General features: G+C 36.8%; 5 protein-coding genes across 8 annotated transcripts; 2 read left to right on the top strand and 3 right to left on the bottom strand.

The window, feature by feature from the left end:
* Positions 1–62187: 62187 nt before the first annotated feature.
* Positions 62188–73113, bottom strand: lhfpl2b (LHFPL tetraspan subfamily member 2b). Its single transcript, XM_079872657.1, has 3 exons — positions 72794–73113; positions 67515–68112; positions 62188–63879 (listed from the first exon to the last, which is right to left on the bottom strand). The coding sequence occupies exons 2-3, from the start codon at positions 67921–67923 to the stop codon at positions 63623–63625; spliced, it is 666 nt and encodes a 221-aa protein (XP_079728783.1). The 5' UTR covers positions 67924–68112; positions 72794–73113; the 3' UTR covers positions 62188–63622.
* A 5759-nt stretch (positions 73114–78872) lies between these two features.
* Positions 78873–110084, bottom strand: homer1b (homer scaffold protein 1b). Of its 2 annotated transcripts, XM_079872838.1 has the most exons (9): positions 109728–110084; positions 104048–104204; positions 95114–95245; positions 90329–90421; positions 89785–89942; positions 81547–81703; positions 81055–81165; positions 80857–80937; positions 78873–80115 (listed from the first exon to the last, which is right to left on the bottom strand). In XM_079872838.1, exons 1-9 carry the CDS (start codon positions 109730–109732, stop codon positions 79927–79929), a joined length of 1083 nt encoding a protein of 360 aa, XP_079728964.1. In that variant the 5' UTR covers positions 109733–110084; the 3' UTR covers positions 78873–79926. The 2 variants fall into 2 exon arrangements, with proteins under 2 accessions (XP_079728964.1, XP_079728963.1); XM_079872837.1 differs by lacking the exon at positions 109728–110084 and having other exon boundaries at positions 104048–105431.
* A 1679-nt stretch (positions 110085–111763) lies between these two features.
* On the top strand, positions 111764–117268 carry tent2 (terminal nucleotidyltransferase 2). 2 transcript variants are annotated; one of them, XM_079871004.1, is made up of 15 exons: positions 111764–111864; positions 112302–112458; positions 112559–112672; positions 112802–113060; positions 113415–113529; positions 113637–113728; positions 113844–113907; positions 114005–114071; positions 114789–114865; positions 114940–115068; positions 115204–115247; positions 115344–115480; positions 115972–116063; positions 116184–116263; positions 116557–117268. In XM_079871004.1, the coding sequence occupies exons 2-15, from the start codon at positions 112334–112336 to the stop codon at positions 116629–116631; spliced, it is 1470 nt and encodes a 489-aa protein (XP_079727130.1). In that variant the 5' UTR covers positions 111764–111864; positions 112302–112333; the 3' UTR covers positions 116632–117268. The 2 variants fall into 2 exon arrangements, with proteins under 2 accessions (XP_079727130.1, XP_079727131.1); XM_079871005.1 differs by having other exon boundaries at positions 111772–111864; positions 112297–112458.
* A 199-nt stretch (positions 117269–117467) lies between these two features.
* cmya5 (cardiomyopathy associated 5) lies at positions 117468–133255 on the top strand. The gene is made up of 13 exons (XM_079870996.1): positions 117468–118185; positions 119030–122654; positions 123193–123288; positions 124517–124750; positions 124954–124976; positions 125274–125395; positions 125474–125608; positions 128132–128278; positions 128551–128698; positions 129878–130011; positions 130284–130398; positions 130598–130774; positions 132723–133255. The coding sequence occupies exons 1-13, from the start codon at positions 118064–118066 to the stop codon at positions 132973–132975; spliced, it is 5331 nt and encodes a 1776-aa protein (XP_079727122.1). The 5' UTR covers positions 117468–118063; the 3' UTR covers positions 132976–133255.
* Positions 133256–134420: 1165 nt separating this feature from the next.
* mtx3 (metaxin 3) lies at positions 134421–143129 on the bottom strand. Of its 2 annotated transcripts, XM_079870964.1 has the most exons (9): positions 143012–143129; positions 142353–142422; positions 142086–142162; positions 141415–141507; positions 141136–141318; positions 140761–140837; positions 138347–138519; positions 137881–137969; positions 134757–135850 (listed from the first exon to the last, which is right to left on the bottom strand). In XM_079870964.1, exons 1-9 carry the CDS (start codon positions 143120–143122, stop codon positions 135758–135760), a joined length of 966 nt encoding a protein of 321 aa, XP_079727090.1. In that variant the 5' UTR covers positions 143123–143129; the 3' UTR covers positions 134757–135757. The 2 variants fall into 2 exon arrangements, with proteins under 2 accessions (XP_079727091.1, XP_079727090.1); XM_079870965.1 differs by lacking the exon at positions 137881–137969 and having other exon boundaries at positions 134421–135850.
* Between the last annotated feature and the right edge of the window lie 1050 nt (positions 143130–144179).

The following is a 144179-nucleotide window of genomic DNA, read 5'->3' as shown; positions in this document are numbered from 1 at the left end:
TTTTATATGTGAGATGTCTTTAATTATGTTCTTACATGGAAAAATACGTTTATGTTGTTTTGCAAAATACAATTGCTGCTATTGAGGTGGGATACGGGTAAGGTTAGGGACAAGTTTGGTGGTGTGGTTAAGGGGTAAGAGAAAGGTCAACAAATTATTGATGTAATTACAGACATGTATACAGCTCTAATTACATGCAGGTATTTTTAAATACAAGTACAATGTAAAAACATGTACACAATAAGTGCATTGTTTCAAATCATTCATTTAAATGTTAGTACATAGTAGTAAAGACACTATGGGATCTTTCGTTCATTCTTTAAAATACTGTGAACGAAATATTAAATGATTTGTATAATACTTATTTCTTCTGAGCATTTTATAACACATACTGAAAATGATATTTTAAATTTAACCCAATAGATTTCATGTGATCTCTCTCTGTATGTAAAAATTGTTATTGCTTATTATTTACAGCCCATGTATTGATCCTTCTGCATTACTTACGAATGCAATTTCCATGCAAATTCAGTTGACAGCAAGTAACTCTAATTTAATAGATCAAACTTCTGGTCCTCTTTAAAGTTTAAACCCAGAGAGCATATCATAACCAAATCCCCTTTCCTAACAGAGACATTTAAGATTTCACTAGAGGTAATAAATATACAGTTCCCTTTTCCTCTCATACATGATTCAAAACACAGTTTGAGTGACCTATGATATAAGTGGAAGGCCAATTCATGGACATTAAAATGCAAACGTGCACATATTTCAGTGCATTAAATTTTATGAAGCATTGAAACCACTGTCCATCAAATAGTAAATCCTGATGGGCTGCAGCAGTATTTATACCCTGCACTTTATACAACGATATCATTCCATTCTCATAGTTTCACATAAACTTACAATCAGGTATAAAGAAGAAAGAGGTTTAAATAAAACCATGGACACAAACATGTACAGGGGCGCCGTACCATGATACAGCCCCTGCAGCATTGTGTCATTTTACAGTGAAGTGCATTGCACTGTCCTTACCCTAATTTTGATTTATTGTCCCTACATAAATTAGAACAATTTGCTTTAAAATTCTCTCCCGTGGCCTCTCTCTGGGGAGCTGCTGATGTTTAACATGTCTGAAATACATATTGGATTAGTGCGCTTTGTTTCTCCCCAACAGCAGGTGTTTCATCTTGGCTGATGGCCGAACTTAAATGTGTTAGGACAGCAAACCCCTGAAGAAACAGCTCTCACATCAGAACATGCATGCATCCTGAAAAAATAAATCCTCAGACGGCATGCATGACTTATTGACATATGAATAATCCACAGCTGGAGACACAGTTTTGTTCAAAAACACTAGAAATACATTGGAACGTAATACTGTAATGCTAAAATATAACACAAAGTGTTTTGCATTATCTTAAATTGGGTCCAGGGTCTAATTGAGCAGGGGTACATGGAAAGAACATTTGTTAAAACAGAAATTACTCAAAATATCAAGATAATTGAAATGCTTTTTTTGTTGTTGTTCTGCAGTTTATGTGGATGAGACTAGCAAAGCGTATTAAATAAAGACTTCGTCAAAAGTGCTTTGACAAAATGTGCTCTTTATTAATCTTATTCATACAGTACTTCACAACAACAATCTTATTAAATGTCTTATTCAGTCAATAGTGAATCACAGTGATGGCCACATTAACCTGTAAATATGAATGCTAATGTTAAAATGATATGTATTATGAGATAAAAACAACACATTTCTGGTTTGATGTATACTTAAGCTGCACTGACGGGGCCAAGCAGTTTCATGAGAGAACAACTAATTTACAAGTTGGTGATTTGGCATGAATTTGTACGATTTGACTGTACGAAAATTTATGATTTTAAAAAAATATATATTTAATTCAGGGGGCAAAAACAGATCGTAAGAAAACGTACAAAAGACATCGTACAAAATCATACAGTTGGCCACTATTTCACCCAAAAAAGTAAAATAGTTACAAATTGCCATGAGAGTGTTTTGGATGGGGCTTTGGGGTGAACAAAACAGAAAAGGTTGGAAAAACACTGGTAAAGTGTAGAAGTCTGATTTCTCAAAACCTAATGTTACATAAAGTGCCATTTTTGGGCATTGTTAAAAACTGACAGCAGTGAAAAATGTTGCGACAAAAGGGAAACATGCAGAAAAACAAATCTTCTTCTGCTCCCTTGGCAACACTGACGGACTCAATCCTCGTCCTTCTCAACATTACTTATCTCAGTGACACGAAGTAAATGGTGCTAATGAATTATCTTAATGGACATCACAATTGGTTTGTGAATACTATGCTTCCTATGGTTAAGCATAACATTTATTTTTCCCCAAGAAGGATAATGCATTGGTAACACAACCTTAATTTTAATGGCACTTGCTCCGAAATCACAGTCTCAAACTTTTCTAGTTTAATCTAGTTTAATTTCTAGAGATCTAGTGTAGTCCAGTAGTATACACTCACCTATTATTAGGAACACCTGTTCACAATTATCTAATCAACCAATCGCATGGCAGTTGCTTCAATGCATTTAGGGGTGTGGTCCTGGTCAAGACAATCTCCTGAACTCCAAACTGAATGTCAGAATGGGAAAGAAAGGTGATTTAAGCAATTTTGAGCGTGGCATGGTTGTTGGTGCCAGACGGGCCGGTCTGAGTATTTCACAATCTGCTCAGTTACTGGGATTTTCACGCACAACCATTTCTAGGGTTTACAAAGAATGGTGTGAAAAGGGAAAAACATCCAGTATGCGGCAGTCCTGTGGGCGAAAATGCCTTGTTGATGCTAGAGGTCAGAGGAGAATGGGCCGACTGATTCAAGCTGATAGAAGAGCAACTTTGACTGAAATAACCACTTGTTACAACCGAGGTATGCAGCAAAGCATTTGTGAAGCCACAACATGCACAACCTTGAGGCGGATGGGCTACAACAGCAGAAGACCCCACCAGGTACCACTCATCTCCACTACAAATAGGAAAAAGAGGCTACAATTTGCACAAGGTCACCAAAATTGGACAGTTGAAGACTGGAAAAATGTTGCCTGGTCTGATGAGTCTCGATTTCTGTTGAGACATTCAGATGGTAGAGTCAGAATTTGGCGTTAACAGAATGAGAACATGGATCCATCATGCCTTGTTACCACTGTGCAGGCTGGTGGTGGTGGTGTAATGGTGTGGGGGATGTTTTCTTGGCACACTTTAGGCCCCTTAGTGCCAATTGGGCATCGTTTAAATGCCACGGCCTACCTGAGCATTGTTTCTGACCATGTCCATCCCTTTATGACCACCATGTACCCATCCTCTGATGGCTACTTCCAGCAGGATAATGCACCATGTCACAAAGCTCGAATCATTTCAAATTGGTTTCTTGAACATGACAATGAGTTCACTGTACTAAAATGGCCCCCACAGTCACCAGATCTCAACCCAATAGAGCATCTTTGGGATGTGGTGGAACGGGAGCTTCGTGCCCTGGATATGCATCCCACAAATCTCCATCAACTGCAAGATGCTATCCTATCAATATGGGCCAACATTTCTATTCAGCACCTTGTTGAATCAATGCCACGTAGAATTAAGGCAATTCTGAAGGCGAAAGGGGGTCAAACACAGTATTAGTATGGTGTTCCTAATAATCCTTTAGGTGAGTGTAGTAAGTCTTGTATATAGTGCCAAAGGAGCTGTGCATGTAACGCGACAGTTTGTAATGAATTTGCCAATATATAAGGCCAACTTTCTCTCTGCAAATTTTATTTATACCGGAATAAATAAAATATTATTAAACAAATATTATTTATACCTCAACCTTTTTGGCTCGAAAGCCCCCCATTACCCAACAAATTATTGGAAAGCTGGTGAAATGATGGCAATGTTGCATGTTTTCAACCTTTTTTGTAACAGACACTTGAAGTGTTGGTATTAAATTCATTAAACATGATTCATTTTGTGATTCTATTCAAGATTTCGATTCTGTGTCATTTAAATAAAATCAAAATATATTAAAGGGAAAAACATAGATAATACTAGTATCATCTAAAACAACATAATATCTAACATTTATTTTTATTTTGGTTAGCTAGTTTTAATAAAAGGAAGATTGCATTGAGCAGTCCAATAATCAAATATGATAATGATCTTGACAGATCAAGAAACTGAAATAACTTGGAATACGATTGGACTCCATTTGTGATCCTTATTTGTTCAATAAATCAGACACAGTTTCATGTCACAGAGAAGTGTTTCTTCAAATGAAGGCTCAGTGCTTTGCAGTCGAGGGTCTAATCAGAAGAGTAAACTCTGCTATATTTCAATTTGAAGGGGCTCTGGTCCGCTAAGCAGTGCCAAGCATGCCGATAAATAGCAAAGTCTTCTTACACACACTCTGTTTTCTGATAATCACAACAGCCTAAATTCACTCATTTACAGCAGGATTTACTAAACAGAGACTCCCAGAACCTTTGAGATCTTCTCCAAGATAGATCAAAATGAATGGGGGACTGGTATTAGTAATAATGTTAAAATGCGAAAATACATATTTTATGTTTAAATTGTAACTTAAGTACATTAAATGTAGTGTATGATATACATTTGAATAAATAATGACTGCAAGGAACCGATTTCTTCAACAACAGTTGCATAAAAGAGGCAGTAAAATCCTAAAGCACACACTGTCAATAGAGCAAATAAAATAAAAGTGACTTCTCCAGAACCTACACAATCCATGTTATCGGTCTAAGCATGCATTTTGGTGAAGCCACAATCGTTATTCATCAGGCAGGCGCTGCTTTAAGACCTCCTCAATTAAAGAACTGTCACTTTCAATTAGACCCCTTTCTACACTGCCTCACAGGGGAGTGAGGTGTAAACAAAGGAAAGTTTCTAAACATCAATTCTGAGAGGCGCACTGACTGCAGCGTCCCAGAGAGAACGCTCTTGACTGCACTAGTGGCTGAAGAATTAGCTTCTGGAGGACAAACTCCTGGAAAAAAAGGACAGACAGTGTTAATGTCTATTTCCCCTTGGAACCAAAGTGATGTAGCCCCCACTAGGTGCTCAGATATGAGACACATTTAAATTTAAATAGCCCCTCACAGCCACCAGCCACTTAATTGATTGAGAATCGTCATTGGAGGAGAGCTACCACATTTACCCCCATCTGTGATTTAAATCTTTGAAATTGGCATATTTGCAAGAGCAACATTGAAGATTTTGCAGAAAAGCAATTTGCTTTTAGTGGTATGTACGTAGACTCAAAATATCTGTTTGTTGACTGTGTGTCAGGACACAGTAGTACTTATGCATTGACACGTTGTTTATTTTTTTAATGCTAAGGACATGCAGAGGAAATTTCCAAACTATACTGTATTATGTGAACAATATATGTTGACAGCATATCTTGTCAGTGTAACTACTATTAAAGTCCCCCTGTGGTAAAAAATCAAGCTTTTAATGTTGTTTGTATGTCTGTGTGGTGTTTTTAATATGCTTTAAGACAAATGTGCAAATTCATAACACACCATTGCTGAGTATTTTCTCTTCAAAACTGCAGAGAACCAAAGACAGTCTCAAAAACACATTTTGAAATCGCTGGTGTTTCTGACGTCACAAACTACCTTGTAATCGTGTGATCGTTAACGAGTGGATCTTTGGCTGAATCCGAAATTGCCCCCTATACCCTCAAATAGGGCGTTATTTGAGGGGACAGCCACTTGTGGTGTCCGAAACCATAGTGGACGTTATTGAGTGCACTTATTCAATCCCACATTGCACTGCAATACAACTGATGTATGCTCAACGGCTGTTTGAATTCGCTCACTCGTTTTCATTCACTCCTTCAAGTGAACAGTATTAGTGGACTAGCATAGGGAATAGTGAATGAGGGTTCAGGGGGCGATTTCGGATTCAGCCTTTGAGCTGGTGTGAATGAGTGGAGACGGGGCTTATTTGCATATTCATAGAACCGCGCGTATACTAAATGGGGCAAGCGTGTAGAGTTACATTTAAGCTATTAGATTAAGCTACATTCAAGCTCAACCTAAGGAAAATGCACGGCCGCACAGGAATTCATAAGCAATTGAGGCAAAAGAGGTGAAAAAGAAAGAAAAACTCCAATGTCAACATGACAACAATGTACTAAAAACTAAAAACGTTTTCCTTTGCGTTTTATGGATACAGATGACAAAGTTGTCAAAATGATCCATTCACATGGATCTGTGAAAATGATTAAAAACAATGTATTATTCATGCCAGGCCAGTAGTTGGCGATGTCACTTTGTAAAGAAACACTACGCACTTATAGACTGAACAGGCACATGGCGTTTTTGTAGTTTACATACGGTATCATTTTCAATTACTTGCTGTGAAACCTTTTTCAAAAGTTTGCATTTTTTAGGCCCCCAAAATACTGTTGTCGTGTATATGAAGTACAGCCAAAACGCATAAAAAGTTTTCTGGTTTTTAGTTGAAAACAGTGTCATGTAAACTGGCCCTAAATACACAGGAGCAAACAATGGGAACTAAATGAGACACAGGTGTAACTAATCAGTAACCAAGGAAAGTAGCAAGGGAATTAACAAGACTTAACAGAAAGGAAACACAAGAAACAAGCACATGAATGAAAACGCAAGAACATAAACCTGACAGGTTGAAAGATCAAAATTCCACAGGAGGAATTATAATTTAGCAAAATGAAAAGTTTGGAAGGCACTTTATGTCTTACTCAGATTAACCCAACAATCCCTTTATTACAGATAAAAGTAGAGAGCATTTCAGAATATTTAACTAAATGTGCAAAAGCTAGTCTTTGCCGTATTTTCTTCAGTGGGTGACATAATAGAAGTATGGATATTGTTCATGGATTTTGTTATATTAATTATAGACATCTGCAATAGTTGTGAAGCAGTGGTAGTAGAGATTCAACCGCAAAACTACTGAACCTTTGGGATTACAGCTTACATTCCTCAAATAAAGAATCAGACATTCAGCAATGCCAAGACCAAAAATGCAAATGTAAACTCAAGGGTGATTCAAATCAGAGCAACTTAAATACATTTGCCAAAAATAAAATTGTCTAATGGTTTTGTTTACTGGATACAATGACTAGTCTTAATTGTAATTTAAAAATCTTAATTGTAAGTTACTGAATGCATTTATCCATTTATGGACTTGAGTTTAAGGTTTTGTGTGTGGTTAGTGAAATTGTTGTTGGTTGAAAGTATATGAGTAAAATAGTATTATGCTACTATACAAAAAAAAAAAAAAGAGTAAATAAAAGGGTTGATGGCTGATGTTTTCTCAGGCCTCTTTGCCCATAAGCTGCACTCTGCCCTGATTCACTTCCTAATTGGTTGAAAATAAATCATTAACTTGAAAGCAAAACAAATCTAACAGCAGCAAAAAGAAAGAGCACGAGCGAGAGAGCGAGAGATGAACTTCCCGATTCTTGGAAGGAGGCACCGGAGGCAGCGAGGCAAGTGTTAAGCACAGATCTCATTTGAAGTCGCTCTATAGACGAGAGAGGCACTTAACACTGTGGCATTTATTATTGCAGCATGTGTATTTCTTGCTCTTGTTTGAACTGGGATTCACAAAACCAGCCTAAAAGCCTGTTTCAATTTATCAGTGGGAATGTTTTGAATAAACCAGCATGCTTTCTTCTTCTCTTTCATATGGAACCTATTTGACAACCTGAGCGCCCAATGATAAACGAAAAACCTTTGACTTTTCTTTATGTTTTTCTTTCTCTTTTCTACCATCATTCAAATAAGAAATACAATTACACAGGTCCCGGACTTCTTTGGTGGGATTTTAAGTGCCGCCCTCCTTTACCGAATGACTTGAAATAATGAGGAGGCTTTCTTTCATGATTAGATGTGGGTGCACTGGCAACCTCAGCTCCCAGATAGACTGAAGAAGCCACTTAAATGAAAAGGCATCCTCTTCAGTGCTTTCTGCATTGGCCCCGTGCTGCATTGTACATTCACCCTTAATTACAGAATATAGAGAAATCCGGCCTGCGAAAAGAAAGTGGCACGAGCGTTCATTACGTCACAGCTGTGCACCTGCCGCTGAGTGTTTGTGTTGAACCTCAAGGATCTGGTCAATGAAGCCTATCAAAACAGCAGCATTCACCAGCAGAGTCACCGGCACAAAAAGGTTATTTTTGATCATTTGTAACAAACATCACTCTGATCAAGAGAAAGCATCAGTAATGCACAATGGAAAAGGCAGAGGGATGCACTGATGCCAATAAGCCAACTTGAATTGGGAGGTTTTCTGAAGCTGTTAATGGGACGCCTTGTGTACTGTTCGGTTCATGTCATATATCAATTATTTCTTAGCTTTACTATAATAAAAGTCTATCGGGGGATAAGCAACCCCACTTTTCCTTGGTTGCTTTGATGGTCTTGTAAGGCACAACTCTGTACTTTCTATGACTGTGGATCCCTATGTCTGTTTAAGGGCTGCCCTGTCTTCATGTCACCCAGTCAATTTTCTGATAAATTACTCTAACGAACTGAACACAGATCAGCCCAATTAAGCCTCTAACTACTTGACAGACTCCTTGCTGAAGTGGTGCATACCACCAAAAGTGAGGTAGAGTGGCTGTTTATCTATAGTAATAGTGCAGACTGACTCCATTTAAGAGAAAAGAGAAAAAGCCGTCACACAGAATTGTTGTAACCATCCTTAGTCACAGGAAATGTCTCATTATTATTGTGCTTGTACAAAAAAGCTTCATGACATTACTGTTGTTTATGTCCCAGGAGTTTTTTAATCAAAACTAACTTGTTTATATAAAGGTCACATTAAAGCACATTGCCTTATATTTTTTACCCTTGTCCCACATACATCTTAAAATATGGAAATATTTCACATATTAAAAACAAATTATATTTGGAACAATGGATGAAATATTCTATATCTATTTATATTTTTTCAATATTTTATAGCAAAATGTTTCGATCCTCAAATTAACTCGTCTTTTTTAAATTAGTGTGCTTTACTGTTACAGAACTGACTGTTTACATTACAGACTGTTACAGAGCAATTTTACAATATAAGAATTCAATAATACAATCGATTTTAACATTTTAAAAACAAAATGATCAAAACAATGAATTTAATATTTATTCAACATTATGGACAGAAATGACACAAATTGCAACAGTCCTCAATGATCTCAGCTGTAAAGCGAGTTTACTGTAGTTATTTCTACGACAGTTAAAAATTTCCTTTAATAACGTTTTTTAAGACTTCAGGAGCATGCATCATGCCTGATAATAAATAAGAAATGCATAAAGAAAAACAAAAGTAGAAAAGTTAATATTACTTGTGAACAAAATATCCAATCAAGTTGTAATTTAAATATGTAGGATACATAAATTCAATTGCAATGAAATTAGCCTCAGCGAAACAAAGGAAATTAGTTATTTTATTCTAAAAGAGTTTCAAATGCCGTTTGCACCCCTGTCATAAATTGTTAAATGTAATACATCATTTGAGATTTAGTTGTGGAAAAGTTCATGATGTTCCAGTCAAAAAAAGAGGAAAATTACAGAACTGATTCACTGAGGGTAAATTAAATATATTATTTAGGGTGTGAAAAGTGTGTTTTAAAAGAGTTTATTTTCTTCAAAAGGGTCAAAAGTGCAGAAACACCTAATAATAATTATTCCTCAGGCTAATTTTCTCCAGTACACCTTGAAATTTGAGTTGTTTTGAATTGAGAAAAGGAATGGAGAGAGGCTGGGAGAGAAAAAGAGTTAGCGGGGAGCTGAATGTTTAGAAATCAGCAGGCGGATGAACAGAAGAAGATGGCAGGCTATTTGAATACTGATATGGCCCACCGTTTCTCTTATTTCCATTAATGACATGCTCATCAAGGGCAAACAAGAGAAGCCATCGCCGCCCCATTCCATCCACGCCTGTCACCGCATGGTGATGGGCCGCTTTTTTGTGTGCGTGTGCGTGTGCGTGTGCGTGTGCGTGTGCGTATGCGTTCCACTGTCTATCTCAGGGCTGAGCTCAGCGACCTACACAATAAAGTGTGAGACTATTCCTCTCTGTCACACTGGACAGGCGGTTCCGGGCTGAGACAAGCTCTGTTCCCTCACCCTAAACCATCCAAAAGTATCCTCTACCAGAGGACGCTGCTATATACTGTGACATGGCCAAATTAACAGGCCGTTCATGTCACCTCTTCTGGTGTCCCACCAGGAGGCCAGGAAATCAAGCTGTCACATCAGGCCAGTGAGTCTGCACATCTCTTCAACGCTTCTCTGTAATAGCCTGTGCCACAAACTAGACAGGCCACATTCTCCAGTTTATTCTGGGATGCTATCAGGTGTCTCATTATTGCTTCTTGCTGGTTCAAAGAGATTGTAAATTGGGCTCCTGTGGTGATGATTGGAGTGGCTTAGATCCCACCACAAGATATTTTCTTTCAGCCGGCAATAGATCCCATTTTATAGGCATTCTAGGGGACAATTAGTATTTAAAATTGGCCTTCTGTCTAAATGCTGATTAACCTTTCTGGTATCATGCATCTGATTGCTCATAATGATTTAATATAAAGTACATACTCATTTAGTAGCGTTACAGAGTCGCAAATGTCATCTCCAGCAACTTTGAGAGTTTAAGGGCATGACTAAGTTAAGATCATAAAACATCCCAGAAAGCACTATAAAAAAGCTCCAGCATTCCCGTTTCTCACTTTCAAAGAAGATGACTGAAAGGTATAAGGGCTTGCCTGGTCATAGCCGATTCATCATTGTCAATTTATATTTTTATGAATGTATAAAAGTTATAGTTTCAGCCAAGCCCTGAGATAATGCACATAAAACCGAGACTAACTCTGCTGTAATAGTTGCCATAAACCAGTGAGAGAATCTTTTAACTTGCCTGGCATTTTCATGCCAATACTCATAAAGCTTACATGCATCGCACCATTCACAAAATGTCAAGACATTGGCTGAAACTGAAAGCTACTGACTTGCTGCCCAAGTCAAATAACTTAACAGACAGCATTCTGTATGAAGAAAGCTGGTTTCAGACAGACTTCTAAGGCATCATAACATCAGAAAAATACACCAAAGTCAAAAGAACTTTAGAAATATTGAATCTGCCCTATCCAAAATGGCAGTTTCAGCCCATATGGTCCACCAATGTGATCTAATTAGTGATCATAGGTATTTGTATGTAAAGCGTGGTTGTAGCACATATTTGTACATTTGTATAGACACTAAAAAGTAATGACATCTGACACCTGAATGGTTTATTTTATGTATGAACATACTGTACACATACATAAATATATGAATTCTTAATACTAGACTAATGGGTTGAATTTATTATATTCAAATCAATAAACAAATAAAAAATTATAATCAAAATTAAAATGTCAGTCATGTATGTATATAATATATTTTTTTACAGAAATTATTGTCACTGTACATTACACTACATTACATTTCTATTGTTTAAGAGTGATTTTAGGGTCTATACAAGTGCAAAATGTAGCTATACAAACACATTATATTTATAATATAAATATAATATCAGTGTTGTTATTGTAAAAATACAAAGTTCTGTCATGAATCTCTAGATGGCACAGGCTGATAGGTCCTTAACTCAATCTACTTGCAATCACAACATTCTCTACAGGGCACAGCTGATTGGTTCCTGCTGTATCAGCAGCCAATGAGCTTGCAGCTCAACTTTTAAATACTTGCAGCACGCTTTCAGAAACCCTCCACCTTCCCCAGCTCCACCTGTATAGATCTGCTACGGGTAATTCATGTATGCTACATTATACAGCAGCAGAATGTCTTACTTGCTCACATCAGCATGTTGTGTATGTATTGTCAGTAGTAAGTCCCGTACTTGCTCTGAAGCAGCAGCAGCAATAATCAACAGCAGCAGAAGAAGCAGCAACAGCAATAATCAACAAAGCAGCAGCAGCAATGATCTAAAGCAGCAACGTCAGCAATAGTCAACAGCAGCCGCAGCTTAGTGGATCATATATTACAATGCCAAATACTCATATTGTCATGATACAACTAAAGGATGAAAATTTGTTTTTGTTAATTGAAATAAATCTGGAATAAAATAAAACACAAATATTAGATCAAAAACCCAATGAAAACTGGAAAAACTTTACGTAAATGAGAAATGTTGCCTTGGCAACTAACTGAAATAAATTTAAGTTGAAATACTAGCCCCTGGTTTCACAGACAGGGCTTAAGACTAGTCCTAGACTAAAATGTAAGTCTGAGCTGTTTCCACTGAAATAAACTTGCACTGACTGATCTTAAAAATATATCAGTGCCTTTTTAGTTTTAAGATGCACATCGGTAATGTTTTTTTCTAAGCATGTTTATAAAAATTACTTAAATGTCCTAATTGATCTATGGTCTAATCCTGGCTTAGTCTAAGCCCTGTCTGTGAAACCGGGCCTAAAACTACTAAAACTAAAACTGAAATAACAATAAAATAAAAATAAAAAACTAATGAAAATGACAAAAGCACAACAAAATTACAAATTAAAATAAACATGAAACCTGAAAGTATAAAAAAGACTAATTCAAACACACACGAATAGTTACAAAGTCACAGGAGAGAGGCTTTGCTGCATGGGCTGTTGGGTAATAGTCCTCAGTGTAGTTCGCACCAATGTAGGCTTGGCAAAAGGGTGCATTAAGGGTTAAAAAATGACACAGTACTGTCCAACCAATCATTTAACTACAAAGCAAATTACTGTAATTTACTATGCTTTAAATCATTTGAGACCATGTGGTTTATTGTTAAAGTGAAAATGATGTGTTGGGGTTGCCTGAATGTGTCACAATATTAGAGAAGAAGACCAGTTATCTGTGTATGGTTTAACAGCACCTTCCATAGCACACATAACTCATTCATTCCCCCGATTCTCCTCTCTCTCTCTCCTTGGTTATGGCAGGGGGTAATAAAGGTATAATGACTGAACAACCTCAAACGCATTTTATCTCGGCACGTTCTGCGTTGCCTGTGAATGATTCGGTCATTAGTCCGAATGACAAGCCCGCCCGTGACTCTTCTCCTCTGATTTATTGACACAAATGTAAACTTTTACGCCACTCACTTTTAAATAGCCTACCCAAAGTTGACAGAAAGGGATTCTTCATCTGTATTTAAAAGTGTCCACCAGTGCAGCGCTATTACGTTGTGGATGGTATCGGGGCAGCGTTTGAGCCCTGGTAAGTACGGAGCGGATTGATGGGGTGGAATGACTTCCCCGAGCACTAGGTGATGGATGAGAAGGGGGCTAGGCTGACAGATGATCTAACAGGTGTTCATAACCAGTTTGTAAGAGCTTTTTATTTATGAGGGGCCACAGACAGCCCTGCTGTGGAGCAGGCACACCAGCTGCAGTCACAGGCACCTCAGAGGCCAGATGCAGCGTTAGCCACCCTCAAATTCTGTCCAGAATCATAATTAGCCAATCATTTGCCAGGAGGGGTCACATGGGTGGCAGATGAAGAGGAGGGAGGGGTGGAATGGTTGGAGCGGTGGCATGCTGTCTGTTAATAATCAAAGTCGTGCAATGGTGCCTATGGCAGATTGCGGCCCCGTGACACAAAAGACGCCAATGCTATTGGGTTTGGAGCATATTGTCTCGATATGAATACTAAAGAGAAACAAATTAAGTTGTGTATGATCTCGGGCTTGCTGCATTCTAACCAGTCTTAACTTAATCTAAATGTTCTGCTTGGGTCTGAGAAAAAAAAAAAAAAAAAAAAGCTAAAAAAAATAAAGGGCTACACAACCGTTCAAAAGTTTGGAGTCAGTTTTTAAAGAAACTTATACTAAAGTAAAATATTAAAGAAATTCATATGTTTATTTAGTAAGAAATAGAAGAAATTGATCAAAATGCCAGTAGAGACATTTATAATGTAAAAAAAAAAATTCTTGTTCTTTTAAACCTTCTATTCATCACTGAATCCTGAAAAAATATCTATCAAGGTTTCCACAACTGTATTCAGCATTGATATTAATAAGAAATGCACCAAATTAGCATATTAGACAATGAAGACTGTAATAGCTGTCTGAGTAATGGCTGTCAGGTTAATATATTGTGACTAATCTTATGAAAACTTTCACATAAGAGATTTTTAATGTGATTTCCTCCATTTATATATATATATAAAATAAAATAAATACATTACAGAACAGTCACATTTTTGGAAAGTGCATGTTTATGTGGTCAAACAGGGATTCGGCTTTAATAATATCGGCCTGCTGGGATTTGATTTGATCAGAGGAACAGAGGAAGAATACAATAGGAAGAAAACATAACACAGTAAAACTCGACAGCACATAAGGGTTAAAGAAAGAATTAACATCAGTTATGTGATGATTACATCGCATTCTCAGTGTGGGAGGGAGCCCTAGCGATCTCTCCACAGCCGGGCTGCAGGTATACTGTGTGGGGATATTCATGAAGCTCTAATGCATAGCGAAGGAAAATGGATGACTGCACGGCCCGTGGTGACGTGTTTGTTCTATAAAGCATAGCCTGGAGGTGAGGGAGCGGAGCAGAGATGGTGTCATGGCCGTGATGAATGGCCAGCTGGTAACATCTTCACTCTTGACCCCTGGCACGTTTGAATAAGCAGTGCATTAAAATGGAGATCTCTGGACCGCTTTTGTTTGTCGAGTAAAAGCATCCATGTTCAGAAGACACAGAGAGCGACGCTGGTAATTGAGATGCTGGGGACCACGGTGGAGAATATTATACAGAACTATTTTCAACATGGTGGATCTTGATGATATTATTGAAAGCTATAGAGCATTTGTGTTCTAAAAATGTGCAGTTGTAAAAAAAAAAACATGGTTTTACTGTGAGTTTACAGTATTGGAAAGCACAATTTACTGTAAAAAAACAACAACAACAACATAATACTGTATTTCTACTATGAAGGTACCCAGCATGCAGTGCGGCATGAATAATTTATGCTGTGGAGTTTCTTGATTCTTGTTGGTTTTATCTGTCTTGCTTAAAACTTTTTTTTGCTTCGCTTTTTGCAGTTTGTGTTGTTGGTTAATTTTGTAATGTTGGTTTATGTTGCATAAGTGTTTTTATTATTTGCTTAGTGTTACCATTGTGTTTTGTATGTCAAGTATTGATATCTGTGCATCATTAAATGAAGCTAATAATATGTCATCTTTCAAAGAATCTCAGCAGTTGCTTCACTATTGTGAACAGTTATGAATTTTAAATTTTAACCACTAAGTTCATGGTAAATATACATGCTTTAATAATAAAATCTTCATAGTTTGACTAAACATATTCTAGCTTGTCATCATTTTAACAGAGGAATGCAAAGGTTTTGCAAACGAACACAAAGTTTCTCAATGGGAACGCAAAGGTTTTCGCGGGCGAACGCAAAGTTTCTCGGGGGAACGCAAAAGCATTGACTCCTATCTCATAATATTTTTCCACCATCAAATGAAACATCCTTTTTCAAATAAGATAGGCTGCTGAATTGCAACTAAAACAATGAACAAATTATAGGATTCAAGCCGCTACGTTCACAGAACACACCAAAAAGAGAAAACACACAAACCAATATTAAGAAGGGATTCCAAAACATTGCAAATCCCATAATTAGCAGCTATTATAGAGAGTGTGGAAAAAACCTGCCAGTCTATTATAGCAGCTGAATGAAAAGCCATTTAGGATGGACCACCACCCACTTGTCAATCGGCCCTATTCATCCAAATCCCTAAGGGCTCGAGCGGGACTATGCCGAGGCCGTGAGGAAGATGGAGTGCTGCTGTAGCCGCCCCCATGCTGTCCTTCAGCGGGCCGGGCTGGAGTCTTCAGCATGGTGTTTCTCAGCAACACCACATGGGGGGTGAATAAAGCCACATGGGTCTATTGAAGGCAATAACAAGTGCCAAGCAGGGCCCTGACCCACAACACCCCTCTCCACTGACTAGGCCATCCTCGCTGCCCTGGGAAAGCCACGTGTCTGAATTGGAGCCATCTGCCTCAATTTGCCTAACATATTTGACCACAATGGCTGACCAGTTATCCCTTACAAAAGGGCTACAATAGGCCATCTTCAAACAAGCAGAAGAGCCTGTAGATGCACTGGGCTCTATTCACCTACACAGACCAACTGGACAGTGCGTCTCATGTCTGACGATCAGAACACACATCCTGCCACCAACATCTTGGCAGAGTCTCAAGAGACATGGCTAATTACCATCAACAGAAGAAAGGGAGTTTATCACTAGACACTTAAAATCCCTTTCTCCCTCAAGCTAAATCAGGATTAAATGAGTAATATGCTCCAGGGCCTCCTCTTCTGACACCGTTTTTTTTTTTAATCCGCTGTGTGTCAAAAGCGTCTGTTAGAGAAAAAAACACATATAATGTGTGAACAATGGCATGCCTAGGAATAATAATAGTAAATCATGCTGAGAAACAATGATCAATTACCGAAAAAAAAACCCTATGTTTATATGTTATTAATATTTCTGTCTGAATTAATAATAAAGCTTAATAACTTATTATATATAGAACAGGAGTTTTTAAACTGGAGTTCAGGGACCCCCATAGGGCTGCAAGGGAATTCTAGTGGGTCGGTGGAAAAATGGAATTAAAATTGTAATATATAAATAAAACTAAGAAGAAACAAAATGTATTAATTATTCATTTAAATAAATGCAATATAAAATGGAAGTATAGTGAGTAATAAAAAAATTAATACTGCAATATAATATAAATTAAATCTTAAATATTTTCCAAATAATATATTAAACATAATAATAAACATATTTTTTTACAGTATAAATTGAGTCTGCCATGGGGAACTCTAGGGTAAACTGTAAAATAAATGATTAAAATAAACAAACAAATAAATAAATACATTAAATAAATGAATTAAAGACTGAATAAAGAAAAAATATGAACGAATGTAACATAATTGTAACAAAATATTTTCCAAATAATATTTTACACATATTTATAATAATCTTTTTTGACAGTATGAATTGGGTCTTTATACATTTATACATGTGGACCCTCAGAGAATTCTAGGGGGTCCGTGGAAAAATTTAGAGTAAAACTGTAAAAAAAAGATTAAACTAAATAAATAAATTATTAAAACAAATAAATAAATAAAGAAGAAAGAAAGAAAGAAAGAAAGAAAGAAAGAAAGAAAGAAAGAAAGAAAGAAAGAAAGAAAGAAAGAAAGAAAGAAAGAATTACAAGCAATGTAATAATGTAGCAAATAAAACATTTTTCAAATAATAATTTCAAATAATATTTTACACATTTATAATATTAATTGTTCACAATATTTATTGGGACTTTAAAGATGAAAATAAATAGCTGCCTTTTAAATTTTAGGATGGCGATCCCTCACACAAGGCTGATTATATTTAGGGGTCCGTAGCTAAATTATTGAAAAGCCCTGATATATAATATCTCAATAATATGATGAAATAATATAATAACATAGACCTGATTATCCTGACTATGATGTCTGTGTCTCAGCTGTGTATATGGTCCAACAGCAGGTAATGGCAATTTCTGTATATAACAAAAATCATAGCTCTCAGCATTTAGTCTGAGACTTCATGGTGACCAGCAGCTGAGAAGGGAGAGTCATTCAAGCTTGCTCTCTTTTGACATGGAGTCCTCAATTAAAGTCTGCTGAAGCAGACACAATCCTATTAGGGAGCATTGAGTGAGAAAAGAGGGCTGGCCCCTCCATTTGTGCTGCCAGAATAATTACCACGGAGTTGGTAAATTGTATGGAGGCCCCACACAGATACTACTAAATAGGTTGGTGAAAAATTATGTGGTTCTTCCACAACAAAACAGCACGATAACCCACATTAGAATCACATCTTGAGAAATACATCTTCAATACCACGAGACAGAGACAGAACAAGATCTCGCACCATGGTGAAGAAAGTTACTTTATTACAATATTGTTACTATTTAAAAAATAACTAATTGCATTACTTTTTATGAAAAGTAATGCATTACCGTTACTTTTGTATTATTTTTCTCACCTGGGCTGGGTTTGTTTTTTTTTTTATAAAAAAAGACCGTTTCACACTAAAAGTGAAATGAATAAGATTCCGGCTGAAGAAAATGCAAATTCATAGCTGTACAGTAGAGGGTGCAGCTCAAACAAACCTTTCAGCTGTACTGCATTACTGAAGAATAGTTAAAGTCTCCCTGTAGTCAATACTTTGATCCCTTAAAACTCATTTTTGATGACATTTTTAAACATTCTTCATGCCTTAAAATAGCTTGAATGTAACTCCACACCCTAGCCTCATTTAGTATCCGCGGTTCTATGAATATGCAAATTAGCCCCGCCTCCACTCACTCACACCAGCTCAGAGATCCACTCGTTGAAGATCACACGCTGTCCTGATTGGTTACAAGGTAGTTTGTGACGTCAGAAACACCAGCGATTTCAAACTGCGTTTTTGAGACTGTCTTTTGTTCACTGCAGTTTAAGGAGATAATACTCAGCAATGGTGTTGACTTTGAATTTGGTGTTGAATTTGCACATGGTTCGTCTTAAAGCATATTAAAAACATCACAGAAACAACATTAAAAACTTGATTTTCTTGAGGGACTTTAATAATAAATAAATAAGTAAAGTAGGCCTATATCTGTGTAATTTAACATTTAATTATTACAGGTTTGCATAATATTCTGAGATTGCATTTCACTGGTTTTAATCATTTTGAAGAATACTGAATCTGTTTTGTGCAATTGAGATGAGTACGTGCAAACCCATATTTAGTCTAGAACTACAATAACCATCATATTTAAACATAGTCGTTTTTTGTGCAGGCACTTCTTGTGTAAATACACAATATTGTTTCATTAAGGTGTTATGTTATGGTAAGTCTTGAAACAAAAATGGACACAAACGACTTACGTTGCAATTTTGCATGTAACGTCTCTTTTTCTTATTTTCATCCTTGGATTTTGTTCTTTTCTTTCTAAGTTACAGTTGAATAAATCAATATGGCTTTGCACTGTAAATGAATGCCTAAAAAAAAAACTGTTTTGCCCAGCACCAGGAGCAAATGGATTGTTATTTAAAGCCAAGTACTTTTGTCAAGCTTCTGCAAATAGAATGATGGATGGCACTCGGAGCTTGCGCAAGTGAATGAATTGCTTCCTATTTAACCTCAACATCCACAATGTTAATGATTTTTCTGACTTGGATTTCAAAAAACGTGGTGCTGCTCCATTGAAGTAAAATTAAAACTCCAGTATACCATGCTTTTCAGAACAGAGCACTCATTACGTGCAGCTAATGTATTGGCATAAAGCAAGAAACATCACGTCAAGTGCCGCAATTTGGCTTTTTTCTTATTCAGCCTGCTTTATTGCTATGGGCAATTTGTACCACTCAGCATGACAGTGTCAACTGAATCAAGATTAATTTATATGCAAAGGAACACTTAGCAAGCACTGCAGTAAGCAAACATATTGTCTCGATCGCTGAGCTGGAAAAGAGGCTTTGGAGGGAGAGACTGTGTCAGAATTAAGGAGCATCAAATGTAATTGCTAGAGCTGGTTAAAAGGCCAAAATGGCACAATTCTTTGCTAGGACTGAGAGTATAAGCTGTGTTGAAGGACTAAATGGAAAAGTAACCAAATAAATAAGGGAATGTTGTGACTAGCAAACACATCTTAGGCTTATTTGAAGCCGAAACAAACATGCTCTATCCAACTGTGAGTTCAATGATCATATAAAACAGCACACTGAAGAAAAAAACAAAAAAAGATTTTCTTAATCAGCATTTTTGACTTGGTTTCCAGTACAAACATTCTTAAATAAAGACACATTTACTTGAGAAGCAAAAGGACTTAAGATATGAAGGGGCCATTTACACAATACACATTTTTCAAATAAAAACGTAAAACTTTTTAATGCGTTTTGGCCATTCATTTACACAACAACAGCGTTTTGGGGGCCTGAAAACGTAAGCTTTTAAAAAACGGGCTTCAAAGTCAAAGGAAACTACAAAACTACAATTTGTGAAAATGGTGACGTCATGTATACATTAGGATTACATGTTCAGTCTATAGGCGCGTAGTGTTTATTTATAAAGTGACATCGCCAACTACTGGCCTGGCATGAATAATACAGCGATTTTAGTCTTTTTCGCAGACCCGTGCCAACTGTGCGCAAAAATTTTCAAAAACACAAAGGAAAAACTTACATAGCCTACATGGTTGTCTTGCAGACGTACCCTAAGTCTTGTTTTATGAAAAATGTATCAAAGTTAAGTGAGTTAAATGCTTCAAACATGCTTAAAACAAAAATTAATTCAAAGAGAAAACTGAAAATTGGCAAATATATTTTCTTTTTTCAGCAAAACCCACTTAATTTTGATATATACATGTTGTACTGTACTATACAGTATATATATATATATATATATATATATATATATATATATATATATATATTAGGGCTGTCAAACGATTAATCGCGTTTAATCACATCCAAAATAAAAGTTTGTGTTTACATAATATATGTGTGTGTATGGAGTATAATTATTTTCTATATACACACACATGCATATATATTTAAGAAAAATGTGTTATTTATATATAAAATATTTATATATAATATAAATTATATATAATATAAATATATATACACAGTATACATGCAAATATTTCTTAAATACATACATGCATGTGTGTGTATTTATATATAGAAGATAATTATACACCGTACACACACATATATTATGTAAAAACAAAATTTTATTTTGGATGCGATTAATCGCGATTAATCGTTTGACAGCCCTAAATATATATATATATATACAGTATATATATTTATTTTTATTTTCTTTCAGAGAAAAAAAAGACTTAATACCTTAGAACATTTTGCTTCTCAAGTAAATGTATCTTGATTTAAAAATGTTTATGTGTACTGGAAAGCAAAACAAAAACACTGAGTATAAATTCATTTTTTCTGATGTTTACATATCGAGTTACTCTGAAAAAAAAAAAAGATTTCTAACCAAATCGGTCCCACTGTCAAAACAAGTGTAAAAAAAAAAATGCTGTAAATATATATAGTAAGATCCATGCACTGTCAACAGAGCAAATATGACACTCACAGCTCCAAGAAACCAACGGGGAATTCATGCAGAATGACTGAGGAGACGTCAGCAGACGCCGCTGGCATCTAAACACCGGGCTTTCGGCAGCCACTGAGGGGAGGCAAGAGTCTTGTGATCTGCTTGAACATGTGCTCCATTTGCCAGCCTCAAATCCCCCGTCAAATTCACAATCCAGACAGACACCAGAACGTGACGTGAAGGTGCCAAGGGGCCTGCTTCCATTTACAAATATTTCACATAAACAAATTTTCAAATAGCTTTATTCTGAGCAGCCTTTCTGCTCTATTAGACGTAACACACAGCTGTCACAAACGCTCAGATACATCATCAACAACCACAGATAAGAGATATAGATTGAGAAGAAGCGCTCACCAAAACGTCCTTGGAGAACGTTGCTGCTTTTAAGCCCTGAACTCCGACCAATTTAAAGCTTTACGGATTCAAGCAAAGTAAACAAAACCTCACGTACCATCCTTCAGGCTATAATGGAAGACATCAAGAACATATCAATTTGACCCGCATAATCCTATAAGAACGAGGAACCTGTTTGTGGACAGATGCATAGACTTTTCTATTTGTTCAAATCAATATTTATGAATGTATAAAGGAAAGAGCTTTTTTCCTAAAGAAATGTTGATTTTTTTTGTTTTCTCCATTTTTAAACATCTTTTGCCTTCAGTAGCTCATTTTAAATGGCCCTAGATTGTGAGGAGTGAATTTAAAAAGTACCAGTATGGTACAAGAACGATAATTCTTGTAAAAAAAGAAATAAATGTGACCCTGGATCACAAAACCAGTCACATGTCGCACGGGTATATTTGTGGCAATAGCCAACAATACATTGTATGGGTCAAAATTATTGATTTTTCTTTTATGCCAAAAATCATTAGGATATTAAGTAAAGATCATGTTCCATGAAGATATTTTTGTAAATTTCCTACCGTAAATATTTAAAACATTTATTTTTGTGAGTGAATGCAGCACAATCGCCAACATTAATGGACAACTTTAAAGGCGATTTTCTCAATGTTTCGACTTTTTTCCTCCCTCAGATTCCAGATTTTCAAATAGTTGTATCTCAGCCAAATATTGTCCTATCCTAACAAACCATACATCAAAAGCTTATTTATCCAGCTTTTAGATGATGTATAAATCTCAATTTCAAAAAAATGACCCATGTGACTGGTTTTGTGGTCCAGGGTCACATCTCTCTCTCATCACTTGCTGTTGTCTCTCATTTTATAACAAATAATCTTATGCATTTATATAATGTCTCATTGTTAGTACTTCAGAAGAATTCCATGTCAACTACCCTTGCATAACAAGTACAGATTTTTAATTAATTGAATTAATTAAAATAAATACATGTAATTAATTGAATTAGTATTTCATAAGAAATCATTTTAAAACATGCATTTATATAATATCTCACTGCAGGACAGGTCAACTTCAGAAGTATTTAATGTCAACTACCCTTGAATAACAAGTACAGAAAAAACATCATGCTTACTTTTCCTCTGTTTTGGATAATATTAACAAGTAATCGCCATCTGTCTACAACGGTTGTGCATTTTGACCTTGTCGCTGACATCCAGGAATGGTACGGCAAGACTGGTCCTGCTCGTCATGCTCGCCAGACATAATCTCACATAACAGTGCAATTATCAATTTCACAGTAATTATTCAGCACAACACACATGCCCAGCCTCATTTATGAGGTCATTTGCATAGCTGAGCAGTTTGTTTGTCCTTTTTAGGTTTGGTCTGTTTCACATTAGTGTTTGGGTTTCACGTGAGCATCTGTCGAGACGCTGTTCTTCTCAGGTGAGTGAATTTTCAGGTAGACTTGCGTCACACTGCAACCAATTACTCACAGAACACTCCGGCATTCCTAACGCTTGAAACACATGAGTCTTTTTGTCTCGTGTTCTCTTGGCAACAAACCTGTAGCTGGAGGTTTGCTAATAATCACTTGAGGCTGATTGATCATACATTCACTGTGCAGTCTCTACCTCCACACCCTCTCTGGTTAGACCATCGATTCAAAGCAAGACCATTGGATTCCATTCTCTGCTGTAGGGCTGACCAATTAAGACTCTGACTGCACTGCATCAAGATCAATTCTGTCTGTATGTGAAGTAAATAATGGTTTGGATGAGGGAGCAAAAGAGAAAACAGCACATTTTTATGCCTTATATGTCATTTCATTCTTAGTGTATTAAATTCAGGTATTTATTTTGGATTCCTTAAATACCAAATTTACTAGATGGTTTTTGAAAGGGATGAAAGGTGCATTAGCATTGGCCACACTTTATGTTAGGTGTCCTTAAAGTCCCCCTGTTGGCAATACTTTTATCCCTTAAAACTCATCTTTGATCACCAAAATTACAAATGTATGCCTTAAAGGGATAGTTCACTTTGAAATTAAATTTTGGTATGTTTTAGCTTACCTCAAGGGCATCCAAGATGTAGGTGTCTTTTTTTCCGCAGTAGTTTCAATTTTGATATTTTTAGATCAAACCGTTCTTGTCTGACAGTCATATCATGCAGGTCTATGGTCACTGTCTCAAAGAGCATGCACAGAGTCCAAATTAAAACAATTCCCCATCGTCCAAATGAAACAACTCCCCATCGTAAGTACACATTGATGGGCTAAGACACGAAACGAGCGGTTTGTGTGAGAAAACGAACAGTATTTATATCGTTTTTACCTCATAAAACACAGCCACGTTTTTTAATTTGGACTCTGTGCATGCTCTTTGAGACAGTGACCATAGACCTGCATGATATGACTGTCAGACAAGAACGGTTTGATCTAAAAATATCAAAATTGAAACTACTGCGGAAAAAAAGACACCTACATCTTGGATGCCCTTGAGGTAAGCTAAAACATACCAAAATTTTATTTCAAAGTGAACTATCCCTTTAAAGCATATTAAAAACACCACATAGACATATAAACAACATTAAAAGCTTGATTTTCACCACAGGGGGACTTTAATTAATACATACTTAAAAAAAGAAGTACTATGTACTACGTTGTGTTCATGTTGTATTGCAAAACACTTCTGCTGATGTGTGATACACATAAGGTTAGGGGCAGGTTTGGTGGTATGGGTAGGTTTATGGGTTGGTTAAGGTGTAAGCAATGGTCAACAGTGTAATTATCTGTGTAATTACAGAAATAAGTGCATTGTATCAAATTATTAATTTAAATGTTAGTACATATAGTTAAAGACACTGAAAATCAAGTGGGACCTGTTCAGGGACCATTGTAAATTGTAACATAACACATATAATTATTTCTAATAATAGGGGTGTAATCACAATATATCGCAATACAAAAATGCAACAATGTGTATAATTGGATAGCGACAATATGTATTGTGTGTATAGTTCACACAAAATGAAATGGTAAAGGTGCATCAAATAGCCATATTACAATAAGGTAATTAAAATAACACTTTACAATAAGGTTAATTAGTTAACTACCTTAGTTAACATGAACTAAGAATGAACAATACTTCTTCAGCATGTATTAATCTTAGTTAATATTAATTTTAACTGTGATTATTATCAATATCATTATTAAAATCAGAGGTTGTATTTGTTAACATTAGTTAATGCACTGTGAACTAAGCATGAACAAACAATGATAACATTATCAAAGATGAATAAATACTGTAACATGTATTGCTAATTGTTAGTTCATGTTAGTTATTACATTAACTAATGTTAACTAATTAACCTTATTGTAAAGTGTTACCATAATATTAATAATAAATGAAAAATAAAATTTATTACAACTTTTTTAATATATGTAGTCAGTCTAACATAATTATGCATTTTTAGCGAATTATAAATATTTCTATTCTGGTGTCACCATTGCCCTGTGTATCCCGGATGTAATACTAATATTACATAATACTAAATTCAGTATTTTAATGTTAACTGTCCATCATATGTCTTAGGCCTAAAAAAAACATACCATTTTAACCCTATTTTGGCTTTATTTAAAGTATTGTGAGAGTATCGACCCAAATTGTGACATGAGTGTATTGTTACACCCCTACATAATGATATTCTTCTGAATAAAATTGCAAACAACCTACGGTCCAACAGTCCACATCATCTACATTCAGACTCAAATGGTACTGGATGCCATTGAAATGCCATTGTAGAAATCATTAAAACAATTCATCTCGAATGCTGGCAACAAATCTATAACTGTTGATGTTATTCATTGCCCTTTTTTCTAAATCATTGATCATCAACGTTTGTCTAATTGAAAAATAATAAACAATTACTCAGAGGCATATGGTAAGGTAATTGTTTTCTAATACTGTAAACATTAACAGCGAATCATACTTTCCAAAATGTATCGGTAATCATCTGCATAAAATCAATAGCAGGGGATGTAATTTGTATGATAATGATGGAGACTGTGATAACAAGTAGAGTTTGAGCAGGATTACCATCACAGAACTATTCTTGTGTGAATTACAATAAATTACTTCTGGACCTGTGTGTTTAATATGAGAGGAAGGTGATCCAATTTCAAAGAATTCTATCCATGCTTCCTTCTTTTCTTTTTTAAATCCTGTCATTATTTTGAAAGGTCAAAAAGCAGACAAACACATCCAGGTTTATCAACAGGAAGTCTTTACCTCCTCTGACCAGACACATATTAAATGCTCCTGCCCTGAGAAGGTTAACAAATTGGCCTGTTACAAATTCCCAGTTTGAGACTATTGCCCAAAGAAAAGGACAGAAAATCATTTGGGTTAAGCCTATTAACTGCCTGCGGGTGAATGCTTGACAGATACAATCACATAGCGAGCAATTCTCAGAGTCGTGACGGAGGTTCTAAAGGAAATGAAAAAAAAAAAAAAAGTCTAGGTTGAAATTGTGTCGTTACACTGTTGTCGCGTCGTTCAGGACCCAGGTGGTTAAGATGGTCGCATTTTCTAGCATTCACAGGAAATCTCGAATTGATTCAGCACTAATCCTGATGAGAACAACAGCTGTTTGGAGCATTATCCATACACTGAAATGCATCTAAAGAACAACAAAAATTGGATTTCAAAATATGTTTGCCTGTGCAATTCCACACCACATCAGCCAGAGGTAAGAGCATTGCTTGAGCGTAGCCAAAAGCACCCTCAATAGAGTTGTGACTGGCAAACAGCGTGGCATTTTCAATCTGGAAAACATTTGCTTAATTGAAGCATTGAGAATTAGTATATGAATGGATGCATTGTCAAGATAGGACTAATTACTACTCTGTTGGTGAATCACTCAAGAAGAACCCTTGTGCTGGGTGACATTTTGCATCAGAAATGTTAAAAGCCTTTTCACCTATTTACATTAATCATATCAAGAACTGTGGACAAGTACATGTTAATGCACTGCTATGTCCATTATGTATATTACCAACAAGAGCAAGAAAGGAAAGCGATGAGCAGCACAAATGAACAAGCCCGACTGCGAGAGGACATATAAACAGCCATTTTAGGCGCCCACTGCTTCAATTTTCCCCCGAAAGCACTCAGACTATCTGGCTCGTGTCAGTCAGAACGTGAGTGACAGTCGAGGGGAGCTCAGGGTGGGTTTTGCTATTGCTTTGGATTTGCTGAGTCATAATTAAAACAGAACCAAATGGAATTGCGGAGAGGGAGGTCAACGGATTGGCAAGAAGAGGATGAGGCCAGACTGATAGGCACCAAATGAACAAATTATGATGGGCCCCATTCGCTGTGATGAGGTCAAATGCACGACTCCATTGGCTGACAGTTCAATTTCCTCCAAATGTCTCTCATTTCAAGATGAGTTAATTATGAGTGAAAAGTTATCAGTCGCTCACCTATTGAAAAGAGGGATTAAATGCATTTTTCTCAGCATTCTAATGTCAAACTGTTATTTCAGCTGGATAGAGGGTCAAACACAATAACGGTGCTGAGCGTAGCTGCTACAGGATCGCTGCACAATGCATAGCAGTTTGCCTTGAAAAAAGGGTCAAGAAAGACACGGCCGTGAATATTAATAATACACTCCTCTGGTTTATATTTTTATTGGTAACACTTTACTCCCAAAATAGTTAATGCATTAACTAACAAAGAGCATTACAGTATTTATTAACAGTACGTCTTTGTTAATAAAAATACAACTTTTAGTTCATGTCAGCTCAGGTTCATTAAATAGGCCTAATATTAACATATACAGCTTTTGATTTGAAAAATGTATTAGTAAATGTTGAAATTAACAATAATTAGGATTAAATGCATTAGAAATATTTTTACTGTCAGGTCATGTTAATTCATGTAGTCTGTTATTTTAGTATTAATTATATATTGTTTTTATTCATTTTTTGAGTTAGCTTTTTTTATATGTATATTTAAATATTACTAATTAGGTATAATTCTTTTTTTTTTTTTTTTTCAGTTAGTAATTTTAGTGCTTTAACTTCAACTAAATGAAAATTGGCCTTGATATTCATCTAATATTTGTTTTATTTTATTTCAGCTTTATTTCAATTACCAAAAATGTTTTAAAAGTTTTAGCTTTACTTAGTTGACGATCTTATAATAATTCTTACTTCAGTTAACTAAATTTAACAGATGGATGCTTCTTGTAAAGTGTTATTCATCTTTTTGTTAAACAGCATTATAACAGTCTGTGTACACACCAAAATACTGCGGAAAGAGGTTCAATAGTTTAAGGCAGAGTTTGACCTCAAATGCCAGGCTGAGATTAAATTATGACACCGGGAGCATAGCTAATATTTTATCATTAGCGTGACTACATTTCATGATGGTATTAGGGGCTCAGTGAATGATCGTGCATACTAGAGAAGGACTATTAGAATGTTGTAAGTGTGTCCAACATTTTAGAGGAAGAGACACTAATGATCGTTTAGAATTGGAGGTCACCGACTCAGTGTGTCCATGGACCTCCTCAACTCGTTCCCAGATCCTAAAAACATTCATTACAGACCAAACTACTCTCAGATGATCTTACTTCAGATTTTTTTTGCAGATGACAAAGCTCACTCCTGTGCAACCATCTCAGTTACTTAGTTGAAACCTTCTTCCACACCTTGAGCACTATAAAATTATGATTTTCCTCTAGAACAATACAAGAGGCGTAATCCACATTGCCACAACAGTAATTTCAGTGTCATACCGCTTTAAGCCATGAACACTGCCGTAATCATTTTCACCCTCTAAAAAGCCATAAAATACACTGTTATTTCAATAGACAGAAGAGACTCACACAAAAGAGAGATTTTACACAGCAAACAAACAATGAAGTTAGAACCATAACCACTCAAATATCCCCCATTCAGCAATTCATCTTGGTAATAGAGACAGAAGCAGGGTAATGTGTGGTGGTCTTGAAGCGTGAGATTGAGGATTTCTCTGGCACAATGCATAATTCATGGCCCTGGCCAGCAATGTGTGTAAGATGAGAATTTCACAGCATGCTAAGAGTAATGGGGTTGTAAGAAGAGGTGGACTGTATTAAATTTCGTTGTATTTTCAGGTATCCCAGTTTTTCACTTCAAAATTTGCAGAATCTAGGCTGGAAGACTGATATTTTTGTGTTTTCGTTTACAGTTCCTTTTACGTTTATTCTGTTTCTGGGGTGTTTCAGATGTGAAATTCAGGATGAAAGCGCAATGATAACAGGCTTTTAAACTCTCTAATGACGAAAAGCCTGAGTTAATTCGAGCTGCAGATTTAATTTGTTCAGAACAGGAAAAACAATATAAATCATTTTTAAAACCATTAGATGCTGACTTACATTAATAAAGTCATAATTTGGGCATTATGCTGGTTTGTTATGGAAGCAGCAGGGTGAGCTAGCGCAATTAGCATCGGTAATAGGGAGTTCAGGGTGCGGGAGATAGGCGGCAAGGACATGGTTGAGCAGGACGCTGGTCACAGAGGCCAGTTTTAGTCTGTCTGCGGTGTTGTGTGTATGTTTGTTTGTCTCGCTTTTGTTAATGACAGAAAATGGTTTAATTAAATGATTTTATTTAATCAGACACTGTTATATTACTACAGTGTTTGCTGGCATGGTATTAGTCTGACAGAAAAATCCCACTGATCCTCATTTTCCAATGGCTGATCACATTATCAAAACAGCTTGAGTTAACCAGAGCAGAGGTGTAATGGTTATGGAAAAGATATCCTCTTCGTGAGAAAAAACTTTGGGAACATTAGAACATAGTAAAATCCTTACAAATGTTTCTTGCCGTTGTTTTAAATGAGAAGCTTTCAGGGATGCTCCGATCAGGATTTTTGCAGCCGTTACTGACTACCGATCTCTTGTCGTCATGATCGGCCGATACCGATACCAATCCCGTCCAGATCATTTAATCTTTATATAAGTGATATGTAAGCTCTCTGTTGACTGGCACTGTAACCCATTACGCCATGAAGGCATTTTAAATTATTTCACATCTAAGTAGAATAGGCTACTTTAAAGTAATGGCTTATATCTCTAAATATATATATCAAGTTTCAAACCTTTCAAATTTCAAAGAAAATAGATTTTGATCATGTTTGGAGGTTCTTATGTAACAAAACTGCTGAGAAACCCCCAAAAAGTGATGCAATTTATTGATTAATTTTGTTATTAACTTATTATTCAAGCTTGACATGGTGACTTGATTTATAATTATATAGAATAAGTAACAAGTAATAAGATCCAGGTTGATGAGTGATGACCTTTCAGGGCTGTTTCAGCTATGCACGCACAGTACATCATCCTATTCTAAATTATCCTAAATTATTCTATTCTGTTCTATTTATATAAGCTTATACAGGTGAAACTCAAAAAATTTGAATATCGTGCAAACGTTCATGTATTTCAGTAATTCAAATTAAAAGGTGAAACTAATATATTTAGTATATATAACTATATACATATGCATGATTATACTTTTCAGAGGGCCGACATTTCTGTATTTAAAATCCTTTTTTTTATTGATTTCATATAACAGGATTTTGAATTGGGGTTTTCATAAGCTATAAGCCATAATCATCAAAATTATAACTTTTGCACGATATTCTAATTTTTCGAGTTTCACCTGTATGTGTAACCATTTGTCACGCTTGTCGTGGTTGTTACTAGAATCATGACACAGAATATCAAACAATAACTTCTTTAATGAACACAGAGAGAATACACAGGAGTATACACTGAGAAATATCGCACTAACTACTCACATGAAAGATGAGAACCGACAAAGAATTGAACGAAACGAGTATAAACACACAGAGAAACTTAATGATAGACATCTGAATGTAATCAGTAACCAAGGAGAATAATTAGGATGAAATCAAGACTAAACTGAAGCACAAGAAACAAATACACAGAGATGGAGACCTCAGCACAGCCACAAGGGACAGAGGGACAGAGGTGACAATGGAGGACTGGCAGAACTGGGAGACACCGGAGGGAGCAAGGACCAAGATGGAACCAGAGGAAAGGAGGATCCTGCTGGAGCCGAAAGGGTGGAGGGTTGAGGCACAGCCGGAGGCCCGGAAGTCCGTGGCAAAACCAGGGTGGCGATGGACCAAGGTGAAGCCGGAGGGACGAGGGAGGCAGGTGGAGCCTTAGTGACAACGTACCATGCCGGAGATAAGGGAGCGCAGAGCCAAGGTGGAGCCAACGGGCTGACAGGCCGAGGTGAAGTTCTGCGATGAAGCCAAGGGATCCGTCTCGCTGAACTTAGCTGGTGGAGAGGAGACCCAGAGCTGAGACAATGGAGCTGGAGGGAGACAGCAGCGAAGGTGAAGCTGAGGGGTTGTGTGAGTCCAGCTGGCCAGGTGAGTCCAGCCTTGATAATAGAGATAATGGGGTGGGTAGGTGACTGAGAAGGACCGGGATGTCAAGGAGGTTACCTAAAGTGCTTTCAGGAGCAGGAACTAGTTCTGACCAAAAGTCAATGAGCCAGTGGACCTTAACTGGTTCTTGAGAGGATTGACTCCAAGGTGCAGATTTTGAGATGGGCTCCGGCCTCGTTAGCTTGCTCTGGCTCTAGGGTGGGAGGCGGCACACGCACGTGGTCCATGGAGGGTGTTGGCTTAGGGTCTGTATCCGTGGTGGGCTCGGGCGTCAAACTCAAGTCCGCGGCGGAAGATCTCTCTAACTGTCCGGGACACTCTGGGTTGAGACGACTAGTTCAGTCTGAAGCCGGGAGAGAGAGCTGCTGGTGATATGTACCGAGAAGTCAGAGTTAATGGTGATGCTGTTCTCAACGACTCCCGAAGTGAGGGAGGCTCTGCATACCTGCAAGGTGTAATCGACAAACTCAGCGATAGGTTGGTAATCATCCCCGAAAAGCAGCAACTGGCCGAGGGTGTCATCCATCCCGCTCCAGAAAAGTTCTTTCAAGGTCTCATCGTCCCAGCGCGCCTCATTGTAGAGTTGTAGATAGTCCTCCACATATTCCTCCAGTGTCCAGCTGTTTGGAAGAAGCAATCCTCTTCATCAGTTTAGGTCCGTTCTTCTGTCACGCTTGTCGTGGTAACTAGTTTCAGTTCCTACACCTGTTCAGTTTTATCCTTGATTACTCTACCCATGTATTTAAGCCTTGTGATTTGTTCAGTTCTTAGTCCGGTGTCGTCAATGTTTTGTTCAGGAAAGTTTGGGAGAAGCACGTTCAGATTAATAATGTCTATTTTTTTTTTTTTAATTAATGGTAGGCATGCTGTAAGAAGTGTATTTGTGCAGTATTCAGCAAATAGTAAACCATTCCATTATAAATACATCCTAAATCTCTGCAGTGTTAAAAAGCATACATGCATTGAATAGACATGAGCTCATTGTTTCCTACTCAGAATTTTCCCTTTATTTCCTTTAATACACTTGAACATAGAGCACGCAATGAGTTGCAGCCCATTAAAGCTATGCTTGATAAGTCAGAATATGTTGCAGAACGCTGGCCCCATCTACAGCACTTTCACAATGGTTTGGCGTCCATCAAACTCATTTTGAAAAATAGAGGCTGGCTGAATCTCCTCTGTGCGTGACATTATCCACTTATGGCTGATTTTTATGAACTCATCGCTTAAACTAGCGAGCAATTCTTATAGATCACACTGGATCACATCCAGGTGGTCCTCAGCTTCCCAAAGCATTTGTAATAAATGATTCAAATGATTTAAAAAATGCATTTTTTATTAGATGTACAGTATATAGTCTATATGTATAAAATATGTGTAGTCAAGAAGGAATTCTTGGAATGTGATTAGAAGCTGTACAAACTATATAAAATAGGCCTATAGCATAGATTATATTAAGCCTCTTATGCCTAAAATTAGATTGATTTATTTCTGTCTCTTTATGAAGGTTGCCATATAATAGATCCTGAGTGCTGCATTTTTGAACAGATAAATGGTAAATTACAGAGAAGGTCATAAGAGACATACTTAGCACAAACTTCCTGGAAAATGCAGCAATTTCACCAACAGTGACTGTCTCATCAGCAACAATGCAAGGAGTCACCCACCCTAATTTGAAAATGGAAATGCAAATAGTGTGGTCTACCAAGGGGCCCTTCCATTTATTACTCTAAATAGGTTTCATTTAAAATTTGCATGGCATCAGCCTTATTTTGTAAATGTCGCGCCCTATGAATGCTCAGTGTTCTTTTTGGTAAGTTTGTGCTCCTTCTCATTAGTATGTAAATATAAAGTCAATCGGTCTTCTTCTTGACAGTAAACTGCACTTCTAGTGCAGTGTGTAATCAGCTTTGACTGCTATTCACCATTTATCATAAAATGCCAAATAATAAATAATGGGAAAGACAGTACACTCTGATAGCCCTGTTAACAGGGTGATATCCATTTAATTACATATCATCATTTGCATTTAAAAGGTAAATAATACAATAGGCTGTGCTTTAAAAAACATTAAAAATACTTTTCTGAGAATATAGAATCAAGGCTCCATCTCATTCAGAGGTATTGTCTCAATGAGTTTAATCCTTTGATGGTGACAATGCTTTTGGCAGCTGGGTTAATATATTATATATGTGTATAAGGCATATAATAGTCAACTTTAAAAAAAAAAAATAGTTTAAAACACGTGCCAAGTATGTATGTAATTGTATTCATGTTGATTTCACTGGGTTCTCACTTGTATACTTATTTTTTTCAAAAAAAAAATTCATTAATTTAATGAGAAAATTTAATGACGCTAACGTGTCATGAGGTAACCATCAAATAGAAAGTAATAACATTCTCTTTACACCTTAAATATATCTATGTTTGTATACATCTTAATCATCTTTATTTTTAATTAAAATGTTTTTAAACACACACACACATACTGTACATATATATATTGTATGTGTGTGTGCATATATATATATATATATATATATATATATATATATATATATATATATATATATATATATATATATATATATGTGTGTGTGTGTGTGTGTGTGTGTGTGTTTAAATATATATATATATTTATATATTTTTTTTTTTTTTGACAAATACTTGACGCAGATATCAATGTAAAAACCTTTTAATAAACGTGGAGAGTAACAAGCAGAAAATCAGGAGCAATAAAATAATTCACAACTCACACTAACCAAAGACGAGAACCGACAAGCAAAAGAACCAAATAGCTAGTAGGCCTATATTTACATAGACACTCAAGGAGAACTAAACCAGACACAGGTGGGGCTAATCAGAAACCAAGGCAACTTACAGGGAGTAATTAAGGTCAAACTGAACTGAAACAAAAGACACAGGAAAGAAAACACAATAACACAGAACATAAAACTGACACAAACCATATGACATTTTACATTTTCCGCCATTTATAACATAATTCTTCCCCGCCATTGATGGAAATTTTCGGCAATCCATGTTTTCACTGTTACAGGCTAGGGGGGCGCTATTACACATCTTCTGACAGAGTATATAATCTCCGGATCCATTCCAAAAACAAGTGAAGAAGCAGCAGAATGTAAGCACATGTAAGCTAACGCAATCATCAAACATTAAACTGAATATAAATAAAAACTGCCAGACTTTACTAAATGAAATGTTGAACCCATGAAGATGTACAGGACTGTGTAAGCTTTTGGGGTGTTGATGGACACGATCTGCTCCATTTATGTTGTGGTCATCATTCTGAATCAGATCCGGATTAAGTCTTTGACAAAAATGCAATTTTCTCAGCTTTTTGTTCAGAATTTTGCTCTTTTTAAGAAACTTACCCGCATACAGGTTGGTAAAAAAACATGCAAGCTAGAATGAAATGTTTTAGTTTGTTTAAAAGCAGAGACTCTCTTTCTTTTGATATAACGTATGTTCAGATATTCATACAACAAAGTATTCTGGGGACCATTAAAGTTTTGTGAAAATGATTAAAAAAAAAAAAAATGCTGGCTCTGGCTGCAAATAATAATAAATAAATAAAAACGCTGATGGGGAAAGAGTTAATAAGCAGTAAAGCAGTAGTTTTAAAAATATATATCACTGGTATTCCATTAAAGTTTTTTTTTTTCTTCATTACATCAGGACGTTTTTTCCACTATGACTTTTTAATTTGTTGCCCCTCAAAAATATCAATATGAATTTTAAGTCGTTGTAAGTATGATTTTTGTTTATTGAATAAATGAATAGAGTCAACAAACGTAAGCGTCATGTCACTGCAGTTGTACTTTGATATTGCAGAGGATTTTAAGTTTATTGCAACTTTAACAGGGCCTTTATTCAATGTCTCTTAAACCCTGAATAATGATCTATCTAATAAGTTGGTGAACTACAAATATTTGATGACAGACTGGTAATCACTCCTAGCAAAATGCTTGGCCAAATAACAATACATATACAGTGAAACAATGAGGGGTATTGGATGTTTCCTTGCATCTATTTTGCCATGAATCCTAATTAAGGTGGCATAAACCTGAGTGTGTGGTCGTCCCAGAAAAGTGACTGAGGTTTGATTGATAACGTGGAAACGGTGAGCTCAAGCTGCCAGAGTTTCTACACTTTCTTAAATTAATGGCCATCCCAACAACCTTAATAATGCAGCCCGGATGATACACCACCCCCAACTCTACCACCTCCCCCCAATTTCAATTTTCTAGAGGCATGGAAAATGGGAGAGATCATTCATTTATCTTGTAATAGCTGGATAATAGATCCATCACAATGGAACATCTGCACATCGCACACACAAACACACTGCCACTAGCTTCATACACTTACACACACACACACGCAGCACAAGTACTGACACTACACGTTAACACAGCCTCCCTCTTCCTCTTCCTCTCACAACCGCTGCCTGTTAAATCAATATCTTGAGAAGAATGAAGCCCACCTGAGTTTCACATTTGGAGCACACAAACAGCTGTTGATATATAGCTTTATATAGTGGTACAGATATGAATGTGAGACATAAAATGTTTTATGGTCTCTGCAATGATGCACTAATAATGTTAAGGCACTAAATTGATGTTGGTTCAAAAATAAAAGTCAGTTCTGCTGACACAAAATGTGTGAATTTAAAACATGAAACAGCTTTTTCAGATATTTAAAATTAGATTTATTATACAGTATATATATTTAATTGAATTAATTTAATTTTCCATGCAAATTTACCAAACATTATGTGTAACAATAGGTAATATAAGCTTGCATTATGATCATAGATGTTGAGTTGGTTATCTTTTGGGCGTTGAAAGCTAGAATGGGTCTCCTGTAAAGTAAATGGTGCTGTCAGCAGGCCTGTCTGTGAGGAGGGAAAGCATTACGGGTTTCCTCAACCTGTCAGACTGGCCCAGCTTTCCCCATCAGCCTGCTGAATTAGCACAAAAACAATGGCGGTCTTCTTTCCTCAACCTGCCAAGCGTTCAAAACGCCCAGCAGAAAACATACTGAACAATTATAGTTCAACCGGCTGCAGCTGAGAGAGTATAGATTAATGTTACAATACAAGCTAATAAACTGTTTATTCAGTTCTGTTGGTATTATTGCTCATATCTGCGGAGGGTTAGTTCACCCAAAAATAAAAATTCTGCAATCATTTACCCTCATTAATATCCCTCGTGTTGTTCCAAACCCGTAACACTTTCATTCATCTTCGGAAAAACAAATGAAGATATTTTTTCATAAAATCTGAGCCAGTTCTGTACTCTCCATTGACGGCTATGCAACTACCACTTTGAAGCTTCATAAAGTTCATAAAGAGATTGTAAAACCAAACTATATGAACTGAGCGATTTAGTCCAAATTTTCTGGAGACACGATCGATTTATATGATGAACAGATGGAATTTAGGCTTTTATTCACATTTAAACATTGATCAGCGGACATAAACAGAAGCTCAACCAAACCTGCTTGACGTATGAGAACAAACCTCATTGGTTCTTGAGGAAGCTCAAACGTGCTGCGTAACACGAGAATGAACCTCATTGGTTCTTTCGGAAGCTTAAACGTGCTGCGTAACATGAGAATGAACCTCATTGGTTCTTGAGAAGCTCAAACGTGCTGCGTAACACGAGAATGAACTTCATTGGTTCTTTTGGAAGCTCAAACGTGCTGCGTAACACGAGAATGAACCTCATTGGTTCTTTCGGAAGCTTAAACGTGCTGCGTAACATGAGAATGAACCTCATTGGTTCTTGAGAAGCTCAAACGTGCTGCGTAACACGAGAATGAACTTCATTGGTTCTTGTGGAAGCTCAAACGTGCTGCGTAACACGAGAATGAACCTCATTGGTTCTTGAGGAAGCTCAAACGTGCTGCGTAACACGACAATGAACCTCATTGATTCTTTTGGAAGCTCAAACGTGCTGCGTAATAGAGTTCTCAACGGGCCTGAAAATTACAACCCGACCCGACCCGGCCCGTGGCTTTTAAAGCCCGGACCCGATGTAACCCGACACATAAACATGAATTATCTGCCCGAACCCGACCCGCGGCCCGACGCCGCGTCGGTTTTTTTTTTTTTCCTCATACACGTATTATCATGACCAGCAGACGGGAATTCAAATCAACCTTTAATGTTCACGCCTTTTAACAATACAAACAATACAAACAACTGAAACAATACACTTTAAATATATAAATAGGCTGTAGTAGCGACGGTGAATTCACCTGCGGCAAGTTTACTTCTCACCAACTCCATCTTCTTCTCCAGGCTAAAGGCGTGCACGCAGCGGCGTCAGGTCTGCCCCCGCCCCTCTCCATGATGCACGTTACACGCAGCAGCCAGACTTTCTTTACGGTGACCAGCAGCGATGATTAATAAAGGTTTTTTTTTTTTTTTTTACTGAGCGGAAAAGATTAAGCCCGAGGTCCGACCCGACCCGAGTCATTTGATTATATTTTCGACCCGAACCCGGCCCGAACCCGCGGGTCCCGTCGGGTTTGTCGGGCCGACCCGACCCGTTGAGAACTCTACTGCGTAACACGAGAATGAACTTCATTGGTTCTTGTGGAAGCTCAAACGTGCTGCGTAACACGAGAATGAACCTCATTGGTTCTTGAGGAAGCTCAAACGTGCTGCGTAACACGAGAATGAACCTCATTGATTCTTTTGGAAGCTCAAACGCGCTGCGTAACACGAGAATGAACTTCATTGGTTCTTGTGGAAGCTCAAACGTGCTGCGTAACACGAGAATGAACCTCATTGGTTCTTGTGGAAGCTCAAACGTGCTGCGTAACACGAGAATGAACCTCATTGGTTCTTTCGGAAGCTCAAACGTATTGCGTAACACGAGAATGAACCTCATTGGTTCTTGCGGAAGCTCAAACGTGCAGCGTAACACGAGAATGAACCTCATTGGTTCTTTCGGAAGCTCGAACGTGTTGCGTAACATGAAAATGAACCTCATTGGTTCTCGCACGTCAAGCAAATACAGTGCTATGCATAAGTTTAGACACCCATGCTAAAGTTGACTAAAAAGAGGAATAAAAAATCATCTTTTGGAAACTGAACTTAATGCCTTAATTAAAAAAAATAGGAAAAATCCAACCTTTAAGGACACCAATTTTCTTTGTGAATGAATAATGTATCATAAATAAATAAATGTTCTTCCTTAAAATACAGGGTGCATAAGTTTGGACACCCCTATGTTAAATTCCCATAGAGGCAGGCAGATTTTTTTTTTTTTTTTTTTAGGATACTATGCATCCTGATAAAGTTCCCTTGGCCTTTGGAATTAAAATAGCCCCACATCATCACATAGCCTTCACCATACCTAGAGATTGCACTCTAAAAAATTTCTAACCCTCCCAAATCAAAAATTTCAAGTGACCGATAACATCAAAATTTTTCAATTGGCCCAAGTGAAATTCTGTAAATTTCAATTGGCCCAAGTGAAAATCTGTAAATGTAATTTTATAATTTACAGAATTTCACTTGGGCTAATTGAAAAATTTAGATGTTATCGGTCACTTGAAATTTTTGATTTGGGAGGGTTAGAAATTTTTTACAGTGTGGCATGGGGTACTTTCCATAAGATCATCTCTCAATGCAAATCAAACTAGCTATTAGTTTACTACTGAAATAAAACCATGCCAATCTCTAGGTATGGTGAAGGCTATGTGATGATGTGGGGCTATTTTAATTCCAAAGGCCAAGGGAACTTTATCAGGATGCATAGTATCCTAAAAAAAAAAAAATAAAAAAAAAAATCTTAAAAATAAAAATCTGCCTGCCTCTATGGGAATTTAACATATAAAATAGGGGTGTCCAAACTTATGCACCCTGTATTTTAAGGAAGAACATTTATTTATTTACGATACATTATTCATTCACAAAGAAAATTGGTGTCCTTAAAGGTTGGATTTTGCCTAATTTTTTAAATTAAGGCATTAAGTTCAGTTTCCAAAAGATGATTTTTTATTCCTCTTTTTAGTCAACTTTAGTATGGGTGTCTAAACTTATGCATAGCACTGTATGCTTGAGCTTCCGTTTACCACAACTGGTGTGTGTTGATGAATGTTTATATGTGAATAAAAGCCTAAATTCAATCTGTTCATCATATAAGGTAATTGAGTCTCTTCAGAAAACTGGACTAAACCACTCAACTCATATGGATTCGTTTTACGATCTCTTTATGAACTTTTTGAAGCATTAAAGTGGTAGTTGCATAGCTGCCAACGGAGGGACAGAAATCACTCAGATTTGATTAAAAATATCTTCATTTGTGTTCTGAAGATGAATGAAAGTCTTACAGGTTTGGAATGACATGAGTGTGTGAGTAACGACAGAATTTTCATTTTTGGGTGAACTAATCCTTTAATAATAACTCCAATCCCCATAATATCCCATTATATTCATTTTAATATAATCAAGTCTCCATCTCGTCCGATGACACAATATTCCTACACTTTTCTCAGGTCCAATCCAAACAGATAATTGTGGGGTTGGCTTTTAGCACTTGGCCTAATGTTTAACACTGAAGTGCTCTTAGAGTCAACAGTCAAGCTCATTCATTCAATTAAGCAGGAGTGAACTATTGCACCTATTCACTCTGCACCAGTGGTTAATGAACATTTCCAAATGGCCATGACCAGGTGTTTAAGAAGACTAATGTACTAGGCATTAAGCATGAGCAGTTGTTTCCCGCAGATTGGCCAGCACTCACCTCAGGGAAATGACACTACTCTGTTTTTTTGTCCCCTCCGTGTTTACCTTTCACATTCGGCAGCAAACAAACCATGTGATGGTCTGTACACCCAAGCGGAGCATTATTCCTAATTAAATCCCTGGGATGTGTGCCATTAGCAAGATTCATGCTCAGCTTCAGGAGAGTTCATTCCGGCTGTTGACTATCCATTGATTATTCATACACAATCTGATTGGAGCCCATTAATGGAAGATAAAGTGGGAGGCAGACTCTGTGAGAGCAGGCAGCAGAATGATGGTGGTCCTATTGAATGCTTAGAGAGATGGAATGGGACAGAATGGGGGGCCTTAATATCAGTGAATTTACACCGCTGCTTCATAAATGGAGGGTGTGTTTTTGTTTTGACAGTTTGCTAAGTACTCCTAATATAGCATGCAAACATATTTCCCCCCTTAAATGTATAGATCAATTTCCTGTGAAATAAAAAATATAACAAATTCATGTTATGTTATACATATAAATGTTTGTTACAGTAACTCTCAATAATCCAAAAGTGTCTTAATTCGTATCTTTAACCCAGCTACAGATAAAGCATGTCGTAGCATTTGAAAAATAACCATATCACTTTAAATTTACACTAGTTTGAATTGGCAGTCTAATGTAAAAATATAAAGTTACGAATTGACTTGATTTTTTTATATATACTGTATAAATCTAAAATACTAATATTAAACATATTTACATTATATAAACATTTGTTAATTAATTCGATTGTGTGTGTGTGTGTGTGTGTGTGTGTGTGTGTGTGTGTGTAAAGATGTGCTCACGTTTTGTGGTTATTCTACTATTCTATTTTTTTTTTTACCAATGTCAATGGATGGTTTTAACAATGTAAAAAATAAAGGCATATAAAAAATATAAAATTCAGTTTTGTTGTGCCAAAGCTCTGTTTATTCAAAAAAGTTTCCCATAAACCCACACAATGCTCATGTTTTATGATGATTTATGCAAGTTAACATTATTTTCACCAATCTACCAGTCAATGGACCAACAATGGTAAAAAAAAAGAAAAATAATGAAACACTAAAATCAAACTAAGCTCTGTCTATCCAAACAAGTATCCCATAATTCCATAAACCCAATACATGTTTAACACATATATATGAATTTACTGCTTAATATATGTCTATTTTGTACTACTGTGACCATGGAACAGCAGGAACAGTTTGACAAGGGCTCCTCCAAATGGTAAATAAATGCTACTACAATTACATGCGAGCATCTGAATTCCTGCACTGCTACATGAACGTGAATTTGTTACATACATTGAATGATTACTAAGGCCAATTTCTTTCAAAATGGCCAATTCAAAATAGAACACCGGACACGTTCAAATGGAGGATTAATTAAGGTTTTTGTTTTAGGTAAAACAGATCAACAAGGAAATAAGCCTGTTTAATAATACAAACAAAGATCAGTAAAACATTTACATTTCATATAATGAATATTTCCTTGTTTTATATAAATGTATGAAGAGTTCGGATGCAAAAGCCTCATCTGAAATTTTCTTCTAGAATGATCATTTTTATCAAGCTTGTATATTTAAGTTCAGCAATTTCACTTAAAATGAAAAGTACCTATTAATTGTCATTTAAGTGAAATTACTGAACTTAAATATACAAGCTTGATAAAAATGATCATTCTAGAAGAAAATTTCAGATGAGGCTTTTGCATCTACTCTTCATATATATATATATATATATATATATATATATATATATATATATACATACGTGTGTGTGTGTTTAACACATGCAAACAAACAAAATCACTCCTCCACCAATAGATAGAAAAACTAACTCTTGACCCTAAATAATCAGACCTCAGCTCCCGTTTACCAGGACATTCAGATCTAATGAGATGAAACAGTGAGCCATGCTTGTTTGGACAGCAGTTTAGGTGGGATGGCCTGCATACATTCATCAGAGCAGAGGGTGCTTTATTGGGAATTCATTAATCACAACAGACCTAATTATAAATTGATCGCATGCTCATGCAAGATGAAGAGGCCTGTCTTGCATTTCTGATCAGCAGGGGAGGGCCAGCAGGGCCTAAGCATAGTAACTGACAGAGACTCAGAGATCTGCTTCTATCCGCTAACACAGAGCTGGATGAGAAACCTCCCCTCAGCACACCTGTCACATGCAGTCATTACAGAACAAACATCAGGAGTCCGGCCCTCGCTGTAGTGTCTAGGACTTGCCCACACCGACTCATTTGACAAATCTTACTAGAATCAATGACTTTTCTAGGTCCTTATTTGCTGATGTAAACTTCCCATTCACAACCTTAAGATGCAGTTTGCCACATATGTGCACTGTGCATTTGACACAACATACGCTCTTCTCCAGAATTTCCCTATGTCGCAGTAGCTTACTAATATTCGAATATCATATTAATACGTAACATATATGGTAACACTTTACAATAAGGTCTCATTTGATTTGGTAACATTAAATGCATTAGCTAACATGAACTGAACAACCTGATCTCACGGGAAAACGTACAAATTCTACGAGGTGGCTAATTCGTACGAATTCATACGACCTCACTCGTACGAATTAGTACGATTTTTTGCAAAATCGTACATATTTTACGAATTGCCCAATTCGTATGAATTCATACGAATGACCTACCCCTGACCCCGCCCCTAAACCTACCCATCACGTGGGTTTAGACAAATCGTACAAATTCGTACAAGTGAGGTCGTACGAATTCGTACGAATTAGACAACTTTTTATCATTCGTACGAATTCATACGAATTGGTCGTGAGATAGTGTTGGAACTGAAATAGGCCTAGGCTATATTATGGGGGTTATGCGCAGCAAACTTCCGTAATCTGTAAAACAGGTTGCATCGTTTCCGTTTCAGGTCTTTTGTATGTGCTTCGTTAAAGAGCTGTTTTACTCAACATGCCTTCAAAGGGGCGAGCAAAGATAAGCATAACAAATGCAGATTAATATCTAAACGTTTTTTTCTTCTTCTTCTTCTTCTCACTAACATTTGGATATTAAAATTGAATAAAACGCCAACAATTCAAATAATTGGCTATAGGTTAGCTGATTCCCTTAACCCTTGTGCGTACTTAAGGACATTTTTGTCTTTTTCAGTTTTGTTTTTGTGATAATTTTTCCTGTGTTAACGCCAACTGCATACATTTTGGCAGAGCAGAGGTGCTTATTTTTATTGGAATTATACTATTTCACCCTCATTTTCTTTAACAATCAGAGTTATATTAAAAATATCATTGCTCTTCCAAGCTTTATAATGGTAATGAATGGTGGTCGTGATTTTGAAGTCCAAAAAAGCGCATCCATCCATCAAAGTGCTCCACATAAAATAACTAGCTTCCGGCAGACAGCCTACGCAAGTCAGCTTGCGCCCCAAGAGTAACCCCTGACGCGATTTATGTTGTAGGATGTAGGAGTATCGTAAGCTTTGACGCCGCTCGCGGTTCAAATAAATAGGGCTGTGCAACAAACTCAAGCTCCTCTTCTCTTATATCGAAATCCTCTGATATTCCTCTTTAAAATTTCTCGTTTTAGACTTCTAATTCGTGACTGGTGTTTTGTTTTGCTCTATCCCCTGCGCTTCCGTGTTCGTCAATGCATCATGCGTCAGGTCAAGTGTTACTCTTTCACCGTAAATCGTTGCGTACGGCCGTCAGTCAGTAGTTATTTTAGTTGATAAAGTTTTAAATATGGATATTTTTCTTACACATACGCATCGCTTCACTTCAGAATGCCTTTATTAACCCCGCAGAGCCATGTGGAGCACTTTTATGATGGATGGATGCACTTTTATGATGGATGGATGCGCTTTTTTGGACTTCAAAATCAGGACCGCCATTCACTACCATTATAAAGCTTGCAAGAGCAATGATATTTTTTAATATGACTCTGATTGTGTTTGTCTGAAAGAAGAATGTCATGTACACCTAGGATGGCTCCTCAAGCCATCAGTGAGTAAATCATGGGGTAATTTCCATTTTTGGGTAAACTATCCCTTTAAGGTAAAAAATGTCCCCTTTGAAACCCATTAAAACTGCAATTTGTAATCCCAGGGCTATTTAACTATTAAATTATGCAGTCATTGTTAATAGGCTTTCATTCTGTTGGCAAGGCTTCAAAATTAAACATTTTACTATTTTTTTACTATAAATTATGCAGCTAGTGGGTGTGTTGGTGTGGATGTCAGAGTGTGGTTTGTGGGTATTTAAAAAATTGTGTGTGTGCGTGTAATATTTGAGAGGGAAAAATCCTACTGTACTGTACTAATATAAAATAATTTTCATAAATAATTTTCATGAACTTTGTCTGTACCACTTTTTAAACTTTTTTCAATAATCTGCCAAGGGTCTTCTTTAAAATGAGACCAAACTTGAGTCTGTGCTCCCAAGCATCAAATTTTACATACATTTTAATTAACAATTAATTAATTAATTAATTAATTAATTAAAAGGATAGTTCACCCAAAATGAACCTCAAGTCCTCACCCTCAAGTTGTTACAAACCTCTATGAGTTTCTTTCTTCTGCTGAACACAAAAGAAGATATTTTGAAAAATATGGGTAACCAAACAGTTGATTGGCCCCATTATTTATTTTTCTCCATACTATGGACGTCAATGAGGCCCATCGACCTTTTGGTTTAAGCACGCCCCCTCTCATATGCCTACCTGTGTACCAGAAGCAAGTATAGGTCTCTGCAGGACAGTAATAGGAGTTACCAGATGAGTGGGCGAGGCCATCAAACCAGAAATGTTTTATCTTCTTAGCTCCCTCCAGCGGTGAAAAGCTGAGACGCCAGTCCAAAAAAAAAAGTTACAGTTTATAAGTTCACCTTATTGGTACGTTAACACAATGTGCTAAATACAAGATTCCTACTATTAATAAGCGTTCACATCTTTATAGAACTCGTAATTACAACTTGTATCATAGGGCTGTAATCAACCAAAGAAAATCTTGGTCGACTAAAGTCCAGAAATTTTCGACTAAAAATCGACTACAAATGACGTTAGGGAAAAAAAACGTTACATTAATTAGCTGCGCACTGTGCGCAGTAATTTGTAGCCTTGTTGTCCGCCTAAATGAATTATAAATAAACATAAAAAACTAGTAGGTTATTTGCAGTATATTAAATCGTTTTTGACCTAATTATTTTGCACTGAAATTAGTCAGGGCGGCTGGCCAATAGAGGGCGCTAGGGCGCCGCCCCCCCATGAGCCAGACCACAGTTTATGAGCCACACTCATTAAATAAATAAGTAAATACATACATAAATCATACATACAAATTGTCAGTATTTGTGTGTTTAAGATATTAAATACACCCAGTATATGTGAAAAAAATGACAGAAATTAAAACTGTCTGCTTTTTCAACACGTCTCCTCCACCTGCGTGCACGTCTCATCAGCTCTGGGGCGCTGGAGAAATCGCCCCAGAGAGGCGGGTCTGTGGAGCAGCTTAGCCAATTGCTGATTTAAGATGTTTGACATAAACTGTAGCCAATCAGCGAGCTCAAATCTAGTCAGCTATGGGCGCTTTTGTTAGCGCCCCAAGCTGCGCGTGCCCGCCCGCGCACGCGCTCATGCGCGCCTATATCTCCATGACTCCATCAGACAGCGGTCTACCCATAGATGGGTCTACCCATAGACATAATAAATACATAGACGCCCTATTGGCCGCTTTGGAACGTTGCTGCGATACGTCAACGCGTCCGCCATTTTGTGGAGGGCAAGACTGCGCTGTAATCAATGCAAGTAAACAGGTGAGCTGCGGTTTTTCTGTATAAAAACCAAAAAAAAATTACATTTATCAACCGATTTTGGTGGTTTGTATGTGGTGTACAAAAAAGTTCCATCTGTAGTTAGTTAAACTCTCGATAGTTAGACTTATAATTATTATTATTTTTTTTAATAAGGAATGGCCAAAGCTCAGGCTTGTCATGTATTTAGCTTTTTATTCTTGGATAAGAATTGTGAACACCCCCATACTGAGATATAATTTAATTTTCACATTAAATTAAATAAAGTTTTCTTATTGTGGGAAAAGCATATTCTGTCATTGACCTGATTTTAGCAATAACAAAGATAACTGATGGATCCTTTATGGTAATACATATGATATGGTACAACTACAGTGCAATGCAAATAGTAAATTAGATAAAGTGAGAGGTAGGCTAATAGTAAATAGTTTAGTCAATAAAATAAACAAACAGTATACAGTAAATAAAATAGTAATGAAAAGTATAATTATATAATATCATAAGTACTAATATAATAATAATAATAATAATAATAATAATAATATATTGATAATAGCATAGTTTATGTATAATACTATAATAATAGCAATAGAATATGAAATATCAATTACAGAATATAGACAATAAAAAAGAATAAGTTAAATAGTTACAATGAATAGTAAAATAATTTAACAGCATAACTATAATAGATTGATAATCGCAAGTGGTATATTATTATAATAACAATAATAAATAATGTAAATTTATACATTTTAAAATATTATTACATAGGCTATATAAAATAAAACGACGCAACCCTGTCTCTTTTTGTTAAATTTCAGTTTTTAAAAGGTATAAGAAGCTATACAAGTCAAGAAATAAAGTAAACGATCCAGTCAAACATACAGCAGGCTACACTGTTAAAGTTAAATAGCCTAAATATATAAAGTTATGAAACTTCACTTTGCCCTCAGCCAAAACAATCTGCCAAGGAACAAATTATAGATTAATGAAACCAAAGATCGCCCGTTAGATAAACACAAGACGAATTATTCTCACTAGACTGACAGCGACGAACGTCAGAACTCAGAAGCACTATAGCCGAGGCAAGGCTGTTCTCGGCGGGGTACATGAGCGCTGAGCGCCCGCGGTGATCGCTGGATCAACTCCTAAACCGTCAGATAACATTTTTAAAAAGGCGCTATCTTTATAAATAAACCACAGATTTGAGCTTTAAACAACTACATTGTCGACTGAAAAACTCTTAAAACTACATTTCGTGACACAATAACAGTAGTATTTTTAAATTTCGCGGCCTTTCTCCTCTGAAAATAAAAATAGTAGGGAAATGAAATGCAACCAGAAACAAATTTTCAGTTTTGCTTGTGAAAGGTAATTCCCTGAGACCTGTTTTCAATTGTGTGGCGATTTGAAAAGCCCCAAGCAGCACAAGAAATAGGCATTTTTCTCAATTCTCGTTATGAGAGGTATGGGAAAGTTGCCCTCCGCAGTATGGCGGCGCCGTTGACGTACGATCCAGCGGCCAATAGGGCGTCTATGTATATTATGTCTATGGGTCTACCGGCCTGGCTAGCTGGATGCTAATGCCTTTCTTTGCTTTCCGTGATTACTTTTTAAAACAACAGGGACAGATCCAACATAGACAGTTACCGAAGTGAGGGATCTGTCTGAGAAAGTAACTAAACATTTTGAGTTAAATTTCAAATGCAAATGGAAAGTTTGTGCAATTTGTTTGTTTTTGTGTAAGAATGCTTCAGTCTTGTAACGTAATATGGCATTAAATAATTACTGACTTTTTCACAGAGCACTGGTATCATGCAGTTTGTGTTAAATTGTGTTTGGGTGCTTAACAATAATTATTTGTAATATTATTATTATGTTTTGCTTTACAAAGATATGTAAAGGCAGTGGTTCTCAAACCGTGAGGTGACAGGAGGTGGTGCGGGAACAAAATGCAGAATTTTGCCGTTCCTTTAACGTTAACGTTAATACTACCTCATCTTAAAATAAGATTTAAACTGAGCATGCATTTCTCTCAGGTTAAATGCTGTAAATACATGACATACGATCAAATTACCTCATCTTTTGCGGTCAAAACTGTCTGCATTTAAGCAGCGTGTATAGGCTATATGACAGGTCTCGTACAGATTGCTGCCTCGGCAAATCGCGCTGCCGTTCTCGACAATGTACGTTACCTTTGTAAAAGTAGGGATTTAAGTTAGCACTTACTAGCATGAAGAACAAATATAGACACAGGCTGTGCATGGAGATCGATATAATTCAAACTCTCTTCGATACAAAGACATACCCTGTGTGAGTTCCTGTGTTTAATGATGATCACATTATATGAAGATCCACACGATTGCAAACGTGACATTGATTTTATACAACAGTTCAACAAACGAAATATTAATATTAAAGGGACACCAGGCAACTCTTGAGTGTTTTTTCTCTACGAAGCTCCCCCTAGTGTCTGGTAGTAAATGCTTTCATACACTCTGTCGTAAAAACGAACTGTTGTCCCTCCCCCCTCGCCACGAGCAACCCAGCTGAGCAGAGGAACCGGCTATTTCAAAACCAGTTATGTCTACCGAGGCAAGTAAAGCAATACTTTCTTTCCAACTGATGGCGATTTTTATTTTATTTTATTGTGTTGTCATGCATACCAGTATTTTTACCAGGAACGAACGATATGAACGAGGCGAACTACTGCTTTCGTGTTTGTTTGTTTTTGGGAGAGTGGGCATGAGCATAAAATATATATATATCGGAGGCTAATATTTGTCTAAAGTTATATTAGCAAGGTTCATCTAGTAGAATGATGGTTTACCTTTGCTTGTCTAAGAAAACATCAGAACGTTTTTTCTAGCTCGATCATGATATGTGCAACATGTTTATTGCCTATTATCAGACACGTTGACTTAGTGACATAAAATAAAAGTGTAAGTTACACAAATAAAACCGACAGAGGAACGGCCACACAACTACAGAAATCAAACGTGTTTGCTATGACAATACCTAACATCAAAGTTATAGTATCTAGCGTAACGTTACTAGTAAGCCCGTAACAGACAGCGATCATATTAAAAAAAACTTTACAGACAATAGCAAACATCCTGAGGTCACAATTACTTGAAATTTAAATATTAAACACAGTTTATTCCAAAGATACTTACAAGTGCAACAGCAATAAGGCCAGGTCAGCATCCGTTTTGCAGGCTTCTGTTTCTCTCAGTTCTCACCATTCTGAAAAAAGCCGGTCCGATATTTAACTTTACTCGAGTCTGACTTATTGCTCGGTCAGTCTTCCGTTTCCTCTTTCGTTGGTCCTCTGACAAAGACTTCCTAGCTTTCTGCTTCTTTTTACAGGCTCAGCCATAACTAAATCTATCGTTGCCCTTTGCTTAGCTAGCCGGTGCTTGAATGGGGGCGTGTACGTGTGCAGTGCCGTCAAGCAATTCGTTACATCGCGAGACCTGATATCACGCGATACTTCCTGACACCGACCCGCGTCCCAAAGTCAAGTAGGTCTCTGCGGAACAACAAGAAGGCGTTTCCCAATTATTGGGCGTTTTCAAACCGGTCTAGGCATTTTCCAACCATCCAATTAAAACCGTACGGAAGCCCTATCAGAAGCGGAAATGCGTTATTATTATTTCTCGTACGGAAGCCCTTTCAGAAACGGATATGCGTTATTATTTCTCCATGATTTTTTCCATGTTTTTTTTTCTTGATTTTTACTATTATGTCGATATCGCGACAACATGTATGTCAAAATAAAATATGTGTATAAAATACAGGCTACAGTACCTATTTTCTTAAAAATAAAATTTTAAAAAAGTGTTACATTAAACTACGGAGAGATCTTTAATATGGAATTCTTTCATAAACCAAATTTCCCGTTCTTATGTTATAAGATACAGATCTTGTATAATAGCCTGTGAGTGTGTATTATTTTATAATCTCTCCTACCTGCATGCAATTTTTCTCTAAATGTAAACCTTAAAAGCTAAAAGTATTAAAAATTACTTTATTACTCAACTATTTATAATTACATTAGTTTTATTTTCGTTTTGTGTGTGTGTTAACAACACAACATAAATCAAGTTGTAACGGTGAATAACAAGGAAAATTAATAGCAATTTCCAATAAAGTCACCAAATCCTACAGTAAAGCAATGGTGAAAATGATTGTATTGGTCTTTCTCACCTGTATTTTTCAAAATATTATATTTATATGTAATGACTGATATTTAAGTGATATTTGTAGCTTAGATTAAATGATATATAATGTAAAACGTATTGACCTTTAAATTAAGGTAAAATGTGTTAACATAGAATAATGACTCTGAAAACTTAAAACATTAGCATCACTTTATTGACCGTATAGATACTGTAACCAATATGATGAAAAACTATATTGATAAATGCACCATACTTAATGTAATAGTAAAAAAGAGAGAATCCAATAAAATAAAATAAAATAAGCAAGCAATAAATGTGGCAAGTTCAAACATGAGGAACACATTGCATGAAACAGATGCTTCCTCCAGCCTCATAGAAACAGTCGTCTCTGCAGTATCCTTGGAAGTCATCAGAGCCAAAGAACCCCTGCATCACACCTCTTTGCCCTCTTCCTCTGTAGCCTTCACCACAGTCTTTGTATGTAGTCTCACAATGGAGACATCTGGATAGACTGTATGGAACCCTGTACAAGTTTCTGAAATTTTCCAGTTCACGACACCTGAAAAAAAAAAAAAAAGTTGTCAGCTGACCTCATCATCGTCTTAATATTCAACCATACATAACTGAGAAAAAACAGAGAGAGAGCTGTGATTAACTAAACAGTGACACTAATAAAACTTACTGTCCAACCACCGAAAGTGAGCCTCTCGGCGGAAACTTTCCATACTCACAATGCTGTTGAAGCACCTGCAGGTGAGGGCAAGGGAGCCAACTGCAACATCACCATCTTGAAGTAGCAACAAATACATGCCTCCTGTATGTTCAGGGGTTGGTCAACGGTTGCCACTATGAAGGGACAAATGAAGAACATCAGTAAATGACAGTCAACATTTACTATAAATAATAGAGCACCTCAAACAAAATAAATCATAGCAGTTTTGTGTGGCTTGTCAATCCGCCTTCTCTTTCTTTGCTGGATTTCCATGACCGATCTTGATAAATTTATGACATAAAAACATTAATACAGTATATCAAGTTTCATTGCATGAAGATATGAAAACTAAAAGTCACACTAACTGTAAAGGCATTTTGCAATCCTTGTCATTATTTTTTAGAAAAGGACTAATAACAATAAAAAAGAAAGAAAGAAAGAAAGAAAGGAGTCAAACACCTTGGTGGGAATTTCTCCAGCAAAAGGACAGACCACCATCTTCTTATACTTGGTATGTCTGACTATAGTTGGAAAAAGCACAAGTTTATCAAAACAATTCTTAAACTTACAGAATGTTTTTTAATGAGCTTGGAAAACACACCTGTGAAAAGTCAAATGTTCCCCCCAAGATGACATAGAGAGCATACAGCAACATGAATTATGTATTAATAACTGCACATATGTTTAATTCTGACATGGCACCTGCAGAACCAATAGTAGCCATTGATCCTACCATTAGAATAAAGACTCCACAGCAGCAAGGTAGCGCTGTGGTTGAGGCTCTTGTCCTCTCCGCTGAATTGTGATGTGCTGAATAGACAACAAATTCATCCATTTTAATTTAAAAAAAGTTTCCTCTTCTGTACATAATCATTTTACATTTTAACATTCATCCATTATGTTAGTCTATAGGATTGACTACACATGTGAGGTATTAATGCCTGCACTGATATAATGAAGAGTGTTGAACATTGACTAGTGAGCTGATCTCACTGCTAAAAAAGGTCAAATCATGTTTCTATTTAAATCTAGTGGTCTGCAGAGGGTTTTGTTAGGGTTATGTTTAGGGGTACATAATGGGTTATGAGATATAATATAAATAACAGAAAAATTATAAATATTACATTAAAATTGATATTAAAAATAATAAACTTAACAAGCAATGCTTTTTCAGCTTTTCTGTGGAGCTTTTCTTGTTTTCTTACAGCGCACCTCACACTCAAACACCATTTCATATATAAAGGGAGTGTGTTCTGGACTTAATGAAAACGTTATTTATCCAAAATTATTATAGTTTTTAAATTTTCAGTTAGATTAATGTGCACAACACTTTCCTTAAAATGTATTTATAGTTATTTTTTGTACATATTAGTACCTATACCCCCCGGTTTCACAAACAATTTTAAAGCCTATAGTCCTAGACTAAAATGTAAGTCTGAGCTGTTCCAACTGAAATAAACTTGCACTGACTGATCTTAAAATATATCAGTGCCTTTGTTTTGTCGCTTTTTTTTTCTAAGCATGTTTATGAAAATTATTTAAATAGTCCTATTGAACTATGGACTAATCCTGGTTTAGGCTAAACCCTGTCTGTGAAACTGGGCCATAATGTCCTGGGGACATAAATGGCACCTATTCGGTGGAATAGTCCATTAACATTTGTTTACAACTATTGTTTTCTAGTCTGACAAGCTAACTATTTTTTTTTTATATTAGAATACTCCGACAGGAAAAAAATAAGCAAACTACCACTATCAACACTAAAGTAACAAACTTATGCACCAAAAAGTTAGCGAATGTTTGCTAATGGTTAGCGATAGATTGTAAGTGGCAGACCTCTTGGAGCTTTTTCTGTCTAATCATGTTGCAAGCAAATTTACACAAACTAATTAAAACGTTAACTTAGACAAAATGAGAATTTACAAAAATCCACTTACATCCATATGCAGGACAGGTGATCTCTCTCCTCATTTCACCGCTTTCTCGCTTTCTCACTCATATCTGATGGGAAAAGCATATTCAAGTATATTAGGAATCGCCCACTCAAGTTTTAGCAAACCAGGCACAGAGGTTGTAAAACGCCTACCCAGTTGGAAAACGCCCCAAAATTGAGGAACGCCCTTTGTTGCTCTGCACAGACCTCATTCTCCCCAAAGTTGCAAGTGAGTTTTTTCCGCTCTCGGGCACCAGGGGGGTGCGAAACCACCACCATTCAACCCGAAATAAGTAATATAACCATTCCACTGACTCCGAAGCTGTTCAGTTAAGGTTAAAAAGTTACCTAGAGCCCCTTTTAGTGATGTTCATTTTCAACACAGTTGTCAGTATTTTTACAACAAAATAATAGCTCCAATGAAAGCCACAGCAGAACTGTTCTGAAGACAGACTGTTACCTGTGAAACAGCGGTGCTCTGAAAACACCCCCATTAGCAATTAGTGCTTTCCACCTGATGAACGCAGCAAAACTGATGAAATGAGCGCGGCAAAACTGATTAAATGAATGCGGCAAAACTAATGAAATGAACGCGGCAAAAACAGGGTGCACACGACCAATCAGAATTTTGGTCGAGCCAGAACGTATCGACCAAATAATCGACTGGGAGATTACAGCTAATCATGGGAATTTTCTGAGAGCTCCTACTTGAAGCATGTGGCAGGTCGAGATGTGTTCTACTTGAAGTGACGTTGCGCAGACCGATCGGTGTATGACAGCAAGAACGATTCTCTCCAATCGCTCTCAAGGTACTTTGATGTTATACACACAGATATAGGCCTATGTCACACTTCCTGCTTCCGGAACGCGGAGTAGGGATTCAGAACTTCCGGTCAACAGTATTTCTCCATAAGGATTTAGATTATCAGCCATAATGTCTAAACCATCCGAGGTAGACTGACCACTAACTATGAGGTTGTGAAACGAAGGTTTTTGCTCCTGTAGAAGCTATAAGTTCGTATGAAATCAACCTTGTTTTAAAGGTCCCGTTCTATGTGATCCCATGTTTCAAACTTTAGTTAGTGTGTAATGTTGTTGTTAGAGTATAAATAATATCTGTAAAATTATAAAGCTCAAAGTTCAATGCCAAGCGAGATATTTTATTTAACAGAAGTTGACTACAAAAAACGGCTGGATTGGACTACACCCCTCTACATCCTGCTTTAATGATGTCACTAGAACCGTAACCTCCGCCCACAGGAACACAGGCGTATTGATGGCGAAATGTCAACAGACGTGGTTGATGTTTATCTATAATCGGATACCGCAAAAGTTTAATTCGAAGTTGTTAGTTTGCTCTGTCCATTTCACCACGGACTGTTTTTCTAACCTGGAATAATATCAAGCAGACTTCTCTCAGCGTTTCATACTGACGAAGGGGGCAATTTCAACTATATTCCAGCAAGCGGTAAGTAGTGATTTAATATGGAAGTAGCGATCACTCTTCACATCGTTCGTTTCTCTTAGTAGGATGAAAATAATCTTACTTAAACTGTGATTAATATACAGAAAGCGATCAAAGAACAATCCCTTTCCAATCGCCCAAGCTATCAATCACACAGCGCGAGTTTATCTGGACACTTGCCAAAACTCGTTATGAAATCAATGACGCTGTTACACTGCACAACGAAGCTCTTACTGTATTTATATGCCTCATGTTTGCATTGGTGAAATCATTAGTGAGAGTGCAGAAACTGCGTTGCAATGATAAGATCTTTCACGCGATCAACAGACTGTTATCTGCTTAATGCTCATCATCACTGCAACCTTTTATGTGATGGGAATAGATCTAAATACTTAAAAAACTTCTCACGATTCGTTAATCCAGATAGCTGTAATAGTAAAAACGTATAATAGCTGTAATAGTAAAAGTTTTCCAGATAGTTCCACATGTAATGCCAGATATTTCATATGCAAGCATGTCAGCCAATCACAGCAGAGGGCGTTTACACTGAAGTCTCACAGCAGACACGCCCCTTCAAACAGAGTGTTCAAACCAGGGAATGAAATCAGGCTAGGAAATATGCCTTTTATTTCTAAATTATAACAATTTTTGATCTAAAAAACATACTAACATTATAAGGGCACCCCTGGAAACATTATAAAATAATAAAAATAATCCATGGAATGGGACCTTTAAGAAAAACATGTTTTATCCGCAATCTTATGAAAAAAAACTACACTACCCACAATCCTAAGCGTAGCAACAACGTCTGCTGATTGGTCCAACTCGCTGTTACCATAGAAACGTTTACCTTACTGGCGAACGGCCCGCCGCTGTTGTTGTAGTGTACCGGGTTGCTCTGCGTCAGGACGTAGACAGCCATAACTCAGCTTTCATGCTTTTCCACTTAAGAGTTTTCATTTACCATCCGAACCACATCGTCATATGTGATTTCAGGCAGGTTGCGGAGAGATTTGGTCCAGCGGTATCTATCGGACTCCGCCATTGTAAAGAGCTAACCGGAAGAGCCGTATCCCTACTAAAAGACGTACTTCCGGTCTTCAATTTTTTCGTGACATAGGCCTATTGTAGGTCTGCACAGCATCACTTCAGGTAGAACCATAGACTGTAAAAAATATGGACGTAGTGTCCGTGACGTCACCCGTAGGTTTCTGAAGACCGTTTTTGAAGCCTAAAGTGGGCGTGACCGACCGTCGCCATCTTGGCAGCGCGTCACTTCCGAATTTATTTATTTTTACAGTCAGACAATTAGCTGAGGTAATGTGACGGCTAACAGACAGCAGACAAACGGCTAATGATGACTAATGACCACTGCAGCGGGAATCCACCTCAAAAGTGGACACCCTTAATTATGCAGAACTTTAAGGCTTAATATAATGTAAACGGATGAGTTATAAAAAAATTCACCACCCTCACAGTTGTCATGAAGGGAAAAATAAGCTGTATAGACCAAAGCCACTTTTTGCACCAGGCTGTAAACATGTTTTTTTCTGCTGTAAAGTTGGGTATTTTAACATGGGGGAGATACAGATTTGACTCACTTCTGCACCCAGCCTCAAGCGGCCAGTCGATGAATTGCCGTTGAATTCACTTCCGTGTTGGTTTCAAGAGAGAGACAGCAAAGAGTATCAAGAGGCGAAACTCAATAGAACGTTCCATTGCAACAAATGCACCCATGCCCAGAGCTGCAGCTCTGCCATCTTGGACTGAACGCAACACAGCTGTCCTAGAATTGAACGATACCGGTTTCAATTCAAAAGCGGTTAAGGGAACTAAATAGTAGTTTCTAGTTTTTAATATCTCTATAGCAGACATCCCAAGTCTCCCGGAAGTTCCGGGAGTCTCCCGCATATTGATAGCGGCTCCCTGATGCCCGCAAATTAGCTAAAATCTCCCGGAATCTAGAGCGAGCAGAGAATGTCTAATAGGAAGAGAATTGGCACTCTCTGGTTACTTCCGGTTTCTGGACTGGCTGCAGTAACACGCTTTACGGCAATCCTTCAGTCACTTTGGTGCTTTCGCGCTCTGCACTTTCTTTTCTCTCGAGGCATCGACAACACAGCTGACACAGGTAAATAAATGTGCTAGAAGAGTTTTTGTTTTGTTTGTTTCTGGTCCCACTTTGAAAGCCACGATGCCATCAAGCGGTATCTCTGGTCGTAATCAGTCCTTCACTGACCAATCAGTGTTCATTAGCAGAATGCTAGCGTGTTATGGGCAACAACAACTCAACCTGTAAGAAATCGAAAGGACACAAGTACTCGTTCATTCAACTTTCGACCTATAACCCATGTTGAACTTGCAAAACCTACAATCAAATCTGAGATTTCTCAACGGCAATCGGGTGAAAGAGACAAATTTAGCCGTCTAGCACCATAGACTCCCATTCATTTTGCACTCGCCCACGATCACCTCCAGTGGAACTACAACCACAATTCGGTACAATAGGACTTAATAGGAAGTGCCAAGGCTCTCCGTAGACGGGCTCTGGAGCGAGCGAGCAAGAGTGCACAGCTCCAAACTGTGTAGAGCACACGGCAGAAAGGGTGAGGGAGTGAGAGACCTTGCGTGTGTGTGCGCTAGGGTGCCTGAAAATGTTTTAGACAATAAGAAAAATATTATGGACTCTCGATTTGTGACGCGGCAGCGAGCTATAACGCACATATGTGCTCTTTTTATGTGTTTATTAGAGGTTGAATTCAAATCAAATACTGCCAAACCACCCATACTACCTCTGAATAGGATGTCTACTTCATAAATTGTATGAAAATTGTGGAAATACATGGTTCAGATCACTCAAAACATATATGAAAATAGAGGCACCCTTATATGGTCAGTAAGGAAGCTTGGCTGTCCATTTAGTGAAAAAGTTTGGTACTACGCCCAAATAAAATCTTACTGAAAGCTCATTTTTTGAGATATCAACCTAAAATGTGGAACACAACTTGTTCAGATTTTTTGTTTTCATTTTCTTGCAGTTATAGAGTAAAATACACTGCTCAAAAAAATTAAAGGAACACTTTGAAAACACATCAGATCTCAATGGGGAAAAATATCATGCTGGATATCTATACTAATATAGACTTGGTAATGTGTTATGAACGAAAGGATGCCACATCGTTTGATGGAAATGAAAATGATCAACCTACAGAGGATTGAATTCAAAGACACCCCGGAAATCTAAGTGAAAAAATGATGCAGCAGGCTGGTCAATTTTGCTGAAATTTCATTGCAGCAACTCAAAATGGTACTCAGTAGTTTGTATGGCCCCCACGTGCTTGTATACATGCCTGACAACGTCGGGGCATGCTCCTAATGAGACGACGGATGGTGTCCTGGGGTATTTTCTCCCAGATCTGGACCAGCGCATCACTGAGCTCCTGGACAGTCTGAGGTGCAACCAGGTGATGTCAGATGGACCGAAACACAATGTCCCAGAGGTGTTCTATTGGATGTAGGTCAGGTGAGCGTGGTGGCCCTTCAATGGTATCATTCCTTCATCCTCCAGGAACTGCCTGCATGCTCTCACCACATGAGGCCGGGCATTGTTGTGCACCAGGAGGAACCCATGACCCACTGCACCAGCATAGGGTCTGACAATGGATCCAAGGATTTCATCCCGATACCTAATGGCAGTCAGGGTGCCATTGTCTAGCCTGCAGAGGTCTGTGCGTCCCTCCATGGATATGCCTCCCCAGACCATCACTGACCCACCACCAAACCGGTCATGCTGAACGATGTTACAGGCAGCATAACATTCTCCACGGCTTCTCCAGACCCTTTCCTGTCTGTCACGTGCTCAGGGTGAACCTGCTCTCATTTGTGAAAACCACAGGGCACCAGTGGCGGACCTGCCAATTCTGGTGTTCAATGGGAAATGCCAGTCGAGCTCCCTGGTGCTGGGCAGTGAGCACAGGGCCCACTAGAGGACGTCGGGCCCAGAGGCCACCCTCATGAAGTCTGTTTCTGATTATTTGGTCAGAGACATTCACACCAGTGGCCTGCTGGAGGTCATTTTGTAGGGCTCTGGCAGCGCTCATCATGTTCCTCCTGGCACAAAGGAGCAGATACCGGTCCTGCTGATGGGTTAAGGACCTTCTACGGCCCTGTCCAGCTCTCCTAGAGTAGCTGTCTGTCTTCCTGGAATCTCCTCCATGCTCTTGAAACCTTCTGGCAATGGCACGTATTGATGAGCCATCCTGAAGGAGCTGGACTGCCTGCGGAACCTCTGTAGGGTCCAGGTATCGCCTCATGCTACCAGTAGTGACACTGACCCTAGCCAAATGCAAAACTGGTGAAAAACAGTCCAAAAAGATGAGTAGGGAAAAAATGTCAGTTGCCTCCACCTGTAAAACCATTCCTGTTTTGGGGGTTGTCTCACTGTTGCTCATCTAGTGCACCTGCTGTTAATTTCATTAACACTAAAGCAGCTGAAACTGATTACCAACCACCTCTGTTACTTAACTGACCAGATCAATATCCCAGGAGTTTAACTGACTTGATGCTATTCTCTGATTAAAAAGTGTGTATATTTTGTAATATATATATTTTTAAATTTGTACATTTTAATAAACTCACTTATATAACTTATTTTCTGTTTCACTTTAATAATTTATTTCACTTCAACAATAATCTGGCAAATGTCTTCTTTAAAACAATGAATTAATAAAGCGGTCATTTGCCAGATTAGGTGTTCATATATCTCTGATAATATGCGATTTAAAAAGCCCATTTCGAATTGTTACTGCGGTTATAGCTTACATTAACGTTACAGCACCTGTTATCGTTGACGTTAGCTCACTTTAACGGTAATAAAAACCTTTTCTACTTTACCTCTCTGGATCTTTGGGGAATCTATGAAATGCTAGTTGGTTGTACACTGGTAGTTGTTGCAGTTGATGGCAGAACACTGTTTTCTTTGTTTCCAATTATTTCCAGACATAATGTTAATGCTGAAGACCTATTCGGTAGTTGTGCTAACGGTAAAGCCGTTGGTTCAGTCCAAAATGGCGACAGCAGCGCCATCTAGCGATTGTTATCAAAACTGCAACGGAGTTTCGTCTCTTGGTACTTCTATACTCTTTGGAGACAGGGAGGTTGCCGCTTGGTAGAACACACCTATTATTTGGGTGCTGATGATACTGTTGCCATAGAAACGCATAATTCCATGTCATGAGAACAGCTTTGAGTAGAATGACATGGTGTGAACGCAGCATAATAGAGTGGTGCGGGTATGACGTCACTTTGTAGGCCAACTGGCAGTTAGCATCACACTGGTTCCTTCGAGAAAAACCCAATATGATTTTTTTCACATCAAGTTTTTGATTATATCAAAAAACAAGCTCTGTGATCAACAAGTTTGATACTTACATTTTGCCCATCACAATAATTATCACAGATGAACACAACTTATATGAATTTTGAAGCCTAAATGCAGTCACCAGAAGTAAAAAAAACTAACTACACCACGGTCCCACGACTTCACCGTAACCATCACTAAGCTTCCAACAACTCAGTTTTTATCTAAAAGACTTTTCCCCAGAAAGTTTGAGTTAGAATACTTTATAAGAGTACAATTATAAGCACAATGAGGCTGTAAAAGCATGCTGAGTTTACCTGTTCGGCGTGATGACGTTTAATCTCCTCGACAGCCTCTCTAATCCCATTTAGCCACTTGTTAGCAACCGCCTTTTTTTAAATTCTAGGATAGCATTACCAGGACCCTAGTTTTATGAGGCAGTGCCACCTATCCAATTCTACTCCATCAGACTGAGGAGACCTGATTTAAACCTGAATAAAAACAGGTGTAAAGACAATTTTTTAATTATCTTTCCACCTTATTTTTAACGTAAGAACATGTCGGCCATTTAGGGGTTGGTTAGGAGAATATATCGAATAAATCTAGATAATTAAAACAGCAAATCATGCCTGAAAAATAATAACATAAATACAGAATTGAACTGCAAGTGCTATAAAATAGTATAAACTGCTAGTGCATACAAAAATAACTAGGGTCCTAGAAATGTGGTTCAAATGGCGCTTTTCCACAGCTCGGTTCGGCTCCATTTTTGAGGGTTTCCCCTGTGTACAGTTCTTAGTACCTGGAACTTTTTAGCACCACCTCGGTTGAGGTTCCAAGCGAGCAGTATCGATCAAGCGGCAACCTCCCGCGGTCTCTCTTGAAGCCAAAACGGAAGTGACTTAAACTGCAATTCATCGACTGGCCGCTAGAGACAGGCTCCAAAAGGGAGACAAATCTGTATCTCCCCCATGTTACAATGCCCAACTTTACAGCAGAAAAAAATATGTTTACCGCCTGGTACAAAAAGTGGTTTTGGTCTATACAGCTAATTCTACCCTTCATGACAACTGTGAGGGGAGGGAATTTTTTATAACTCATCCGTTTAAATTATATTAAGCCTTAAACTTCTGCATAATTAAAGGCGTGGCCACTTGAGTGACAGGTGGATTGCCACTGTTGTCATTAGCCGTTTGTCAGCTAATTCCATTGACTGTAATAATAATAATTAATTCCAGCCACTAAACTTGGCATCTCTGCTGTGTTTGTGCTTTTTTCGGTATTATTTCACAATTATAATAATATGGCTGGCAGTGGATTAATTCTAACAGACCGTCCAAGAAGTCTGGGAACCCTTTTTTTGGCGAGTGAAATTCTAATATCATTTCATTTATTAATTTTATTTCAAGTAATTTATTTATTATTTATAATTTTAAAACTTTATTACACTCCAGAATCCGACAGACTGTGATTACCTGTAGGCTGAAACCATATAAAACTAGAGGTGGGCATAGATTATTTTTTTTAATCTAGATTAATCTAGATTAATTTTGAAATTAATCTAGATTAATCTAGATTAAAATGGCTCATTTGAATTCTGCCGAAGGCATTCAGAATATGTGTGCTACCCAAATAATGACTATAAAAGTAAGTCTTTGAGAACGGGTTTCTCAAGCCAGGTGGCGCATTAGACCAGGGGCTCATCTCCTGTTTCCCAAAATATATCACAAACTGCTTGAGAAAGCTGTTCTACTCAGACTTTAAAAGGTTACTACTGTACTGTTACCGTACGTAGGCAACATTAGGTAGGCCTATGTTATTATCAACTACTATAGGCTATCAATTAGGGATGGGCGATATGGCCTAAAATCCATATTGTGATATACATTGCAGCCTCTTGCGATAACGATATTATAATAAAACCATTTCAGAACAGGTTACACAGACCCTGCTAAACAACTGCTAAATGTTTGTTTGTTTTTTTGTTTGTTTTTTGAAAGGGTGTATGTAGTTTTGAGAACATATATTGTGCAAAACTGTAAGTATACAACATAATTTTGCAGATAAATAAAATTTAAGTACACTAGCTGCAGAGACTTTTAGGTCTAATGTTTATTATGGCTTGGAGCTTATGAAACCCCAAATTTAAAATGAGAATATTGTCTAACTGATGTCTTTTCAGTTAAAAAGAAACACAACAACGATTCTTAAAATCGGGCGCTTTTAATAAAAAGAGATTATGTGCTACTACACCACTCACTAAGATATATTGGGAATAATACGCGCGCTGGTATTCAGTGATATGTTTCGTTTTGAATTTGAGGTGGTAGAACGGATTAGTCGTGTGTTAACTTACCGAACTGTTACACCACACAGTCTACGTCGGACGGCTTAAATCCGAACCAAGTCCAAATAATGGATGTTGCACCGATCTTTTACACCAGCTTTCACTTTCAGCCGTGTTTACTTAAGATGACGACGAATATGATGCGTTGCAGCCGGGTGTTCCTCGCGGCCGCGGGTAGATTGCGTCATCATAGCTTGTGGAGCTTGAGCCAGCTCCCAACGCTCCCAACCCAATTTGGAGAATAGATTAACGGCGATATTTTTTTTATCGCGCGATAAGAGTCTGCGTTAACGCCGATAACGGCCCACCACTATATAAAACAGTCTGAAACGTTGTCATATAATGTTACGCCTGCATTTCATAAATAGCGAAACATTTACCAACACAGACTATGTTGGAAGTATTTGTTTTAATTGTTGATATGTCCTCAAAAATATGTGTAGGAGATAGGCCTGTAATTAGGCTACTCAAGAATAGACAGTAGCCTAGCCTAGGCTACAATGGAACAGAATGAGGACTGTGATGTCCACCACCTTTTTTAAGCTAAAATACATTTATTATGACCTTTTGGACACTGTAGTAATGAATCAACATTCTGGGGAATTACAATATTTAACATAAGCTGTTCATGCGCTAACTAATGTAAAGTGGTGATAATAACATTCTATTATTAACGTTATGACAAGTAGGCTAACGTTATAACCAGGAGACATCCAAATACACACTCATATATTCGGGTTAATTGATTTGAATTGATTTGCTTCAAATTGTTTGTTTGAGATGTAAGTTATTAAGTAACGAATGACATTAATTCTGATTCATGACAACTGTTTACGTTTATAAACAGTTTAGTCATCTAGTGTTGGAAATTAACGTTACCACATGTATTAATTAGTTATTTATCTCAAAAGTAAGCTGAAAACATTCAAATCAGTTCAAAATCAACCGCCAATATCTTCCATCTATAGACAACTTGATCACGTTGAGCTAGGTAGGCTTGGTTTCAGCCCCCAGGCACCGCAGCTCCATTCACGTCCCGCCTCTTTCCCCATTTTCAGTTACCCGGGAATGACGCGCAGTGACGCGCTGCCAAGATGGCGACGGCCGGCTCCGCCCACTTTAGGCTTCAAAAATCCTCTTCAGAAACCTACGGGTGATGTCACAGACACCATGTCCATATTTTTTTACAGTCTATGGTATCGATACTAAAATGTGACGTGCAAACACTGCAGATCTCTGATTGTTCAGAGAGAATCGTCACTACCAGCGTCATTGGATTTTTCGCGCGCAACTTCAAAAAAAGAAATGGCAGTATCGTGGTAAGTAGACGAGGTGGCGGCGCAACTATAACGATAAGTCTATAATCGCAAGGGGTACTAAACTGCAAACTGAGCCAAAGTAAAGCGAGCCTGAGTCGTACCACACAGTGGAAAGACTGCGGCGGCGGCCCTATATTGCAGGATCATGCTATTCCAGAAAGCACATCAATCGCCTTCTGATTGGCTAAACAAATAATCCATTTTTATTTTACAGTTTAAAGAGATCACAGATACAGGGCAGTTATTTCAGATATCATTCAGAGACTACACTTATTTTCAGTATATCGTTCCATAAACAAAATTGCTTACAGCATTGTTCCATCCATTATTAAAAAAAAATCCCATGTAAAATTGAGTAACAATCAAAATACTGATTAAATGCATTTGCTTATAAACACAATGTTAAAAAATGCATTTGTTAGTTTAAAAAGTTTTAGTTTAGTTATTTTTCCTAGGAATAATTAGCGATTCGTATATTTTGCAATGGCGATACAGCGATAGGATGAGATAAGAGTAAGAAAGCAAAAGCAAATATATTTGTAAAGTCTTTGTTCAGCAGAACGACAGAAGGTCTGAACTACATTCCCATTTATGCAACAGTAATTTCAAGCAGTAAACATGGAACACAAATGTTTCTTTCATTTGAGTGGTTTTGGCTCACAGCACACAAATGAGACTCCGTCCCTCTTCAATCTCATCCTGCACCTTGTCGTTGGAGGTGGCGATTTCAGCCTGGGCTGAAAACATGGCACAGAGAAAAGTGAGAACAGTGCCTCCTATGGCTGTGTAGAAGGCCCAGCCCAGAGAACACAAGCCCACTTTGTATGGCGAAGCATCCTGGCCACAGTAGTCAACCACCTTCTTAGAGCCCCAGCCTGCAGGATAGAGCATCAGACCTAGAATGAGGAATAGACCTGCAAAGAGGAGAACGGGAATGCTGTAATTACAAAGACAACCACTTCAAACAAACAAATAGAAACGCATCCAGTACATACATGAATGTCTAATAATGTCATGAAAAACCTACACTTTTTCATTTTCCAAAGAAAATAGGAGTGCTGTTCTCGCCAGTACAATACTAGGATGTTGTCACATTTTAAAGAAGGATAGATTTAATCATTCATTTCAACAGTCCGCTTACAATATAATGTATTACGTTTTGTAAGTGTGTGTATGCAGTTATGTTGGCTGCCACCTTAAATGCTCGAGCTGGATTCTGACTGACAATGTTTTTATCTTTCATAAAAAATAATTCTGAAAGTTATTTCAATATCATTAATCAGTCATTATTGTTAAATCCATGGTGTGTGGACTTCTCAATTCTCATAGAATTTGAATGATGATTAAGGGAAGACGTGGACAAAAGTAAAACCCCCTTTTTCTATGCACTGGTCAATTTTTAGGTTTTGGGTTGGGTAGTCTTCAGACCATGTGACCAAAATACACAACTACATGTGTATTTTACTACACTTTTATATGTTTGCTTTCAATTAAAACGCATATAAGGCATGCATTGATCTTATCTCCATTTCGGTAGCAATAAAATTCACCAAATTTTTACAGAGGGGTTTGTTCATAGATCACTTGCTTGAATTATATATAATTTTATTATTTCAACAAATATATGTGATTTGATTACATTGTATTACTTTATTCAATTTCTGTACCTGTAAAATGCTGTTAGACCTACCTGAAAAGCACTGTTTATTTTATTTGTATCTTTGCTCTATTTTATTTATTTGTGCTATTCGTTGTAGTTTTTGATTATTTGTTCTTATTTTCTTTCATTTTATTTAACATTAGTCCTATGTTCCCCTAAACATAGCACATACCGAAACGCGCCGAAAAACCATGACACACATTTATATTATATATATGGATTGAAAACTGAATGCTACCCTCATTTTTCTCTTTAAAGTTTAAACTTTCCTCAGAGACATGCTCATACAAAACTAGAAACTGAGATTTAGCCTTGTTTATCCTGACAACAACCCTGTAGCCCTTTTGAACTGTGTGATAACATCATCATCAGAATATCTTTACAACATGAACGGTTTCCCTGTAATAACTAAGGGTGAGCCATGAGTCACGATTTCAATTCAATGTCATTTTGTGCCTCTAATGAGCTATGTGATTATGCTTTAAATAGATATTTGCCTTAAACTCTGTGATTTAATTGTAAGTACTGTTTAAAAGTCAAGGCAAGAACTCTTGCTGATCTAATCTTCATACCAAACAGAGCCAGTCACTGTGATCCCTCTATTTTATTCCGTGTTCTTTCTCTAAATAGGCAAGTGAGATCCTGTCTCTGAAGTCATGCTGAAGTCACGCACTCACTATTCCCAAATTACTCAATCACCGTGTCGTAAATCTTTCAATTAAATTATACAAGAGCTATGTAATTTGCTTGTGCCTGTTGTTGGTCTTGGTCTCCTATAAAATGAACCACAATATTTTTATTGTACCGCAATACTTTATTGTTCTAGTGTTTCCAGACATGACTGCAAGTAAGGTGCATTATCAAGACTGATCTGTTGGTATTGTGACTCAGAGTGCCCTGCCACAATAAACATTACAGCTCTGTTCCTTTGAGCTGGTTTGAGAAATGGTAACAAAAGGAGGTTGGATTCCTAGGGCTGTATTCACAAAGCATTCAAGCCGGCATGAAATGAAAATTATTTCTATCTTTTTTTTCTAAATCCATGCAATAGATTGTGAACGATTCATTCATGCATGTTTCATTTTTATTTTATTTATCTCATATTTTTTAATTAGAATGTCATCAGACTTCTCTCTAGTGACAAATGCCGGAATTCTCCAATTATTTAGTCGGCTTAAACTCATCCATCCACAACTTGCTGTAAGAGCGGATTTATTTTAGCAAGCAAATCCCACATCTCAAAATCTGATAAACAGCCAAAGGAAAGAATCAAGTCCCCACCCTATGTTTTCTATTTTGATAATCCATTACACCCCCTTGTACATCAAAATACAGAAGCAAAGATCTGTCGCTAGTTCTGTTTCATTGCGACTTTAAAAGGATAGTTCAACCAAAAATGAAAATTCTGTCATTAATTACTCACCCTCATGTCGTTCCAAACCCGTAAGATTTTCGTTCATCTTCGGAACACAAATAAAGATCTTTTTGATGAAATCTGAGAGCTTTCTGTCCCTTCATAGACAGCTACACAACTACCACTTTGACGCTTCAAAATGTTCAAAGAGATCGTAAAACTAATTGTAACAAATGTATGTTGATTGGGGAAGAAGGAGGCGGGAACTGGCGAACATTTAAGACCATACTTTAATTATAAAATAAATAGACTGCCGACATAATGTAAAATAGACCAGGCCTGGTCCTCTCTCGTCCTTCACTGTCATCACCCCTCCTTTTATGCTTCTGAATCTCCTCCGTGATAGATATGAAACATGTGTGGCGTTCATTAGCAATCACAGCTCTCGACCTCATCCTGCTTGCCACCCCATATGAATTGAGCGGTTTAGTCCAAATTTTCGATCGATTTAATTGCTTTAGGTGAACAGCTTTAATATAGGCTTTTATTTACATTTAAAAATTCATCAACTCACACATCACATCAGTTGTGGTAAACTGAAGCTAAAGGATGTTCGTTTGATGTGCGAGAACCAATGAGGTTCATTCTCGTGTTACGCAGCACGTTTGAGCTTCCGCAAGAACCAATAAGGTTTGTTCTCGCACATCATTCAGGTTCGGTTGAGCTTAAATCCTAAATTAAATCTGTTCATCATATAAAGCGATTGAGTCTCTTCAAAATTTGGACTAAACCATTCAAATGATATGGTTTAGTTTTACGATCTGTTCATGAACTTTTTGAAGTGTCAAAGTGGTAGTTGCATAGCTGTCAATGGAGGGACAGAAAGCTCTCAGATTTCATCAAAAAGATCTTCATTTGTGTTCTGAAGATGAATGAAAGTCTAACAGGTTTGGAATGACATAAGGTTGAGTAATGACAGAATTTTCATTTTTGGGTGAACTATCCCTTTAAGCATATAATCAACTACCATTTTCTTATTTTTTAAACTAAAAGAAGAATGTATATATATTTTTCTTAAGGCTTTTATACATTTATTTGGTTGCAAGTAAGAAAGACACACTTATGTTTAAATGTTTGAGATTTTCAAACATTGTGCCTCTGTATGCTGGAGATCAAGTTATGTTTTAAATCAGAAATAGGACAAGCTTAACAAGGTTTTATAAACATTGGAGACACCAGAGAGACACTGAAGTAACATTTCCAATGCCGTAATATTTAGACTGTCTTTTCTGTAATAGGATGATGAGAGTCCTGAAGCTCATAATTAGATAGCATGGTCTTTGAGGTCACCAGAGGAATGTCAAACCCTTGAATCTGTGAGTTCAGAGCATTCTGTGGGGTAACTTGAGTGTCTCACTTAAACACACTCCCTAATTTTCTGTTTAATTGATTGTGGTTTTAAGCTAAAGATGGCCACCACAAAAGACTGCTAAGAATCTAAGAAAGCAGTGCTTCTGTATACTTTCCCATCTTACCTGCTATTCCCTGAAGCAGGCCACACACGTTGAATATGCTCTTCTTCAAGATACTCTGGAAGCACATGCTGAAAACCGAAAGGATGCCCACAACAGACAGGAGGAAGATTCCGATGACTAGAAATATAACAGTTGCCTGCCAGAAGCCACTGGCTATTTCCATAAAGTCTGTGGCGTAGGGCCCACACTGGACCACCTTCTGCTGTGCCATCTTGATGCAGCGGTTATATATACCCAGGGTGCGCTGGTCGCTGCGTTGAGAAGCGGTGATGGTGAAGTTGAATTCAGAACCATCTGGATTTCCCACGAGCCATTCAGCGCTCATAAATGCCACCAGCTCGGCAAATGCCACCACAATGCTCATCAAAGTCCATAACATAGAGCGGCATGTGACTATGACGTGACACATTCTGCAGAACCTTGATGCCGGCACTTGAGAGGAAACGCTTTCTTCTCTGTTGAGGTCAAGCAGCACGTCAGTGAAGGGCCATTGGTGTTATCATCACAGCTAAATCAGCCCCATATCACTTCAAACTGCAACTCCTGAGAACTTGAACCATCTGGAAAGTATCCATGTACTGACACAGAATTAACAAATCTAGGAAGAGAAATAAGGAACATTTGTTTAGAAAGTTATAATCAAGACCATAAATCTACATTGCTCAAGAGCTCTGAATCAGCACACTGACCTCTGGAACAGAAACAAGGAAATGTGGTTTTGAATACATAAAGCACTCTCTATAAAATCTTGCACACAGCACACTCTAAAAAATGATTAAAAACTATAAATTGGGCCATTTTGGCAACCCAGCACTGGGTTGTTTTTACCCAGCTGGGTTAGGTCAAATTTTCAACCTAACATCCTGGGTGTGTTTTCTTCATGACTCATGAACAATTATTCTTTTAAAGTGGTTATTTTTATTTTTTTATTTTTTATTTTTTATTGTTTTAATGAATTGTTTAAAGTGAAAAAAAGCAATCACCCTACTGCAAGGGAGAAGTTTAGGAGTGAAACTGCGAGGACTGAAACTGAGGTGGAAGACATGTTGGAGCCATAAACAACAGTATTTCACGAGTTCACATGTTAATGAAATCTGATGTAATATTATAATGCGTGTTTGGCTTGCTGTCCGGGGGGAGGGCTCCGAGCTCGGAATTCGGCCCGACCCCAGAGTACTTCCCCCTATGAATGTATAGCTCATAGGTATCTATGAGCAGACCCAGCCGAATGTGAGGTGATGGGGTGGTGGCGGGATGCTGAGAAATTTGTCATGAGACAGGAGGTAAGGGAAGGCTTTATTTATACTGGCTTCTTCTTGTGCTGATTGGATGATTACCTGAACATGCTCCTCCCGAACTTTGTTACATAAAACTTAATTTAAAGATGCAGTAAGCAATTTCTGAGAAACGCTGCATGAAGTCGGCATGAAATGGAAGTAGGGGTGGGCGATCTAACAATTCTATATCATGATCAATCTTGAAGACATCCATGATCTTCTTTTAAGCGAATAGTAGAGATCATGATCTTTTATGTCCTCGTAATAATGTTAAAATACAGCAATGACTGGCTACTAGATGACTGTGCTGACTGGCCAAATTGTATCATGTGTCTCAATCATGTCTTTCATGCGTGGTGATGCATTAGAAAAACAATTCAACAGCAGTAGGGATGTGCGATGAATCAAATTTTAGTTTTGGTTTCGATTTTGGCTTCCAATGATTATGAAAACGTGATAATCAAGATACAATGATCATTGAACCGCATGCCGTTCATCCGTCAATCCATCAAATTGCGAAAGAGACTGATCCCCAATCTCTCTGTGCGCGTTGTGAAATGGAGCTGAACACAGTCGAGCAAAGTATATTTGGAGTTTCAGGCGCGCACCTAAATGGTCAGATATACACAAAAACATGTAAAATGTCCATCTTGGCGAGTATTTACATAAAGACAGTCAGTTATGTCTTAAGTAAATAAATAGTTGGGGAAAGAAATCAGATGTGTGCCATTGTATTAGATCCATGCATTCGGACTTAAAGCCTACTGCTGATATCTGTGTCATTAATGTTACACAAAAGACAAAGACAAAATCACTCACTGCTCTTGACTGAATAACTTAAGTAGTTTAATAAGAAACAATGTATATTTAATTTAAACAGTGAAGACTACGCAGTGTTTTAAAGTTGAACTCAGAATTGAATAACTATTTTGACAATGACAACTGTTCCAGTCTGGATATTCTTGATAGTACATCCCAAAATTGAGAAGATCTCGATTCAGATCGTAGATCATGATTGTTTGTTATAAGATTGTGATTTGAAATTTTGGGAAGATCGCCCACCCCTAAATGGAAAATTCTTCCTTATTGTGATGTATATTTGAGTAAAAGAGCTTCTTGAATAAGTAGGGCATAATAAAATGTAGGGCAGGACTTGATTTTATCCATCGGGAATTAGGGCTGGATGATAAAATGATAACTAATTATTGCGATATAATGTTCCTTGACAAAATTATAATAAAATTTGATAAATGTTCGATACAATGTTTATGCACAATGTATGTGTATGCCTGTTGCAGACTGTCGCACTGGTGCCAATACAATTTGCCTAACTGATGAGCGCTGCCATTGCTGTTGCGCGAGCTTAGAGCGAATGAGTCATGTGACCACTAAACACCACAGAGAGATCCAGTGAAAAGCGCTTGAGTTCGGTGCAGAGTTGTCCCATTCAAACCACAAATCAAATGCCTCGTGATTTAAACTATAAAGCCAGAAGAAACAGTGCTGACACTATCAACAACACTGACGCGGAAAACATAGTGGGCTTTTCAATCCACAAATCACTATGGCAGTTTCTGTGCATTTGTTTTATACTAGGCTAAATGTCTCAAAAAGTCAGAATATTAGAATTTTACCCAATAAAGATTGTTACAATTTTTACAGTTTTTTTTATGAACCTAAATGTACATCTGCATCCCAACTTAAGCTACTGCTATTGTCAAAAGACAAAAATATGTAATATCAATTGTTCACATGTTTGGCAAATGTTTATCGTGTTTTGATGAGAAAACCACAAAGTCTGGCTTCTACAACTTTCACTAAGGAGCAAAAAATCTGCCTTTAAACTAGAAAGAAATAAAGATTTAACATTTATCATGATAATATCGATATTGACTGATTGAGATATATATATATATTGTTGTTTTTTTTGCCATTTCGCTCAGCCCTATTGGGAATTGATTGGATAAATGTGGTTTGCTATTGTTGTAATCTCATGTGAGTTACAGGTTGTCCTGCCCTCACACCAATAAACACATCATCAGAGAAGAAAAGAGATGTTGTTATAAGAGGGAGGGGAAATTTAAATCAAGTATAAAGGTGTACACGGATAAATAATTTATATTAAATACATCAATAATCCATAAAAGAACAAGAAGTGTCAATTTTGTTAAGGGGGTGAACATTCTTCTACTTTCTCTAAAAATCTTACATTTTTTTATTAAATGAGATAGTATCTTTACATATGAATTAGCCACCAATTCACTAAGTGTTTGAGTCATTTCACAGTCATTTGAGACTATCACAGGACATTGCTGCAAGCTATATGAAACTTTCACCTAGTCTGTGTTATGACAGGTCCTTACTGTGATACCACAAGATTGTGTAAGTAGCAAATGCCTGTTTGCACAGGCATGTAAGATGGTAAAATAAAGAATGTGAAAGAACAAACTCTACTTCTCAATGAAATCCTAATCTAAACACAAGAAAGGCATGACATTTCAGCCTTAAAAACTCCTAAGTAAACTGAGGCTGAGTACATGATGACAGGTAAGGGTTTCCTTAAAGCCTTCAATGACAGTACTGTGAAGGCAGGTGATAAATGAATTTAATAAATGAATGATTTTGTCAGGTTAGAGTCTTTTCACTTCGCATCAAGCACTGTTTTATTAGTTAAAATTTAAATGGTAGGCAATCACAACACCATGTCAAAGCTTGTTGTCCCAGGGAATCTCAAATATGTATAGGCTACACATACAGTATGTCTTCTGTATACAGCTTTTTTGTTGCAATAGACTTGTGTATTCAGTCCTCAAGAATGATTGCTTGATTATCAAGCTGAATTGTGAGCTACCCAAGTGTTTACCTGAATGGCCAGAATGTTTCAGATCTAAGAAACACAAAGAATGAGCTCAAGCTTAATTTAATCACACCGCATGATTTCCCCAAAAAAGGAGACAGCAAACCAAATAGGAAAGTGCCATGGATTCTTAAGGGGCCTGAAGAATGTCAGAGCCTGTTGCTGTGAGATATCGACACAAAGGCTCTCCTGCTGGGGAATTAACATGGTCCTGAAAAGGGATGAAGAGGTTCTCTACCTCTGAATGAAGATGGAACCAAGTCCCTAGAAACGGTGACAGACTTTCAATGGCTCAATGGAGTTTCAAATGGCTATTTGACCAAATGCTGCCTTCAAAACAGTTTGAAAGCTGACAAGAATCCTTCACTGTATTCATCCTCAAAAACCTTCACCCTATTCAACGTATCTTATATGTAATTAGTTACTGGCTATCCTCTACTTTATCAATATGGTGTTTTCGTTGGCAGATTCTCGTACTTTTATTGTAGAACTCCCATAATACAGTGAATCCGGTATCAATCGGTGGTATAATGGTGCATATACATTGGTATGGTACAAATGGTACATGTCCAAAAACATAATGGTCATGTTACCATACCCAAAAAACACAATAATCCCATGGTAGGCTACTTTTTGGTTGGTGAAATATTTATCCCCAAATCATTATGGTACATATAAAACATGGTATTACCAAAGTGTCATGTTCAGAAAACCATATTTGTTTTATTGTACTGTTTGGTTAGAAGCCGATCAAGCCAACTTTGATAATAACTTAATTTAATCTGAAATCTTATACCGGCGTCTCGTGTTATTGTCGAGAAGATCTTCTCACACCTCCAAACATTGAACACAGTCACGGTTAACTAAAGTTTGCCTAAAAGCACAAATTCAGAAAGCAGTTTAATTAATATTTAAGAGACTATGAGAGGCAGTAAATTCCTCTGGCTCACATCTCTCTTCGCTTGTTCTGTTTCTCTGAATGCTTTAGTAAAGTTGTACCATCCCACCACTACAGCTAAAAGTAAATGATCTCTTTTGTTCGGCGTGATTTTCGACGATGTCAAAACCAAGATGCGACACAATTGAATTGAGAACAATAACACGCAGTCCGAAAGACAAACATAAAATGTTTATATCCCCCTTACCTTAACATTGGTGAATTAACGGTCAGTTCGCTGATTAGTCTTTAACTTCCTGATGTTGGCGGATCTCTTCTGTTCTGACGCTACACGACACGAGCCAGAAGGGAAGAGCCACAGCAGAAACATGCAGCTTCACAATCAAACCTCTGGAGACTGGAATACATGGAAAATCATACAATATTCCATTGTTTAAAGTTCACGGATCCAAGTTCGGACTTAGTCTGAAATTAATGTCAGTTCTTGCCCACTTCAGCTACTTTCTCATTGTTTCTACACCGCCTCCTTTACTGCAGCCCCTCGGGAAGTTTTTATTGCTCGGAATGCGCCTATGCGCCTATAGGTAGAGATGAGAGCACAGCTCACTAACATAGGCGACTAGCTCTCCTTTTTTATAATGTATCGTCGTTTTCTTTGCTGAAGATGTTTCAATTTGTCTGGAGAATCTGATTAACTATATCAGTTCGAGATATTTTAAGAGACACCGTGCATTTATGGGGTGGTGGGATGGAAAGACACATTTTTACAGCTGGATGCTTTTGGCCCTGGGACTCTTTTAAAACACCTTTACACTCTCACAAATTTTGTATAATTTGTCCACAATATCCAACATTGCAGCCTATATATTTCATCACCTGAGAACTCGTCAGTCTATGACAAACTTATTCTGAAACATTTTCTGTCATGAACATTTCTATGTAGGCTACCACTCATCTCGCCACTTATCTTAAATATTGGATTCAATAGCATTCTTTGGAGGAAATTATGTTTTAAAAATATTTTGGAATGGCCAACATCCTTTTAAATTCACAATTAAATAGTCTTTTCACATTTTTTCACAAAATTACAGCCTACATGAAAATTATAGGCTACATAAAAAAGTATTCTAAATTATATAGGCTACTTAGATTTTTTCTTTGTTTTGTTCACAAATATTTCATATTTCATCTCTAGATCGTCAGTGTTTCTTACTAAACAAGGCTTACTTTTGAAGGAAAAAATAATAATCATGGAGAAAACTGCTTTGTTCCCTTACTTTACAAATGCAATTACAGATTCAAATGTTTGTTGTGGTGCTGTATGTTGCTGCAACTGTGGGACAGACATCATTTAAATAATTTTCACACAATAGGCCTACTGAAAACGTTTATGTATTCCAGTCTTTGTTGAGTTCATAATAGTAGTAATAATTTTTATAATGAATAAAATAAAACAATAAAAATTATAAAAACATTTAATAAAAAATACACAAATACAATTTTAAAAATCATGATTTTTTTTTTAATTTTTAATTTTAATAGTTTAAGATTGAAAGTCTGTGTCTAGGTCAATGTGGTGAGGCAATAAGACAAAGGACTTTTGAAAATAAATTAAGTATCTTCATATAACAAAAAGAAAGAAACCTTTATTTATTATTTTTAATACAAATCAACCCTTGTGACATAATAAAGTCTAAAGATTGTTTTTAAACGTCCAGCTGCAGTTATACAATTATACAAAATATTATCAATCTGTAATATTTAAATATTAATATTTTGACGCCATTTTATTAATAAGATTCCATAAAAGGACAATGGGCCTATTGAAGTATGAATTAACAAAAGCATGTTGTAGTACTTCTGTGTCAACTCTAGAGAGCTCTATTGTGTCTTTTACTGTAAGTGAGTCAAGGTGAGGAGTGTGGGATATAATACAGTGTATAAAGTGTGTACAAAAAAAAAAAAAAAAAGGCATGACAGTACACACTGTTCTCGAACAAAGTCCAGACTAACTGATGCTTTAATACTGTGTACAGCTGAATTATTTAAAGCAAATGCCCTACTCTTATGTCATGTGCATTTGCTGACTGTCACTATTACTCATTTTTATCCGTAACATATTTTAGTATTTTTATTTTGAAATAAAAAATAAGCTTAGTCCAAGATCAAGAAAAAAATAACTCTGACCAACACTTCACTGTGTCTCATCCTTACCTAATCTGCCCTGCAGAATTCGTGTCTGTCTTTTCCCACTCAAGTTTTTGGATGTAATCATGTTGAGAAATGCTGTATTGACTTGCCCGTGAGATAAATGTCTATATGAAGCAAAGGGGATGAAATACTTTGTACATCCCAGTTTCCCAACCTTTTTTAATGAATTTAATTGTTCAATTTGTCAAAAATGTATGTTTAAAATGATCCAAATATTTTATTTTGTAAATTTAATAAAACGTAAATAGCATGATTTGCATGATTTAAGTACAATTTTTTATTTTTAGCAAATAAATGGTAATGTAAATGAAGTTTCACTCTACAAACACAAGCGTGTTTCTGTGTATCCATCCTGGTTTGTTCTTAGAAACTAACTGTGACTTTCCGTGACTGTAACGTTTTAAAAGACATCTAGATTGAGGTGAAGCAGACTGGAGCAGTTTAATCTTCAGGGAAACTGAGGCTAGGACGGGCCAAAGGGCTCATCAGTGTCCTCAAATTGAACTGGTTAGACATATTGTCAATACCTACAACAGCTCTACTGGAAAGCAATGCATTCCAATCCCAATAGCCTATTTAGAAGAGGAACAAATCCATATCCAATACAAAACATTTATACAAAAGCCATTATGTGAGTCATTCTATAATTTAGGGTACATTTCACATCAGTGTAAAAATGTGTCAAAACAATATGCTTTAAATAAATAAAACAGCCATTGGTTTCAGTTACATAGTTTATCAGTGTAACGTATCCGCTTACAAAGCTTAATCATTAAACACATGTTAATCATTAAACACGAAAAAAACATGTTTTCCCTGGTGGGTTTGTCAATGTTACAGACAAACTGTGTGCCATTACACACACTGATTAAGTGATACATTTTTAAGGGGCTGCAATATTTCTTTCTTTCTCTTTTTGCAGATGTGTAAAATTCTCAGCACAGTCACTATAAGGAAAATCATTTTTTACCATAAATCCAAAGATTAAAGATAATTTTGATGATTTTAAGAATGTTGTGCAAAACGCAAGTTCATGTGGATCCAAACTAATATTAAAAGCAATATCTAGATATTTATCTGTCAAAACAATGACAGTAGTTGACGCAAGTAACATAGACAGGTAACACAGTTGGCCATTTCCCCATTTTGCATCATAACTTAAATGGCAACCTTTGTCTGGCCAATCAAATGTTATTTTCTTGATCAGATTAACCTACAATTTTTATATTTATTTGAAATAAAATTAAAAAAATATCGCAAACCATAACCCAACATAGTTGGGAGGCAATTAATATACTCTTTGTCCTTGACAATAGGTCATTGGAGATAAAATACAGAAAAAAGAAGAAGATATTTGCCATATAGAGAATACCCATAATGCACTGTAAGGGTCATGCCGAATGAATTCCCGCTTCTCATCAGAAGCTGAATCATCCATCCATCCATTTTCCAAACCGCTGGTCCAATGTGGCTACAGCGTAATATAAACTGACCGAGTATCCTGACTTCAGAGACCCACTGACTTCATCGAAAAATGTTTTCATTTAACGGACATTTCACACAATTTCAAGCAAACAAGGTGCATAAAATATTGATCAAATATAATGTGAGATTATAGTAGGCCTATGCATTCTCTTAATGTTTAAAATGTGATATTTCTGAAGACAATTGTCAGGAAAAAGTACAATTATCATCAATAAAGGTGTAGGCTACACTTAATTATAGAATGACTGACATATTATGCAGGGCCCAACAATACATTTTTGGGTCATTTGTTATTATTATTTTATGAATTAATTAACATGAACTAACAGTGAGCCATCTTTTAAAATAAAATGCTTCATTGTTTGTTCATATTAGTTCACAGTGAATTAACTAATGTTAACAAATACAACATGAGAATTTTAAAAATGTATAAGTAAATGTTGAAATTAACATGAACTAAAACTAATAAATGCTGTAGAATTATTGTTCTTAGTTCATTTTAATTAGCCTAACTAATGTTAACAAATGAGACCTTATTGTAAACCATATAAGTTCAGATTTTTACTGCTCCCACCCTAAAGAGAATGATATTTTTATTTTTTGCTAAGCATTTTTCTACAATATTTTTCAATAAATGTTACATTTTCTTCATAAAAAGAACATTTGGAACAAACTGGCTTATTGGAAATCAGACAAGAGTGACTGGTGATGGAGGGTTTATTTTTATGTTGGAGAAATAAGCCATATAGTTAAATAACTATGTACTGTAGCCTATGTATTCAGTTTACTGACCTCTTAATTTAAACATTTTCCTTGCTACTCTGATCTGCTTCTCCACAGGGTTTCGCACCTGGATCCAGCTGTCGTCATGATCAAGACAATGTTCCTCTGCTTAAATGTATCACATATTTCTTTTAATTTCTTTTATAACTGTTTTAATTGTCCTTGCTTTTACTTTATGATTATTTTAATTCCTTCCTGTAAAGCACTTTGAATTGCCATAGTGTGTGAAATGTGCTATAAATAAACTTGCCTTATACCTTGCCTTTATACTTTAGCCATTATCATTAGAACAGCACTGCCTCTGAGCACAGGCCTACAACTAAAACAGTTTCTTTCTCCATGCTATCTCCACCTTAAATACCTAGAACACAATTACCTGTTTTTATCATTCATAATTCAGTAGCCTTATGGCATTTTTGCCACCTGAGTGTTGGACAGTAAATACATACTTGCATGTGAATACATATTACATAATGCATTTAAGTGTTCTGACCTAGATGTAAAACCTATTACTTTATCGTTGTTGTTTTTTTGTTTTGTTTTTTTTTATTCTTACTTTTCTTAATCTTACTTATTTAAATGTTCTTTCTATCCTCTTGTGTTATGTATGTATGTATGTATGTATGTACAGGTATACCCAGAGCTCCTGAAAACCACACTTAGGGTGTGTTTGCGCACACTTGGCGAATAAAGCTCATTCTGATTCTGATTCTAAATGACATAAATTATATTCTAGTTCTACTTCCAACCACAAGGTGTCCCTCTACCACAACTGAAGACTTGTATTAAGGTTGTCCAGGGTACTTGCACCACTCTAATGTGTTACTGACCTGCACACTGATATTCTAGACGTGTTTACTAGACGTGAACATTCTAAAAAGGGAATGAAATGGCTTCTTTTGGGAAGCTAACCTTCAAACCTAGTGTAAAAGGTTCAAGTTTAGGATTAAAGAAATGGTTCTCGACCAGGGGAGCAGATCTAAAATAAGACCAAACAATCATTAAAATAAGCTATTATACTGTAAATATATACTTTGATTTGATGGTTCACTTTAGACATCCTACTAACTATAAGTAACTTGTCGACTACATGTCAACTGAGTTTTAGTAGATGGTTAGTAGACTGTTAGGTTGTGGTTAGGTGTTAGGGTCCGGGGTAGTTGAATAATTTGACATGTAAGTTGCAAAGTTATTTATAGTCAGTAGAATGTCTGTTGGGGGACCAACAAAATGTTAGCAGAGTCTACTAATACTCTAATAACATTTAGTTGACATGTAGGTAGCAAATTTGCTTATAGTCAAAAGAATGTCTAGTTAACCATCGAAGGAAAGCCTAATTTTAATAGTGTGATTTCTAAGACCTGGAAAAGTACAATCTCACAACTCCATGGGCATTTTTGTTCAATATAAATTTTTTCCAGTTATGCAAAGAAAAAAAAAAAAAATCCTCATTCTTAATACTTATCCAGTAAATCACTAGAAAAGTCATGGGGCCTTCAGATGTTGTTTTAGACAATGGGGGTCTTTGGTGTCAAAAAGGTTGGGAAGTAGGAACCACTGAATTTCTTTCCCTCTTTTTTTCTGTTCCTCAGTTGTTGCTAGTGTACTTTACACAGGCGTCAAGGGTAAAACCAGGATATTATCGCGGGTCCTGTGACAAAGGAGGTCTGCTATGAATCATATTGCATACTGTAACTTACTAAGCCAGAATTCTGCACTCTGTGAGAGAAAGTTGTTGTTTCTCTCACAGATTGGGGGTCTGAATGTTATACAACCTTGGTGTGTCACAACCTTGGTGTGTCACACATCATTTTCTCGCTTTGTTTCTAAAGAACAATGCAGTCAGATATCTTTAAATAGTCTTTATTAACATTGGGAAATTTAAAACAGAACTTTCCCACATATAAATACAATCATACTGACAGTGATCTATGTATCATAATACCCATCAGCAGGATGGACTTTTTAAATATTACAATAATATTGTTATTGAAAATTGTAAGGAATTGAGTACATAATTGCATTTGGTAAGTCAACAAACAAAGGAAGATCCTCGTCTTCAAGAAAATCCTGAAAAATGTATAGATACGGGTTATTATAAGGCCAGTACGATCCGAAAGCATTACACTGGTCATTGGAGAAATCCGGAGTTTAACTATAGCGGGCCATAAATTCGTCTTTTCCACTGTTTGAGTACCTGACGGACGCACTGAGGAGGCTCGCACTAATCTGGCATACAAACGCTCACACTAATATTGCTCAGTGTATATTACAGGCCTAAAGCATATGCCACATCTACGTCTCAGAGTCTGCTAAATGTCAAGAGCTTTTTAGGTCAGTGTTTGAGTATCCTGAAACTTTGACTGACCTAACATTGAGGCAGTTTCCATGAAGGGGAAGAGGCAAGCCAACAACATTTGGCTACAACATATGGCTCTGAATATCCAGTCTTAAAATACGACTGAAGATCCAGTCAGTGTAATTGTGTAGTGTCCTCAGCAGCATAAGAAACGTCCATTAACGCCAAACAGCCAGGCACACGAAACCAGCACCTTTAAAGAGTAGGAGCCTATATGCAGCCATGTGTTTTTCGCAGGCTGCCTAATTTGGGATTTTGGGATTGGGAATTCAAGGAAACATCAATAAAAGTACAGGAGTATTGTTGACAATAAAACTTGGTAGGTAGCAGTGGCACTGAAGAGAACGAACCCACCTCAAAAATACAAAATCAAGTGCAACCAATGGTTAATCATTCCGTGTAAGTGAGTGAAGGAGAGACCGACAGTCGAGGCGTCGCTCGAAAGTACGCCAGACTCTCTCGGCCTGAATCGGATGCTGTGTATTTCATAAAAGGAGGAAAGTGGCATTAAAATCAAGTTTTGAGGCTAGAGGTTGAGGAGTCTAGCTGTCCTCTATGAGCTTAGCTAGGTTGTCTCTCAGCTCTGTCAGCTCGAAGATCTTTCCATCCAGAATCTCCAGCAGAGTTTTGAGGTTCTTGCGGAGGTTCTCTTGATCTACTTGACTTGACTCCAGACGCTGCTCCAGATCAACCAACTGTTCCTCAAGCTCCTTGTTCCGCAAATCTGTGTCCTGCAACACACCGTGTGGGCATTCATTACACGACAGCTATAAAACATGGACACAAGTACGCGTTCACAATAACACCTTGTTGAATATTTAATTTCAAAACCATAATCACTAATAGAGAGTCCCCCTCCCTTTGCTGCAATAACAATATATATTTATTATATTGATTGTGCAAACACACACAAATCTTTTGTAGCACTATAAATGTCTTTACAGTCACTTTTGATCAATTTAATGCGTCCTTACTGAATAAAAGTATCATTTTCTATAAAAAGATTATAATGACTGATCAATATATGTTATACATACTGTAATATTTCAATGACTGTTTCACTGTTCTTACAGACATTCCACCCAGCAAAAACTCATTTTCGGTAGATGGCACAAAAATAATATAAAACAAATTGTATTATAGGCTACTATTTGCTCATTCAATAGAATTTGTGTGGTGAAAGTGATGTATTTGAGTGTGACGAAAAAAGGATCAAAATCCGAATGCAAGTGGTCACAGAAGATGCATTTGAAACGCATGAGATTACCAGGCGTAACGGTAATGCGTCTTGGCTGACCACTTGTGATCGGTTCACCGAAAACGGAACGTAACACTAGGTGGAAACATGCTTTCTCTCTCGCTCACTTGATTTCCGGGATATTGTATATAAATTGGGGGCGTCAGGGAGCCGCTATCAATATGTGGGAGACTCCCGGACCTTCCGAGAGAGGTGGGATGACGTCTGTTCTTACCTCTAATTTTTTAGTGAGTTCATCTTTCTGAGTTTGAAGCTGCTTTGCATTTTCTATTTCTTCTTTCAATCGCACCATTTCCTATGAAAAACAAGTAAGAAAGAAGTTTTAAATGGCTTAAGCATCTGGCAAAGCCAAAAAAATGATAATGAAAGAAGGATGTTAGTGATGTCATTGACCATGCAACATAAACAGTACCTCTTCTTTTGCCTTCAGTGTACACTCCAGCTCCTCTATTGTTTGGTTCAGCTCCGTTTTCTGGGATTTGATCACATTGGTTTGACTACTCTGACTTTCCAATTCAGAAACCTGGAGACCCAAAAAAAAAAAAAACAGTTCACAAAATTAGTTTAGGTTACAAAGACCTAAACTGAAGGGGAGTTCACATTCACAACTTTGTCATAGACATTAGAAACACTAGGAAATTTACCAACAGTTTTAGCTTAGTTAACATAGGTCCTGGAGAGCCACTGTACCGCAGAGTTTAGCTCCAACCATGAGTAATCCTGAAGACATTGATTAGCTTGTTCAGATATGTTTGATTAGGGTTGGAGCTAAACTCTGCAGGACAGTGGCTCTCCAGGACGTTGCCCCTCCCTGGCTTAGTTCAAGACAACACTAGATATATTGAACCCAAGGTTGTTGTATGTTCATGATATTGGGTTACAAGGTCAACTCTCCCCTCCTCACCCGTTTGTGTAGCCTTTCGGCCTCCTCCTGATAAGCTGCTAGCTGCTGTTTCCATTGTTTGACATTGGCTGTGGACTCCAGTAGAGCAGCTGTGAGCTTGGCATTGTTGCTTTTTAGTGTTGCAAGCTCTGCTTCCCAGTGTTTGTTGGTAGTCGGGCTGTAGACAAAAATGAAAAACAACATTAAAATCAACCTTGCATATTATATATCCTTGACTGTTAATGTCCATTTTAGACTTAGGATTCAAATAGGCCAGGGTTTTTTCATGCCAAGAACCTTTAGATCCCCCTGTGAGGGAGTCACTTTCTAAAATATAAAGGCAGCTATAGGGTATATATCGTCCATGTATAAAATTAATATACAGATATAAATACTCTCTTCTCAAATAAAATAATTGGCTTTTATATTGTCACTGTACTGAAGCAACAAAAATTATTAAAATATTATCTCGAGAATACTTGCTTTGTATTAAGCTGACAGTGTTCCTTTTTTCCACCAACTATTAGACTAAAAAGAAGATGTATAACTGTTTAAAATAAACAAAGGTATTTGACTTTTAAAAACTAGAGCTGTCAATAGACTAAAATAACTGTGATCAATTTCATTTATGACCAGTTTTTAAAGAGCAGAATGAAACACTAAAGCAATCAAATTTCATATTAGGGGCCATATTTACCAACAGCTTGCGTCAGCGCAAGCCCTCTTTTGGCGTTAAAAAACTACTGTCAGGATTGAAATTAGCACTGAAAAGGCGTGGACAGGGTTATTTTTCCAGCTGACCTTATTCCATATGCATTTTTAGGAGTTTCCCTTTCAGATTGAACATTTATGGGAGGAGAGTATTTAAATGAATCACGCAAAGTGATTAACTAAGGTTTGCGCTAGTCAATTTCCTGGTATTAGCGCCATTATTTACCATCCAGAAAAAGCATGTCTTAAACCAGACGCTGATTTGCACTGCTCTTAGTAGATTGCTTTGGTCATTATGGAAATTATGCGGCTGCATCTTTGTTCTTTAATTTACGCGTCGTCATTAGATCACGAGCAGAACTTTCCACTTCCATTTGTGCTTTTTTGGAATTGCGCTCTCACACTAATCTGTCCTGTTTAGTAAATCTGGCCCTAAATATCTGACAATACCGCTCAAAAGTTTGGGGTCAGTTAGGAATACTTTTATTCATCAAGAGTGCATTAAATTGATCAAAAAGGACAGTAAAGACATTTATAATAATACTAAACTGTTCTTTTGAACATTCTATTCATCAAGGAATCTTGAAAAAATGTATCACGGTTTCTGCAAAAATATCACACAGCACAATTATTGATAATAATAATAAGAAATGTTTCTTGAGCAGCAAATCAGCATATTAGAATGATCTCTGAAGGATCATGTGACACTGAAGACTGGAATAATGATTCTGAAAATTCAGCTTTGACATTTAATACATTTAAATAGAAAAAATATATATATTTAATTGAGATAATATTTCACAATATTTCTGTTTTTACTGTATTTTTGATCAAATAAAGGCAGCCTTGGTGAGAATATGAGACTTCTTCCCATTCTTAATGATTCTTTGATCAGGGGCGTCGAAACTCAATCCTGGAGGGCCACTGTCCCGCAGAGATTAGCTCAAACTGGCCTCAACACACCTGCCTAGTGAGACCCTGATTTTCTGGTTCAGGTGTGTTTAATTGAGGTTGGAGCTAAACTTTGCAGGACAGTGGCTGTTTCTCAATTTCAAGAACATAAAGAACGGACTTGTGTTCAAGAACACATCATGCGTCATCTGTACTTGCGTTCTTGAGTATTGGGGCCCTATTTTAACGATCTAAGTGCATGGTCTAAAGCGCACGGAGCAAGTGCACTTACGTTGTGTCCGAATCCACTTTTGCTAGTTTAACGACGGGAAAAATGGTCGGTGCGCCTGGCGCATGGTCTAAAACCGTTGTCTCTATTCTCTTAATGAATAATGGGTGTGTTTTGGGCGTAACGTGCAACAAACCAATCAGAGTTTCATCTCCCATTCCCAAAAGCCATTTGCGCTCGCGCCATGGTGGATTCACTATTTACCCTGCAGAATTTGACCGCGCAAGCAGACCATCTACGGCATTCCAGCCGGATTCCACCATTTCTTTATGGACACAATAATAATCTTTTACATTGTAATCCTTGTATTTTTAATATTTGGCATGTTTGTGTGCGCAGCAGCACATGTTCCTGTGTGTGTAATAAGCAGAGTGTACGCGCGTTGTGCACCTGCCTATAGGCGCACATTAAAAATAGCAAAATAGCAACGTGCCAACAATGAGCCTGAACACACCTCCTTTTCAGACCAGCACGCCCATGGGCGAACAAATGGTTGCAAATGCAGTTGCTATTTAAACAACGTGGCACACTTTGATAAAATGATAATTGCGTCGGGCTGAAACTAGCAAAAAACACTTGCATCGCGGCTGGTGTGTGATAGGGCCCTTGGAATTGAACTTCGATGGTTGATGATGAAGGACGAAAGATCAAACGCATATAGTGACCCTCCAGGAACTGAATTTGACACCACTGGTCTAGAGCATGAGAACTGTTAAGAGGACGTAGGAAGAATGTCATTTTAAACGTGACTGTAATTAAAGTTGGATACAAGGGTTTATAATTCGACCATTCTGTGTTTTACCAAGACTTGGACGCAGTTCAAGAGCAATTAACAAGGGTTATTAAAAACTCTGTGATCCAGATTCGATGTCATTTGCATAAATATTATAATAAAAGATTGATGGAAAGTGACAAGCTGAAATAGATCAAAGCAGAATGCCTTCTAAAAGAGATCTCAAAAGTGTACAGACAAAAGGAGGAGGCTAACTCTTCGGTTATATATTCCACCATTTCTCATCAGTCCATCTGTGTTCCTCATGTAATGACAAAGAAATCAAGCATAAATTTGCAATGTGTTCTGATTATCATGTACTGACAAAAAAAAATCAAATGCTGAAACGGTGTCACAGTGCCAGCGAATATATAACCAACCCACATCTCCAAAAGACTATGAGGAATCCCATCCGCTGTCATCCTGTTTAACATCTCATCACACATCCCACCTCCTCTGCCTCCCTCCACGCACTCCACCACCGCAGCTTAACCACTCAAATCGTCGCTCAGGACACGTGCAGAGAACCAGCACAGAGTCCTCAGCGCTGACGCCTACGCTATACGGAGCGCCGCCAATTCCCTTTCATCTCCCCCAGTGCCACCACCTCTGCTGTGGCTGACGTGATCGACCCCCGCTCTGACAGACAACACCTCAGCCCACACGCACCGACTCCTACTGAAGCTGTGACACAACAGGCTGGAGACACACATGGCTATAAAGCGCCGCACACAAGGAGAAGAAATGTTCCTCTACAGGAGAAAGAGAGGAGAGAAGATCAGAGTGAAGTCTTGCAGCTTCAAGCTAAGAGAAACAGGGACTTCAGCCTGGTAAGTCAACATATGTTGTATATTACAGTATAGTATAGTTAAATGCTCATTCAGTTTTGACTGAATTGGATTTGATTAGAGCCTAAAAGGCACTTTAATTAAATCGATAATTAAACACTGACTTTTAGATTTAATAATAGTCATTTTTAAGCCAAATAAAGAAAGGAGTATTTGAACTTGATGGAAAATTTGTGCAGAACACATAAGAATCAGTTCAATGCAGTTTTATGCTGTTTTTTATGGACTTATTGGAAACAAACAGTTTAGTCAAAAAACTGTAATTCGTCGATTATCTGCATGCTATTTCATTCTCAGTCTATTCATGACGCATTTTTATGATGTATACTGTTTTCATGTAATAAAATATTTTTCTCTAAAAAGTCTTTAAGCCTCTTATTCGTATATTAAAAAGTGGGACACTTACACTATAGGTTAACAAATGAATATCACTGCGTTAGATGTGAAATATCAAACCAAGTGGTATTATTCTTAAAGGGCCATTGTATATATGCACGTGCACAGAAGCATATGGCTGTCCACATTACATAACTACAAAGAACAGCATAATGTCAGCGTGACTGTCCTTCAAGCCTACTGAATGTGAATCAATAAACAATCTCCATATGATCGTTCCACCAACAGCCCAGTAATCAACATGCAAATCATTTCAATGGATCCACAATGCACCTCTGTTAAATGTATACCATTTAAGCCACCAATAAAATGGACTGTTTTCTTTACGCCACATGAAGAGCAGGTCGTAATGAAGTTTAAAGAGTATTGATTGGTGTACCGCACATTTTGGTGTGCGTATCATATTAAGCCCCACTGTAAATGTGATTCACGACAACTGCCCAACCAGCCCCTCAACACTCACTTTAATGTGCTGCACAAGACTGTGGGTGAGAGAATTAGTGTTTGAAGGAATGCCTTCAATTCACTCACCACGTATTAACAGCCAAAGCAGAAATACACTCGACAGGCTAATCTATGACCCATTGGGTCAGATTCACCACATTCATATACACGTTTTACACCTTCATCAAGTGCAGGAACAGTATTTTTAAGGGGAATTTTGAAGTCAGGTCATCTTTAAGGGAACTAATAGCATTATTTACTTCAAAATCAGCCTCACTGAAGAGTGAATTGCTGATTATTAATATAACTGACATATTTATAATATCAAAGTGGTATGAATCAGTCTTGGCAAAACTAAAAGGACAATTTGCTTTACTAAGATCACTTACTCGTGTCAAACATTTTTACGGTAAATGCATTGTTAAAATTCAAGTCGGAAAACTTCAGCAAACTGAGAAATTGAAGTGGAATGACATTTAATAAATGTATTAAATGTGATGTCAGATTTACAGATATCAACCTTAGAAACACAACTTGATGCAAAAAAACAAACAAAACAAAGACCATAAAACAAAGTCACAAAAAGATTCTCCCCAAAAAAATTGGGGAGACATTTCCAAAAATGATTTCTCTACAAAGGATTTTAAAACATGACTAATAAAACAACATCACGAGAGTTCAGCTGACATAAGTATGTGGTCAAACTTTACATTAGGTGTCTTTACTATGCATTTAAATTAAACACAAAAAATATTGTCAGGTACAATGGACTTATTGTGTTGTATTGCAAAATGAATTTTGCTGCCATTGTGGTGGGATACGGGTACGTTTAGGGACAGGATTGGAGGTATGGGTAGGTTTATGGGGTGGTTAAGGTGTAAGGCAAGGGTCAACAGTGTAATTATAGATGTAATTACATGCAGGTATTTTTTTAAATACAAGTACAATGTAAAAACATGTATGAACACAGTAAGTGCATTGTATCAGATGATTCATTTTAATGTTAGTACATATTAGTTAAAGACACGTAATATAAGGTGGGACCAAATATGCATATCTGTCTAAAAATAATAACAGAACTTCAGATTGAATTAGTTGCATCTACAGTCATTGTTGCATAAAAGTGCATTCATTATAAAACATTGTAGTCATGTCAAACAGCTGTGAAATGATGCTATCAGTAGGAGCAGACCCGGCAAGTTTTAAGCACGTGTCTGAAAAAAAAAGACAAAAAAAAGACCATATGAATTTGTTCATAATATATGAATTCACATGGACAAAACACAATCCTATTTGAGGTCACATTGTAAACAAAAAGGTTGTGTTGATTTAACAGTGGGTTTTCTGACACATTTTGCAACAGATGACACCGCCTCCATCTTCATAAGTCACATTTGCTCTGGGTTGAAAACGTGCCACTGTATTATATAATTCTGACTTGTTTGGACATATTATTCTAGAGAAAAAAAGAAAGTTATTGATGCTTCTAAAATTCATGACAATTATAAAACCATATAGCTGGAAGAGAACTACAGTGTGGGTGTTAAATGCGGTTTGGTCCACTGTGTATTTGCGTCCAATAATCGGTTAGTATTTTTCAAGTGGCAGGTGAGAGTGAAACATTAACCTGAGATTATGTAAGAAATGGTAGGATGCTATTTTTGAACCTGAAGCACTGGATTGCTCAACCAATTAAAATTCAAGCATCTAGAGAGCTGGTGAAATGAGCTCAAAATGTTGCCTTTGCAGTCAGACTAAAAAAAGTACATACTCATAAGAACAAGTGTCTGAACGCACATACTGAAAATAATTTGCTGAAGAGTGCTCAGGAAAAGTGCAATGAACCTATGACCGTTATTGCTAACTTTAACACAACTTTTTCTTAAAAATTGTAGGCAACAAATAAACTAGGGATGCGTTAATATTAAAATTCTGGCTAATAAGCCAATACATTATTTAGTTTGCTTTAGTTATGACTGATAACCTATAAACAGCTGATATTAAAATTCAATATTATTTTGTCTAAATAAATGAAAAACTAAAACTAAAATCAACCAGTGCTACAAGTGAATTTAGACACCACAACATTATAATTTATAGTAGAAAAATGTATATTCTTTTTGAGGTTTGCAATAGACTAGATTTAATATTGTTGTGTTTTTAATAGGGCTGTCAAAAGACTAATCGCGATTAATCGCATCCAAAATAAAAGTTTGTGTTTATATAATATATGTGTGTGTACTGTGTATAATTATTTTGTATATATCAATACACACACATGCTTGTATATATTTAAGAAATATATATATAAAAAAATTATATTTATATATAATATAAATTATATATAAATATATACAGTATATGTATGCAAATATTTCTTAAATATATACATGCATGTGTGTGTATTTATATATATACAAAATAATGATACACAGTACACACACATATATTATGTAAACACAAACTTTTATTTTGGATGCGATTAATCGCGATTAGTCTTTTGACAGCCCTAGTTTTTAAAGATTAACTTTAAGTGAGTGTTTTGAGTAACTTTAAGATGGAGGCAAATCTAAATGTAAAAATAGTGGAAATGAGCAATGCATGCAAAAAATGTAAAAAAAAGCAGAAATTAAAGAAATAATTGTGACAAATTAACCAAAAAATTTTTTTTTCAATAGTCCACTTTAGACATTCTAACTACAAGTAACTTTGCAACTACATGTCAGCTAACTTTAATTAATTTGCAATACTGGTCAACTAACTAAAACTAACATTAGTTAGGTTATTACTAGTTATTACTACCTTGACTGTTAGGTAAGGGTTCAGGGCCTAAGGGTTCAGGGCCATAAGTGAAATCGAATTAACTGGTGTGACGTCATTTTGAACAAAATTAGGCCAAAACTAAGTTAATTTGAAGTTCGTATCAAGAGTTCAATACAGCTTGCCAAAGTGGAAAAGTTTGCTATGGCTGGTAAACACCTTTGAACTACCATTGGTCCATGGTGATTATGTAATAAGTAGGTGTGGCTCTGAGGCCCCGCCCTTTTTGACATGGAAATCTTATCCGGGTTCATTTCTTCTGTTCCGTCCGTCACTGTCGGACGTCCGTGAGTAAAAACATGAAGACATTGGAGAGCTGCTTTATAGTAGAAAATGAGTTTAAAAAAGTTTGCCAAAATGGAAAAGTTTGCTCTGGCTGGTAAACACCTTTGAACTACCTTTAGTCCGTGGCAATTACATAAAAGGTAGGTGTGGCTCTGAGGCTCCGCCTTCTTTGCCATGGAAATCTTATCCGGGTTCATTTCTTCTGTTCCGTCCGTCACTGTCGGACGAAGTTGTAGTTCTAATCGAAAGCGAGACTGTTACTGTTTTTTCATGTTTACTACTATTATAGAGCTATTGTGTAAAGTGCAGAAGTCATACAAACATATACACATGATCAGATGCTTTCTTAATTGCTGTTTTCTTACCACTGTCATTTTTGTTGTGAGTATATTTTAGTATTGAGAGTAAAGCGAGCAGCACATATTAACATTTCATCTAAACGCTGCTCTCAGCAGTGTGGGCGGCGTCAGATGTTCACTTACAGTATACCACTATAGTCATAAACTTCTTTTTACCCCTAAGCGAATAACGAAAAAGAACTTCACTGTGAGTATGTCGGGGCCTTTAGTAGAATAAGTTGACATGCATGCAAAGCTACTTCAGTCAGTACAATGTCTGATGGGGGACCATCAAAATAAAGTGTTATCAGATATTAAGCAGACAGTCTCTAATGAGAGTTAGTTGACATGTAGTTGCAAAGTTACTTATAGTTAGTAGAATGTCTAAAGTGGACTATCATGATAACGTGTTACCTCTTGTTGTACCAGGATTCTGAAAGAGATTTTATATTAAGCCACAGTTACCTGTGTGCAAGGGTCGGCGTGGTCGGGGAAAGGTCTGGTTGGAGCATAGAATTCGGTGACACGTCAGACAGAGTGACGTCGTCACCAGTGCCGTTGATTCGACAGAGGTCCGCAGTGACGGGTGGAGTCAGGGGGGAATGAATGTCGGCAGGCGATTCCTGTGAAAAGCGATTAATCATGGGTTATTAATTTGTTGCACCCTCACATAGTTAATACATAATCTTCTTTTACATATATAATTGTTAAGCTGCTAATTAGAACAGGGGATTTAGGAAAACTAAATTTTTCTTAGAGACAATAGATGTCCCTTGGAGACTGAAATGCTGTGACCAGTCTTTGTGAACATCATTGTTCTGCACTGGTTAGACTGTACTGATAAGAATAAATCATAAATTGAAAATATGCTGATTGCAAAAAAAAACTATTACGGATTTAGACTATATATTCTCCTTTTTTGAATAACAAGTTTTCCAAGCAAACTTCATTCCATGTAAACACTATACACTAAAACAACAGTTCAGAGTCCAGACTTTACAGGGCGTACCTGAGAGGGCGAACTTGCCAGCTCCATCTTTTCTAGAGACTTCTCCTTGGCCATCCTAGCTGCTTCCTTGTACTCTGAAAATTTTTCTGCAAACTAATAAGAGAAAACAGGTTCAAGCCTTTAAACATGGGATTCACATTCAGTTTGCTAACATTCCCATTAAGTTACAAATGTTAATTATGAATATTCTCTTAATCTTCAAAACATCTGATATTTAAATGCTTCATAAACCTTTTTTTTTTCTTGGTTATGCGAACATTAAGGGAACATTCCGTTTTATTATTTTGCAAATATTATGGGAACGTTACATTTGAATGTTCTCTGAATATTCTGAAATAAGTAGTAGCCTAACATAAACTAAACGTTTCAGGTATAAATTTGTGCTAACTTTCTGAGAACATTACTAAAGGAGTGGTATAATGACCTTTTCACAAGATGTAAAATAAGTCTTTGATGTCCCCAGAAAGTGTATTTGAAGTTTTAGCTCAAAATACCCCACATATATTTTTATACAGCATGTTAAAGTTGTCACTTTTTGAGGGTGAGCAAAAACACACTGTTTTGTGTCTGTCCCTTTAAATGCAAATGAGCTTCTGCTCCCGTCACAGAGGGCGGAGCTTCAAGAGCTTGTGTCCTTTTACTTCACACAGACATGCACTGAACATTTCAAAAACTTTTAGCCTTTTATGTTCAAACAGGAGTCAGAAAGATGGAGAGACACAAGAAGAAGTGACAGCATGTAGACAACATTTCTGAATGGTTAGTTGGTGAATTTATGTAGCTTATGTGTAGTTATCTTCTAGTCATTGATTAGCATATTCTGTCTTGATAATCTCTAAATCGTGTTCCCGGGGGCGGGTTTATGTAAATTTTAGGGTTAGTGATGTCACAAACCCGAGAGGAATGTTGTGTAGTTCCTACCAGCCGTTTTTTGTAGTCCTTAAAAATCAATTTCTTTAAAAGCAAATATCTCCCTTTGCTTTGAACTTTGAGCGTTGTAACTTTGCAAATGTTGTTTATGCTCAAACAGCAACATTACACACTAACTAAAGTTAGAAAAGTGAAATCATATTCAACCATCCCTTTAAAGATGAAGATTGTTACTGAAAGAACGTTTGTTCATAACTTTGAGAGAACCTTGCCAGTTGCCACAACGTTAGCAAAAGTTTTGAGAACGTTCCCTGTTTGCTGGGTTGCTAGTTTGGTGCTGGTCCAGCTGATGAAACATATCAACCAGCATGATCTTTCTGGGTAAATCGTTCGACCAAAAAAAGTATTCCTGGTGAAGCTAGCTAAAAAAAAAATCCTGATGGGGACACCAGCACTCCAAGCTGGAGACTTGCATACAAAATGCAATTTTTTATTTATGCTGGTGACTATCAATGCTTTTCTTTTAATGTTGATTACAGAGACAGAAATAAGAAGATCATGTTTATGTGTTTAAATGGATGAACTATTTTAGAGTGGATATGTGGTATCTCTTCTAAAAAAAAAAAAAAGGAGCAATGGTCACAGTTCCCAATATAGACTGCTCCCATTAAAGCTTCCTGGGCTCTGGAAGGACTGAAGCATTTTCCTCTGAATATCCAGCAGGAAGATTTATGTACACTTTTAGGTCAGGGGCTATGGTTTTCCATTAACAATGTTTAAAAATCAGATTTAGAGTGAATATACCCTATAGACAGAAAGTTTGTAGTATCTTAAAGTTTGAGGCATTTGTATTTAAAGAGAGTTCATCCAAAGATAAAAAAAATATATATATGGTAACACTTTACAATAAGGTTCCATTAGTTAACGCCAATGTTGGGGAAATTTAAAAGTAATGCTTTATAATATTGTGTCCCTAAAATTTAACTAATTCTGTTACATAGTTATTTTTTATGGAAAGTAATGTTACAATACTTTTGTGTTATATTTTCTCACCTGGACTGGGCAAGCTTGTTCATTTTTGTAATAACAAAAAAAGTTCTATTTTTGGCACATGTAAAGGACTTTCACACCAAAAGTGAAATGAATAAGCCTCAAGCTAAAGGAAATGCAGATTCACACCTGAGGGTGCAACTCAAATCAATTCTGATTTGCAGAAAAACAGGACGCAGAAGAAGAAAGTTCAACATTCTTACTTCAGCGATAAAAACAACAACAAAAATTAAACACAGATATGATGTTTAACATCCTTACCCCACACCCCGCATTTTGGCAAGTGGGGCATAAATGGCATACCCAAAATAAAAAGGTTGCTGCTCATAAGTCATTCTGAATAGACACATAGCCAACATATATTTAGAAAGCCAACACTTGAGAGTTTACAGTTCAAGACTTAGACTCAACGAACTTTATTAAGAGTTCATTACTCATTAATAAGTCTATGGAGATATATAAGCTCAAACATAAAAAAAATTAAAATAAAAAAAACATTAAATGTATAAAAATATGATGTGTCTGTGTTGTAGAAACTTTTGTAGAAACACAATGATGCTGAAGCCACAAGTCTGCTCATGCTTCATTTTAAATCTGAGGATGTCATCTCTAAACTATGAATTGTAGGAAACATTTTATAAGACCGTGTCATTAGAGTTCTTAAAGAAGGCTGATAAGATGCTAATAAAATATTTTTAATCACCCATTTGGAGTCTATTGTCTAATGTCTGGCGAGGAGAACTGTCCCATTCATGTTTCTATTGTTCTCACTCTACAAACCTTTCACAACTCTGCCGTGATTGAGACCTAATCTGCATTATTTTTTGTCATTATTCTTTTGTTTGTATTCAGCCATTATTAGCTTTTATTCTGGCGTTACATGGCTTGCCCATCTATACCACTTTGATCCCACTTTACATGAATCCACCTATTATCTGAAGTCTTTCTGGAAAACAAACAAAAATAAGCATATTTTTTGGGACCTTATGTGAATTATTTTAACAAATTAGTTTATGGAATATAATAGCTCCTGGCATATTTAAATACTGCAGAATTGCTTAATATTCGAAGTTTGCAATTTACTGTTTTTATACCTTTTAAGGAATACTTAATCTGTTTTTTTGTGCAAGTGAGATGAGTAAATGCGTGTTCACATTTAGTCTAGAACTACAATAACCATCATGTTCACACAGCGCACACAACGCCTCTGCACCCGATTTCTCTCAACATGGAGACAAAAAAGTGTCAGTCAATATATGGGTAAATAAAGTAACTTCTGCTACTTATTTGAAAAAGTAACTTAACTATTTAGTTGTTTAAAGTAATGCGTTACTTTACTAGTTACTTGACCAAAGTAATCCGATTACGTAATGCACATTACTTGTAATGAGTTACCCTCAACACTGATTAACATTAGTTAATGCAATAACTAAAATTAACTAACAATGAGCAATTAATTTGTTAGAGTATTTATTATTTTTTGTTAATGTTGGTTAATACAAATACAACTGTTCATTGTTAGTTCATGTCAGCTCAAGTCCTCTAAATAATATGAACAGATACAACGTTTGATTTTAATAATGTATTGATTCATAAATACTTTAAAAGTATTTTTCATTGTTAGTCCATTAAGACCATGTTAACTAATGTTAACAAATGGAACCTTATTGTAAGGTGTTACTAATAATCTTTTTATAATTTACTCACCTTCATGTCATATCAAAACTCTGTGACTTTATTCTGTGGAACATAATGGAAATTAAATTGTGCAAAAAATCATTATTGCATTATATTATTGTATTACACAAAATATTATTTAATACGACCAAATCAACCTGACTTAAGTTACATATAATTCCCAAAGAAGTCATTTTTATTTATATATGTGACCCTGGATCACAAAACCAGTCACAAGTCGCAAGGGTATATTTGTGGCTATAGTCAACAATACATTGTATGGGTCAAAATTATCGTTTTTTCTTTTATGCCAAAAATCAGCAGGATACTAAGTAAAGATCATGTTTCATGAAGATATTTAGTAAATTTCCAACCGTAAATATATAAAACATTAATTTTTCTAAGTGGATACACCACAATCGCGAACATAACTGGACGACTTTAAAGGCGATTTTCTCAATGTTTCGCACCCTCAGATTCCAGATATTCAAATAGTTGTATCTCGGCCAAATATTGTCATATCCTAACAAACCATACATCAATGGAAATCTTATTTATTTATATGTATCCCAATTTCAGAAAATGTACCCATGTGACTGGTTTTGTGATCCAGGGTCACATATATATATTTTAAATCAAATGAAGTAGAAATAACGTGTTAATGTAACAACTGCACATTTTTGTAAAGTGCTATTTTATGATACTGTTATGGTCCATTTGTGTGTGTGTGTTCCACAGAATAAAGTGAGAACGATCAGGAACTACATGAGAGTGAGTAAAAGAACACAACATTTTCAAAATGATAAATAATTAATAGTGAAAATACTGCTATAATTCACTTTGTATGAAGTAAATACAGCATATGTAAAAGCAAAGGAAAGAGGAGAGTGAGAGGGAATGAAAAAGAAAGAGAGAAGAGGAAGACTAGACGAGGTGGTGAGCTCCTGACAGTGCATCATCATAATGCAGAGGAGCGAGAGATAGAGGGAGCGAAAGAGAGGAAAGCACTGCACAGAAGAAGCCTCCCACGCACAGATGACTGTACAGCTCCTCATTAGGGCACAGTGTGTAGGTGTTCCCCAGCTCAGGAACACAGGGGGTGGAAGAGAACGAAAGAAAGGGAGAGCAAGACCTCCAGAGACACAGGGAAGAAAATGAGAGAAAGGAGAGAGAGAGAATTCCACCCACCTTGGCCAGATGATGCTCAGAGGAGAAACCCAGCCCATACACTGTGTTGGCACGGCTGTCTGCCCACTGCCCAAACTTCTGAGACGTCTTTGTGAAGGTCATGTTCGGGGTGATAGTGCTGTTTATTATTGCCTGTGAGATGAAAAAGAAAACAACTCCTCAGAAAAGAATGTGAAAACACGAGTGCATGTTTTCAATCCGGCCTTGAAGCGTTTAAGATGAAGGCCCTTTGAGAGAGCAAAAAATAGGCAGAAATGGGGTCCATAACATGAGCTGATTGAAATATTATGTTAACAGCCAGCATAAAATTGTGTGTGAAAGAGTGTGATCCATTAGTGTATCATCATGCTCGTACAGATCTGTTGTCGGAGATGTGGCCTTGGAGTTGGTAAGTTCAAATACGGCCTTTGATATTCCTAGAGCTGTTATTGTTGTTAACTATAACTAAAACTAAAATATTAAAAATCATTTTTGTTCATTGAAATAAAGCTGAAGTAATATATAAACTAAATATATAAATAAATATATGAAAAACTTAAACTTAAAAAACTGACTCAAGTTTAAGTCGCAGTACTAAAATGATTAAAACTGAAAGAAAAAAAAATAAAGCTAAATAGAAATCTTTAAACAAAACTAAAATGAATAGAGATGACAAAAGTACATAAGAAAATTTATTTAAATTGAAAAAAAGCTATTTCAAAATGAATAAATACAACAGTATATAAACAATATTAAAATAACTTAAAAATTTCCTGACATCTTTCTAAAGAAAGAATTTCAGTTTTTTTTTGCACAGACATTTTGTTACAAAAAAAAAAACCTGAATTTAATTTAATTCATTTATTAGAAAAAAGCAAGATCAAATTTCAAGCAATATCACACGAGTATAGCCATTTGATTTCAGCATAAACTATATCAGAATGGCTGTGATTCGGCCACGGCTATGAGTTTGATCTTGCGTTTACACAACAGTTTGACGGCACAAGTGTTTAAATAAATAAGAAACAACAACGGAGTGTTGGAGTTGAGCCCAAGCCTCCGTTCTAAAACATCACTTTAGAACTTAGGAATGTTGAGTCGCTTCATTGAAGCTTATTGTATTATGTAGAGGAGAGTATTATGAGTGAGAGATCGACTAAGCGAATGCATTATCTGCATCTAGCTGATATTCTTCAGGTTAATCTTATATTCATAAACACAAAATCAGTTTGAATGTCTACTGAGGAAAAAATTAAATACAATATAAAAATATAAAGTTGTGAAACCTAGCCAAATCAATTAGCTCCAAGTAGATTAATAAGACCAAAAATTGCTCGTTTGATATAGCCAAAATGAATTATACCTCATGTTTAACCACTACCTACATTAGAGCCAGCAGCAAATTCCCAAAGGACTGGCCGAGATAAAGGGCCCTATTTAAACGTTCTAAGCACAAGTGAACTTAGGGCGTGTCCGAATCCACTTTTGCTAGTTTAACGACAGGAAAATTAGTTGGCGCGCCCGGCGCATGGTTCAAAAGGGTTGTCTCTATTCTCTTAATGAGTAATGGGTGTGTTTTGGGCGTAACATGCAATAAACCAATCAGAGTCTCATCTCCCATTCCCTTTAAAAGCCAGTTACGCTCATGACATGGCGGATTCGCTATTTGCATGGCGGAATTTGCAAGCGGAATATCTGAACGCTTTCCTCTAGCCAGGAAACGCACATCTGCGCAAGCAGACCATCTAGGGGCAAAGTGTACGCGTGTTGTGGACCCGCCTATAGGGGCATATTTCTAACACGCTCTTTAAATAATTGTTTTAGTTTATTTAAAGAGCGTGTTAGTAATATGCGCCTATAGGCAGGTCAACCCAGTCTATTTCAGTTGCCTCAAAATAGCAACACGACAACATTGCGCCTGAACACACCTCGTTTTCAGACCAGCGCACCCATGGGCGCACAAATGGGCGCAAATGCCTTTGCTATTTAAACAACGTGGCGCAGGACGTGAAAATGATAACTGCGTCGGGCTGAAACTAGCAAAAACACACTTGCCTGGCGCCTGGCGTATGATAGGGCCCAAAGCTGTTCTCACGTGAACGCTGAATGGCCGCTAACGTCTGGAGCTCGCATCTCCGTAAACGTCTAAACAAATTGTCAAATATGCGCTATGTTTGAGTCGCTAAGTCGCATATTTGAGGTCTAAATAACTATATTCTCACCTAAACTCTTAAAACTACATTCCGTGACACAACAGAAGTATCTGTAAAATTATGGTGGTTTGCCCGTCCGCCGTGACACTCTCTGTGAGAAATGCTGCAAGTGGAGTGATACAAACAGTGAAACAATTCCCGTGGTGATACTAGTAGAATATCGCATGGCTGGAAAAGGCTCTCAGCCAATCAGAAAAAGAATAAACTGTTGTATAATATAATACAACAATCCGTGTGGATTTAATGCCAAGGCACAAGGATGGAGTTTAAAGTTAATCAGTGATCAGTTATGGAGTAAGTAAACAGCTCATATGCTGTTGAATCAGGGGTCTATCTTAAAAATATATCAAAAATGTCTAAATGAGATGGTCAGAAATGGATGCTCACAAACACTTGCCTTCAGTACATCTCAGGATGTTTCCTGCGTTATAAGCCTGTGAAATGTTATTGATGAAATGACGACAGTCACTGCCAGTGAATGTGTTTGTGTGGGTGTGAAACCGAGAGCAAATAAGGAGGGAGGAAAGAGCGAGAAGGAGAAGCAGAGAGAGAGAGGAGAGAGATGCACTGTGAATGTTGCACAGATTCTGTGGATCTCACAATCATAATTTGAGCATCCAGAGATTTAGAAAGTCATCAAAATCCTCTCGCAGAAATCACATTCTTAATAAGTACCAGATTTCAACAAAAAAATTTATTTACCAATGAAATTACAAAGATTTCCTATCATGGAGTTCCAATGGCAGATTTTTTTTTAACTTGTTTTAAGCATAAACCTCATATAGTTCTTCAAGATGGGGAATGTAAAACATGAAATGGATGGATGCACAAAGCATAGCAATCCACGAAGGCTGTGTGGATAAAAGGCCTCGAGCGCTCTCATACTCCCACACACTTCCAGAACAAGGCCAATTGGCCACATACAAACGTGTAATTTCAAGCGAGAAAATCGACAGTGGGCTACCACTGTCAGCTTCCTGTGTGTGTGTGTATGTGTATGTGTGTGTTACACACATGTTATACAATCATTGGAAGGATGAGTGCTGTTCCCTCTGTTCTATACTTCCAGTATTTCCACGGATATTTAAGGTTGACCTACAGAGCACAACAGTAAGGTTCTGAAAGTAAAAATCCTATTCATTTTCATATACAGTACATATGCCTTTGTGGAAACCAGAAATAAATTTTAAGCAATGAATATCTGGTGAATTGCTACACATAATCCTGAAGAGAGATCCACCTATCATGAAGTTGCTGTTACCATAGTAATAGGAATCACAGGAATAGAGCAGAAAAGAGATAGTCCACATGCCCATAGTTAATTTTAGTTCTCAGCAGTCTGAAAAGCATCATTTCAGCCAAACACTCAAATGTTTAATAACTATAAAACTGTGGTCAAAAAGATTTTCTAAATGGCCCAATTTCTCCATGTAACATTTAGAGCTGACAATTAGGACTAGATTTAAACTATCACAATTTGGGGAGAAAAAAAAGTCTTGGTGGTGAAATGATTCTTGAGCAGCAAATCTGCATATTAGAGTGATTTCTGAAGGATCATGTGACACTAAAGTGACTGGAGTAATGATGCTGAAAATTTAGCCTTGCAATTAGAGAAAAAAAAAAACATTTTAAAATATATTCAAATAAAAAACTGTTATTATAAATTGTAATAATATTTCATAGTATTACTGTACTTACGGTATTATTCAATACCGTATAAATGCAGTCATGAGCATAAGATACTCCTTTCAATAACATTAAGAATATCTTCCCAACCCCAAACTTTTGAACAGTAATATTTTGAAATTGTGCTTTATGCAGACACCATAAGGTTTCATTAGTTAGCATTAGTTAATTACTTTAGTTAGCATGAACTAAGGACAAACAATACTTCTACAGCATTTTATTAATCTTAGTTACTGTTAATTTCAACATTTACATTATCAAAATCAAAAGTTGTATTTGTTAACAGTAATGGACTATGAACTAACTTGAACTAACTATGAACGACTGTATTTTTTATTAACATAGATTAATAAATACTGTAACAAATGTATTTATCATGGTTAGTTCATGTTAGTTCATATATTAACTAACAAATGAGGCCTTATTGTAAAATGTTACCGACACCTTTAATAAGTGGTGAAACTGAGCTTTTAGCATAGACTACATAAAGAAAAAATTAAATCAACAACACTTTCAGAACACCACAATGGGAAGCGACCAGACACACCACCCTATAGCATTATTTTCTTCAGAAAATGTCAAAATATAATATTCAAATAATTACGATATTTAGCAACTAAACGGAAGGTTTTCTAACAAATCCATGCTAGTGTTTGCTAATCTGCATCAGCGTGACTGATGTTTGCGCTGTGCCTAATGTACACATTAAGTGGGTTGAACCTAATGAAGTGATGAGCAGCATGTGTATGTGTGGAAGACCAGCTCAGGAACTTCGCAGTTTGAGCTCTTGTGTACGAGCTGCTCAGCTAGCAGAACGCTAAGTACGCTGGAGCTGGTATTTGTCTTTATTTTCAGATGCAGACGGATTGGCTCGACGAGAGCCCTAATCAGAGTCCACGCAGCCTGCTGTATAATCACTCACTTCAGGATTGTAATTGCATGTGAACAGCTGAAAGCTGTGCAGTGGGTGGACAGCAGCGAAGAACAGCGCTGAGGCTAACGTTGTTGTTGGAAGAAGCTGTCCGTTTCATGCCACTTTTGCAATCTGTCAGGGGTTGCTAAAAGAGAGCAGGATGTCACTCGCAATAATAGCCTAGCTGTTAGCAACGCAATTTTGTTTCCGGCACATGGCATTTGCTCTTTTCTGATCATTTAATGTCACATCCGAAGCAACAAGATACTTATAAGTGCTTTTCACACTGCGCTTAACCTTGGGTTATCGTTATTCCAAACCAACCAATCATGTGCCTCATATTTACGTGCTTTGAACAACACGTGTTGTATAAACAGGTTATGTTTCAGCATTTGAGGAAAAAAATGACAAATGGTGCTGGAAAACGAGAAGAGTTTAATTCTTACTTTCATAGTCTCAAAAGTCTATTCAGTAAAACTTGACTGACAGTCGACAATATATAATACAAGTATGCGCAATGCTAGAGCTTTATGTAAACAGGTCGCGTGCTGCGTTCGTCCAATTAATGACACTGGCGCACCACAAATATTCAAATAAAAAATGCGAACCCGGGGTTTAGGAATATACAGTGGGAAATGTCAGTTTAAGAATAGCAAGGATTAGTTGTTAACCACAGGTAAATTGTGTAAAAGCATTTTGATGTAATGTGAAACGTGAAGCAAGATAACCCAGGAATCTATTTACCAGGGGTTTAGAATGACACAGGGTTAACTATTTCAAGTGTGAAAATCCCTATATAGGAGTTTAAAAAAAAAACGAATCTTTTTAGTTAAGCTGTAGTTACACTATACGCTACATTCAAAAAGTAGACTAACGCCTGGTTTAGGCGTAACCTCGTCCCAGACTAAAATGCATGTTTGAGCAGTTTTAACTGAAAGCAACTTGCTCTGACATTTCCTAAAATAAGTCAGTTCCATATTTTATTTTATGTTTTCTTGAGGCACGTTTATAAAAGCAACTTAAATGTCCTAATTTAACTAAGGCCTAGTCATGGCTTAATCTAAGCCCTGTCTGTGAAACCAGGCCTAAATTTCATACTAAATTTAAATTCAATTTTAAACATATACCTCCCACTTTTACACACTAATTTACATAAATAAATTTAGGCTGCTAAAGAGTCACACATATGCTGCCATGATGAAACAATAATGTTGCACAGGGACCTGATTGTATTAATTAATCAATCATTTTTTTAACCTGTTTATTTATATGAAACATTCAAACAAATCCTTTCACTAAAAAAATTAACCTGATGAATTTGAAAACAGTGATGTAGTATGAAATACATCATACTACATTACTACTGAAAAAAAAAAAAAAAAAAAAAAAAAAAAAAAACATAGCATGTAACTGGAAAAGCGTACTATTTTGAAAATGTCTGAGCTATAAATGGCAGCCAAATTTTCTCAAACAAGAAAAAATGTAGAGCAGGACTGAATTTAGTCAATCTGGAATTGATTGGATCGTTATTGTTTGCTATTGCTGTGATCTCATGCGAGTGACAGGTTGTCCCGCCCTCACGCCATGGTTGGTGACTTTAATAAATTGGCAAAAATGTAAGGAGGAAAGGGCACAAAGAAGAGTCCAAACTAAAAGGAAACTGCATTTGATCAGATACCGTCAAGTGAAGTTATATCCAAGATAATGTGAATAGCACTCAGCGAATAGAGACCTTCCTGCTCGCTCTGCTATTGCCTATTATAGGTCAACGGTGGTTCAGATAAAGACCAGGCTTAAGTGACAAGTCTCTGTCATTCAGAATGACAGGTCCACAATCAGATGAAGAAAGCCAGAATAAATTGCAGGGGTGGAGGGCGAAAACACAGGCATGGTCAGAACTTAAATATTATGCCAGGCTTAACATGAGCTCTTCAATCAATGTAGCATCCTGCTAATACCTTTAGCCACTGTGAGCATGACTTAAATTCCCTGAAGGGCTCAAAATGGACTTAAGATCAGACTCTAATTACAGCTGCTGTGTTGACCCCATTCCCTGTCCCAGTCTCATAAGGTACAGTAACATTTAAACACATAATAATGCAACATAATAATGGATCCCCGTATTTTGTAATACCACCACCTAATTTCTTAACAAAAAGGTACGACGGCGGTGCCATGGGACAGAGATCATATCAGGTACTAAATGGTAAGCATTTTTATGTACTTGGTATTTAGACGATACTAAAAAAAAATTAAAACAATATCCTGGAATTACCATGGTACTTTTTTTTGCTAGTGTCGACAGTTACGTAAATCAAGCTAAGACTATTAGTTATATATTTAAAAGGTTTCTGAGATGGCAAATGACAAATAAACTTAAAAATAATTAAAAATGTCATGTGGTTTAACCGTCAAGTAAAAAGCAATAACACATTTTCCTTACACCTTGAATTTATATAGACATCTTAATAATAATTTTCAAAAAGTTTTAAAATATATTTAAGGTAAATAGTATTTTTACTAATTAATTTGGTAACACTTTACAATAAGTTTTAATTTGTTAACATTAATTAACATGAACTAACCATGAGCAATACATTTATTGATGTTTTTGTTCATCTTTGTCAACGTTAGTCGGTAAAAATACAGTCGTTCATTGTTTGCTCATGTTACTTCACAGTGCATTACCTAATGTTAACAAAAAAACTATTGATTTTAATAATGTATTAATAAATGTTGAAATTAACATTAACAAAGATTAAATGCTGAAGAAGGGCAGTTCATTTCCAGTTCATGTTAACTAATGTAGTTAACTAATGAAACCTTATTGTAAAGTGTTACCATTAATTTATTTAAATAAAGTAAATTAACTACGAATTATTCATTCATAAATATCGTTACATATTTGGGAGTACCACGACATGATTGGCAGTTCACAACTCGATTGTCATAAAATGAAAAATTTTAGGACTAACTGACCTTGACACACAGTCATAATGGTTTACAGGGGTCCTCTCAATTTCATTACTTTATTGAGACATTATTTTTTTACTTTCCGTGCCCCAAAACATAAGAATTATGCTCGTCATAGAAGATGTATATTCAAGTCATTGTACTAAAGACATTTAATATATAATTAATATTTTTGAAAAAATAGATCTGCACAAAAAAATTGTCGTTGACCCTATGGTATGTTTAAGGTCTACACAAAACTCAACATGGATCAAACAGGATTAACTGCTGAACAAACAGTGTGCGCTTGTGTTGGTGTCAACAGTCACAGTGCAAAGTGCATCGGCTCACATGTTATTTCTGTCTCTGAAACCAAAAGCTAAGGGGAGGGCTGAGCATCCCAACTCACAAGCACATTCAGACATACTGCGGGAGCTATTTTAAAATCCTCCTCTGCTAAAGTCGAGGAACCGTCAGGATAGGGTTATGACTGCACATGAAACACTCCATACAATGTTCATATAATGTTTCTTACATACTTTTGATTTATAGGCTAATTGGGTCCAAGGGTTTGTGATTTGACATACAAAACCACATGACTGCTTTCTAGTGAGATTTCAGGAGGATGGTGGAGACACATGGTCTGCAGTGGTCTAATGCGAAGTATTGTGGACAATTACACCATCTGCATTAAAATAAATGGGTGAAACTATAAAAGCCTTAAAGTAATAGCCAACGGTAAGATGGATGGACTAACTCTAGCGGATGTAGAGTCGCTACCACTGTCTATTGATGTTTCCTGAAATATTGGGCCATTACATCCACTGTGTAAGGTTGCACAGCAGTGACCAATTCAAGTGCATGCTGCTCTCCACAGGGAGAGCGAAATAATCCACTTCTATCCCAGAGAATATGTTTGATAGGAAACTCTATCAGGTCGGTCCTCTGCACACTCAAATCTGCTGCTAATTCAACTGAATGCATCAAACACACATTATATTTTTGAGATTTGAAAGGCATTATCAGATGCTTTTCCTGAACCAAAGACAATCCTTTAATCTCCACCATACTGAGAAGAACATAATATTATAGGACCTGTTTCCCTACATTCACAATGGATGCTTCCCTACAGTATACCAACGAACATGAATCCACATCAGTAAAAAAAAAAAAAAAGACACACCACGTTACCTTTGATCCATCCAAGCTGATGATCCTGTACACGTTCCTGGTACTGTCATAGAAGTAAGATACAGTGACCGCATGTTTGCTGGTGGGCATCCAGTTCTTCTTAGTGCTGGGGTCTATCTGGAAGACGTGTGCCCGGGTGCTGTAGATGGGCTGTTCCCTGAAAGGTAGGAAAAAAAAGTGGTGAACCTCTTTGTGCCTGAGCACCGTTGTCTCTCCGATTCCGCCAGGCGCGCTGGAACGTCCCGGTAGACGGATCACCATTCCTTCAGCCTCCATCTTGCTGCTGATCACCACTGCTTGAACCCAGGTAGAAACCTGGGTCTTGCCTAAGCAGTCAGACACATTGGTGCCCTGCTAACAGTGCAAGGCGACCATTCAACGCCCTGCTGATATGGAAATGCCAGCTGTTTGGCTGGGGCAGTGTGGGACGGACACTAAATATAGTCAGGGTCGCAGTAATCTGTGCAGTCCCACCCCTACTGACCTGATCTTTGCTGTTGGAAGTTGGAAGTATCGGGGCTCTTTTCCTAGACACCCTAGCTTAATTTGATAATCACACATAGACAAAGCCGGTAACGTAATTAATAGATAAACTAATGTCAATTACTTCTTTTAGTCTAAGAGTATGGGTGGAATTTCATAAACACCCCAGCCATGTTTTTCAATGCTACATTTTAAGGTTCCGATAATTACACAAAAGAATAAACTCTGCAAAAAGAATCGAAATCGTGTCATCATTACCATTTCAAACAAGGTTTCTCAAAAGATTTTGTCCATGCAATGAAAGTCAATGGGGTCGAAAACAACACTGGACGCCACTGACTTTCATTGAATGAACAAAAATAACACTGAGACATTTCTCAAAATATCTTCTTTTATGTTTCACAGAAGAAACAAAGTCATACAACATGAGGGACAGTAAATGATGACAATTTTCATTTTTGGGTGGACTATCCCTTTAAGCAATTAATCACCTTGGAGGCCATGCACAGAGAAAAACGAAGGTCAGTTTTGTGAATGTTATCTTCACTTTGGGCAACAAAAAACAGAAAAGCATGTGGACCACAAGAGGGAAGGAATAATCACTCTAGAATAATAGGCAATCATTGCTAAAGCGAACAAAAGAAACCTGGAGCCCGAGTCTCACTCTGAACTTTCTCATTCTTCTTAACACAATTACAGATTTATCCTCATTCAAAGTGATACATACATGTCATCAGCAGTTCATCAGCAATTAGCATTCACATGGCAAAACTTCTCAGTAAGGTTCAATTAATGAGGTATAATAAACTAAAAATGATTTTTTACAGCATTTATTAATATCAGTTGCACTACAGAACATTAAGGTAAACATGAATACATTTTCATTATTGAGAGAGTACATAAAAAAAAAAAAAAAAAAAAAAAAAATCAGTGTTCAAAATGTTCTTGCCATACCCTCATTTACTATGGAAAGTTTACAGTGATGATTTGGTTTAGTGGTAGATTTCAGATTCATTTCAAGCAGTAGCGAAGTAAAAAAAAAAAAAGTAAATAAGTAAAAACAACAACAGCGCAAGTAACTTGCATAGAGTTTTATGTTTTAACCATAGAGATAGAGGTCTAATATTATTAGTGTACCTGATTTTATGTTAACGACAGATCTTTTCTTCTGTTGTGACTTACATTTGTGTGTAATGGATGGGTACTTGGTTCTATACATTTGGTTGTTGACTGGATTTTGAGATGTGGGCGTTGCAGTCAAGAGCGGAGGCAGATAAACATGAGCTAAATGATTGGAGAAGTCCTATGTCATGTCACCAGAGAGAAGTCTGTTGTTTTCACCGGAAGGTCCAGTTATAACATTTTGATTTAACATTTTCTTAAATGAAGCACATGCACAGATGAGTTGTTCACAATAATAGAATTGAATTTTATTTCATGCTGACTTAAAAAAAAAAAAAGGTGGAATCTTGGAAACAATGAAATCAATTCATTGTTGATTCATGAACTATTGTTAATTTATAATTCATACAGACAATAAGTAGAAATTAACATTGACCAATATTTAAGTGCTGTGGTTCATGGTGATTTCATGTAAGCTACTGCAAAGTTTAAAATATTCTAGCTGACCCCCTGAGTTTTTTAAGGCGACCATTATTTTTAGAACGTGTCTCCTAATTATTTTCATGGTGACGCATCATGCTTGTCATGTGACACACCGCAGCCAGCGCCAGCCAAAGCTCAAAAGCACATTTGAATTTAGCAGTTGATCACGTGATGCACTGAACGCTCCAATCACAGCGGTGCTAGTACACGTCAAAGGCATAACAATATTAAAGTACAGCACCTCATTGTAAAGTGTTATTGGACAAACTTACAAAAGATCCTTATAGGGACAACTAACAATTGCATCAGGCTCAAAATTACTGACAATCTCAGCTTTATCTCTGGATACATAGATCAGATACGACTAGGAGGATTACATGGGAAGTTCACTAATGCCCTTCAAGTTTCAGGTAAAGAGAAATGCTTTGCTTCAAAATCCAAATCCAAACACAGAGGGAAGCCCACTACAGTATAGCCTGCTCATTGACCCTTCCCCAACATACTACTTTAAAAGCAACTGGCCTCAAATCAATGTCAAAGGGCATATGTCTCCACTACTGTATGCTCAGTCATCCGCAGATGGAGCTTTTCCATAGCATTCCCATACCCTAAACTCCTCTGACCCAATTCCACAGATAACACCCTTCAAATCCCAGAAAAAAAATCCCATTCAATCCCAATTTACTCTTCATCCATCTTATTAAAACATAGGATCAGAAGCGGGAAGTATAACGGGGGAAACGGGGAAATATAACAAACACAGACGGTTTGTTGCTCCTATTCCCAGGATAATTAATCACCATATTCAATTACATTAGCGTGCTTCTAATCAGCTGCTGCTGGGCTGATGTGCAGGAATGAGAGAAACTGAGAAGGAAAAGGAAGGAAGAGGAGCAGGGATAGCTTAAGTGAGGAGAAGGAGAGAGAGAGAAATGCGGAGTACGGAGAAGTGCTTACGCTGCACCGTGGAGGCGGAAGATCTCTGAAGAGCATCAAAGGCTTGTTGCATAATTAGCATTTAAATTCGATTAAAATGCAGTTGCATTCACCATACATGGGTGCTTCACATGACATCACATGCTTCCATATAGGTCATAACCATTTAAAATGTAGTAACTTAAAATGTTTATATTGTGAATGCAATCCATTAGCCGAGCTTATTGGGACATTTCCATCCGAATTTGTTCGTGTATATAACCCACACATACTTTTCTCTGTTCTCACTCAAACTTATGAAGTAATGAATTAAAGGCACCCTTAGGGAAAGAATGAAACTGTAAATAGACTGGAACATATTGCTACATTATTGCAGCTGACTATTTTATTTCTGATTATGGTTCAAATGTATTTGCTTATGTACGTGTTTGGGTTCCATTTTCTATAATACATGTTCTCATATTGTTATAATTATGGTGTGGCAAACGTATTTGGTGTATATTAGAAAGAAAAAATAGACATATTTATCAAAGTAAAATCAAAATGGTTTAAATTGTAATAGCATTCTGTGTTGCTAAAACAAAATGTGAAATGCATTAATTAAATAATAACAGCTTTATCATTTCCATGCAGTAATGAAATGAAAATGTGTTGTGTCTTGTATAAAAAAAGGCTTTTTATATATTTGAGCAGTGTCACACTATATGAAATAAAATGTGAAAAAATAGGTTAAAACACAAACTATTCCAGTATCTTGTGTTTTTTCCTTAGTAGCCAAACAGAATAAACGTTATGATTTTCATATCTTGTTTGCTAAGATTTTTCCATTTCACGTTTCATCAATTCATGGTTGAATGTCAACCACCCACGCAGAAAACAGGATGGGGGAACAGCCTGAATTTAGAAAAGGAAAATGAAAACTAGATTTTATACCTAAATGTTTATCAACACACAAACCCTCAGAGCAATCTGAGAAAATGTGAATGTTACAAGCCATTATTAAACTATTTTGAACAGATTAGTCGTATCATCCATTGGATTCAACAGTCAAAAGTATCTTGAAGCCAAGACTGTCCGATTTTGAATATAAGTGATGTGGTCAATTATATAAGCAGACAGTTCTGTATTAACATCAACACTGTTGATCTCACACCACCCACCTTCAACAACCCACCACTATTCAGAGCAAGCAGTCTTTTTCATTTTCAACATCTGTCTTCTTTCTGACCAAATAATACCGCAACAATAAAGAAGACCAAACTTCTGCCACACTTCAAACTTGAGTGATCTGTAATAGCATGTACATATGGACATATGGATAAGAAGCTATTTTGTTAGTTACATAACCTGGTAGCGTGGTCAAGCTTGACTTTGAAAAGGTGCGATCATACCATTCAAATCATCTGTCCTAATAAGCAAAATAAGCTAATTGGATCACTTTTAATTTTGCAACCAATGCACTGCTTATGAGAAAAATTTTGCATTTGTTCAGCAGGCCTATTACTCCCACTATTGTCTTAACAACGGCCGTTCAGTAATGTTAAACTGCATAACAACCAAACACTTTATAGCATGTAATAAATTGAATTGTGAGCCACTGAATCGAGTAGGAAGTGGGAATGGTTTTCTCCAGAGTAATATACTCCCAGAACAGCCATTGAATCTTTCAACGGTTATAATTTAATTAAGAATGAAGAAGAGGGGACTTAAAGCAATTCAAGTTTAAAAAAAAATAATTATTATTTATTAAATGGAAAATGCTTTGCCACCACAAGAAGATCCATCTTTATGTAATAACAAGATGATCACTTCCAGACGTTGAGCAAAGACTACCCAGGGAACAATTTTGGGATTCTAAATAATATCTACATGCGGCGGGGAGCCAATGGAGAAGATTTTAGGTCATAGAGACCAACTGTAAGCAGAAGACCCTTTAAGATTGAATAGCCATGTATAGGGTCACCTTTATTTAAAATCTGTATTTCAGATCAATCTCCAGCTGAGCTTTGGAAATTCCACTAGCATGTACAGATATATCAGATGTCATTGCCAATATTGGCTTCAAAATTGTATTGATGAGACTGTGCCATGCAGCGGTGCTCTGCTGAAATGTAGATTACATAAGCATGACGAGATTAAAGGCCTTTGGCACTGCAGCACATCAGTATATGAAATTAGCTAATGTTCATTCTCATTCAGAGTACATGCTTGTTATCATTTGCCAAAAAAATAATAATACACGCGGCTAACCAACAGACTGTGGTCTCAGTGGTCAAAAATGGTCGACCCAGTGAATGAAGAATAAACGATTAATTAAAAGTGTTTCCAAATAAATGAGTGTACACACTCACATAATAGTGTGGGTATGTAAAAGAAAAACTGTATCACAACATATTTTAACACATAACGCACATAAATATATTCAGCATTATAATACGTTTTAATGCACAATATTAAGGACACTTAAGGCGTTCTTGAACATGAATAACTGCCCTTACATTCTGCCCTGTCCTCATAAGACCGGTGATAAAACCGTCAGGCTCTGCGCTGCCAATTCCTCCAGTATACGTTTTGCTATGTACATGCAACTTACCCCATGCTGATGTTTTTCCCTGCCGAGACGAGATGCGATTTGTGCTATTTACAAGCAACTTACCCCATGTTGATGTTTTTTCCTTCCTGAGACGAGATGCGTTTTGTTGATCACCGAGTTTCTTCTTCAGGCTGAATGTAGAGGCTTTGGATGCGGTGCGCGCGGTCAGTCACATTATGAGCAGCGGCATTCTGCGTCTCTCATTACGCGCTCTGTATGTAGGCTGTCAGATGCACTAAACGAATCCCACGGCGAATAGCCCACCAATACTGCCCAATTTTAGCTAGTTTGCAAAACGACGGGCTCACCTCGCATCTCTGCGGTTAGAATATGTGTTTTTGAAGAGCGCGAGGTAACGGTGGCGCTGGGGTGAATAAAGAGCCGCTGCCTCTCTCTCAGTGGGCGTGTGTGTGTGGCTCTAAAGATGAATCTGCTGTCAGTCGATGGTCATAACACATACCACACAATATCCCACAACAACGCCCCCTGGCACGCTCTTCTCCCATTAAAAAACACTTGCCACTTTTTCATCGTAGGATTTTATGCCAAGCATCATAATTCACATTGATTAGCCTATTTCCTTGTCATAATTGTATTGAAATGTAAATAAAATTGAATCCTAATTACTGGTTTTCAATATTCGTTTAACTCTGAAAATCTCTTAAAGGGATAGTTTACTCAAAATTGAAAATTCTGTTATCAATTTACTCGCCCTCATGTTTGTTCCAAACCTGTATGAACTTTCTTCCGTTGAACACAAAAGAAGATATTTTGAAGAATATGGGTACCAGTTGACAGCACCCGCTGACTTTGTAGGGAACAAAATACTACGGAAGTCAAGGGGCCCATCAACTGTCTGGTTACCAACAATCTTTAAAATATCTTCTTTTGTGCTCAGCAGAAAAGATAAATTCATAAAGGTTTGGAACAACATGAGGGTGAGTAAATGATGACAGTGTTTTAATTTTGAGGGAACTATCCCTTTAAAATTATCAAAACATATTATGAGAAATGAAGAGTAACCCCCTTTAAACGCTATTTCTTGTTTCCTCCGAGTGTAACCAGGGATTTTATACCTTTTATTTGGTGTTCTTGATTCTGGACATCTGTTTTTTTCTCTGTCTTCCTCACTTCTTGTCAATAACAAAACTAGCAAATGAGCTGTTGCACAGAATTATCACACAGCCATAGGCAGCAGGCCGAAGGCTGATCACAGTCCTGCTGATATTCAGTACAACAGCATTGTAATGTTGCTTTTAAACAGTTCAAAAAGCAAGAGGTAATATCTGTGTTTCAGACAAAAAATGTGGATGTTAGCTTTATATATTTCTTCTCTACCAGAAGCAAGCATCAAGCTTTCATCAAGAAACCCAACCAGTTTGAGAGTGATCCTAGCAGAGGAAAATGCCCCAACTTTCCAGTAGAAAACCCTCTCTTTACCCCAGGCAAATCCACTCCACTTTCATTTCCACTTGCATAGTCTGGAACACAGTGAACAAAGAATACAGTTAAAAGTGGAATGCAGTGAACAAAGAGCACAGTGAAGCGTAAAACACTGTGAACATAGAACACAGTGAAAACCGCCAATGCTACAGCTTTGGGAAAATGGCAATGCGAGTGTACAAATGTTTGTCACAACGACAACAAAGATATGAATTTATATGCTTTTCAAACTGAGCAACTGCTGTAGTGTAGTTGTTATAAAGAAAGAAGTTAGCATAAAAAATATAGCCTACAACAATAATAAGAAAGAAAATAAATTATCTTTAAAATGTTGAACTTTGAGATATGAGCTTTGTAATTTATGCTGTAAAAGTAATATTCAAGTAATGTTTACCACAGGGCCATATTTACTCATAAATTGGAAAAATAAATAAATAATCCATACGAAATTTCCAAGGAAACCAATGACAATTAGCCACCATCAGTGTTCACTTACAGATTAACTTCACGGCAGAACACATATATTCTTTTTTTAAACATAAACGTTTTCAGTGATTATGTTGTAGTGTAGAATTAAAGACATGTTTTCCCCATAGACAGTATATTAACGGTTTTTCCTACCACCTCAATGTTGTTGACTTTTATTTTGAAAACATAGGCTCGCGTGCGCAATGACCCGGAAACAGAGGATAGGGTGTTTTGATATTTTTATACACGCTTGTTGTTCTCTCTCTTACTAAACCTGCCTTCCACACTGGTGAGTTTCTTCAGTTATTATGAAATAGAAGAATCATATACAGTTATTATAAAAATTGTACAGTTGGTCTTAAACTGTTAGCTAGCAAGCAAGCAAGCAAAGCTAGCAAATTGCTATAATGTCTAGCGCTCGTCGGCTAACGTTAATCATAATCGGCTGTATGCTATAATTTATTTTTTGTCACTTACTTTAGTGATCGTTTTGGGACACCACGAAGATGTTAAAATCTCTCAATTAAAATTTGATCACGAGCCACTGTAAAAACTGTGATTTCCACTGTCATTTGCTTGGGTGTCGTTAACTTTACAATGGACATTGTAACGTTAACAATTAAAACCACAGATAAAATGGTTAGAATAACAAACAGAATACAATCTGTTTTCACACTGTTGTCAGACATCTGTTTATTTGTTGTGATATTGTTTGTGCAAGTGCAGGCAGTAGATTTTTGCTCTGGCTGAGGAGGAGGATGTTCCCTAGAGCTTATGTCTTCTCCCATAAAGATGGGCTAGTATCTGAACATTTATTCCAGCACATTCTACCTCACACTGTGTCTCAGCAACGGAGAACTGAAGGCCATCTGAATGTAACAAAGTTAGTGAATATTCATCAGTGAAATGACATTGGTTGTGTGTTTGAAATTCTTCAGATATTCTGTGAATTCATTTGATTAATTCATTGTCTATCACCTTAGCTTCAGTGGTCCACCAATGAATGTTCCTCGTTTGATTCCAACTTGCCAACGGACACCAGTGGAAGTGCCAGATGTCCATTGCAGTCCAAATAGAGTAACAGGAAGCAACAGAAAGTGAGCAGCACTGTGGCATTTTGAACACTTGACCACAAACCACTGGAAATTCTTGTTGCTAATCTGTATTTCAATCAATGGGACGTTTTAAATTCTCTGCCTTAAGCAGCATGTCTTTTACTGTGCCAGGAGAAGGAGACACAATCACAGTGAGAATGACCTGAAGAAACAGCGCTTCAGTTCTCCGGGTCCTAGCAACCAGCCTGCCAGAAATGCCAACTTTGCCTCCCAACCGGTGGCTGGACCAGTGACGGGCAGAGACGTGTGTAGTTCTTATATCAGTGTCCCCGCATACTCATCTCCCACCTCTAAACCAGGAGGCTGTGTGCCGTCTTTGAGAGAGGGATCCCATCAGAGCACCTTAAACCCATCGTCAGTCAATGATAAGGTGAATATGCAGATAAAAGCCATAAATTCTGACTGACTTACACACTTAAAACTAAAGGTCTTTATTGGCATTGATGCTTCCATGAAGAACCTTTCCATTGCACAAAAAGTTATTTATAGTGAAAAGAGTTCTTTAGATTATTAAAATGTTCTCTACACTAAAAAAATAAGAACTGTTGACTGAAAGGTTCTTTTGGGAACCCAGAATGGTTCTTCAGTGGCATCACTGTGAAAACCCAATTTTGGAACCTTTATTTTTAAGAGGCTAGTCATATTACCTTTATTTGAGGCAAAGTGTAGAATAGAGAAGTACATTTATTTTTACAATATTATATTTATTGTTCTTCGCCCACAGCTAAGTCAGCAGATTCTCGACCTGTTTCATGCTTGTGAGCAACAGAGTGATGATCTGGAGAAGAAGGAAAATTGTCGAGCAGTGCTGCAGAGGGACATCCAGACAATCTTCCCAGGTACATTACACTCATTTTTGCAGAAATTATGATTGGGATCTTCTCTAGTCATAGCGTTATGTGCGTTCTTCGTGAAATTGAGCTACTTTTCTCTACTTTTGGTATAGGTGCACGAGTCTTCTTGGGCGGGTCATCTCTAAATGGCTTTGGTAGTCGCACCAGTGATGCTGATCTTTGTCTTGTCTTTGAAGAAGGAAGTGTAAGTGTATTCTAGAGGACGAATGCTTTGTGTTTTTATTCTGTCCAAATGGTTTCTATACTAATTGTTCGGGCTTTACTGTCTTAGATTTAACTCTCTACATGCTCCTCCGTAGGGAAACAACAGAACAGATGCGGTATATGTTCTTAGTCTTGTGAGGAAATTGTTTTACCAGCTGTGTAAGTGTTTTGCCATGAATTTGTCTACATTAGTTTCACGTTCTATTCACAATGGCTTTGTTACGTTCACTAATATGGCATGATTGCTGTTTCACAGCTTACATTGAGAGGCCTCAGCTCATCAGAGCCAAAGTGCCCATTCTAAAGTTCAGGGACAGAGTCAGGTAAGTCCTTTAAACTTTTGTGTTGTATACTGTTTAAACAATAGTTTTTAAAGAAATGTATACTTTCATTTAGCAAGGATGTATTAAATGGATAAAAAGTGACAGTAAAAACTTTTTTATTTACAAAAGATTTCTATTTCAAATAAATGCTGTTCTTTTTTGAAGCTTGTTTCCGCCACAGAATAAAAATTTTTAAAAGATAATTGTGACTTTTTATCTCAGATTTGCGAGTTTACAACTTTCAGAGATATAAACTCACAATTGCGAGAAATAAACATTTGCGACTTTATATCATGCGATTCTGAGATAAAAAGTCAGAATTGTGAGATAAAAAGTAGCAATTACTTTTTACATTTCTTATTCTGTGGTGGAAACCAGCTTCCATAAATCAAGTGCTACTGAATACATTTTTCAAATATAATTAAATTGAAAACGGTTATTGTGCAGTGTAATAATAGTCAACCGTTTTACTGTTCTATTGTATTTTTGAACAAATAAATGCAGCCTTGTTGAGCATAAGAGGAACATTTAAAAAGTCTTACTTAACCCAAACATTTGAACAGTAGTGTACTACATACAAAGAATGACAAAGCCAAATGTAGCAGACAAACAGGTTTGGTTGTTTGCTGGGAAGTCATTAAAGACATTGTTATCTGAAAACAAAAAGTTCAATACAACAGCTAACCACAGTTTTTCTGGAATTCTTTTGCATACCAGTGGTGTGGAGTTTGACTTGAACTTCAACAACACTGTTGGTATCAGAAACACCTTCTTACTGCGGACGTATGCCTATGGTAAGTTCAGAATTGTGTCTAATTGAGATCTTTGTGAACATTTTTAATTGTTTCTGGTTTTGTATTTATTTCAGTCGAAAAACGAGTCCGTCCTATCATCCTTGTAATAAAGAAATGGGCCAATCACCACTGCATCAATGATGCCAGCCGAGGAACACTGAGCAGCTACACACTGGTTCTTATGATCCTGCACTACCTTCAGAGTAAGTCTTTTTTTTTGGGGGGGGGGGGGGGGATTGTTAAGATTTAATGCACTAAACTATTATTATGAGTACCAAATCTGCAAACTTAGAAGCTTTCTTATGTTATGCTTTTGTTCTGTTTTCTACCTCATATAGCCCTTCCCGAACCTGTCATTCCATGCCTCCAAAGGGATTATCCAGTGAGCAAATTATCTAATAAATTAATGAATGAATGAATTATGCATACTTTTTTTTTTTCCTGCTTTTTAAATTCTTGCTGAAACCACTTCTTGCAGGAATGCTTCAACCCTAAGATGGACATTCATCTTGTGCCGAGTGGACCAAGCAATATTCCGGCCTTTGTGTCTAAGAACCAGTCATCACTGGGAGACTTGCTCTTGGGTTTTCTGAAATACTATGCCACTGTCTTCAAGTAAGTAACATTATTGATTTCATAGCACAAGTCAAACCTTTATTTAGGGCAAAACAAGAAAACATTCTAAAAATATCCTTCACTAGTAAGATATTAAATGCATGTGGAAATTAGTTTTAGTTCACGCATTTTGTATCCCACCTGATTTACTTTGTCGTCTTTGAATTTTTAGTGCAATTGCATAATAGGTGTCAATCAAATGCATAATATTTCTTTTCTAGTTTACATAGCAGGTTAGATTCACCTGTTATAGACCGGGGCCAATGCTGCTAACAAAAGCTAACCTAAATCTAAGCCACCTGCAAGGCTCCTGTTTCATGTCACTTTGCTAGATTGACAACAGCAGGTGAAGCTCTGCCTTTCCCTGGTCCAGATGGCCTGCTCTAATGTTCATAACACTTGATATGTGCATGTGCTTCTTTGAATAAACAAGTCTGAATGCATTGACATTGACAAGCATGTCTTTACGGTTCATTGTGATGTTTCCACAGATGGGATAAGTGTATGATCTCTGTGCGTGAGGCAAAAACTTTCCCCAAGAACCGCTGCTGTGAATGGAGAGATAAGTTTGTCTGTGTAGAAGGTACACATTCACAGAATCTTTGTACATCATGCACTGAAAGAATATGCAAGTATAACAGTGGTTTACTGTTATTAACGTTTCTTTATCCCTTAGAACATGAATATTTATACTTTGTTTCAGAGCCATTTGATCGTACAAACACAGCCAGAGCCGTTCATGAGAAAATTAAGTTTGATGCCATTAAAGCAGAATTTACAGAGGTAAGCCTCATGTCAGCGTTAAAATATAAATATATGTTTAATATTAAAATATAATACATTTTTAATGTGTTATACGGTATAATATTTCATGTATTATGCCATATGTAGTTCTATAAAGGTTTCTCAAAGAGTGAAATCTGAAAAACAAGAGTCTTCTTGCAGTATATGCATTTATGCTCCATAATGCATGTTCTGTTTTAAGAAAGCAAAAGATGTCTTGAGGAATGGGGAAATAATGAACTGGGTTCATGTTTGGTAATGTAAGCTCTTTTATTGGTCATTTACATTTACAGTCCTACCAGGTTCTGCAGCTGAGAAAAGATCTCAACTGCATCCTGCCCCTCAAAAACACAAGACCAAAAAGATAGCAAGACTTTAGGCTGCCCCCAGATAAGTAAGAATGAACATACAGAATGGATTAAACCTGGAGTCCCCAAATACCACCCTGACATTGTGAGGAGAAATGCTTTACTCTTTTACAAGGGCTTTTGGATATACTGGACCTTTGGGAACGTGTTGAGCCAAATCCAATAAGCTGACGGAGATATAATCAGGTCGACCCTAAGCATCAGTGTCTATGTTTGAGATGTACATGTCATGTAACGTCAGAGACTGAGCAATATCTTTTTCCCATATGGAATAGAGTTTATATTCATTAAATAAATGTACTGTTGCAAAACATTTATTTTGTGAGCAATTTTTGGTTTATTAGCCAGTATAATCATTTTTCAGCTCACTGAAATAAATTAAAGCAGAAAATAGTCTAATCTTGCTTTATGCACAACTTTTCTGTCTTTCTGATCTTTGTTTCCCTCAAAAATCCCAAATTGTTGAAAAAAATAAAAAAATAAAAAATAAAAAAAATGTTCCTGGCAAATGACTACTTTCACCTGAACATTTACAGTGTTGGGTTTTCTGTTTATGTACTGTCATGTTTGTATAGTTGTATATGTACAGTCTTTTAAATGTTTATTTAAATAATTAAAATGTCACTATGGAATTGTATTTTGCCTTTTGTCTCTAATTTAGTGTTCTTCTATTTCTCTTTTTTTGCTATTGTTAAATTCAAATAGAGAAATGAGAAAGCGATTTTATGTAGAACTGGTAAAACCTCTACATTTCCTATTTTAAGGTCAATTCTTTTTATGAGCAAATCAGAATACATATTCAATATGTTCAGAGAATTTGTATTGGTCAATTGAGTACTTTTGAACTGGATAGGTTTCTGCGTGGAGCAGTTTAGTAGCTTGCAGTAACACTTTCAACGGCAAGTAAATGTGATTTATGTTTTGAATGTTGTGCAGCATCCATTAATGGGTTATTATTCTCGATTCACAGCATGATATGAGTTTAAGAACGTTGATATGGCTGCTTGGGGGGTTAGAGAGTAAAATTAGCACAGCCAAAGGAAACTGACACTACGGTGGCCTGAGTCCTCCACTCCTGTCCCTCATGGACATGGCGGTGTTCTCTGCGTGTCATATTACAGGGGACACCGCCACTGAAGTTTCATGCAAGCTTTACTGTTCTGGACATGGTCAACGATGTACTACTGCTTAGAAGTTGACAAAGGAAATGAAATATATTGGACAATATCCTTAACTCAGGCTTCAAAGAACGGGGACAACGGCGACTGTTTTCCAAGTGCGCAGCCTTGAGTACAGGAATATTTGTAATCTATTTACAGCAGCCGCTGAGTAAGACGAACTGCACCCGACGAGACATGATCCCAACACGAAGCTGTACTAGCCAAGACCGTTTATTATTTTAAAATAACACCAACATATTTCGATTATCAAAATGGATCGTGCTGTGAAAGGGGAATGTGAGGGGGCAGAGCCAGAGATGGGGGAATTGCAGGACGTGGGGCCAGGAATAATCAAAATCGACGACGAAGATGAGATTGAGGAACTTCATAAAAGGTAGTTTGCCACGGGCGCTTTATAGTTAAAAAATTTGGGATTAATGATGTTTTCTCCTAGGTCTTTATATGAATGTTCTTTCCCTCATTGTCACCACCTAATTTGGGTTTAGATTAACAACACCCAAAAGGTTTGAACAAAAAGTTACACACAAATACTCTTTTTGCATATGTATTAAATACGTGTATGTATTTGTGTAAATATACAATATATTCGCAAACACCATTTAAGTAGCCACAAAAAAGTTTGCAAACTTTTTTTTTTTTTTTTTTATTAAAATAAAAAAAATTAGTTTTGATAGGTGTTGATAAATCCACTCTCAAGTCTGTAATAAGCAGATATTCAATCTCCTGCATGCTTCCTTCTACTAATTGTTTTTAACTTCAAACATAACTGATGGTTTTAACTAAGGGATATAGTTTACCCCCCAAAAAATATTCTGTCATCATTCCTCACCCTCAAGTTGTTCTAAATCTCTATGAATTTCTGTCTACTGCTGAACACAAAAGAAAATATTTTGAAGAATATGGGTAGGCCTAACCAAACAGTTGATGGGCCCCATTGACTTCCATAGTATGGGGAAAAAAAATACTATGGAAGTCAATGAGGCCCATAAACTGTTTAGTTACCGACAATCTTCAAAATATCTTTTCATTGTTTAGAACAACTTGAGGGTGAGTAAATGATGACTGAATTTTCATATTTGGGTGAACTATCACTTTAACTTCCAAACATCATTAGTTAAGCACTAAACATACAAAGTTACAATATCTGCCATAGACTGCAGTATTCTATACTACATTGCTTTGTTGAACCATACCTGTTTCTAATTCTTTTTGTTTAGTTTAAAGGAAGTTATGCAGGATCCATCAGTGAAGCCTAAACTCCAGTGTCTGATGGTTGACCCATCCTTCTCTATGGTGACGGTACAGAGCGAGGACAGTGGGATAGTATGGGAGACGGCTTCCAGTAGATGCTCAACTCCATGGGCTTCAGAAGGAAGCTCTCCATCTGAACAATACAGCATGGAAGGTTCTGGAACACAGGGGAATATTGTGATCATAATGGACGAAGACAGAATAAAGAGGAAAAAAACAAGCAGCAGAGGCAAGCTGGGTGACAGGTTTAAAAAGCCAAGCTCCAGACTGCCAAAAAGTCGGGTAGGTGAGGAAAGACCGGCAATGATTGAGGTGTCAATGCCGAATATCAGGTCTGAAAGCAATGAGGATAGTATGTCTGCTGGAAGCAAGGATCAAGATCTTTTTAGTTTGATATCAGATGGTTTTGAAATACTCAATATTGTTGTACCATCAAAGCTTTCTACAGTAGATGAGGAAGATAGCACTGAACTGGTGGAGAATTTAGCCTACTTGGATGATACCCCAAAGATAAAATCCAAACATAAGCATGAACCTGTAGCTACAAACAGTAGTCCTATGAAGATAGACATTGAGGAAATAAAGCTAAATGAAAGCTTGAAGGATTCATCCCAGATCTTTGCTGACAAACAGCTCAAAAAGGATGAAACTCATATGGACTACCTTGAAAAATTCACACTGTTAGATGAGCAGGCACCTAGTGATGGCACTACACTGATGGAAAAACTTGAACCAGAAGTGACTGTCCAGCCGGAGGAACCTCAAGAGAAACTCGAGGAACCAAAAGTAGATGAAGCTGTTGATGATGATTCCTTTGTATTCATCAGTGATGTTGAAATTGCAGATGAGCATCTTGATGAAGTGTTTTATGGAAATAATTTGAATGCAGAGCCTCCCCAAGAGTGTGAGGGCAGAGTTGGAAGTACAGCAAAAGAGAGCTCTAAATCTCTTAAAGAGAGTGGATCAGTCTTATTTGGGAGTCAGGAATGCATCCTCACACCTGTATACCTCCCTACCGGACCACCAAAGATCATAGATCTTGTCCTTCTTGAGGAACCACGAGCAATGTCCTTCCATTACTCAGACCTTTATGAGGACACAGTAGGAGACCGGAAGAAAGAAGACGAGTTCTCAGATACGGAGAGTGTTGTTTCAGAACGGTCTTTCAAAAGGAGATACTCTGATTCTGATGATGCAGATGGATATCTGGAAAAATTCATACTGAAGGATGAAACACCAGTGGTTGCTATTGTACCTGAGGCCAAAGAGGAGGAAGATGGGGGGAAATTAGCATGGTCACAAAGTAAATTTGAACTCTCTGGATGTTTAGATAGAGCACAAGAAGAAAATGATGAAGTAACTGTCGATCAACCATGTGTGCAAGATAAAATTGAAGGTGACGCACAGTGTGAGTCCACAGGGTGTTGTTCAGAGGGACACTGTGCTCCAGAAATCCAACCAGAGGTGGAAATTATCATTACAGGAACGGTCACATCAGACGACCTGGTTGCGAAGCATAGTAGGGAAAATGAAAAGCAATGTGATGTCACTGTCATTATCAAGGACAGTATCACAACTAAAGGTGACCTCAGTACCACACAACCTCAAATGGATCAAATCCTTGAGCCAGAATGCAAAACCACCAGTGAAGTAGATCGCAGTGGACAGGAACAAATAAGTCTGACTGCTCATATTCAAGTGCCTGGGGGGTTAGCGCATGAAGATGTTATTAAAACTAAAGATGAATTTAAAATGATGTCTGTAACAAAGAGCTCTGAGAAAATTCAGTCCGATATACCACTTGCTATTGAAAACATTGGTGTTTTTGAGGGCAGTGTGGATAGACGTCATGAAGTAGCTGATGCCATTGCTGACATTCAGGAAACAATTACTATTACTAAAAATGACGAAATAGAGAATAATAAAACCAAGACACAAGGCAAAATTTTAGAGCAAAATCTTACCTCAGGGGTCGATAAACTCATTACTGAAATATTAAAAAGAGAAGAACCAGAAATAATTTCTCAGAGGGTTGTCATTCTCAAAGAACCTCTGTTAGATAAAACAGAACCTCCAAAAACTCAAGAACCTTCAAAAGTAGAGAAAGAAGTCAAGCCTTTAGAAGAGACTGAAACAATTACAACAGATGCTACTGAAGTTAAACTTTCTGCAAAATCTTTAGAAAATGACTCTCAAGTCCATGAAAATGGAGAAATACTTGCTGTGATTGAGAATAAAGTGAGTGAAGGTATAATTCCCAAGAAGGAAAAACAAGAGCAAGTAATTGACAAAATTGGTGCAGCGCAAGAGGTTGAGGCTCATATTGGTACAACATTTGTGTTAACAGAAATTGAAATAAAGCCAGAGTCTAAATTTACTTCTATTCAGAGCTCATTAGAGCAGTCACATCCAAGTGGAACAGATACAGCGAACATTGAGCTTCAGACTAAACCTGAGATTACAAGCGAGGAGAAAATGTATCCAGAATTACACAATGAATTCATAGCAACAAACAAGAAAGCCAAAGAGGGCACAGGTACAGGTAGGCCTACAAATGAGGCACCATTGCTTGAGCAAAGGCTGGAAAAGCAAAAAGAACATGATGACATACCAAAGATTGAAGAACCTGTGGTTGCAGAAAAACATGAAAAAGTTGAGGAAATCAAGGTGGATGTTAGAGAGGAAGCAAATGAGAAGGTTGACACCACAAATGAGCCCGTTCAGGACGAGATACCTTCTGAGAAAAGAGTGACAACAGAGATGAATCAAATGATTAATTCAAGGCAAGAATATAGCATATTGTTAGCTAATGACATGGAGGCATTTGCTCGAGAAAGCACGGAAGAGATAAAAGTAACAGACAACGTAGAGGACTTATCGAAAGTAAGACTGTCAGCTGTTGTACCAACAAAGGAGGAACAGGTAGAAGAATATAGTGAAATAAATGATGTGACCGTAATAACCAGAGAGATCCCAGTGAAAGAATCAGCCATTAGTCGGACAGATATTGAGAATAAGATGTTACCTCTAACATCAACAAAAAAGAAAACACAAATTGAAGATATAACAGACCTACCAGAGCCCATTTCATCTCCTCCAGTTGATGAAGATGATCCCTCAGCAATGAGAGTCTCACCTTTAGAGCCAGAGGATAGTGACAAAATGTATGAAGATATACATAGAGGAGGAAGCCTAAGTAGGGATAAAGGTGTCTTCTCACAATTGCGAAGTTTTACACCTCAAGAGGACCTGTCGGCCTTGAGCTGCGACCCAGATGTGCAGCAGGAAATTGCAGAGGAACTTGGTTATGAGATGGTCACCGAACAAGAGGCAAGACAGTCTGAACAAGCTCTAGCTGAGGATGGGCACTGTGAACAAGTTCGACTGTCAGATCAAACTCTGGAAAAAGGCTTTGAATTTGTTGAGGATTTGGATATTGCACAAATGGCAGATTATGAACATCAAGAGGAACTTGAAATTCAACCAATGGATGCGTTCTGCCTTGTTTGCCGTTGTCCAGTACTGCTGAGTGAGGCTGAGCATCAAAACCATGAGATGGCCTCTTTGGATGAGGCCTATGACAGTGTTAAGGTAAGTTAAGCTCCCTGTGCTTTGAAAGAGTGTGCTAAGACATGATTTCCTGACATCAGCTTGATATCTGATCTTTCATTGCTGGCCTGTTTGGAGAGCTTGTCACTGATTACCAATGTGTTTACAGAAGGACTCATCCAGTGTCTAATATAACCAAATGACAAAAAACACATAATCAGTTGTAAAAAACCTTTAATTTAAAGCCATATTTGTTGACTTCACAAGAATATTTGAGTATAAATCAGGTTGAGACAATGAGAGATTGTTTACTTTATTGGCCTTTGACAGCATTCATAGCAGATGAGTCAGAACCGACTGACTCATAGCAATGCTGAAAGTAGACAGCTGTTTCCATGATGCAGTTTATTCCAGGACTGCACCAATGTGATTTGATATTTGCAAGTAGGAAAGAAATAGGAGTTTGTGCTCAACCATTCAATATAAATGTTAATTATTTTGTGTAATTTGCATTGTGTTCTGCACCTCAAAATATTTCATGTTGTCTGTCTAATGTAACTTTCTATGTGATTTTTTTCAGAATCAGCTGAGTGAACTGATATCAGTTTTACAAGGAAGATCAGAGAATATTGAAGACTTCGTATCTGAGCTTGAACTGGCATACAACACAGTGGAGGTATTTGCATTATTATGCATTCATTTACACATACGGAACATATCCTGTACCGAATGTTGTTTTAGCCCTGTTGGCTATAAAGACAATCCCATAGACTTATATTTGGGTCAATGACATGACATGCATATTTTTGTGTCCAAGTGCATTATTTCCTTATAAATAATGTGATAAATTCATGACATATATCACTTTATTCTATAAAATCTATTTAGTTTGCATTCATTTTTAGTACATTATAAAATATTATTATTTATGTTTTGGTATCTTAAACCCCCAAATGTCAGGCCGATTACATCGATTACAGTGTATCTAACCAATAAATTGCACTGTAGCCTATTCCAGTTCCCATGTTCCGAATGCGATGATGTCAATTTACTATTTTTACTTCAATAGAGACTGATGACTAAAACACTTGTATTTGTATTTTATTTTTTATATGTAATTGAAATGTAAAAATGTTTTATCCCTGTCATTATTAATGTTGTCAGGTGACATAACTTATCTTCATCAGGTGGTATAACTATGTAAATTCTTGATTTAAACCAACCAATAGGTCAAAGTGAACAAATGGCTGAAAACTAGATTGTGAATAGTACATTTATCGGTATACTTATATGATTATTTTTCTGTCTTTAAAAGTAAAATTGGATGCTAAAGATACTAAATACCTGGCCACTAGAATTAAATAATTATAAATTAATATGAATAAAAACAACCACAAAATAGTAATGAGTTAGGCACTGTAGACACTCTGGGTTACTTAAGATTTCACAGGAATATATATTTATATATATATATATATTTTTTTTTTACAAATATTTGGTTGTACCACCTGAGTAAAAAAAAAAAAAAAAATGAATTTTAACACATAACACGTTATTTAACAAATTAAACGCATTGTTCCTAACTCAAAAATATGCATTGCATCAATTTTTCATGAATAAGCATTACATCAAAATACGAATACATACGAAAAAAGTCACATCTAGAGACCAAAAGATCATACACATCAGGTCAAAATGGTTGTGACTGCCCTAGAAAATGAGTAGCAATGTCCTGGCAACCACCCACAGAATCTTAGCATCATGAAGGTGAATGTTGCTCTCCCAAAAATCTGGAGTGAGAGTTTTGTAGTGCTTATGTTAGTGCACTGTCAGCTTGGGGATGCTATTAAAGTGAGAAAGGTTACTCAGAACTAATGTGTAGCTTTATTGTGCTGTTCCCGCAGGAGAACTTTAATGATTGTGAGAAGATCATAAAGGAGCACAATGAGGAGGTGGTGAAGCTGGTGATGGATCAGTATAATGAGATGTCTCAGGCCATGGAGGAGGAGAAAAAGGCCAAACTGGAGCAGCTGTACGACCAGATTGTGTCGTTCCAGGAGAATATCGACAAGGCCAAGGAGACTATGGAGATGACGGCTAAGGAGGAGGAAGAGACGGACCCACTCAAGTTTCTCTCTGTGAGGCTTTCCTCATTTGTGTGTTAGTTACTCGCTTAAAGTAGGTCACGCATTAAGATTAGTATTAATGTATTGATTTTGTCCAAGGCCATAGTTGCTTTGGGAAGCATTTTTAAAGTGCTTAGCTAAGATTTGTTAAGAGAGATGAACTATCTAGAATGGATATTTTAGTCTAATCAAGCTATTTTTTCACCCCTTTTCAGTCATCAAAAGATATCAATATGAGGTAACTGAATGGCTTGAATTTATGTTGCATCCAGTGGCTTTCCTAACATCAAATGCTAATTACAATACTTCAAAAATGATCTGCATTTTAAATTAATCCGAATAGAAGCTTGATGAAGCTTGTTTTAGTTGCCTTGTTGAGTTTGGTGTGTTCAAAACAATGTTTAAATCAAGTGTGTGTAGCCTTTAAATGAATAGAAATCAAATAATTTACCACATGGGGTTTTTGCACATGATGAAAATATTGTGATAAGCTGGATTTTCTTCCAGTGACCCTTCCATTTATTTTTTTAATTAGGTTGAATACAGCTTTGGAATCTACCATGTCACTTGAACTTGGTCCACGAGGGCTGCTGGTTTTTGAGGACTATGCCAAGGGCAAATCAGGCAATGAGAGGAAAAACAGACAAGCCATTCCAGGTGCGCCTCAGCTATGATTTCCATTGCAGATAAACACCCTTCACGTTTTGCTGACTTGAATTATCACTCATTTTGTAGTGCCTCAAAACCCACATCTCCAGCCTCAAGAGGCCAATTCTGCAACCAGCACTTCCGTCACTGTGTATTGGAGAGTCAATGAGGATGACATTATTGACTGCTTCCAAGTCTACTGCATGGAAGAGCCACAAGGAGGTAAGACTAGAGGGGAGAGCAGGATTTTAACATCCATACTGAAAACAGATAATACACTACACTTCAAACGTTTGGGGTTGGTAAGATTTTTTTAAAGAAGTTTCTAATGTTTTTTCCTGTGATGGCAAAGTTGAATTTTCAGCAGCCATTTTCAAGTTTCTGTGATGAATATGTATAAAAAATTGTATTATCTTAAATAAAAATAAATTGGTAACTTAAATGTTTTTACTGTCACTTATAATCAATTTAATGCATTCATGCTGAATGAAAGTATTCATTTCTTTAAAAAATCTTACTGACCCCAAACTTTTGATTTGAATGTTATATATAGTCAGTGCTGGGTAGTAACTGATTATATGTAATCTGGATTACATAATCTGTTTCCTAAAATTAAATGTTTGTAATTAGATTATATTACATTTTAAAATACATGTAATCAGACCACAGTTGCTTTTTGTTGATTACATTTACGAATCATAATTAAATGATTCTTCCTAATTCTCATTCTAAAAAAAAATCCTATTGCTTGTAAACTGTATGTTCGGAAAGTCTTCTATTTTGGAATAGTCTTCTACTTTTGTGGAATTGCACACACAAGAATGGCCACTAGTTAGGCAGCTATAATTACATGGACAATTGAGAGGCATGTCAAGTCAAGTCAAGTCAAGTATATTTGTATAGCGCTTTTCACAATACAGATTGTATCAAAGCAGCTTCACAGTACATGTAGGACAAGCCCATAAACAAGTACAATATTTTTTAGTAAGTGTTTTATTTTTTATTTTAATTCAACATTTTCAAGATTTAATTCATTATTAGCTTTTCAATAATTTATGAAAACCTGACGTATTTTTAATGCACTTCACATTGTTGCTAACAAAAAGTGGAATACATTTTTCTTTTGCTCTTTGCATTATTATATCAATATTCTACAAGATTATTATATTCAAAATCAATGTGATAAATGAGTTAGCTCAAAAGTAGTCAGAAAATAATCAGATTATATTACCTAAAATGTGTAATGTAATAGATTATGTTAATAACTGCAGTTTTCATCATGTAATTTGTATTCAGTAATGGATTACAGTTTGTAAGTAATCTACCCAGCACTGTATATATTATAGAATGGCATATATTCTTAATATTTTTACTATTACAATGTTACTATTATCAGTATAAAACATCCTTGCAATTGTGGGTTAAATGCTTAAACTGTTAAAATCATTTACTCACCATCATGTCGCCAAATCTGTATTAATTACTTTGTTCTGTGGAACATAAAAAAAGTCAGTCGGTCCAATGTTGTTTTGGACCGCACTGACTTTCATTTTATGGATAAAATCAGTTGAAACATTGTTCGAAATATAGTTCACAAACTATCCCTTTAACATTCACACATTTTTTTTTTCAATCTGACAGTACTACAAACACTTATTAGTAGGGCTGGGTATTGACACAAATTTCACAATTCGATTCGATTTCGATTCACAAGCTTGCAATTCGATTCGATTTCGATTACGATTCGATTCGATTCAATATCGATTATTTTAGCTATCAGGTACAATACATTGCAAATTTTCTCAAGGAAAACAAATCTCTTAACTAATGCTGTAAGCCATGGTAGTCAGTTGTAGCCTATAGGCTTCATTAGCCTACTGTAATATTTAAGGTAAAAATTAACTGATTTGTATACAAACACTTAAAATACACTTTTATTTATTTTTATAATAATAAAGTTATATGAAATTATATACAATTTTAAATGATGGCTGTCATAAAAAACTTTCCAGATTTATTCAAACATGCATTACATATTGAAGAACATTAAAAATTATAATGAATATATAATATGGTGCATATATTTAACAAAATGCTCCTCTCTAGAGTTAACTTTTCTAGCTGACTAACGAGTTTATAATTTATGGTCACTGGATATGTTTTTTCTGAGGTAAACGTGACGTTACATGACATTGTTTACTAACGTCTTTGCACGGTTGAAACACTGATTTAACGATTCCATGTCACATGATACGGACTTCGATAAGTTGTACTCTATCTTTTAACACACTTTCAGATGCTCATTCATGTTTATTTCGCGCTGTAACTGATATTAAGGCGGAAGAGTTGCTTCCGTTGCTTCTCTAGAGCTGAGCTGCGCCAGAGCGATCTCACGCCACAGCGCCAAAACGGTAATTATGTTTTTGAATTTCGTAAGAAAATTGACATAATTTGAAATCTGAGACTTTGTTTCATATCAATAATAAAGCACAAAGATTATTGCGATTTATTGGATGGGATACGCGCAACAATGATACATTCATTCATCAACTGAAAACAGGATGACTAATCGATTCTTGGGATTTAAGAATCGATATTGTTTCGTAAAAATGAGAATCGATTAAAATCGAGAAATCGATATTTTTTACCCAGCCCTACTTATTAGTATGTAAAAGTATGTCAAAGGGATGCTCAGATGAGCCACATGCTTCAGATAAAGTGTGTTAAATGTAATTGAATCTGCAGCTATCTCAGAGGAGTACAGGGTGACTGTGAAGGAGAGCTACTGTAATCTAGAAGAGCTGGAACCGGATAAGTGTTATAAAGTGTGGGTGATGGCTGTGAACTACACAGGCTGCAGCATGCCGAGTGAGAGACTGCCCTTCAGAACCGGTTAGTTACTCTCTGTGCAAATCCCCTCTGACTCGCATGATGTTTGTGAGAGCAAGAGATCATGCTGTGTGTCATAATATATCAATACATAATGAGATGACCATGTAGAGCCTCCTTACAAGATCACTGACATGCGCACTGCGCATTCCACAGTGTATGTGTTTTCAATCCAGATTAAATATGGTTCACATATTCACATTTAGCTAGATAAACTTGGGATTATCTGTTAGTCAGTGTCTGAAAAGTAACTCAGCTCACCGTGTTCTCTCTAGCCCCCTCCGTCCCGGTGATCCAGACAGAACAGTGCACAGTGCTGTGGGACACGGCCACGCTGCGTTGGAGCTCCGTTCAGCCCAGTGCTGTAGACTGCTTCACACTGGAGTATTGCCGCCAGTATGCATGCGAGAGAGAGGGTCTCAGGTACAGTTAACCAGTCCTCTGTACAAGCAGAAACAGCACCAGGGGTCAAGAGAAAACCATCTTTTTGTCATGTTTTGTTAAATAGTGTTATGGTAACTTTTTTTATTTTAAAGTTCCCATGAAATGATAAAAAAATATTTTTCATTATATTATATTATATTATATTATATTATATTATATTATATTATATTATATTATATTATATTATATCCCACCTTCCAAAAAGCGCAATGTGCTCTGATTGGTCGGTTGGACCAGTGTGTTGTGATTGGTCAACCACTTTGAGCAGGTTTTGGAAATTTTTTACGCCCTTTACCATAACCATGGCTGTCTAAATCCGAAATCGCCCCCTAAAGCCTCATTCACTATTACCTACATTAGCCCACTAATACTGTTCACTTGAACGAGTGAATGAAAAGGAGTGAGCGAATTCGGACAGCCGTTGAGCGAACATCGGTTGTACACTCGCTATTGCGGTGCAATGTGGGATTGAATGAGTGCACTCAATAACGTTCACTATGCTTTCGGACACCCCTACAAATGACTGTCCCCTCAAATAACGCCCTATTTGAGGGTATATGGGCGATTTCGGATTCAGTCCATGAGTTTCAACAGGCCTCGCCCACTTTTTTTGCATATGCTTTGGGCGGGAATTATTTAAAAGAGGGATACTGTGATGTGTATGTTTTTGGAAGAAAACTCAAGACTACAATCGAGGCGTTTCAGAGAGTTCAGAAATAGTGCTTACTGATGTAGAAAATAACTCCCTTGGAGTAGACTTGTGCTTTGTAACTTTGCAGACTGTTTTTATGCTCAAACAGCAATAAACAGAGTAAATAAAGTTGAAAATGTAAAAAAAAACATTAACGAGCAGCCATTTCTTTCAGATATTTCGTCACATTAGTGAAGAAAAATTGGTCACAATTTCCAGTTTATTCTGACTTTATTGGTGAAATGTATATTTTACATTTTTTTACACCAAACATCTTCTCTATGGTATTAAATATACTCATTAATTGCCATCAGTAGCATTTAATGTTAATATTTAATGTAGCATATTTCACTAAGAGCTTGTACACTGAATCCATTGAACAGTTTCCCATGATTCCTCAAGGGTGCACATCAGAGCATTACAGAGGGTAAAACTGCACTTATTGAAAACAGTCTCTCCATACACAGATCCATATCAGGGATAAAAGGCTATGAGCAGAGGGTCCTCCTTCAGCCCAATGAAAATTACCTCTTCTACATCAAATCGGTGAATGCCGGAGGAGCCAGTGAGCAGAGCGAGGCGGCCCTTATCTCAACCAGAGGTCAGATTCACATCTATTACATCATCAGTCTGACACATGTGCCTGTTGCTCGGCGAGTTTTCATGGGGCGAAATCCAGTCATCGCAATAGGAATCCATGCAAATTTTGTGTGAGGGTGAAAGATTTCCCGATTTTTAAAGTTGGTCAAATGGATTCAAACACCTTTAGACAAACACCTTTAGTTAGTTGGACAGCATCACAATTGTAACAAAATTCTTGCATTTTATTTGTGGTGTTTTTTTGGTGACTAGTGAATGTTGTTATTTGTTAAGGTACAAGGTTCCGCTTCCTCAGTGAAACGGCCAACTCAGCGCTGGAGGTTTCAGAGGACAGGAACTCGGTAGAATACCCACAAGACACCTACAGTAAAATGTCCTCAATCATAGAGTAAGTACCTCAGTGCAATAGTTATCACCATTACAAATCTACCACTGTAGATACATGGTTTTATGCAGAACAAACAACCATTTATTGTCAAATTGCACAACATATGCTGTTCAGATTTGTGATCCACCACATACTGTTTCACAAATGTCTTAAGTTGCAGCAAATGCATGTTCTCTTTTTTTTTTGTACTTGTTCCTAGATGTCCAGCTGTTATGGGTGAGCTTTTGCCTTCTCTTGGATATTACTACTGGGAGACAGAGGTGTCAAGGTGCAAAGCCTACCGCATCGGTGTCGCATATCAAACTGTATCACTAACCAGCACACTGGGGGAGAACAGGGCCTCCTGGTGTCTGCACTGTGTACCTACATCTATAAGGTATACCATTCATGTGATGTGTTTCATTATTCCCAAAAGGATTAGATACAAAGGTCATTTTAAACAGTAACATTTAAATACATTGTTTTTTTTTTTTAATCTGCTCTTTTCAGTTTAAATAAACTGGTTTATTAAATATTTAAATAACTTAAGTATCTTAAATAAGCTGGTAGGACATTTGGAGCTGCATTCCAAACTATGGAAACACTGTAATTAAGGCTTTTTGGTAAATTAACTTGAGCCTTCAAATAATTAAATTAAAACTGTTCTCTCATTAAAAAAGTTCTCTCAGTCTTCCATTAAATAGGTATTTGAAAAAAGTCTTGTGTAGGCCTACTTCTAAAAATCCCAGGTCCACTACTATTAAAGGGATAGTTCACTTTGAAATTAAATTTTGGTATGTTTTAGCTTACCTCAAGGGCATCCAAGATGTAGGTGTCTTTTTTTTCTGCAGTAGTTTCAATTTTGATATTTTTAGGTCAAATCGTTCTTGTCTGTCAGTCATTTAATGCAGGTCTGTGGTCACTGTCTCAAAGAGCATGCACAGAGTCCAAATTAAAGCAATTCCCCATCGTCCAAATTAAACAATTCCCCATCGTAAGCACACACTGATGGCCTAAGACACAAAACGAGCGGTTTGTGTGAGAAAACGAACAGTATTTATATAGTTTTTACCTCTTATACACAGCCACATCCAAGTGATCTGAGGGCGCGCGCGCATCCTGGTGTGTGACATGTACGCAGACTGGTGCATAGATATATATACACTAGATGTCGCCTTAAAGACATTAGTTCCAATGAACTGCCTTAGACAAGGCGACATCTAGTGTATATATCTATGCACCAGTCTGCGTACAGGTCACACACCAGGATGCGCGCGCGCCCTCAGATCACTTGGATGTGGCTGTGTATAAGAGGTAAAAACTATATAAATACTGTTCGTTTTCTCACACAAACCGCTCGTTTTGTGTCTTAGGCCATCAGTGTGTGCTTACGATGGGGAATTGTTTAATTTGGACGATGGGGAATTGCTTTAATTTGGACTCTGTGCATGCTCTTTGAGACAGTGACCACAGACCTGCATTAAATGACTGACAGACAAGAACGGTTTGACCTAAAAATATCAAAACTGAAACTACTGCGTAAAAAAAGACACCTACATCTTGGATGCCCTTGAGGTAAGCTAAAACATACCAAAATTTTATTTTAAAGTGAACTATCCCTTTAAGTTACTGTATATTGTGTATGATGCTAGAGTTTGCACATCAGCAACTAGGGTCCTGTTAAATCCCAGCCATTGGGAGTACAATAGATGCTTTTGAATCAAATCAGGATTTTTTTTTTTTTATTGACAACACTGTAAAGTGTTGAACTTTAAAGGTAAAATAAGTCATTTTCCCCAAAGGTTCATACTTAGAAAAGTGACGTACCTGTACATCTGAGATAAAGACTGGAGCCATTTCCGTGGCCTAGAAAAAAAGCTATTTTATTCTACATAACTGGTGAGATCACATGATCAGTTGAATATCAGTAGTGTCCCTATTATCAGACATTTTGGTTCTGGAGTAAATGGATAAAATTGTTTTTAAAAAAAATCAGAAAAGGGTATTGATGGAATCAATGATCACATTGCATATCCACTACCATTCAAAATAGATTTTTTAATGTTTTTGAGAGAAGTTGTTCTCAAGGCTGCATTTATTTGATCAAAAATACTGTAAAAACTGTAATGTTGTGTTGTGTTACTGTCATTTATTTCTGTGATGGCAAAACTGAATTTTCAGTATCATTACTGAATCCTTGACATATGATCCTTTAGAAATCATTCTAATACTGTATGCTGATTTGATCCATGATGCAACAAATTTTTTTTTCAGGATTCTTTGATGAATAGAAAGTTCCTTATTTGATATATTGAATGTGTTGTGTTAACCCGTGTTCTCTCCAGCTGCAGATTTGAACTACTTCATGACCGTGTGGAGTCTGACATCTTTGTTGTGGACATGCCTGCGCGGATCGGCACTCTGTTGGACTACAGTCAGGGTCGGCTCTTCTTCTTCAACGCTGAGAACGGGCAGCTCTTGGGCACTTTTCAGCACACTTTCACAGAGCCCTGCCACCCTGTGTTTGTCCTTGAGCAGCCGGGGAAGCTAGAGCTGAAAATGACCATGGAGGTGCCGGAGTTTGTTAAGCACTGCTAGTTTACATGACTCAAGTCTCAGTGCTCTGGGTTTGGTTGTGCGACAGTAAATGAATCAAGTGAATCTTTCTTAATAGGAAATGAAACCATATTGTGCTGTCACGTGAAAAGTTGCTCAGTTTATTGATATGGTGTGACTGAAGAGATTATGAAAATGAGAAATGTTACGTTTTGTGAAAGGAAGGACTGTTTTTGAAGCTGTGCTTTTAAATCCCTCCAGAAACTAGTTTTGTGGAGCTGTTGCGTTGTTTTTGTATATATTAAACAGAAAGTGCATGCGACCAGTTTTGTTGCTTGTCATATATGATGCACCCCTGGATCACTTGATGTGCAGACATTTATATTCAGTGTCAGTGTATTTATTTTTGGAAGCTACAGAGAAACAGATTTTGGCAAAGCTAATAATAGACTTTCATAGCTGAATTCTTCCTCATATATTTCTGTGGCTTAGTTTATTTTCATGATTTGGTAGGAAAAAGTTATTTCCCTTCAGTTTCTATTTAAAATTGTTGCTGGATCTCACTTAATCAAAAACTAACCAAAGGTAAAAGTGCAGTAAAGTGAATAGACTGATTTTAGTTTTCACTTACAATGGATAATTTGAGTATCATGGGTGTATTTTTTTAATGTATTTATTGTCATTTTTCACTCTGAAAGCTACGCTATAAAGTCAAAATCAACACTTGCATAAGAGAAAATAAATCTTTACCATATTTGTTATCTTTAATGGCTGCATACTGTAGGGATTGCACTTTGTTTTGTAAATTATTCTTTCAAATTTTTCAATTTCAGTGTTGTTGAATAAGTTAGTAGTGGTATAAATTAGTCTACTTGTGTATTTATTTGTATTTCTGAGAATGACTGGATTGATTTAAAAGTTTAACCATTAGAAATGTTTTAATAAACAAAGAATTAAGATCATAGATGAATTAAGATTATATATGAATTATATATACTGTATATCGTTCAAAAGTTTGGTGTCTGTAAGATTTTTTTTTATGTTTTTGAAATGTCTCATGTTGAACTTATTTGATCAAAATTACAGCAAAATCCATAATATTGTGAAATATTATAATTTAAAATAACCGTTTTCTATTTTAATATATTAAAATGGCAAAGCAGTCATTACTCCAGTCTTCAATGTCACATGATCCTTCAGAAATCATTCTAAAATGCTGATTTGCTGCTCAAGAAACATTTCTTATTAGTATCAGTGTTGAAAACAGTTGTGCTGGTAATTTTATTGGGAAAGTGTGATGTTTTTTTCCAGGATGATTTTTTTTGATGAAAATAAAATTCTAAAGAACAGCATTTATTTGATTGTAAAGATGTATAAATAAAAGTATTAAAAAAAACATACTGACCCCATATATATATATATATACTTTTTTTTTTGGTCTGCGTTGTATTATTAACCCCTCTCATCTCCAGCTGCATGTCACAGATGAAATTTAACTGTCTTTAATTTGGTAAAGACAGGGGAAAATGGACAGCAGATCTCCAGACCTTTCCATTTTGTTGAGGGAATGTGAATATTTGGGGAGTGGTGAGTTTGTAATAGCTTCCATGTGACATCCAAACAGCAGCCCTACAGCTGTCTCTCTATTTAAATGATGAATGAACGTAAAGTTGCGCAATATGTCAGTATTGTTCATTCAAAGAGCATAAATGAGTTCCTAAGTTACGTCAGGATGTACTTTCCACTATACAAATAAAAAATGTTGAGGGTTTTACATTTAGTGTAAACAACTAAATGTATCAGCATAATAAGATAAACATGTTAACTTGTCTATTTCAAAGAATTTTACTTTCTTGCACTTATATATACATATATTTGAACATTGCTGTACACTAATATATTTCGAAATATACAATTTCTTGACAGACAATGAATAATGATTACATCAAAAATAAAGTCACGTGAGATGGCATGACACAGCACTGGACTTTTAAGGCATTTCTTGCATGTACAAAACCTCCCGAGGAATTTGAAGAACAATAAATGTATACACAGTACACACAATCAGATTTCAAGATCCCTTTGCATCAAAAGTCAAGAATGTGAAGGCTACATAATCAAATGAGAGAAATGGAAAGATCAGTTCAAATAAGAGAAAGTTATGCTGTGATGAGGCACAATGCCAATACATGCATGATATTTCACCTGCCATATGCACTAAAGTAACTGTTGTGAACCTTTAAGATGTAAACATTTTAAATCCTAATTTGATTTTAAACAACACTATGATGAAATAAACCGTAAAGCTTATAATATACCTGTAATTGTGTTTGGGCAGGATTGAAAAAATAAAACACCATAAAACATATACATAAAGCCTTTGCATTTAGAAAGCAAGCTTGTGCATTCAAAGTTCCCTATACAATTATTATTTGAAGAGAAAGCCAAAGACAGCCAGGAGCAAGAGCAATGCAACTGAACTAAAAGCTACATCTCCTTTAAACAATAAAATTTGTATCGCAACTCGCAAGATATCAATTGTCGGCATTTCCCTTTTTATAATTTATGTAGTTGCCACATGTGCTAATGATTCTTATATACATTAGATGACGACTGCCCATTTAACAAGCCCTTTATGGTGTTGTATTACAAAATCCGACACTCAAACCAAGTTATCCAACATTTCAGCAACTTCATTATGAAAAACTAGCATTCATTTATTATGACCCCATCAGTGTGTTCGATTTTAAATATGATTTGGAAATTATTTCAATTTCCATGGGAAAAAATAAATAATGGTAAAGTCAGTGCTTAGATAGGGTTTTCAGGTTGAGCTCCTCTCGCTGGCCATGGCCGAGGGTTTGACCTCATGTCTGTGCGGTCTGTGCTGCGGGCTGCTGCGAAGATTGTCATCCATCTGTGACATAAAGACATATAAAGATAAGACTCACAGGACAAGTGTCAATTCCAAAAGATGTGTAAGAAGATGTTTATAGGTTATGAGATTCATTACATGACCAAAAGTATGCGGACACCCTCTTGTTTGTATCTCAGCAGCATTACTAGCAGGTTAATCAAATTACGAATACAGCCATACACTAAAAACAAAAAACGGTGAAATTTATGGTAAACAAACATTAGCTGTGTTTGGCAGAACTTTACTGTAAAAATACGGCATGAACATTTTAAGTTCCCATTCAAATGGGAACTGGCACTGTGTCCTCTATAGGACACTATGGGGAACGCCTCCAGTGTGATTGTGTGTCTGAAGGATGCGTTTAAACGCGACAATGTCATTGGCCGACAACAGTCCGTGATGTCACTAACGGTGTGACCTTGAATACAAACCTTATATGGTGGCCGTAGGGAATAGTGTCACTGACAGTTCTGTGGCAGACCTGAGTCCGGGAATCTGACTCTGACATCCAAGTCCGTTGAGACCTCCTTTGTGCTTGTCACAGCCAATTATAGGCAGTCATTCCCTCAGCATTTGGTCATTTGTTCCCCATAGTGTCCTAGAGGATGCAGTGCGAGTTCCCATTCGAGAGAATGTCTCAGGTTACGCATGTAACCATGGTTCCCTGAGAAGGGGAACGAGACACTTTGTCTCATTGCCATGCATCAGGCCTGCCTGTCTACGTCTCCTTCAGACAAACATTTGGTGTTGTCTAATACAGGTGACCTTTTATGTACACGGTTGCATAGACGGTTGACGTCATGGATTGTCATCGGCATATGACATTGTCGCGTTTAAACACGGTCACGTTTGAGGCATTCCCTATAGTGTCCTAGAGGACGCAGTGTCTTGTTCCCCTTCTCAGGGGACCATAAATGCGTAACCGGAGATGTTTTACAAATTAAACAAAGACTAAAAAAATCATATTTCCTTAGCTAAAACAATGTTAGTTCACCCCAAAATTAAAATTCTGTCATCATTTACTCACCCTGAAGTGTTTCCAAACCTGCTCCAAAGAAGATATTTTGAAGAATACTATGGAAGTCAATGGGGCTCATCAACTATTTGGTTAACCATATTCTTCAACATATCTTCTTTTGTGTTCAGCAAAAGAAAGAAATTCATACTGGTTTGGAACATCTTGAAGATTAGTAAATGATGACAGAATTGTTCTTTGGGTGACCTATCCCTTTAATATACCAAATTACTAAAATCTGGGTTTTTTTTAACCTTTATTTATAAAGTGGTAAAGAGAAAGACATATGATGAATCAATGTTCATCACAGGTAACTTTTCTACAAGCTCAAATACAAATACAAAACACCATCATGGGGTCATAAGATGTAACAAAACCCTAATGATTTATAAATAACTGATAAAAAGAAACGTTATAATTAATCTAGAAACTAGAAATAGTTATTTCAATGAAAAATCATCATGTGAGCTGTCACAGAGAATTCTGGGAATGCCAATTTATGTTTTTTCAATGTAAATTATAAGACAATATAAGAAATATTGAACTATTTTACTGTAAATTTACATAAAATTTCCAATTAGATCTATTACAGTCTTTTCCTGTCATAATTGTGAATATGTTTTTACACATCATACACATTTTATATCTTATGACAAACATTTTCAGCAGAATGCTGAATGACTTTTCTGTTTCAGCATGAAATGCCCCTGTGTAAAGAGCAAGTGAATAAAAAGTTCTAGTTGGACGCCTTTAACTGGCCTGGACTAGCCCTGAACCCTAATGAACACTTTAGGATGAACTGGGACATAAACTTTGAGCCAGACCACATCACTCAATATTTGTGTCTGACATCACTTATGCTCTTGTATATAAAATTCAAAATAGGAGAAAATACCAACATGCATGTTTCAATACATAGTGGAAAAACAGTTTGGGCATCCACATACTTTTGACCATGTACTGTAATTTCTAATGACATTAAATTCAGAAGTGAATGAGCAGATCTAGCCAAGACCTTTTCAATAAGGTTGGACTCTTTGTTAACAAGTTGTGTCAGTTTCTGGAGGTTTGCATCGACAGGATCATGGGTAGCCGTTGGTGAACCTAGCGAGAGGGCAGAGATAAAGAAAAGAAAAGACGAAAGGACACTGATTCTGGAGAAAAGCAGATGTTTTTACGCATATGGGAGAAAGATTAGTAGAATCAGAGTGCAGCCAAAGAGACATAGCAAATCACTTAAAATAAGTGACCATGCTGTTATTAAACTGTCTTTCAGCATCTGCTTTGAGCCAAATGTCTCGGGTTGAAAGCAATGGACAGGTGATGAATCATGAATGTCTGGTTAAATGATTTAATTCTATTTGATTCAACAGCAAACAAATGGAAGTTGAGATAAACAAATAAAAAGAAGAGAGCAGAGCAGGACCAATACTATTTTTTTGCGTTATTAATATATTACTATAGGGGCTGTGACTACTTACAGTCCATTCTCTTCTCAGTGGTGGCATCGGTAAAGTAGTTTTTAAGGATGGTGTTGCAGAACTGGCAGAGGTTATCAAGTTGGTTCAGGTGCTTCTGAAGCTGCCCACTGGGCAGAGGGGCTTTAATAAGAGGGGCAATGTGGCCAAACACAAAGGCGTCCAGGCTTGTAGGCCTAGCAAATAGAAAACATGGTGAAGTTCAGGCTGACACGCAATGATGATTACATTTAACTAAGTTATACACTACAGTAACAAAAGTTTGGGGTCAGTAGGATTTTTAAGTTTTCAAAAATACAGTAAAAACAGTTATATTGTGAAATATTATTTCAATTTAAAACAATTGTTTTGTAGGTCATTGACTTCCAAAACCATAACACTAAAGGCCCCAATATACTTTGAGTGGAATAGAAGTTAAAATATGAATTGAGAGCTGCTTTATAGTAGAAATTGAATTCTTATTCTAATTGAAAGCAAAACTGACATTGTTTTTCATGTTTAAAGGGGTCTTATTATGCCATTTCACTTTTTCAACTTTAGTTAGTGTGTAATGTTGCTGTTTGAGCATAAAAAAAAAAGATAAAAAAAGGTTACGAAGCTCAAAGTCCACTCCAAAGGGAGATACTTTATTTAACATAATCCACTTTCCAAGAACTACAACGCACGACTTGTTTTGACTACAACGCGTTTTTTCTGGATCTTATGAAGTCACAATGTTCCTCATATAAATAATCTCAGCCCACGGAATACGCAAAAAAAGGGGACAAGGCCTGATTGGCCTGCGTTAGAGAAGACAGTGTTGTCGCCATGTCAAAGAGATCCTGTTTTTTCCATCCTGTTTCCAAAACTCCTTAGTTTGACCTTCAAGGCTGACGAACTTAAGAGTGGTTAAAATGTATTTTTAACACTGTTCCTGAACATTATAACCCCAACATTTGTCTGTGTGCTGCACATTTTACAGAGGACAGCTTCCAGAAATTAAGAGAGTATAATGCAGGCTACGCACAAAAGCTTCTCCTGAAACAGATCAGTTTATACTTTGTCAGGACAATCTGTTGCTTGTGGATCACAACTTGTAAGTATGTCTTATTATTTATAGTTGCGTTTTCTACTAACAGTTCCAATTATAAGTTTAATGTTGTAAACAAAGGGCAAAGCGGTTTGGCTCCACTCGCCTGATAGCCAACATTAGTGCTGATATTGTGTTTACTTTAGCTTTTGTAAGTCTGTTCACCGCCCCTTAGGAAAATGAATCATGGTTTTGTTTGTTACCATTCTTAAGTCTGAATCAAGCTTGAATTGGTTTGAAACTGACGCCATCCTTAATATTTACATCCGAGTAGAGCTCGCGGTTATGAAGGGGCGTGACATTTCCCGAACACGTCAATCACAAGGTGAACGTGATTTCACCAAGTACCAAATGTTCCTGGATCAACATCTTTGTTGATCCTGGAACAACTTTCTAATCAACCATTCAGATTTGAGGGACAGGTTTACAGTTTATGTCAAGTTTAGGCTTAGAACCAGGGTGAGGTGCTTCAACATCAGTGTTATTCACCCATCATTTCCCTCTGATTTTAAGGAAAAGTTATGGGTAGGGTTAGGTTTAGGGGTAGGGTAAGGACTAAATTTTGGGACAGGAATGTTATTCCAGGATCAACAAAATATGTTTGCAAAATCACGGTGACCCAATCACAACACATTGGGCCAGCTAACCAATCACAGCACATTTCATATTTCAGAAGGAGGGGCTTAATCGAAACGGGAAATAAACTACGTGTTCGCATCAGAATGGGGAGAGAGGTGCTGTAATAATGTAAAATGTGTGAAAAATAATGTGTTTTTTTAACAATCAAGCATAAAAGCATATTTTTGTACACCCCCAAAACAAAATCAAGACTCCGTAAAAGGCATAATAGGACGCTTTTAATACTGCAATGCTTTAAAGCAAGCAGCTACCTATTGTATAAAGCGCTATAAAGGTAATAAATAAACGTGACATTATTGATCAAATTGCAGAGCACGTGCAAACATATCTACATCGCTATAATCGGATGCTTTCTTAACAGCTGTCTTCTGACCACTGTGCTTTTTGTTATGTGTTTATTTTGTTATAAAGAGAAAAGCATGGAGCACATATTAGCATATTCATCTAAACGCCACTCTAAGCAGCGTCGGGATGTTCACTAACAGTATTTTGAACTTCTTTTTTTACCTCTAAGCGAAGACTGAAAAAGAACTTAGCTGTGAGTAAATCAGGGCCTTAAGACATTTCTAAAAATATCTTCTTTTATGTTCCATGAAAGTCATACAGTAAGAAAGAAAGGCGAGTAAATGATGACAATTTTCATTTTTGGGTGAACTATCCCTTTAAAGAGCTGATAAATATTATAGGATAAAAGAAATGAAAAACTCACGTGTCTCCAAAGAAGAAGCGGAAGTTCCCAAGTCTGTGGGAGAGCAAATTCAGGCACTCTTTGGCTTCACTGTAGATCTAAAAGAAAATCTATTACTAACCATACAATTTTTATATTCATTATTATGAGGGATGGAATAACTACAATAGCACATTCATTGTGTGACATATTTCATGATCCTCTGGTTTCTACAATCCACAGATTTACTCATGAGGGCTGAGAGAGAAACTGTTTTCCATCTCACAACGCAACCACAGACATTTCCATTTCACCATGGCATTGAAAAGGGATAGATGAATCCAATGCTATGCATGAGACTCAGTAACTGAGGTGAGAATTATGATCGTACATAATTATGGATCTGTCTTCCCATACCTTTCCCTCCACCTCTGTGATGTTCAGCAACGGCGACTCTGCTTTGGTCAGTAAGATGCGAGACAAAGCCAAACTGGCCTGTCGACCCGGTACAAAGAAGTTGAGGGGGAACGGGGAATGTGACGTAAACCAGGGCCGGGTCAGGTTAGCATAGTTCTCTGCGTCCACCCAGAATGTGTGCAGCTACAATTTAAAAACACAAATCAACACTTAATTCATACAATCATCATTATGAGGATCAGGAATTTAAAATCAGTATGTGAATTGCAGATATAATACCAGTGCTGGCAGCAGCTTTTCCTCCAGTAGTGCGATGTACGCCATTGTATCTGCCCCTTGCTTAGCTGTCAACTCATAGTCGGCATTGAAACTCTGTGTGGATTACGGGAAATTTTGATTGACTCTTTATTTATTATTATTTCTTTTTTACTGCTGACCTTCATTATAATTATACTTTACTGTTGTATTTTTACCTTTATTAAAAGATTTTGAATGGTGTCACAAATATACCATGCATTATTTGGTTTCCTTTTTTTCCTGTTTTTGCTAATTGTTATCTGGGTGGGGGGAGGGGGGATATGCTGATACTTTTTATAATTTACACTTGCATGTATATTCCAATATATCTTTACAAACAAAGTTGGCTCTCTGGAAAACTCGATTCCGATTAGTTAGTTGTGAAATTCTGTGGTCAAATATTTTTGAATGCCCAAATATAGACAATAAACTGTAGCTAATCACATATCAATACATTGAAATAAATATTTTATGTTCATGAATGTATTAGGTAAAGCTGTGTAATAAAGTACAGTCAGCTTATCAAAATAAATTTCGCGTCAGGGTCCTGGATTCATCAGAGTTCTTCTGCGACAATGACTGACAAACTGTAAAATATCCCCGCTTATGTTACACAAAAAGAAGCAAATCTGTAAACAGATATTAATTTCTACCTGTTTTCGTAGGAAGTTTAGAATTTGTGTTGGTTCTGTGACTGTGGATCCCTCATAATATAGTTGTGGCACAGATGCTGCGGAAAGACAAATGTATAGCTGCAGCTTAACATTAGAAAAAGCTGCTCACCCCTTTACGCACTTCAGCAATGTTTGGCATTCACAATATTACATTTGGAAAACTATGGATGCGCATGGCTACATTCCAGACTTTTCCTACATTAAACATGCTCTCACACCATGACTACAAAAAATCCATTATCTGACCTGTAATAGTCCTCCACGTCCAGTCAACAGACTTTACAGCAAGCTTTGCGCCAGCAAACTTTGCATAAGCCTATAAAAGAACATTAAAAACATGTCAGATGAATAGATGACTGATTTACGGTTAAATATTGATAATCATCGTTAGCGCTATATAGTGGAACTAGGACTTTTATTATGCATTTCTGCCAAGTGTTATCAGAACGCAGGATTTAAGCAGCTGCAAAAACAAACAAGAAAAGCTGTAGGCCTACTCCAGCACAAAACACAAGCACTGTATAATCTCTATTCTAAGTGAAAAGCGAGTAAAAAGATCCCATACCCTTCAGATCCTATCAGCATTATTCCTCTGACCTTCAAGAAATAAAAACCGGAGCTGTGCGACACATATTAGCTTACTATCATCAACCACTCAAACCAGTGCATGCAATTCAGTCGAGATTCTTTCTGCATGACAGCTACTGTAACGGATGCATCAGTTTACAACTGAACTGGCGTATTAATTTAGCGACAATTTCATTGATCAAAGTGACTTGACAGTGCTGGATAAAGCTATCCGGACACTAGGACAGGTTTCTCCAAAAAGGCAACGGCATTCTTGATTAAATATTGCATTGTGAATATGTATTTAAAACAAGCGTTAACATAACCCGTGTAGTTACCAGCACGACGAGGGAGTCTGTGTGCACTGACGGCAGATCCCAGTCGCCTCCCCAGCAGAGCAGCTGCAGCTCCATGGGTTCCGCCATGTTTGTGTGCAGTATGAACAGCATCCCAGGGTGCTAGGTGACAGTTTCACCCTGCAAATGTTTGATGAAATACATTTATGGATCGTGGAAACCGAAAAAGTTGGGCTGACTTCCTTACAAACAAACAATAAACAAATATTTTATTATTTTTATTTTTTTGCAACAAAAATATATTAATAAAACTAAATAAATAAATAGAGATAAAGTATCATACATGAGAAATATGTGGGGAAAAAAAGTCTAGGTAAATATTTCTTGTGAACAGAATATTTTTATTTTGCACCCTTAAAATCAAAATGTAATTTTGTAAAATTATAATGCAAAAAAAAAAAGGTTGAATATATTTTTGCATATTTAGGCTAAGCTAACCTGGAGGAGTTATATGAATCACAAAACTATTGAATAGTCGAGAGTATAAAAGGTTTTTTATTTTTTTATTTTTTAAGTCAGCATGAAATGGAACTGGCTTCTTAAACATAAAAATGTAGGGTAGGACTTGAGTGGATTATTGTGGTTTGCTATTGCTGTGATCTCATGTGAGTGCCAGGTTATCCCTGTAAAATCGTCATCAGAGAACATCATTGCAGGTGAGATAGATATAGGAAGTAATTTTGGTTAATATCAGGGCACATTATTATTTTTTTATAAAATGTGAATAGATAAATAATTTATAATAAATACTGCAATATTCCATAAAAAAAGAGAACGAGAAATTAGATTTTTGAAGCTTTTGAACTTTTCAAACTACTGCGGTGGAGCCATAGACTGTAAAAAATAGGGTGGAGCGCTGCGCTTCAGGCAATCACAGACAGGTCTGATCCGCTTCAGCCAATAACAGACAGGTCTGATGCGCTTCAGCCAATAACAGACAGGTCTGACTCGGGTGCACAACGAATCAAAACTTCCAGTTCGGCTGGGGGGCGGGGTGTTCAAACCGCGCTTTGACATTCAATCACTGGCGCTAGTGTTTTGAATCAGTATCGCCAGAGAATGTCTAATAGGAAGAGAATTGGCACTCTCTGCTTACTTCCGGTTTCTGGACTGGCTGCAGTAACACGTCTCTGTCCATGCGGGGGCGCTC

This window comes from Squalius cephalus, assembly GCF_949319135.1.
Source record: "Squalius cephalus genome assembly, chromosome: 5".
Taxonomy (NCBI): Eukaryota; Metazoa; Chordata; class Actinopteri; order Cypriniformes; family Leuciscidae; genus Squalius; species Squalius cephalus.
Note: the sequence above shows the minus strand (reverse complement) of the source record. Positions and strands in the feature narration are given on the sequence as shown.

Coding starts and splice junctions, on each gene's coding strand:
- lhfpl2b (XM_079872657.1), bottom strand. CDS start 67,923: ATGTGTCACGTCATAGTCACATGCCGCTCTATGTTATGGACTTTGATG. Junction 63,880..67,514: donor CCTGCTTCAGGGAATAGCAG/GTAAGATGGGAA, acceptor TCCTCTTTGCAG/GTCTATTCCTCATTCTAGGT.
- homer1b (XM_079872837.1), bottom strand. CDS start 104,323: ATGGAGGCTGAAGGAATGGTGATCCGTCTACCGGGACGTTCCAGCGCG. Junction 90,422..95,113: donor CTGAGCATCATCTGGCCAAG/GTGGGTGGAATT, acceptor TTCTCTTATTAG/TTTGCAGAAAAATTTTCAGA. Junction 80,116..80,856: donor AACTCACTAAAAAATTAGAG/GTAAGAACAGAC, acceptor GGTGTGTTGCAG/GACACAGATTTGCGGAACAA.
- tent2 (XM_079871004.1), top strand. CDS start 112,334: ATGTTCCCTAGAGCTTATGTCTTCTCCCATAAAGATGGGCTAGTATCT. Junction 113,729..113,843: donor TTGTCTTTGAAGAAGGAAGT/GTAAGTGTATTC, acceptor GCTCCTCCGTAG/GGAAACAACAGAACAGATGC. Junction 116,264..116,556: donor TTAAAGCAGAATTTACAGAG/GTAAGCCTCATG, acceptor TTACATTTACAG/TCCTACCAGGTTCTGCAGCT.
- cmya5 (XM_079870996.1), top strand. CDS start 118,064: ATGGATCGTGCTGTGAAAGGGGAATGTGAGGGGGCAGAGCCAGAGATG. Junction 124,977..125,273: donor TCAAAAGATATCAATATGAG/GTAACTGAATGG, acceptor TTTTTTAATTAG/GTTGAATACAGCTTTGGAAT. Junction 125,396..125,473: donor AAACAGACAAGCCATTCCAG/GTGCGCCTCAGC, acceptor CTCATTTTGTAG/TGCCTCAAAACCCACATCTC.
- mtx3 (XM_079870964.1), bottom strand. CDS start 143,122: ATGCTGTTCATACTGCACACAAACATGGCGGAACCCATGGAGCTGCAG. Junction 142,423..143,011: donor CAGACTCCCTCGTCGTGCTG/GTAACTACACGG, acceptor GTTCTTTTATAG/GCTTATGCAAAGTTTGCTGG. Junction 138,520..140,760: donor CGCTTCTTCTTTGGAGACAC/GTGAGTTTTTCA, acceptor TCTATTTGCTAG/GCCTACAAGCCTGGACGCCT.